This window comes from Arvicanthis niloticus, chromosome 22 (genome assembly GCF_011762505.2).
Source record: "Arvicanthis niloticus isolate mArvNil1 chromosome 22, mArvNil1.pat.X, whole genome shotgun sequence".
NCBI lineage: Eukaryota > Metazoa > Chordata > Mammalia > Rodentia > Muridae > Arvicanthis > Arvicanthis niloticus.
The window spans coordinates 30,488,049-30,632,227 of NC_133429.1; the positions used below are offsets into that span (position 1 = coordinate 30,488,049).

General features: G+C 38.4%; 1 protein-coding gene across 5 annotated transcripts; it reads left to right on the forward strand.

Moving 5' to 3' along the window:
• Positions 1-4,979: 4,979 nt before the first annotated feature.
• Ppp1r12a (protein phosphatase 1 regulatory subunit 12A) lies at positions 4,980-114,496 on the forward strand. 5 transcript variants are annotated; one of them, XM_076920161.1, is made up of 26 exons: positions 4,980-5,443; positions 44,826-44,956; positions 58,229-58,347; positions 66,488-66,647; positions 69,776-69,920; positions 75,701-75,775; positions 76,394-76,482; positions 76,609-76,766; positions 78,408-78,532; positions 84,900-85,115; positions 86,249-86,343; positions 87,210-87,311; positions 88,146-88,313; positions 88,685-88,864; positions 94,993-95,083; positions 96,458-96,658; positions 96,872-97,055; positions 97,959-98,080; positions 99,992-100,057; positions 103,161-103,177; positions 104,352-104,487; positions 105,062-105,166; positions 107,704-107,751; positions 108,615-108,645; positions 109,364-109,414; positions 112,301-114,496. In XM_076920161.1, the coding sequence occupies exons 1-25, from the start codon at positions 5,207-5,209 to the stop codon at positions 109,393-109,395; spliced, it is 3,033 nt and encodes a 1,010-aa protein (XP_076776276.1). In that variant the 5' UTR covers positions 4,980-5,206; the 3' UTR covers positions 109,396-109,414; positions 112,301-114,496. The 5 variants fall into 5 exon arrangements, with proteins under 5 accessions (XP_076776276.1, XP_076776277.1, XP_076776275.1 ...); XM_076920160.1 differs by lacking the exon at positions 108,615-108,645 and having other exon boundaries at positions 4,982-5,443; XM_076920162.1 differs by lacking the exons at positions 88,146-88,313; positions 108,615-108,645 and having other exon boundaries at positions 4,981-5,443.
• The last annotated feature ends 29,683 nt before the right edge of the window (positions 114,497-144,179 follow it).

Consider the following 144,179-nt stretch of genomic DNA (forward strand, 5'->3'; position numbering starts at 1 on the left):
TCTACTCTGATGATTAGTTCGTTATCATTACCTTCCCAAAGCCTTCCTGTAGAGCTGCTCCTGTATACTCTGAACTGCTTCTCAGTCTGTGGCCGTGATAAAATAAAAACTGCTCCAATCAGTGGCTATATGGAAAATGTGTTCCTTTTCCATTGCTTTCTTCTGCAATGTTAGCTTCTTACTGGTGGCTCTGTAGTGCAAGGGGCACTGCTTTGGACTCCTCGCATATAAGCTTATGGATGGCAGGGTACTTTATTTTATTCATTCCTGAATTTAGGAACCTAGAATTGACCTAGATTGACAGTGGGTCGATCACAATGAATTGATGGGCTGACCCTAATCCACCAAACTGTTGAACTCTTTATATATTTATAGCACCAGAATGTCTGGGAGTCTCAGGCATTTACATCTCAGTCTCTCTGAAGAGAGCAATCTGCTTTGAGCCTGTATCAGGAGGTATCTCCAGGTATGAACCAAATCTTTACAGTTCGAGACCCACAGGCTTCTCTCTCCTTTTAATAGGTCTACCCAAGAAATTTTATTCTTCATGAAAACTTGCCCCCACCTTGACAGCAACCAAGGATGGCTTAAATAAAACCCTGCTTGTTTTTTTTTTTTTTTTTCTGCTCTGTCCTAACTAAAAATAACAACATATAATATTTTGTAAGGCAAGGAAAACACATTTAGAAAATCTTATTTTGATTGAAATCTACTAGCACACAAATGTATTTTCAATAGGTTTCTAACCATCTCATATGCTAACTGCAGCCAGATTAATGGCTCCAAATTGTTATTAAATGGAAATTTGGAGGTGGCCACATCAAGCTAGGAAGGAAATAGTTTTGAAAGCCACTTCTGCATTCTTCCAAGCCACAAAAGCGCCCAGAGGCAAGGAAGAAGCAGAGCTGCTATCTGTTTGAGTAAGGAAAGGGAGCAAACACAAGAAAACAAAACCCTGAACTTTTCCCTTCTCCATGCTATCCCCTTAATCCTGAATGACAGAAAGAAGTAGTGTTATTCACACCTAACAAAACTGAGACTAGTAAGTATCCTTAAAGTAGATGCCATGTTTGCTATCATTGCAGTTTTGATCTTACCCTGGGGAATTTAGAAGCCTTTCCAGAGATTTAATTAGAAGAACAGCTCAAGTCAGGCGTAGAGGTTCACAACTTTAATCCAGGCACTTGGGAGGCACAGGCAGGTTTCTCTGTGAATTCGAGGCCAGACTGGCCTACATAGTGAGTCCCAAGACAGACAAAGCTACACAGTGAAACCCTGTCTCAAAACCAATCAACCCAAACCAGAAAATAACAATTGAATGGGTCCCTCAAGTAAATACTGGCATCTCCAGACAGAGCTCGTGCACCTAAGTTCTCTTTGTAGATGTTAGTTGTGATGTGTTAGCTTTTTTCCCCAGACCACCTAAGTACTTCCAGATAACTTTCTCTTCCAGTGGCTGCCTCAATACTTTGAAATAGGCAGGTAAGCATGCTATGAAGTCCTTCCTGTAACCTTCTCTAACCATCACTGTTATAAATGGTAGCTGAAGCCACTTAGTTTCCCAAGGTACTAGGCAGGCAGATGTGTGGTATAGAAAGTAATGTTAGCTAGGTGCACCATTAAGTAACTGAATGCACAAGAATAAAGTTACTTTCTTCAAGATCATTTAATTTTTCTAATTATTCTAATTAGACAAATCTTAGCTTTATGCTAGCACAGAGTATTTTTTATTTATAAATTAAGAGGAATTATTGACTCTTGGAGCTCAAATTCTTGATAGGCAACCTTGTTAGAATAATACAGATTTGCTTTCATGGTCTTCTTCATTTATGACTGCAAGAAATGTTTTCTACTTACTAGAGCGGCAGCTCTCCTTTAAAATAATTGTATGTAGGTTCTAAAAAGGTTAAATAAACCATTAATAGTATTTCTGGCTCTTGAATCTGGAAAAAAGTGATAAAGTATTGTGAATTAATTAATTATTGATATTAAGGGCACTTGCTTTCTAATCCTGGACATGAAACAGGTTGAAAGTCGTGCGTGACAAGTGTCGTATTATTGCCTTGACAGGACTACACCTGCATTCTGTACACTGCCAGATCTTCATTTGATTTCCAGGTTTGGGGGAACTGATGTAGTTGGTTCATGAAAATGGTAGTTACTACGTGTAGTGTGCTCAGGTTAGAGGTTAGATCTTTGGGATAAAGCCTGATGTAGCATGAACCTTGACCTGAAGAGTTAGAAGAAAGCTAGTCATCACTAGGAACCTCTGGGCTGAGGAGAGAAACTGACCTTGTTCAGAGGCTCAGAGGCAACACATTTGAGATGCCATGACCCAGAGCTACAGATGAGTTTAAGTGCAGTCCAAAGCACAGGCAGATGGTGGACTGGTGACTCTGGCCAACTCTTTGGTTGAGACTAAATATTTAACTCTAGCCCACTGTAAACGCTTACTCAGCTTCTGAAACACATGTACTTCCACATTAACAGGCCATTTGCCTTAGAGGAATTGACATCCCTGCAATCTAACTTGCATAAAAGTCATTACAAAATGAAAATATTTGTATTTCTTCAACTTCTGCTTAGACCAATTATTCAGTAATTAATATGAAATGGTTGTTTCCTATAAGTTCTAATAAAAAGTTGTGCTTATGTTTGAATTAACTATAGGTCTTTAGTATATATGCTATATATATATATATATATTTCTATATACATATATTTATATATATTCTTAAAAGACAGAGCTGGTGCAGTTGGCAACAGGAAGAGCTTTCTGACCTTAAAAGTTATGGAGAATGGAAAGCTAAATTCAAATGAAGTTTGAACAAGCTAACAGCCCAAAGTTTGAGGTTTCCATTTTTTTTTTTTATTGATAGCTTTTGGGAATTGAACTTAATTATGTTTTATTAGTAAGCTATTGTTTTGTTTTTATATTATTTTTATGTCTTGAAAGAAGTGCTTTGGGTCAGAAGTGGCACACTTCCTATTGAAGTCCTCTTGTCCAAAGGAAAACTTGAGATGCCAATGAATGTGTATTTCAAGAGCAAATAAATCAGAATATTCTTAGAAAACAAGGAAACACTGTTTTTTTTTTTTTTTTTTTCTAGGTAGAGAGGAGAGCTGAGAAGGGTATATTCAATTATTTTCTTTTATTCTGAGGGCTATATTCTGCACATAGGGATTTTATAGTTCCATGTTAAGAAAATTCATTACCCTGCCAGATGGTGGTGGCACATGGATTTAATCCCAGTTCTCAGGAGGCAGAGGCAGGTGAATTTCTGACTTCAATGTCTACGTGGGTTCCAGCACAGCCAGGGCCACACAGAGAAACCATTATCTGAAAAAGGAGGAAAAAAGAAAGAAAATAAAATTCAGTACCCAACACCATTGTTCTCATTGTAGTGCAAACATCTGATGGTATGATCCTTGGCACATTTTATGAAGACATAATTATGTTTTTGTTTTTGTTTTTTTTGAGACAGGGTTTCTCTGTGTAGCCCTGGCTGTCCTGGAACTCACTCTGTAGAACAGGCTGGCCTCAGAAATCCGCCTGCCTCTGCCTCCCAAGTGCTGGGATTAAAGGCGTGCGCCACCACCACCCGCCCGGCAAAGACATAATTATGTACTTATGTGTGGCACACTTATTTTGTGTTTCAAAGGAAGTATTTTTATCCTAACTTGGATTCTATTACCATTCCTAAAAATTGAAATTCAGCATATTCAGTTCTATAAGAAAGGTAGTTTCCTAAGCAGATTTGCTCAGTTATCCTAATATAACCTACTAGAAAGGCATCATGCTGAGAGTGAGCAAATTAACTTTTCACTGTTGCGTTCCCAGCACTGGGAAGCAGTTAGGACAAGGCTAAGAATGACAAGTGTTTTCTTTTGGGGGGCTCACAGTCCAGAGGATGCCCAAACTTTCATTCGGTGGTAGGGTTTTATGACATTATAGATCTAAAGGGTACAGGAGGGGAGAGTGCTTAGAAAGGGCAAAGTTAAAATCTCTTCACGATAATGTCTTTTCCAGCACAAGAATTTAAGACATGGGCTCTCATAAATCATATTTACTGTATTTTCGGAGCCTAGGCAGTCACGACGTATCAGACATGTATTGGATAAATATCAGTCGAAATTAACTGCCTTCGCCCACATTCCTTTTGAATTCTAGACGCAAGCCGGGTCTTTACTCCATAGAAAGCAATGGAGCTGGAACCATAAATCCCTTAAAAGGTCAGGACCAGTTAACAAGGCTGAAGTAAACCCCCCCATGGGCAGTGCCACACAGGCTGAAAGCGATGAAGGAAGAAGAAATCCAAACAGGTTTAAGAGTCAGGGAAAACAAAACAACAATACCGAGCAAACCTAAGAGGAAAGACATTTCTGCAGTGGGTGTTAGCAGGAAGCCACCGCAGTCACCGCAGGTCATCATCCCCTTGCCAGTAGGCGATCACCTCGGTCACTGCCACCAGGGCCGTGGAGACGACTCCGACCCCACTTTTAAAATGCTCTCATCGGGATCGCCGGGGCTCCCCCGGAGTTCCTCGGGAAGAGCACCCCCAAGCACCTAATGCACGACCTGTGTCCACTCCATTCAAATCACGCAGCCAATAGGGAAACCCTCCGCCCTGGGCAGACGCCTCGCGCGGCCGGACGAGCCCCCCCCCCCCCCCAGAGGCAAGTCAGCCTGGTACCGCCTCGTCGCCCGACCGGCAACCTCCAGAGCCCTCGGTCCCGCTGGACAACCTTCCTTCCCGGCCTCCTCCCTTCCAGGAGCGGCCCAGCCCCCCCGCAGCCGGAGCCACACCCGCTTCCCTCCGGTAGCGCCCCCGCCACACTCGGCCGCCGCGCTCTTCCTGGGCCGGGCCGAGGCGGGAGCGCGCATGCGCACTGGCCGCTGGGCGCCACCCCGGCCGCGATCTCGCGAAGTTACGCTCAGCCGGGCCGCGGCTGACGGGCGGCCGTGCCGGGGGCGGGAGGGCGTCTGTGGTAGGAAGAGAGGCCCGCTCTGCCGGGCTCGCCCCAGTGCTCTGTGGGATACTGGAAGTCTCGCTCGAGCGTCTCCTCCCCGGCTCGCTGCTCTGCTCCTCTCCGGCCCGCACTCGCAGACACGGTCGCACACCCCCGCGGCGTCCCCTCGCCTCCCCTCGCCGCCGCCGCCCCCTTCCCCCGCTCGCGATAAGAAGCGCCGGCGGCAGGAGAGGGGATGAAGATGGCGGACGCGAAGCAGAAGCGGAACGAGCAGCTGAAGCGCTGGATCGGCTCCGAGACGGACCTCGAGCCTCCCGTGGTGAAGCGCCAGAAGACCAAGGTGAAGTTCGACGATGGCGCCGTCTTCCTCGCCGCCTGCTCCAGCGGCGACACGGACGAGGTCCTCAAGCTGCTGCACCGCGGCGCCGACATCAATTACGCCAATGTGGACGGACTCACCGCCCTGCACCAGGTCGGTGTGCCCGCCGCCCTCACCCACATCCCGGGCCCGCTGTCGTGCTCGCGCCGGGGCCTCTCCGGGCTCCGGAGCTGAGGCCGGGGGGTGGCGGGAGACTCCCTGCTGCGGGTGAGGGGGCGGCTCCGTCGGGGGAGGCTGGGCGCGGGGCTCCAGGCCCCCTTCAGAGCCGCTCGCCCGCCCGCTCGCCGGCTGCCCGTGCAGTTTGGGAGCCGGCTGGCTTTCCTGGGCGCTGGGCAAAATGGACTGTGGTCCTCTTGGGGCCCCAGGGCCATTTGTGAATTTGTGTCTGGGTCAAGCGAAGCGGGAGTGTAATGGGTTGTACCGAGCGAGGCCCGGTGTCAGTGATAGACTGTTGGGGGGGTGGGGAGGGTGGTTGAAAAGCCACCAAGGAGGGAGCGGTAGGGGCTCTTGGGGCAGATGGACCCCCTTTTGGCCTGTAGGTGGGCATTGGTCTCGGTGTACTTTTTAGGACTTGATTACAAATGAGGATGATAATAATAGTGATCCAGAGCCCTAAAGCCGGGTGCCCTGAGCGAACGATTTCCTGTTTTCTCCTTTATTACTCTTGGTCACTGGGGAGGGGAAAATGAGGTGTAATTAGCTAGTCTGTAGTGGCTGAAAGAGAGGGGCTTGGTAGTGTATCTGATAAGGAAGCCTTCCCAAGTGGGCTTGCCCACCTCATAACTGGATTCCTGTACTCGAAGTTTGTCGCAGTCACAGATCCCCGAGCCCTGGCTCCTGGAGTGTACATCGGGGCTAGGAAAGACAAGAATAAACACTGTGCACTCCTCAAAGACGGTTGTCAAAACTTTGATTTTTTTTTTTTTTTTTTTTGGTGTATGGGGGGTAAAAAAAAAAAAAAAGAAAGCTAATCACAATCTGTTCTCAAAATGGATGCTTTGTGCATGTTAAAGTTTTATAGTAGTCCGATTGGGATCTCTCAATGTTAGCCAAATAAGGAGAAACTATTGGCAATCCAGAGATAATGTTGCTTTGCCTTTAACAAGCCAAAAGCAACAAAACCCTTAGAGTTCTGCTTGAAAAGCAAGTTTTAAGTGCTGGTAATAGGTGCTGTGGCATAGATTCTTTATATTTTCATATTAAGAAACTTGGAATTACTAGGAAATTTACAGTGAAAAAGACTTTTCCCGCTCTCAGACACTCCTCTTGGTTGTGAGGTAGAGCATAGCTCTATTTTGAATACCAATGTGGTTAAAAACAGAGGTTGAACCCTAAGGCTTCGCACTTTGTACCTAAACTTTATTATTTTGTGCCTGTTAACTTTATACCTTTTAAAAAGACATGGCATGGAGGTATTTTCCTTTTATTGCTTCCTGCTTTAATAAGTGATGACCATTTAAAGTTTTATTTAATCAAATTCACATATCAAGCTTGGCGTAGCCTTTGTTTACAAAGCTGACTGGAAGGACTGAAATGCCTGACAATCTGCAGGACAGATCTGGAATTTAGAATGGCACCGAGGGAAAATATAGGGTGGTTCTCTAATGTAATGCAAAGTTCATTTGCTTAAAGCTTAAGACGCATTATAACTCTAGGTCCGAAAACATGGTTCTGAGAAGGAAATCAAGTTCAGCATTAAAAAATAATGTTACCATATAAAATTAAAAAAAAAAATTCTCAAGTATTCTTTCACATGTCCTTGGCAAGTCTTAGTGAGAAACTGGTTCTGAGACACACTTACTGTATGTCAGAATAATTGGTTAGTGGTTTATATCAGCGTGTTTTCTAAAACTCCTAAGTAGAAATGTCAAGTTTCTTCCCTGTGGAAAATTATATTGACTTGGAGGAAGAGGACAATGTCTAACATTTTTTTAATGTTGCAATACTAGTTTAGATAGTTGAAAAGACATGAAATTGATTTTTAAAGGCTTGCAAAGAAGCCAGACTTAACGATATCTTCTTGGTTAACTGAATTCAGTGGTTTAGTGAATGTAGGTATAGTCTCTATGATTGCATATTGTGTTTGAGTTGACAAGCGTGTGGGGGGATGTTTCTAAGTTAGGCCATTTGTATAAAGCCTTTTTATTTGCGGTTGGCAACGAGCATGTTTCTTAAATCAAGGAAGCCAAAGTCCTTAAAAGATGAAGCATTGTGGGGCTGGAGAGATGGCTCAGGGGTTAAGAGCAGTGGCTGCCCTTCCAGAGGACCTGGTTTCCATTCTCAGCACCCACATGGCAGCTCACAGTTGCAGAGGATCCAATATCCTCACACAGACATAGATGCAGGCAAATCACCAATGTGCGTTATAAATGATTTTTTAAAAGCAGTGTTGCAGTGCTGTGTTTTCTCTGTTGCTCTTCTTTATCTCATACTTGTTTCCCATTATGACTGTGAAGACAAGGACTTCCCTTTGGGCAGATTCAGGACACCAGTTAGCGAGAGGCAAGAAATAGAACCCCTCTCCTCTTGATGGGATCTTAAGCCTTTCAGAAGTCTCTCCAATGACAGTGTTTGTCTTCCTTAGCTAACAGTAAAATGACTGATTTGGTGACTGGTCCTTAAATATTTTAATACTCTCAAAAGATCATAAAATAGCTAAAATATTTTACCAGTGTAATTTTTCTTTTGTCTGTTCACTCACCTTTTGTCTGGGTAGAGTAGCCTCCGTTTGGTTCACAGGACCAAAGCTTTGGTCCTTCACATCCCACAGATACACTCAGCACCCCGATCCTTTCTTACATTTGTAGTACAGGCGCTCTGTACTTAAAGGGTTGTTGGTTGAACACGCGCTCTCTGAAAGTGTGAAAGCCCAGCTACTGCTCTTCATCCCTTTGGCATAGAGGTGCCATCCATGTGGAGAGAGAGCAAACTTCTGCCTGGGTCTCTAGACTACTCTTCCTCTTCTTCCAAGTGTAGGATACCACTCTCCGGGTTTTCTAAACCTAAGGTCCAGAGTACAATTTCAGTTTTGCTAGTTGGCAGTTACTCACCTGCAGAGTTTTACTGATAGCATGTGGGTTATGCCTGTATTTTAGCATGCTTTGTAAACAGTGTCAAGATTTATAACATGGATAGAATGCCCTTGCCTGGGCTGTACTGCATGCCTAAAATGCAAGAGTGACAATTGGAGTTGAGCTTTTTTATTTTAACCTCAAAATCTTAAACTTTTTCCTCTGTGCCAATGGTTTCCAAGTCAATTTTCAGTTATAAAACGTAATATAATGATAGAATGTAATCTTTAGGTAAAAGTATAGATCTTTAAGGAGTCATATATATTCAGATCTAGTCCTTTTTGCCAAAAACATTTCTTTAAGGAATCTTTAATGTTCAGAAAAATTTTTTGGAATTGTAACTGAGTTTTATAATTTGTTTTATCATTTATTTGTTAACTATTTTTCGTGTCTTGAGATTGAATAGAATCCTTTTTATGTAATCTGAATATTCAGCTTTAGTTTTAAATCATGATGAATTTCACCCTAAAGTTCCTACTAAAACATTTTTCCTTACTGACGCTATCTTTTCATAGACATCTCTGTTCTGTTAATAATGTTATCAATGTCAAGATGAAGTTAAACATTTCAGTTGCTTCATTCATTGTCTTGTGGATATATGTCCCCTCAGTCACCTTTGTATTATTTCTTTTCATTGCTACTTTGATTATCAACCTGTCCGAAGCAGTTATATTTTTATCCTGATATTACACTAACAATTTGTCTTTCCATCTTTACATGTGCATGTATGCATGCATATGTGTTTCAGTCCGGGATGCATATAGATTTTAGAAAAATCTTAGCAATCCTGTGTTGTGCTGCTTCTCAGTGTAGGCGTCATTAGCTTATGCTTCCTAACTGTGGTTACTTCTGTTGGTACTAGATCTTTACTTTTCTACTTGGATGCTTTTAGTCGTTTCTTCTCCTCCGCTAAAATAACCTTCCTTTTTTTTTTTTTTTTTTACCAGCTCTGTTTCCTTTGAGGGTCCATCCAACTGCTTTGAACCTGTATAGCTGAGGTAGCAGAGACACATGCGCTCCTCTGAGGTGCTCATTTCTCCGTGTACTTATGCTCTGGCCATCTTTGTTTAAAATCATTCTTATTAATAGTATCTAGAAGCTCACTTTCCCAAACTTAGAAGAACCAACACTATTCTTCTATGTGTTTATGTTTCCAGGGCCTGACACACTAACCTTTTTATTGAATTGTTTTATTTCCTTTTATAAGTAAGTTTCATGGTTATTTGTGTACATATTTGAAGCCTGCATGTCCAGATATTTAGAATATTGGTCCAATATTATAGAAACCTGTGTTTTTAGGAAATAAATGAAAAACTTGGAAGTAAATATTTAGTACATTTCTTTTAATTGGTATTTAAAATATTTCAAGTGGCATTCTCTTCTATTAAAAAGTCCTAAACCAGCCAAGTTTTGGTTAAGTGGTAAAAAAAATTCATTCAGTTAACAACTTCATAAGAACCTGAGGTAGATTCTGTAGTGAAATCCAAGGTTAAATGGTCAGCGTTCTTTTGTAATTTTACAATAATACCTTCCCCTTTGTTTCCAACTAGACACAATTGTAGATAAGCTTAATATTAAATCATTGTGCTCTTAAATGCAGTTGTATAAACTTGTAAAGGACCCATTGAAAGCTTCTTTGTAAAATGTAGAATCCTGTAGTGTAGTGTAGTGTAGTGTAGTTTTTCCTTAAGCAAAGCATTAGAGATACCAAAGCGGTTGATCTTCAGTTCCTTGTTACAGAATAATTCAGGTGCTGTATATGAGTAATCCGTTTTAAACTGAATGCATTTTCAGTTTTTAACTTTTACCTCTTTTGTTTTTGTCATGAAATGTTAGAGTTTTAGAAACATCTATTAGGTTAATTATTAAAGAAATTTAGTATTAAAGATGTACAAGAAATTGGTTTTCTGTATATTTGCCTCTAGAAAAGCTGTGATACTTTATGCTAATGGCTCATAAAACTTTTTATTAAAATCATCCAGAATCCATTTTTAAATGTATTAAGTAAATCTCCAAGTTCAAACTGGTCCCTTACTTCACACAGTAACTGGGCAATGTAGCCATATATGGGGTGTGCTGGTACAGCACGGCGCCCACACTGCTGCTGTTAAATTGCCTTCTCTGCAGTTGCTGGCTTTGTGCTTCCTGGCAACAGTTTTGTGGTCTGACTTTGAAGTGTCATAACCAAGACTATCTTTCATGAGCTTTAGCTTCAGTGTGATTGCAAGCTGTGACTGAGCATTTTCTCGAGGAGCCAGGTAGAAGCAGCACTGGGTAGCCCAGAGGAAACTTGCACCACCCCTCTCTTACCATGTTTCCCATGCTCTATTCAGTAAGAGAAAATATGTTTCAAAATGTAAATTATTTCAAAGGAACAGCTTTTAGAAACCTTCATTAGATGTAAGGACAAAACCTTTTATTCCTACTGTAGAGTGTTATTTCCTGACACGTCCTAAAGGTGCTGCTTTCATTGCTTTGGAGTCTGTTTAAACATAATAGCTATCTTTTCTTACAACTTTCTTCTGAAACTGCATGATTGTCCATAATCACAGTGAAGAGGTAGGACGCTAACATGCTGGTATACTCTAAACAGGAGCGGACCTCTAACAGTCCCTTCATGTTGGTTTTAGCTTAGGGCTGACTGCAGTAGCCTGACTTAGCAGTGTTGTATTGAGAAGCAGTGCTTTAGAAACAGTATCACTTAATTCTCAGGGCTTCCTGCCTGCCTGTGCTCAAGGTTGGCAAAAGTCAGTTACAGTGGACTGGAAGCCTGAAGCAGCTCTGAGTTAGAGCCCAGGCTGGAGTTTAGGTCCCAGCCCACCCCACTCTGCCCGTGGCTTCTTCTCTTCTCTTCTCTTCTCTTCTCTTCTCTTCTCTTCTCTTCTCTTCTCTTCTCTTTCCTCCTCTTCCTCCTCTTCTCTTCTCCTCCTCCTCTTCTCTTTCCTCCTCCTCCTCTTCTCTTCTCTTTCCTCCTCCTCCTTCTCCTCCCCTCCTCCTCTTCCTCCTCCTCCCCCCTCCTCCTCCTCTTCCCCTTCCTCCTCCTCCTCCTCCTCCTCCTCCTCCTCCTCCTCCTCCTCCTCCTCCTTTCTCTCTCCCTCTCTCTCCCTCTCTCCCTCTCTCCCTCTCTCCCTCTCTCCCTCTCTCCCTCTCTCCCTCTCTCCCTCTCTCCCTCTGACAGTCTTTTTAGCTAGGTCCTAGCTGTCCTGGAACTCACCATATAGAAAAGGCTTGCCTCAAACTTCAAACTCACAGAGATTCTCCTGCTTCTGCCTCCTGAGTGCTGGAAGTAAAGGCATGCCACCATGCCTGGTCTCCTAATTTAAGTCTGAGGAAGAAAATCATTTTTAAATATTTCAGTGATTGTATTGATTACTATTTGAGAGTTTTTCCTGTAAATCAGCTAAATGAAAAAACATGAACAGGTATTTTTTAAATCTATTTTTAACTAACACTTGAGATCTTTTTATGGTAATTAAAATGCAATAGTAATATGTTTAAATTGATCCAGAATTCAAAATTATTTCAGATTTTAAGAAGTGCTAAGATTGTTTTCTGACAATTAAAAAATACTTGATTTTTTTAATTTACAAAGGAAATTACTATAAAAATACTCCTTTTTTCCAAAATATAGAATTTAGTTTTCCTTTTCATTTTTTTACTAGTGACAGTTTATATCACTACGTTGCTATGCATTTATTTACAGTGATTTTTATGCCTAAGTGTACATTCGGTTCTTGTATATAAACTATAGGAAGCTCATATTTGAGATGTTAAAGAAGACAATCTCAGCTGGGCATGGACGCAGGCCTAGCTTTAATCTTGGCACTCTGGGAGACAGAGGCAGATGGATGTCTTGAGTTTCAGGAGGACTACCTAGTGAGATCCTGCATCAAAAGAAAAAATAATCTGAACTTGTCAGCACTCTGCAGCATCATTACTTCAATTTGTTTTGTATACAGTGATCATTGATATTTGTAATCAGGACTTGGGATATTACACAAAATGCTAATAATGTTATCTAAAGTGGTTTCTGGGCCAGTAAAATGAGCTTGTAAGTTGTTAATCATTCTTGACTTTAGTTGGGAGCCTCTTATTAATAAGAATATCAAGCTATATATTCATTCCACGAATTAGAGTGTCACTGAGTTACAATTCTGGTCTTAATTTGAAAAGAATGGAATTTTTTCATTTTGATAAAAATGTAAAATGTGATTTACTTATTGCTCATAATTGAGTCTCTTATTTATATAAACATATTTATTTCTGTCACAAAAAGAATAAAATCTATATTTTTGTTTTGCTCCATCAGCAGATTTAAAACAAGTAGTTTGATCATCTGGTAGCATTTCATAAAGTAATGGGATATTTTAACAACAGAAGAATGTAGCATCAAAATAAAGGGCAGTTGAGATTCCCATGTCAATCTATAAAATTATCAAGAGTGACAACAGATGCTCTTTGACTCTGGTGAAAGTAGCTAAGGCTGAACAGATCCTGTAACACTGCTCTGGTCCTGCTTTTAATAGGGCATGGTAGAGTACAGATGGTAGCATTCTATATCAGAGTTTAAGCACTGTGTCTCTTGGATACCTAATAGGAAACAAGACAAAGTTTATCTGAAGGGATTCCGGGGCTTGGTGAAAGCCTTTGGGAACTGTTGGCTCCATATTTATATGTTTCCACAAGTCTTTGTGCTTATTGTTATCCTCTGGAAAGTATTTCCCAGAATATTTTTATTAAGGCACAATGTTTTTGACCACTGAAGAACACTGATTCTTTTCACGTTCTAAACCATACATTTAGCATTTATAGACTACCGGCTATTAGAAGTCTATCTTATCTTCAGATAAAAACCTCCTTAACATAGTTTCCTAAATTGATTCTTTGTCTGCATTTTATTTCAGTAGGTGCACAGTGTCTTGATTTAAAAAAAAAAACCTTGAATATCATAATTTTCAACCAAGTTCATAGAAAATAAACTGATAAGTTGTCTTGGCAACTATATCAGGATTTACAGCATTAAAAATGTATCAGGCAGAGTGTGGTGATATACACCTTTAATTCCAGCACTTGGGAAGCAAAGGCAGGCTCAGCTCTGGGAGTTTGAGGCTAGCCTGGTCTACATAGTAAATTCCAGGACAATTAGAGCTACAGTGTGAGCCCTGTCTTAAAAAAAAAAGTATCAGGTCGGGCGGTGGTGGCGCACGCCTTTAATCCCAGCACTTGGGAGGCAGAGGCAGGCAGATTTCTGAGATCAAGGCCAGCCTGGTCTACAGAGTGAGTTCCAGGACAGCCAGGGCTACACGGAGAAACCCTGTCTCGAAAAACAAAAACAAAAAACAAAACAATATATATATATATATATGTATATATGTATATATGTATATATGTATATATGTATATATGTATATATGTATATATGTATATGTATATATATATATATATATCAGAAAAGCATATGCCAACAACTTATGTTTAAGTATCCATTATTTAATTACAATATCTATATCTATTACATTATCTGTATTTTAGATTTACTTTAAATGTGGGATATATTGCTGATTACTAATACAAGTAGAATTTTGTCAAGTTTATGTAATTTAGTTTAAAATGAGTATCTTTTAACGAATCCTTTATATTCATTTAGGAAAGGATTTCTTGGTAGCATAGCAATAAATGTAATAGGTACATTGTAGTGATTCTAATTACAGCCTTTTCTGAACGTTTTCATCATGGGCCCTCATATGCCAGAATTTTCTGACCTCACTAGTATTTTGGGTGCTTATCTTTTTGTTGTTGAGCTGGCTAGCCATAAAAAGGCAGGCTTCACTTCTGTAGTACTGCCCTCTCTCAGCGCCTGCCTGACTCAAATGTTCTTTCCTGGGTGGAGACATTCCACGTTGTCATGTGTCCTACAGGCATTTCTGAAATGACATTCACTAGAAGCCATGGAAAGCAGTGAAAGCATGGCTCAGCTGTCACCTTTTTAGTAATCTATTTACATGTGTCGTGTGCTTGGGAAAGAGAGAGTCCGTGGACCAAGCCTTACCTAATAGAAACCTTTAGCTTGAATATTACTTCATATTAATCTGGTTGCTCTTTGGGTAACATGGTCTTCCAAAAGAATTTAAGATTGTACAAACGGTTAACTTTCTGCAGTATCTGATAATAAAAGGAGATTAGATTCGATGACGTGTGAATTGATGCCTTCTTAAAGTTTGGAAGGCACGTGGGAAAGTATTTCTTCACAAACTAATACACAAGTATATATGCACATTTATTTATGAATCCCTTTTGTGTCGAGATTACATACATGGGCACACAAATCCTTCTAAACTTGTTTTCGAGGGAAATCTCTGTGCTTCGGAACAGTTACTGAACTCACGGGGCATCAGCTCTAGAACCTTTTATGACTATCCTCTGTACAGAAGTATATTCATGAAAGTTACAGTTTGAAAATGCTGATCATTTGGAGTTGTATTTGGTGAGTTATTAGATTGTGATAATAATGGTATCACTAACTACATGTTTTCTACAAAGCTTATTTAAAAGTTGTTACTGCTTGAGAGTTTTCTCCACGCACATACAGTGTTTTGATCGGGTGCACCCCTCCACCCCTTCCTTCCAGCTTCTCTCTCCTGCTATCACTGCCCCTCCCAGTTCCATGGGTGTTGTTTTTTAAATCCACCAAGCCCACTTAGTGCTGCCAGTATGCATGTAGGTATGGGGCCTCATCTCTAACAAACAACAAACAACCAACCCGATCCTTTCTTCTCAAGCAGTTATCAGTTGTTGCTAGCTCTTAGCTAGAAGTGGGACCTGGTGACCCCTCTCTAGCTTCCATAAGTTCATGTGTGCAACCGTCCTATTGTGTCATGAAAACACTGTTTTCTCTCTTCTTCAGAGCCTTGGGAGGAGGGTGTCTGATACCGATGTCCTACCATACTATAGTCTCTTATTCCTGCATGTTGACTAGTTGTGGGTTTCTACATTGATTGCCATCATTGCAAAACGAAGAGTTGAGAGATGCACTAATCTGTTGGTATAAAGATAAGAATTTAGGGAGCTGTTGAAATCTGTGCCCATTTAGCAGGATAATAATACTGGGTTCTTTCCTCCAGCCTATGACATATTATCTAGCCATGGATTCCTGGACCTGTTAGTGGAGCAGACTACAAAGCTTATTTTTAATTAGAATGGGATCGGAAAGAGGCCCTCTGAGAGAGGATTTAGTTAACTTTTTGTACATTTTTCCACTCACTGGATATAAACTGTTTCAGAATTTATAATGAATCTAGTATACTATTTTATATGGGTTCTAGGTTTTCCATGCAGCAAATCACTATTACACCTGACAGTTTGAATATTTGTGAATATATGGTTTTGTTCCTAAACAAAGTTTTGATGCTGGTATGCCCAGATATGTTTTGTTATACTATATTTTGTTTTGTGTAAGGCATGTTAATTGCTCTGTATAGTTTTTCTTTTTTTTTAATTTTTTTTTTGTTTGTTTGTTTTTCTTTTTTTTCTGTATAGTTTTTCTTAACATTTTAAAACAGATGACATGTTTCTGTATCCTTCCAAAGTACATTGGGAAGTCTAAACAAAAATGTAGCTTGTGTCTTTTTTTAAAAAATGCCTATTGTAACTTAATCTTTTCAAGCATCATTGTTCACATTAAAATGTCTAAGCTCACTGCTTATCTTGGACATGAGAAGCTCTAAGCCATCATTAAGATCTCAGTGCCTTCTGTTCTTGCTGTTGTGTTGTGTTTTGTTTTGTTTTAATTTGCTTTTGGAACAAGGTTTCATGTAGTACAGGCTGGCCTTAAACTAAATCCTGATCCTCCTTATCTCCTTTTTATTATCAACATGGTTTACATTTGTACTTGTTGTTACATATGCATATTATTGCAAATAGAAATGTTTGGGCGTTTAAAACAGCATAGAAAAAAATAGATGTTTTGTGCTAGCTAAATATTCCACCTCTTCGAAGTCTAGTGAACTCACGTTAATACAAGTATGTGTTTATGTATAAATGGGATCACACTTAGTTTTCTGGTATATAACCTATTTTTAAAAATTACACATCTTTGTTAATTAGCATTAATGCACAGTTTACCTTTAATGGCTATATGGAATTTTGTTTTTGCATCTGAACTTATTTTTCTAAATTGATGAATGTTTAGTATTATTTCCACTTTTTCATGGTATAGCATGAAAGAAAATATTACATATTGTTCATCTTAACTCTTTTATATTCATTGGATTGCTTCCAGAAAAATGTTATCAAAGTTTTATGCTTTGCTCAAAATGCTATGTTACTTTTGTACTTGTTTATAGAAGACACTTTTCAGTAAAGCTTCTATCATATGGAGTATGGAAAGCTGACCTTGACCAGGCTACTGATGACACATCTGTAAACTCATGAGTGAGGTCATCCTCCATAAGTCACCCATAGGAAGATTATATTACTGGTTTATTACTCTGTGAATGTAAAACTCATGGTATTCACTCAGGGAAGTAATTTGAAGAGACAGGATAAAAGAAGTTTTTCTTGCCCACTTTTCTGTTTTCTTTTTGGGGTGTGTGTGTCTGAATGTCAGTGTAGAAGTAGGTACTTGCCTTCTACTTTGTTTAAGGTGGCAACTCTTGCTTTTCCACTAACATGCCAAGCTAACTAACCTGGCCTGTGAGTTTCCAGGGATTCTGTTGTCTCTGCCTGCCAGATCCTCTTAGGAGCATTGGAATTTCAGAGGTTCTTGTTACATGTCTGGCTTTTATATGGGTTCTCGGGATTCTGACTCAAAACCTCACATTTGCATGGCAAGTGCTTTTACCCACAGCCACATGCCTGAGTCACTTCTTTTCTTTACATGGATTTAATTCTAGGAGACCGAAGAGATGGCTACTCTTCTAGAGCATCAGGGTGCAATTCTCAGGACCTACATGGCAATGCACAGCTGTCTATAACTCTAGTCCCAGGATTCAGTGTCCTCTTGTGGCTCCTGCAGGCCCCAGGCCCACATGTAGAATTAATAATTAATTAATTTAAAAAGAGGTACATCATTTTTAAAAAGATTTATTTGTAATGTTTTAGAAGTTTGAAATACAAATTACTAAAAATGTTAACATAATCTGTATTGGTATAATCTATTTAAATTAGAAGTTAACTCCATGCAGCAAATGTTTAGATCATCTTGTATTTGACACTTACTAATCTCTTATCCAGTGTCAGTGTGCTTTTGATTGGCATTTGTTAACAAATGATAATAGTTTAGTAACTGAAAAACATATAGGGTTAGATTTTTTTTTTTATTTAAAAAAGGACTTAGCCCAAAATATCAAAAATCTATTTGAGTGGTAAAATAATTTATTAATTTATATCTTACCACTTTTGAACTGTTTCCTCTGGCTTTCAGAGTTCTTATTCATTTTCTTTCTGACCCACTTTTTTTGAAGGATGAGTGTTTCTAAGACTATTTTATCTATTTTTCTTATTTTATTCATTTCTATAGTTTCAACTTTTCAGAAAATCTGTTCTCCTTTTTTACATTATCCTTTTTTTTTTTTTTTTAAATCATCAGTGACAGCCAGGTCAGGAACCTAGAAGCAGTTACTAAAGCAGAAGCCACGGAGAAATAAATACTGCTTCTGACTTGCTCAGTTGACTTTCTTACAACACCCAGGACCACCTGCCCAGAGGTGGCACCACGCACAAAAGCTTGGGCCCTCTCACATTTATCATTGGTTAAGAAAATGTACTACAAAAAAAAAAAAGGAAGGAAGGGAGGGAGGGAGGAAGGGAGGGAGGGAGGGAGGGAGGGAGGGAGGGAGGGAGGGAGGGAAAATGTACTACAGACTTGCCCATTGGCCAATCTTATAGAAGCATTTCCTCAGTTACGTTTTTCCTGAAAGAAGACCAAAGTGTGGATGCTTTGGTTCTTCTTATAAGGGGAGACAAAATACTCAATGGAAGAAATATGGAGACAGTGTGGAGCAGAGACTCAAGGAAAGGCCATTTAGAGATTGCCCTACCACCTGGGGATCTACCCCATATACAGACACTATTGTGGATGCCAAGAAGTGCGTGCTGACAGGAGCCTGATACAGCTGTCTCCTGAGAGGCTCTGCCAGAACCTGACAAATACAGAGGCAGATGCTCACAGCCAACCATTGGACTGAGCTCAGGGTCCCAGTTGGAGGAGCTGGAGAAGGGACTGAAGGAGTTGAGGGGGTTTGCAGCCCCATATGGGGAGCAACAGTGTCAAATGGCCAGAACCCCCTGGAGCTCCCAGGGACTGGACCACCAACCAAAGAATACACAGTGGAAGGACCCATGGCTCCAGCCACATGTGTAGGAAAGGATGGCCTTGTCGGGCATCTATGGGAGGAGTGGCCCTTGGTCCTGTGGGGAGATCGAGGCACCAGTGTAAGGGAATGCCAGGGCGGGAAGGCAGGAATGGATGGGTGGGTGGGTGAGTACCCTTATAGAGGTGGCGGGGATAGGAGGATTTTGGGGGGGGGGGAGGGACCAGGAAAGGGGATAACATTTGAAATGTAAATAAAGAAAATATCCAATTAAAAAAAAAGAGTTCTTCCCAAATGACATTAGCTTGTGTTAAGTTGGCATAAAACTAGCTAGCACAGTTCCAGATACTATTAAGTGCTCAAAGAGATTTTTTTTTTTAAGTAAAACAGATTCTAACAGCACTCTCTCTGTTCAATAAAATGGAAGTTGCGTAGGCTTCAGGAAAATGCAGGTCAAAACCACAATGAGATAGATACCCATTTCACAGCCTTTCGGATGGCTGTAATAAAGAAAGAACTTGTTGCCTAGATATGTAAGTTGGAACCCTGCTACACTGTTGGCAGTAATGTAAGCCATGGAGCCACTTTCTAATTATTAAATTTTTATTTGTGCGTGTGTGAGAGAAAGAATGTGTGCAAAGACTGGAGCTGGTGTGAAGGACAGAGAATCAGTCAGCTCTTGCCTACTGTGGGTTGAGGGAATCATACTCGAGCCATGGGGCTTCCATGGTTTCTCACTGAGCCATCTCAGCATCCCCACTCTTGACACAATCTCACTTCTGCATGTGGCCTAGCAACTCTGCACTATGTATATATTTCTTGTGATTGAAAGCATGTCCACATAAAAACCCATCTGTTAATATCTAGAGCAGTTTTACTTATAATAGCCAAAATTAGAGTACAAATCTCTGTTTATCAGCTAGTAAATGGATAAAGGGGTTTATTTTGTTACTAGAATCAGAAGCCTATTCCTCAGCAATAAAATGAATAGGATACTAATAAATACTAAATAAATTTCTAAAACTGCTGAATGAAAGAAACCAGTCATGAGACCACATGCTGTAAAATTTTATTTTGTGAAGTGTCTCCTGTAGACAGATCTATGGAGACAGACAGGTCACTGCTGGACATGTTGAGGGAAGTATGGTGTTACTGCTAGTGGATAGGGTGAGGAAGATGCTTTAAGACTGTGATGATGACTATTCTGAATACATCAGCCAGGCTCTGGTGGCTCACTTAATCCGAGTACTTGGGAGACAGAGGCAGGCACACGCATATCTCTGAGTTCGAGGCCAGCCTGGTCTATAGAGGTAGTTTCAGGATAGCCAAGGCTACACAGAGATAAAAACAAACAAACAAAACAAAACTGAATCTATCAAATCCCATTTCATTGTACACCTTAATTGGATATATATATATATATATATATATATATATATATATATATAATCTCCATCCAATGGATATATATCATTGTATATTATATAAAGTATATCCGAGTAAACTTAGATTTTTAGAGCAGAAGTTGTTTATTTACTACTAGAAATTGAAGCATTGGCAATCCCAAACCTTATGGTAACTTGGCATTATTCAGTGTAGCTTTCATAGCAAACAAGATGGTCAATGTTGCCTTAATGCAGGTCGCTGCCTGCTAGAGAGTATAGGCAAACATGCAGGCAGTCATAAGTCTCTCCATTATGTCTAATGACCTGTAGTGGTAGTTCTACAGTCTTGTGGAAGCATATCCACACACTTGTAAGCCCACCCTAGAATCAGGGATCTGAAATTACCCTACATTGGGGTGAATGAGAGAGGTGTTTAGGAGACTGCTTCAGAGAGAAAATAGCATATGCAGAGACCTGGTTCTGAGCAGAAGTGTTGAAGGACTTTTATCTTTATAAATGAGACAATCAGGTTTTTTTTTTCCCCCCCACAAAAATAGAATAAAATTGCCTTTGCTGCAGTATGGAGAGTGCATTGAGGAAAAAGTCTGGAGGCAGGGGGATACAATTTAAAGCTGAGTAGTCTACAGGAACTGACTTGCTGGCAAGCTTAGTAGCAGTTGGGTTAGAAAACAGATTAGCTAAAGATAGAGTTTTTCTTTTCTTCTTTTTTTAAAAATATTTTATTTATTTATTTTATGTGAGTACACTATAGCTATCTTCAGACACACCAGAAGAGGGCATCTGATCCCATTATAGATGGTTGTGAGCCACCATGTGGTTGCTGGGAATTGAACTCAGGACCTCTGGAAGAGCAGTCAGTGCTCTTAACCACTGAGACATCTCTCCAGCCCTGCTAAAGACAGAGTTAAGGAATTGTTGAACACAAAAAGTAGTAGAATAACCTGAGAGAGTAAAAGCAAAAAGCTTGTGTGACGTGCATTTTGGATGTGGTGTGCTTTGTAAATGAAGGGTGTGTGCCATGTGCTTACTGCTTAGCTAAGAGAGCAGTGTATAATAGTGACTGATGGGGCTGACTCTGGACGGTGTTCAGAGGATAAGTGGCTGTTGTGCAGGTACAGGTGAGCAGCATCCATGTCCCTAAGGATGTGGTGAGTTTGGATAGGGAACAGGGAAGATGATCCTAGTCTGTTCTGTGAGCTAAAATTTGATGACCAAATAAAACAGAGGATGAAGTTACAGGAAAAAAAAAAAAAAACACAAGAATTTATTTATATGCCTAAAATAAATCCTCTGTCTCCCCCACCCCCCCCCCCCCCCCCCCCCCAGTTTTCTTGTACATTTAAGCTTTGGGATATTTTTGATTGCTGGGAGGTGTTGTGAGCAGGTGTTCTGAGGGATGTGAGGAGTGACATACAGAGTGTGGAAGAGTAGGGAGTGGTTGGAGTAACTGCACTGTGTGATCTGGTTAAATGAACCAGGAAGTAGTTGCCATGTATTGAATTCTAATGCAACATTGTCTTTTTTCCACCTATCTTGACATTTTATCTTAGATAGGAGGTGTGTGTCTGTCTGTTTCATGTGTGAAATGAACTGATGATTTGTAAAATACCCTTTCTTGAAATACTTTAGTATAAAAAGACTACTTAAAAGACAGTGTTATGCATATACAGCAGAGGACTGCTTGGTCTGTTCTCAGTGAGAGAAGACGCACCAAACCCTCGAGAGACTTGAGGCCCCAGGGAGTGGGGAGGTCTAGTGGGGTGGAGGTGGGTTAAGGGCATCCTCTTGGAGACAGGGGGTGGGGATGGAGGTTATGGAATGAGGAATAATCAGAGGGTGGACCAGGAGGGGGGATAAAGACTGGACTGTTAAAAAAAGATATAACAACAACAACAATAAGTGTTATACCATGTGGAGGCAAAGCATTTGTGTAGGACAAAACGTGGATTTTTTTTTTTTTTTTTTTTTTGAGACAGGGTTTCTCTGTGTAGCCCTGGCTGTCCTGGAACTCACTCTGTAGACCAGGCTGGCCTCGAACTCAGAAATCTGCCTGCCTCTGCCTCCCAAGCGCTGGGATTAAAGGCGTGCGCCACCACCGCCCGGCACGTGGATATTATTTTAGCTGTTAACACTGACTGAAATAAACATTTTTAAAATTATGCCGTCTTTGAAAGTTTTACAAGCAAAGTATTAAAATTCAGTTTAGACAAGGGGGAACTGCCTAAATGGCTACTTCTACAGATACTTGGACACAATTGCTGAGTATCAGTCTGCTAGTTTGTTAAGGGGATGGTGTTGGTGGTGCATGCTTATTTCTGTATTGTGCTTTCACCCTTCTGTTTCATGAGGAAAGGGTTGGGAGTTTGATAGGCTTGATGGGCGGAGCTTTGAAGGGATTTTTTTTTTTTTTAGAGATAGCATTATGTATATTTTGTAGCTGTTAGCAGGTAGACTCGGAAAATTCAAAAATAAGTTGATTACTAAAAAGGCAGATAGTTTTCAGAGGATACCAGATTTTAAAAGATTTCATTTGATGTTAGAATTTTGGACAATCCCAGCAGAAGAGATGGAGACAAAAGAAAAGTTTGTAAGGCAGTTTTTATACAGTGAATGCTTTTGCTTTGCAAACTATGAATGTAAAAAGAATTTGGTGATGAATATATATTTTAAGAATTGATTAGGAAATAGCTACAGGTATCTAAAAATTATTAAATTATTAGGGATATTAAAGCTCAGAATAATGTGAATTGTTGAAAAACATTTTTGAACGTGCTGACAGAAAATGCTTGTAGAGTTCAGGTCCTGAGTTCAGATTCTTAGAGGAGCAGAAAAGTCAGTAAAAGGCTGGGTGTGGCAGCATGTGTCTGCACAGAGGAGGCAGAGGCAAGAGGATCCCTGGAGCTTACTAGTCAGCCAGGTTCCCAGAAAAGATCGGGTCTCAGAAATAAGGCAGAGAGCTATTAACTATTGAAGAAGGCATTCTCTACCAGCCTGTGTACACCACACACCCAGACTGTTGAAGAATGATGTTGAAACTTACAAATTAGAAGGGCTCATGATACCCCACCCCCTCTCCAAGTTAACTGAGCAGTTAGTGGTTGATGAGAGAAGGGTTGTCAGTCTCTTTCCGGTGTAGTTCCTGACAGATTGCCTCTGCTTTACTAGATAAACCCCATCTATGCTCGTACGAGTAACCACTAATTAATTAAACCCAGTGGATCACACCCAAAAAAGATAGAAAAATGGGATGAAGGTCCCTGGGGAAGAAGGGTTTCAGCAAGAGGAGAGAGTGACGGAGGGTAATAAAGGGGAAAAATGGTGAAATTCATTATATTACAGTCGCCATCTAATTTTTAAAAGTTATAAAAGTTAGAGCAAGAATAGGAAGAAGTCAATAGTATGACATTTGCATGTACATTTTTGTATGTGTATTTGTCTTAGATGACCTGTAAAATTCAGGTATCCACTGTGTCCCAGATCATTTTGGAAGAAATTGTATTGGTTACTAGATGCTCATTTGAGTTTTTTTTAAAACAAGTTTGTTGACCTTTTCAGAAAGACTTTTATATTACTCTTTCCTCACCCCCCCCCCTCTCTCTCTCTCTGTGTGTGTGTGTGTGTGTGTGTGTGTGTGTAGTATGTGCACACATACAGTCTATTTTTGGAGGTTAGAGGACAGCTTGTGGGAGTTGGTTCTCTTCTTCCATTTTGTGAGTTCCCAGAGTTTGAGTTTCAGCTTAGGGGTAAGGGACTTGACCCACTGAGCCAAATCACTGCTCTGCACTCTTCTTTTTTGACAAGGTTTGTAAATCCAAATGAGAAAATATTGCCAACTAAGTATGATTTTATTTCTCCAAGGACTTGGATAAGTTCATATTGCCTTTGTTGTTAACATGACACAGGTCTGTCAGAGATGCAGCCAGGACCAGATGAACTAGCACCTGCATGACTCACTGCCAGTATGTTAGTTTTTGATAGATAGTTCTGTGTCAATCCAGACTCCCTGGTTTTTACTCTTGACCCTGTGTTAGCTAGCATTTTAGTCAACGCAGCTCAAGAACACTTACAAGCCTACAGAAGTGAGTTTTAAATAATAAGATGAAAGATGAAGGTATGCTGTAAAATTACATTTCCGAGTTGCCAAATGTAGGTTGAAATGTAGGCAGACATGAGAAGCAAATGTGTGCAGACAGGTTATCATTGGTTGCCTTCACTTCATTGCTTTTCATCTTATTCTTTGAGATACTCTTTTCTTAAACCCAGAGCTCATGAGTAACTAAACTGGATCACTAGTGAGCTGAGTACAGTCTTCTTAGACAACTCATTTAAGCCCCTTTCCTATCTTATAAAGTTTGCTTTTTATCAGCACCCATGATAAGTACATTTAATGTTTAAAAAGGCATTCTTCCCCTCTTGTATTAATGAGTATGGCATTGAAGGTGGTCTTCGTTCAGGTTGTCAAGTTTTCGATTATAGCAGGTTCTTAACATTCTTAAATGTGAAAACGAATAGCTGCATCTTTACGTGTTTAAACGTGTAACAGATTGTTTTAGCTTGTGTACAGATTATTTCATTATTGCGGTGAACAAAGTAAGGTGCAGTTATGACTACTGTATTGCAGAGATCAGAGATGAACTTGGACACAGTAATTAAACACTTTCTGTAGTGCATTTCAACTATTTGAACCAGATTCTATCACTGTAGTAGCCTCAGGATTCTCAGGCTTAATTGTAGGACAGTTGATAGGCCAGAAAGGATTTAGTTGGTGCGTTATCTCCTGAAACTGAATCAAAGAGCTAGCCGGTTCAAGAAACTGCCCAAGGAGCCAAAAGACTCAAAAGGCACAGCTTTGCCTTTGCCGGTCTAGAACGTCGTAATTATCATATTAGGTGGCACTGGATAAGAAACGGGGCTTCTTGGTTTACAGTTAATTTTATAACATTAGCCCTTGCCCCTCAATACCTTTACCCTGAAGAATGTCAACATACAGTGATTAAAGCACAACATAAAACTAGCAAGTCACAGGTCTTAATGCCAGCATTCTACAGTCCCAGGACGGTCTTTTAAGATGCTTTTATCAGGAGGTATGTGAGCTACATTAGTGAAAGCCCCTGTTTCACTCTGTTTCCAGTATATGGGCTTCTATACCTGATTTTCTGTTTGCTCTTATGTTCTGTCAGTTTTTCCATTACTAAAAGCTTGTTTGTTTTTTTGGATAATCTGACTCCAAGTTTAGAACTTCTACGTTTTACATGACTGGGGATGACAGGGAGATAAAAACAAAATTTAGCAAGAAAAGCAGTTCTGAGTTGCAGCAAAAAAAAAAATTGTAAGCTTTTTTTTTTTTTTTTCTCTATTATTAACTGTTCTTTTCCTATTATGGAATAAAGTGGAACTAGTTTAGGTAAGGTAGTGATCAGAGATGCTTATAGCAGTACAAACATATGCTCTTTGAAGATAGGAAATAATTAATTATATAGCTTTACCTACTACTTGCTGGAAGTAGAAATGAATTTTCAGGAAAGGCAATTTTTTAATTGCTCCGAAGATAAATTGTTTAGAGGAAGCCTTTTGTTGGAAAAACCAACCATGGGTTAGTACTGTAACTGTTGTAAAAACTCCTCGTTTCACACTAAGACCTATTCAGACTGTTTTGTTTTTATCTTATATTTATGAGCATTTTGCTTCTATGTATGTCTGGGCAGCACTTGAGTGCCTGGTGCCTGCAGATGCCAGAAGAACTAGAGAACAGGCTATGAGCTGCCATGTGGGTGCTGGGAATCAAACCCAGTTCTCCGGAAGAGCAGCCAGTGCTCTTAGCCACTGATCATTTCTTCAGCCCTTTGGACATGTTATTATGAAAAAATACTCTGTTCTTTCAGAAATTTACTATAGCCGGTTGTAGTCTGGTTTCTTTTTAGGTTGATAGTGGAGTTCACTCCATTAAAAATGTTGTGAAAGTTGTATCAAGCCATACAACTCTAAGTTATATTAGTCTTCTAGTATTTTAAAGAATAAATATTTTTATATACAGTAATAAGATTAGATGAAGTCTATCATTAGCAGGAGTACATAGTACAAGAAGGTATGCTTATCTGTAGGCATGTGCTTTATCGTGTTTTTATTTTCTCTAAAAAATAACAATATGTGATTTAATTTTTGTTTTGTTTAATTCCGTGTGCACACGTGAATCAAATTTGCACACGTGCGCATTGTGTACACACACACACAGAGTCAGATGTGCCTGTGGATGCCACAGAGGATGTTGGATGCACTGTGGCTGGAGTTACAATGAAGTATGAGCCCACCTGACATGAGCATGGCTACTGAACTCAGGTTCTCTCGAAGGGCAACAAGTCTTCTTTTCCACTGAGCCATGTCTCCAGCCCCTAACTTGATGTTAGTGTTGGCTAAATGCCTCAACCTCTGAATCCCCACCCTCAACTTTGAGGGTAGCTCTAAAGTTAAATATTATTTTTTAGTTATATTACTGTTGAGAAAAATTCTACTGAAACTAAGGAAAAGATACTGCCTAATGTTGATGATCAAGGTAATATTTTAAACTTTTAAAAATGGATCTTATTTTTTTTACATATATGTGAAATATTTCATATAACATATACATACATACATATATACATACATGTGAGTGTTTTTCCTATGTGTATGTATGTGTACCATGTGCATGCCTGGTACTTGTGAAGGCCAGAAGAAGCCTCAGATCCTCTGGAACTGGAGTCACAGATTGTTGTGAGACTTCATGTTGGTGCTGGGAATTGAACATATTTCCTGCATAAAAGAATAAGCACTCTAAACTGCCAAGTAATCTCTCCAGCCCCCAGTATGGGGTAGTTTTACAAGAGACATTTTAGTTTTCTTTTGTATATATTTCTGTCATGGACTTTATTGTAGGTAGAGTCATATTTCTCCATCGCTTCTTAGTCTGGCTACTCATCTGTACAGATGTACAGATAGATAGCCAGATGAGTAGCCAGGCTAAGAAGTTTTAACAGGCAGCAGCCCTGTACTGTGGCATGTGCCATCTCTGATGTTTGGGCCTGTTTAGTACGGTCTTGCTCATTATTTAGAAATACTCAACTTCTGTTAAAATTCAGAATGTACTCACCCAGAAGCCACGTCCCTAAGGTGAATCATTACAGATTATACAGATTACTCCTGAAAAACATTTCTGAATCATAGGCAGAAACCCAGTTCTCTATCTTGGATAGATTTGTGTACATTATCTTTGGACCTTTTAAAGACTGTGCTCGCAAGACATCATATTCAGGATTTAAGTACACTGCCATCTGTTGACAGTGCATTTTTGAAATTGTGTATGTTTACTCAAATTGTGGTAAGCACGTAGAGTCATCAATAACCAAAGCAGGCAAAAATCCTGGGGGACATTCTTGTGTACAGCATACCTTCTGTTTCCTTGTGCTTTTATAATGTAGACAGGGAGGTAGGTAAGTAGGTAGGGGGTGTGACATGACACCATTGTGAAAAATCAGAGTGTTTTTTTAGGGAAAGGAATCAGAAAAGAGTAAGATAGAATTGCTAGGTTGTTGCTAAACCTTTATCATCTGTAGCCTTAGTTCATAGATATTTCTTATGGGAAACCCTACCCCTCAGCTTACTCAGAAAGAGTAAAAATGTTTTACTAAATAATTCAGTTCAACTGACAATTTGCTTGATTTGCAAAACTCTTCACTGTAAATGTAGGAAGAAATGGCTAATGTGATCTGTACAGAAGTAACAGCACACAAAATGAATGACATGAGAGGTGTAGCACAGTGCCAGCTAGAGCCACAGGGAAGAACGTAACCTAGTCAAAAAGGCTGACGTGACAGACCGCTGTCAGACGTTGGTGAGTATGGAGAGCCAGAAAAACTCTGGATGAAGTTGTAAATTGATACAGTGACTTTGGGAAAATGTCAGGGAGTTTCTTATGAGAGTCAGTGTTCACTGTACAGAATTCAGTGTTTTATATTTACCCAAGACAAGAAGACAGTAGGCTTATTTTAAGGATTTATTATTCGTATTTTCTGTATGTGAGTGTTTTGTCTGCATTTATCGGAATACCATTTGTGTGCCCGGGCCAGTGGAATTCAGAGGAGGCCGTCATCCACCACTCATAAACACAAGCAGTAAGAGGCATTCTTCACGCCTCTTTTTCTCTTCATTTCCAATTCAACATGTTTGCTTTACTAGTTGAGGTTTGGGGGAAGGAAAATATATGAACACAGTCGGTTAGTTGGCTTTAGTTAAAACGTCATGTTTGTAGTGAGGAGGGTTGGTTTTTAGTAAAATATCTCCAGCTGACCTCTTTACAGATAAATTGATAACAAGGTTAATTTTCATTTGTATCTTGCTTAAAGCACGTGTGACAAAGACCTAAGTCTATGTTGGCATTTATTTAAATAATATAAGATAATTTTAGCCAATTTTAAAGAGAGTTTTTTTTTTTCATTTTTTTCAGAGATCCCTGTATTTTATTCATAATTGAAAATTTTTGTTGTATAGACTAAATTTAGGGTTCTTTAGCATGGTTTATAAAGTGAATTACAACTTCCCTCTTGCCTTCTCTTATATAAATCTACTTAATTCTTTCTAGTAATTTGCTAATTTTTCAACTCATGGTCATTTGACAATATTGTTTAGTGCCTGACAGACTGCTATTTTCTTCCCCCTTTAAGGAGTTCTTTTAACCTTTGCTATTTTTTTTTAAGCTTTAAATTGCATTTCATAGATGTCCCATTACTGCTTAAGCTGTTGTCAGTTTTCTGAGCTCCTGCAAAGAAGTGTGGCAGTTGCCATGTTAAAGAAGGATTATCTTCCTTCCTGTTTGGAAACATTATTTACAATTTGTCTTTGTGTATCTGTCGTACAGTACCTAAGGAAATGGTTAATATCCAATAATTATTGAAAAATTATAAATGATAGAGCAATGTATTAAAGTAAAAAGAGAAAAAAAAAAGAACAAAAACTGATTTTGGTATTTTTAAAGAACTTTCCTGGAAAAAAATGCCTTATTACAATATATTTTTTTTAAAGTGTTCAGCTCACCTGCATATCTTTCTTATGCTTTTGTATCAACATGAATAGCTGCATCTGTTATTTTTATTTGTATTAGAGCTAACATTGTTAAGTTGCATACATGACTAAGTTTTGTAAAATGGCCTTCTTTTACATCCCTTCCCCTCTTTTTGTCCTATTATTCATGAAAGATAAGTTATATGTAAATTTGTAAATAAGTTATAAATAATGCAGTTACCAGGCAGGGTGTACATGCCTGTGATTCTAGTTCACGTGTGGCTGAGGCAGGAGGATGTTTAGTGTGGGCTGCAGAGTAAGGCTCTGTCAGATGGGAAAGGGTGTAGTGGGAAGGCGCTCATTATGGTCCTTGTATGATTACTTCTCCCATAGGACGTCTGAAATCGGCTGGAAAGATAACTTTATGTGAGTTTCTAAGTCAGTTTCTTGCAAAGAAAGGAAGGCTAAAGCCATTTATTGGTTTGATTGTCTTTTCAGAAGTCAGTTTTTATATTCCTTGGTTATCCCCTTTAGATTTTATAGGCTGTCATTCTGCTAATAACTTTCTTCCAGGGTTGGAAACTTTATGATCCAAAATATAAAATGAGGGGTGGGGAAGATTATTATAGAACTGAAAAAGAATTTTCACATTGCTTAGGCACAAGGATGATTGTATTATGAGGATGGCCTCACCTGTTTCTGTGCACTGTTACTTTAGGCTTCATTTTTTTAATGTTTGGTAAATTTAGAGCTATAAACTAGAACAGAAGATAAGCTGCTGTGAGGTCACTGAAAAGATAGGAGCCGAAAGGTGGCTGGAAAACAAGCCCTTGTTAAAAGCAAGTGTGCTTTCCAGCAACACTGTCAGAGTCATTTAAACTATGGAAGTATAAACTTTCCGTTACTTACAGAATCATGCATCCAAGATATATAACATCAGCCATGATCTTTGATACCAGAGAAAATTAATAGAGAAAACGTAAATTCCGCTTTTGTGCTTGATTTTAAAATGAGGAAAGTATTTGTAGTAAAGGAGGGAGATTTGCACCAGAGGAGATTGAACCTAATCTGTCTGTACTTGGCTTTATATATTTATTGTGAATTTGTTTGTTTGCTTGCTTGTTTTCAGTAACGTTGCTGGGATTGTGAGAAAATCCGGAACAAAAAATTTGAGCTCTCTCGTGATAATTTGGCACCTATGTTCGTGTATTTTAAAGCTTTCAATTTTGACTTTAACCCCCTGCTTTTTCTTCCTTGGGAATCCCAGAACCTTATATGGTCAAGACTTAGCTTTCAGACTTTCAGTAAAATGCAAGGCACCACTCCAAAAAAGAGAAAAAAAAAAAAAAAAAAAAAAGGCAGGCTGGCTTTCCCTTTGTCTTCAGTGCTCTCTCCTTGGCTGCCTTCATTACCACAGTAGCCGAGTCACTAAGAGCCTCAGTGGTCCTCTGAGGGGGAAGGAGTTCCTCTTGTGGAAGTATTGTTATGCTGGTACACTAACATTAACAAATGGTACATGGCATTGGTTATATAATTTGATTTAAAAAATAAAATTGCAAAGCAGTTTAGGTTCTTTTGTCTTGTAAACAAGAGGGATATATTGTATGTGTGTGTCTCATACCTGGGAAATTAGAATTTTTCCATGGCACAGTATTGACAGTGCTGAAAAATAAAGTTGCTGCTTGGGAGTCTTTCTGTACTAATGTTGCTACTTTCTGAATAGAGGACACATGAAAAGATGCAAGCATTCAGAAGCACAGCCCGCATGCTGTTGAATAAGTTCTTTGATTCTTACTATCACTCAGTTAGACCTTTAAGGTAAATTAATATTTTGAAAATTCTTAGTATCAGTTGACAGTTCTATTTAGGAAAAGGGAAGTTATTCTCTCTCAGTTAAACTAAAGACTTTATAATTAACCCATCTCTCATAGCAAGTCTATGACACACACAATTTCAATTTCCGTGATCGTGGTGAGTTACAAGTAACAAAGATTGCCAGCTTATACAGCTACTGGTGAAGCTGCATCATTCTGCAGAGGAAGCAGATACAAGTAAGTAAAACACTATTGTTAGTGTTTTAGGTCAAGGGTGTTCATAATGTTACAGAAAACATTCAGTCCCAGGATGTTTGTTCAAGCTGTAGAAGACGTTCAAGACAAATGCTGAGTTCTAACTTAGCAATTTAGAGGATATACCAGCTCTTAACCATTACCTGATGAAGTCCAAGAATGTACATCTTGTGTCTTCCTCCAGAGATGATGTCAAGTTCTAGCTACCTTGGTTCATTCTGAGGACCGAAAATATTGGAATTCTTGGTAACAGTTCTTTCTTCTTTTCCCCTCCTCCTTTGCCATTGAACTAGTTTCTCTCTTGAACCTCCAATTACAGGAATTTGTAGGAGAGAGAGTTAGATGAATCTTCTTTGAGGATCTCCTCCAGCTATCACACCTTGTTACAAAGGTGCTACAGCACTGGTCAGCACTGGATTAGTCTCTGGCATGAACTCTTGAGGAAATGCTCCAGCCATACCAAACCTTAACAGAACCTAAGAATATGCTTCTGTTGTGTTTTCAGCACTGGGCTTTGTTTTGTCTAATAACTTTAGTTATTTTAGCAAAGTTTTATAATGGTCACTTTCTATCAGAGAAACCTGTACGTGTTAAAACTTTTAGTAGGATACTTCTCCTCAAATAGGCAATGTATATTGGAATTTATGTAATCATTGACTATTGGTCAGATAAAATAACTTCTGTGTAGTCAGTGGTATATAAAATTTACATGCAAAGCTTTTCTCCCTCCACATTGAAAATTTTTATGATATTATGAATTGTAATTTATTGTTGATTATTGTCTGTATGAGAGATTCAGAGTTGGCAGTGCTCCTTTACTATATAGTAATGCAGATAAGTTTCTGGAGAGTGATGTTTTGGAATTCATTTCTAAGTATTCTTAGGTGTTATAGCCATTTTTCAGCATTGATCTAGATCCTATGATACTAAAATGCAACAGTAGTTATGATTAAATATTATCTATAATTGCTATCAGGAAATATTTCAGAGTCCTTCTACAGAAACATTTTTTGGTATATATATATATATATATATATATATATATATATATATATATATATATATATATTTACATTTCAGATGCCATCGCCTTTCCCCATTTCCCCTTTCTAGAAAACCCCTATCCCATGCCCCCTTTTCCTTTTTGCTTTTATACATTTTTTTAAAATGTTAATCAAAGGCTTTATAAGTTTGGTAATGCTCAATCAGAAGTGTAACCCAATACCCAACCTAGATATATCAACTATCTTTGACTGGTGGAGACATGTGAACGTCTGCCTCCATGCCCCCCCTTCTCTCTCATCACCTAGCTTCACCCTTCTTGTTAGAATAAAACTTTTCTCTCAAAATGCAACTAGAGCATAATTATTCCTAATTGTACCAATAAGGTACAAGATAGTCCTGATACCCAGTCCATCTTTTTGGTATGTTTTAATTAAAAAGGATGTATACCACACTTTCTGTTTTAAACAAAAAGCACTTATTTTGCAAAAAGTAAATAAAGAATAAAGAAATAATTAAATTTCAGGTGCTATTTTCTTTTTTTTTTTTTCTTTTTTTGTTTTTTTTTTTTTTTTTTTTTTTTCGAGACAGAGTTTTTCCGTGTAGTCCTGGCTGTCCTGGAACTCACTCTGTAGACCAGGCTGGCCTCGAACTCAGAAATCCGCCTGCCTCTGCCTCCCAAGTGCTGGGATTAAAGGCGTGTGCCACCACCGCCCGGCGCTATTTTCTTTATAACTTTTTTTCTCATTGTAATAGGCCCAGGCTGGTTTCAGACGTGTTACATAGCTGAGGATGACTTTGAGTTCCTGATCTTTCTGCCTCCATCTCCCAAGTGATTGATAGAATTACAAGCCATGCCAATTTCTTTATTACCAAGCTGATTTCCTATGGTAGTAAGAAGATATACTAAGGAAACATTGTAATAAGATAAATTTTAACCATAAAGAGTTCTAAAGAGGTTTATTTGTCCTCCCAAAATATGAGGATATAGCTAGAAAATTGTCATGTATTTGGGAGACACCAGGTTCTTACCAGTTACTGATCTGGCTAGGACTTGTTCTTGGACTTCAGACTCAAGAACTCTCAGATAGAATTGTACTAAATGCCAAGCAAATAATTCAAGGGAAATAAACCAGCAAAAACACAGGGTATATAGTTTTCCAGTTCATCTTCTGAATTTTTGCAACAGTCTCATATAAGTTGACCTCAGACTCATTGTTAGCCAGTGTTGTCACTTAAGTTCCTAATTTTCTCCCCTGCATCTCCCAAGCAGTGGGATCTAGGGTATGCGCCACCACATGGGCTTTTCCTCACAGTTCTCTGGGTGACGGATCATTGGAGCTCACTTGAGTGAGGAACCTTTAAGTTGCTGAGGGAAACAGAAAGTGTGGAAGTTATTAGCACTCTTCTATGTATTACCATAAAGCTTTCCTTCCTGTGACAGTTGCTACCACCTTGTGTGGCCTACAGTTGGTCTAGCCATACCCTACTGTAACCTATTGGTATTCTTTCAGGCATAACTTAAAGTATGTAAAAAATACATATATAAATATATAGTATTTTGGTTTTATTTTTAACACTGGTTAGAAACATCACTCATGTTTATACTTATGCTTTTCACTTGGTAAAATATCTATGAATTTATTTCAAATTACTCCATAAATTAGTTCTTCATTGGTGACAATTAGTGTATGTTCTAGTTTGATTCTCTATTAGTTGTGATAAACACCATGACCAGAAGCAACTTAGGGGAGAAACGGGTTTATTTGCCTTACTGAGCACAGTCCATGATTGAAGGGGAAACCAAGGTAGGAACCTAGAGGTGTGAACTGAACTAAAGTCCTTGGAGGAATGCTGCTTACTGTCTTGCTTCACTACATTTTTTTTGGGGGGGGGGGGGGTAATGCCTTACACCTAGGAATGGTTCATAATGGACTAGGCCCTCCCAAATCAATTGGCAACCAAGACAGTCCCTGTAGAGCATTTGGATGGCAGTGATTCTTCAGTTGAGATTCTCTTTCTAGGTGTGTTTAGGTCTGTATCAAGTTGACAAAGCTATGACTGTCTGTAAATTAAGTATTTAAAGTTATTGAAACTTACTAGGTTTTCATGGATAATTTTGTGCATGCTTTTTTTTTTTTTTTTTTTTGCACATTTGTGAACATGTACAGAATACGTTCCTAGAGTGAACTGCCTTGTCAAGGTAGGGCATATGCATTTGAAGTCTTCATAATAGCTGGGACCATACTGGTCAGGGGTATTATTGTGCCTTGTGCTGCAGCTACTGTTTAGTCAGTTGTATGTCCTATTGGTTAGAAACACAGGTAATATAACCAGACTTGTGAGTTACAATCTCAGTCTTGCTAGTTATCAGCTATTAAATGATCATAATGATAATAGTTCTTAAATATTGGGTTGCTATGGGGATAAGTTTTTTAATGCTTGTGAAGTACTTAGAACAGTTTCTAGCATATTCAGAAGTGCAATAGAAAGGTTGGTGTTTATTTGGAAGGAAGGTTCAATAAAGATTGGCTTCAGCTTTGCCCCTAGGAAGCACTTAGCCTCCTTAAAGGTTTGTTTAGTTTTGTTTTTATTTTCTTTGTTTGCATAGAACACTATACTTGGTCTATTTATTTCCTTTTCTTTAAGATAAGCTTCTGATTCCTTTTGTTGTGGTTTTTATATGTATGTTTATTGTCGGATACACGCATGTCTGTACACCATGTATGTGTCTAGTGCCCAAGGGGCCCCTAGAACTGGAATGGCAGCCAGTTGTGAGCTGCCATGTGGATTCTGGTAATGGAACTTGGGTTATTTGGAATAGCAGTCAGTGCTCTTAACCACTGAACCATCCCTCCAGCCCCTGCTCCATTTTGAAGAAGTTCAGTCTTTTCTGGACCGTGATGCAGACTTGTCTGAGTGTGTTTTAAATACGCTGTTTATGCCTTGTCGTCTGTCCTCTGGGTCAGTTACCACAGGTGTCAGAATTTACAATGCCAGTGAGATTTTCTCTTATAGATTTAAGAACTCCTTAAGATGGAAACCTGGGACCATTATGAAAGAGTTTTTTTCGCCCCATACCCTGTGCTCCCAAATCTAGGTTAATACTTTAGTCTATATAATTTATAATAGTTCTTTTTATTTTGTATTTAGTTGTTTCTTCCTGAGTTCAGAAATCTAGGCTGTGTTCTTCACCATTGTATTCCTAGCAGGCAACACTTGATAACTGTTGAATTGGGGAGGAAAACCATGTTTTTTATGGTTTGCTGAACTTTGAAGAATTGCATTTAGAAGCTATTAGATGATTAAAATCTATGATCTATTTGTTTTGAAAGCTATAAAACCTTTTATGTTCTCACTAGATAGAAGACGTTTTGGAAAAAAAACTTAGTGGTTTAAGGATGTCAGTTAATTAATAATTTGATATGTATTCAGACTTTTGTCAAATCAATGCCATGAATTCAATCTTGATGCATAATTTTTGGCTATGTTAAGAATTGAAACCAGGGCTTAATGAATGCTAGGCAAACGTTCTACCACTGAGCTGTATTCCCGGTTCTCATTCTGAGACAGGCTTTCATAGCTTACCCAACCTGGTCTAGAACACACTCTGTAGCCCCACATTGGCCTTGGTAGGACTTGTGTCACTAGACCACACATTCTTCTTTAGCCTGTGTTATTTTTCTTTTGATTGCTTGAATAAAACAGTAGACACTTTTATTTCCTTCCCTGACACTAATGTTGTTTTCTTGTTGGAAAGTTGACTTACAAACTCTTGTAGCTGAGTTTGTAGTCGTGAGTGCTAAAATAGGTTTTAGCAAAGAAAAGACTGCTTTTAGTTGCTTCCTGCCTTTCTATAGTGCTCCAGCAGTACTGAGCCTGGGCTAAGATTTGTTTCATACCATCCGTTTGCTTGAACTCAGCTCCAGTCTCACAATGACATGTCTGTTGTTTTTTTTATAAATTACATGGTAGTTTTTGTTCTCTTCTCTTTTTTTTTAACTTTATATGTTTTCTTTTTCTTAATTAAAAATGTGTATCTTGAAGACAGAACTAAGTGGTTTTTAGTCCCTTGGCAAGCAAATCATTAAAATATATTTTTGGTATGATGTAATGTATAGGCAGTTTTTGTTTTTAGGAACCATAGTTTAAAAGACTGAATATATGAGGCTGTAAGAAGACACTATGTCTCAGACAGTACTGAACCTAATTCTATCTACATACTTAATCACTGGGTCTTTAGTACCTACTTACTAAGGAGGTTAGTGTTTTAGTGGCATTCACTTGTGTCTTTTGTACCATCCTCTAGGCATAAAGAAAAACAAGGAGAATGTGCCCTCTAGTGCTAGTCTTCGGCTCTACAAAATGCATGCTTTGAATTGTACAGAGTGCATAATTAGAAATTTTATTAGTGAAAGAATAATTCTGAAATTTGACTCATTTCATAGTTCTAAGAATTTTAAGTTTCTGAAGGTGTTTCCTTACTACTGCTCAAAATGAAAGTATACCTACCTTCTGAAAATGTAGGTTCAACTCTAGCTTTCTAGATCCTTATCAATAAATGGAAGAAAACTGTAAGTGGATTTGAACATGTTTTAATCTTTGGATATTTGTCTCTTCCGGTGTTGAGGTATTCTTATTCAAATAGTGCTGAGTGAATGTTTGAGCAATGCTTACATTACTTTTTTTCATAGAAACTTAGGTTTTGATTTGTAAAATGTTCCTGTCATGTTTCTTTTTTTTTTAATAGTCTGTATTTGCCATTTCTAGTTCCTTCTGCTAACACATTTATAGTATCTTTTTTTTGACAGACACTGTTGTCTCCTATGGTTTCTAGGAAATGTAAGCTGGACTTTTCCTTTTCTGAACAAGGGGTTTCTTTTGGCTTAATCATTATGGTGACTGTTTTGGACTTACTGTCCTGATGGTTGTATCATTTGGCTGTCTGCCTTTTAAAGGGCAGACTTTTTTATTCTATACACTTGACTAAAGGGTTGAACAGAAAAAAGCCGAGGAAGCTTTCAGCAGTTCAGAGCTCCCCTTGCTTTCATCGTTAGGTGGAGATGACCTCTCTAGATTCCCACACTGGCTCATTTGTCAATCCTTAGTGGAAGACCATGGTACTTGGTACATGGTACTTGGTTAAGAACGCAGCTTGGAGACCTTGTTGGCTAACTCACAATTCCTCTTTTGAAATGTCTCACTGCACTTTAAAATAGAATGAAACCATGACTTGGACACTGACATTTCAGTTCCTCTTAAAACAGACTGTGTGTCACACAGGTGCTGGACTGTTTCTAGCATACCCCAGACTGTTGTTCTGTCAGGAGAGCTTTATTCTTTATAAGAGTCATATAGAGTTTATGTTTTCACATTGTCTTTTTACATTCCAATAACTGGTGCTAATGATTGGGCATAAGCATTTTAACTATTGCCGGTAATTAAATTTTAATGCTAAATTGCTATAATTATGTTCATATGCAACTACCGTTTTCCAGTTGCTTTGCTTTTTTCCTCATAATTTGCATGACTAAGCTCATAGGAGTCTGTTTGAAGGAGGTTTGGAATCTCTAAGGTGCTCTTATTACACCATTAAACTTCCTCATTTACTTAGAAATCATTTTTAGTAGTACTAAGGAAATTGGACAGTTTTTCATCTCTTAACATTGTTTTATAATTTAAAGAGGAAAATATTTTTTATTGGGTTAAAAAATAAAAAATGAAAAATTTAATAGAATTTAATATTTTACTATATAGTGAAAAGGAATATAACAGTACTAGAATTTATTTCAAATAGTATTGTTTTTTAATTGTGATTTTACCTCATTAAACTATGTAATTGCTAAACACATTGGCTTTGACCTATTTTAACAGTACAGTTTAGTGATTATCAAAGTTAAACAGGGTCGATAAAAAATTTGTCTTTAGAGCTTTGAGCTTTTTCTGTAGCCTCTTCATGCAACTCTCTCTGCTTTCAAACTTTCCAACTTTTTCCATGCACATGTGTAAGACAATGAGAACAGAAGTCTTAGGTACTTGAGTTTGTTGAGTAAATTTGTAGCTCAAGTTAACACTGCCTGGACCTGGAATTAAAGGGTGACGACCGTCTCCATAGCCACTGACGGTTGGTAATTGTACTGGATGTGCAGTCAGTAAAACTTAAGCCACGTCTGTTAAGATTTTGGAAACATATTTGATTCATTCTGTTTCTTACCTTGTATGGCTCAATAACTGACCAAATTTAGTCAAGTATTTTAAGTCTGCAAGTCATGTGTCTCTTAATGTGCTGCATGTGTTAGCTCTCGATTCTTCTAGCAACAGTATTTTTATGAGCATGCCGTGCCAGCTTCTTACATGTAGTTTTAACGCTCAGGAGAACACTTTGAACAATTTACACCCTGAGTTTGAGGTGCAGATATAATACAAGTTTGTGATAATGCTTTTAGCATTAATTTGTGTTAAAACATTTAACTTATGAATAGAATAAAAGAATAAACAATTTAGCCTTACTTGCTTTATACATTTATGCTGCTACTTTTTATATTGAGTTAAACATATACATGTTTTAAAATGGCAGAGCTTCATTTATTGTAGAACAGATATTTCCTATATATTTCCTATATGGTAATTTTTTAAAAAGTAGCCTTTGTTAAATGGCTACTTTAAAAATCTTTTTCCCCCATAAAATATTTATAAGAATATTCTGGACCCTGCTCCCCCTTACTGTTACCGTATCTGCCTCACACTGTTTGTTACATACAAGGATGTTACCCAGTTAGTTTTACTTTAACCTCAGCTGTACGGTCTCTTGTAGGAAAATGAGATTCTACCCAAATGGCTAATCTAACTGTATAGAAGTTTATTGAGATGTTTAGACTTTGGTTCAGGTTAATTTTAGTGTGCGATGGGTGTTCATTTGCAAGTTCTTTATGTTTATTTTAAAAATATTTTGGTTTGCTAACTGAGTAAAGCTCTACAGATGTCTTTATTCTAAGTGGAATATGTTGATCATAATTTAGTCTCTTCTATGGTTTTTTGGTCACTTTTATTCTTCAGTGATTTCAAGTCCCATTATTTTAATTGTCTATTTTAATTAAGCTATGATTACATCATTTATTTCATTATTTTAAATTTTAAATTATTTCAATATTTTAAATAATTACTTCAGTTTAGGTAATTTTCTGTTACTTCTAGCTCATATTTATTGCCAGACCTGAAAGTTTGCATGCTGGATAGGTGTTCAGATACCTAAGCTCATAGAGTCAGAATTAATCAAATCATCATATTCTCCTTCAGTCTGCACCTTGGAACTCCAGTTTTCATCCCCATAAGTGACTTTTCTTGCCCTGTAGTCTTTTCATTAACCTTTATAGTTTTTTCCCCAAGGTTTCAATAGAAGCTTTTAATTCCTGCACTTAAGGAGACAGAGGTAGGTGGGCCCCTGAGTTTAGTCAGGCCTGCATGTCCACAAAGGGAGTTTCAGGCCACCCAGGCTACAAAGTGAGACCTGCTCTTTTTTCTTTTTCTTTTCTTTTGTCTTTTCTTAAGTAACTTAATGTTCTGCATTAGTTCCACTCCTGTTATTTGCTGCTACTGCCTATACCTAGAATATAAAGGTTGAAGTTAGCCTTCCATCTCCGTACTGCTTCTGGTGACCATATGCGATGGTGATGGTGATGGGATCGTGGCATGCCTGCTTTAAAGGTTTAAAAAGTTGAAAATTAACCAAGGTTGAAAAAGTGAAGTCAATTTGGGGGGGGGGGGGGGAAAGGAATGGATATAATGTTTAGAAATATCTCCAATAAGTCAACATGGGTCATTAGTTCTTTCCAAATAGCATTCTGTAAAGTATTTCCTAACACGATAAAGTTTTCTATCACTTCTTTATTTTGATGGCTGTGTCCTATGTTTTACATAGCTGTAGTCCTCAAATCTCTAGCTTTTCTACCTTTAACCAGTGCTCACAAAACACACATACACGTTTAAATTAATAATAACCACTACATATTAATTTATGGTCTCTTGTGTTAGAATATATTCTGAGTACTTCAGACCCTTAAATGAAGTCTTATAAATTGTTACAGAGAGGGGAGTCATGAGTATATATGAATGTTAACATGATAGGGAATTTTAGTGCTATATAAATGTCAGCTTTGTCCTTTGACTTGAAGTATTAAGATACCAGTGTCCCAAATGATTGTGGGTGGATGGGTGTGGGTGTGTGTTGATGCCAGAGGTTGATGTCCGGGTGTCTTCTCTGCTGTTCTCCTTCCTTATGAGACAAGATCTCAGTGACCTGCTCAGTGGTTACAACCCCTGAGATCTTCCCACCTCTACTTTCTGGGTACTGTGACCAGGTGCATATCTTTGTGGTGACTTCTTACGTGAGTCCTGAGGATCCAAACTCAGGCTTGTGTGCTTGTGCAACCAGCACTTCGCCAGCTGAGCCACTTCCCTGATCTCTACACCCCCCCCCGCCCCCGTTATTTTCTGCTTCAGAAAAATGCTACTGACAGCATTTTTCTTGTTTCTGTATCAAGTAAAGCAAAATTGTTTTTACTTATAAAGCAAATACATATTAGGTGACTTAGGAGTGTGTTAGCATCTATAGGACCACAGATAGATGAGAAATAAATTGAACTAGGGACATGTTTGAAAATGCAGTGTGTTATGTGTACAAAGAACATATTTGTGGAATCAGAGACATCTGTATTAGTGTCCAATTTCATTTTCTCCTCAGGCTACTTCTTCAAGCTGCTAAACCCTTTGAGGTCTTGTAAGGTCTGTACTTAGTGTGTCCTTTCACCTGTCAAATACCATATGAAGTACTAGGCTACAAAAAAAGTGGGGTTTTTTGGTTTTGTTTTGTATCAAGCCTTGTGTTAGTAGTAGGAGAAATAGGTGGTGAGCAATTAAGCAAACATTTGTTTTATATTTTGTTATATATTTTATATATAAATGGCGTGGAGTAAAATGGTAGGGCAAGAATTTGTTTTTTTTTTTTTTGGAGACTAGAAAAGGTCTTATCAGAAAGCTGACATTTGCTGGTACTTGGAGCTCAGTGCTACTGCTTGCTAGCATGTGTGAGGCCTTGCAGTCGATTTTCTGATACCACCATCCCATCCCCTACGAGAAAATCCTTGAAACTAACTTGTAATTGCTTAGGACCTGGAGACATTGCTGAACAATTAGGGATGCCTGCTGCTCTCGCATGGAACTAGATTTTTCCATCGGCTTATTAGGTAGCTCACAACAGCTTATAACCCCAGTCCAGGGCATCTGACTCTTTTCTGGCCTCTGCAGGTGTATACACAGAGACACAGACACACTCAGTCATGCATGCATGCATAATTAATTAATTAATCAATCAAAATGGACATTTAAGCAAAGACTCACTTATGAAGTGTCACATACTTGTACAGTTCTCCCATATAGGACTAGCTCATATCTCACATCAGTCACCCCAAACTGATTGCAAGCTTGGACTTAGTAATACTTACACAGACCCATTCATGGTTGTCATGTCTCAACTTGCATTGATGAGGAACTTAAAAAAGTTCTTCAGATTTCTGCTAAGTGCATCATATTTAAGTGCTCTGTCATTTTACTTAAGTAGCACAACAGCAAGATGACACTTAATTTAGTGGTTGTAGTATAGGTCCACCATTACAATTACAACCTATTAGAGATGGCGAGTATCCAGCCCAAGAGCCTAGTAATACCCTCATGGGCTTGATTTGTGTGTAGTGATGTTTTCTACTTTCTGTATCAGCAGATACAATCTCAAGGGATAAAATGTTAGATAGTAGCATTAGGGACACTGAAACCCAAACCTTATGGTTCTGCTCATAATGTGGTGGGAAAAAAAATCATGGTGAAGTATAGGGTGTGTGTGTGTGTGTGTGTGTGTGTGTGTGTGTGTGTGTGTGTGTGTGCGTGCGTGCGTGCGTGTGTGCGCGTGTGCTCGCGCGCATATATATATATATATATTACTGGTTATTTAGGGCACAAAGCTACTATGAAAGTATGTTAAATGAGATGTCAACAATAATAAAGTTTACTATGAACATCATAGAAAATAAAGTTTACTATAAACATCATAGAAAAGAAGCCTTTGTGTTTTACCGGTTTCAGATCTTTTTTTTTTGCCATTTCAGTCATTCTGTTGTTCTGTTTTCATTCCCAGAAAATACTTTCTCTTCCTAAGCAGACACTTTGAGGGTGAAGAACTAGCTAGGATCTCCCTTTGTAGTACTGGTTGGCTTTATTCATGATCCTCTTACCTCTCGGTTCTCCAGTGTCAAGATTATAGATACAGGCCACCACACACTGCTAAGAATTCTTAGTGTTTAAGGGATTTATTCTTAAATCTTTACTTGTACAAGTGTCTGCCTATCTGGATATATGTATACCATGTGTGTACCTGGTTCCTCCAGAGGCTGGAAGAGAGCTTTGGATTTCCTTGGAACTGGAGTTTCAGGTAATTGTGAGCCTCAGTGTGTGGGTACTGATAACTGAATCTGGCTTCTCAGTGAGAACAGCCGAGAACTCTTAACCTCTGAGCCATCTCCAGCCCCTCTCCAGACTTCCTTATTTACTCTTAAGTTATGAAAAGTCAACGAGCTCTTACAGATTGTATCAATATTTGCAGAGTCATATCTTAGAAATGACAATTTAAAGTCTCAAAAAAACTATAATAATTGTAGTCATTCTTCCATTGAGGGACATCTATCTGAGTTGTATCCCGTTTCTGATAAAGCTGCTATGAGCATAGTTGAGCAAGTGTTTTTGTGGTATGGTGGAGCATCTTTTGGGTATATGTCCAGGAATGGTATAACTGGGTCTTCAGGTAGAACTATTGGCAATTTTCTGAGGAAACACCAAATTGATTTCCAAAGTGGTTGTCCAAGTTTGCACTCCTACCAGCTTGCGTGCTTCTCAGCCAGTAGAGATTCCTCTGTTGAGAGTTCTCTGTTTAGCTCCACATGCCATTTCTTAATTGGATTGTCTAACTTCTTTAATTCATTATATATTTTGGATATTAGCCCTCTGTCTGGTATAGGGTTGGTGAGGAATTTTCCCAATCTGTAGGCTGTTGTTTTGTCCTATTGCCAGTGTCCTTTGCCTTATAGAAGCTTTTCAGTTTCATGAAGTCCCATTTATTGTTGATCTTAGTGCTTGAGCTATATGTTCTGTTCAGGAAGTTGTCTCTTGTACCAGTGAGTTCAAGTCTATTCCCCACTTTCTCTTCTATTAGATTTATGCCTGAAGTGGCTACCGTCTATGGCCAGGCAGGACTCCCAGTGAAAGGATTGGGACAGCAACCCATCCAGAATACCTTCGTCCCAGGATGTGTCCTTCCTGATGGATGTACAGTGATAGGGATAGAGCAGAGGTAGAGGGAGTAGCCAACCAGTGACTGGCCCAGGTTGGGACTCATTCCATGGGCAAGAACCAATCCCTGACGCTATTAATGATACTCCTTGTAGGCTGGAGCCTAGGATGTGCCTGGGTGGGGTGGGACTTGCTTGTCTAATTGATGTTAGTTGGTATTCATGTAGTAAAAGACTGATTTTGATTTCATTCATGTTCAAGAAAATGGATTGCCAGAAATCTAATTCAACATATACGCACTGCAACATTTAGGTAAAAATAATATTCATTGGAAAAGTAGCTAGTTGTCATTTGTATAAATGCTTCTCCAGATACCTATCATATCTGGAAAAGTGCTCTAATCTATGCTTCCTACGATATTCTATAGGATATTAGATAAACATATACTCAGGAGTTGAGAGTCTATATAATTTACACTTTTTTACTGCCTTATCAAGGACAGTTATAATTAAGAGCATCTTCAAAAATATACCTTGAGTCCTTACTGGTCAGTGCAGTGCCTGTTATTAGAGGTGACTTGTTTTATTCACCACTGCCTTGATTTGTGCCTAAGGCACATCTGTTTTTATCACTCACTTTTGCATTTTCAAGTGTACTTGTCAGTAAAGTACAAGGAAGAGTAATACATTGATACTATTTTGAAAAAAAAATTTGTTAATTTTCTGAAAGGATCTTGGTTTCTATTTTCTAATAGATCATCTTTCAGAAATCACTGCTATAGTAATGATATTAGTACTTCATTGTATTATGTTGGTTGTTAAGTAGATTTGCCTTCTTCTTGTTGTTGTTGAGTGAGGTCTTGCTATGTAACCCAGGTGTCTTAGAACTCACTGTGTAGATGAGGCTGGCCTCAACCTTTTTGGTATTCACTTACCTTTATCTTCCAATAGGTCTATAGGTGTGTGCCAGCATGTATGGCTTGATTGTGTTGTTTTGTTCCATTTTAGTGAATTATATTGGTTTTCCTGGTTGGGTTCGCATAAAGATTGGTCACCTGCAGTACTATTACATATATTTAAGGAGGGACTCTTAAAGTATAGTATCATTGTCTTGTTCAATGACTGTACAATCATGATTGCTACAGATTAATTTATATAGGGCATATTTAAAGATATAAAACAAAAATTTTATTTTGTTGACAATCAGACTATTCAAATTTTTTCTAGTCATGGTTTCTAATTTCTTTCCAGGCTTGCATTGATGACAATGTTGATATGGTGAAGTTTCTGGTAGAAAATGGAGCAAATATCAATCAACCTGACAATGAAGGCTGGATACCACTCCATGCAGCTGCTTCCTGTGGATATCTCGATATTGCAGAGTAAGCCAGTTATGTGTTTTAGTTTATGCTGATATTAAAATTAGATTCTATAAAACTCCTGTGTAATGGCCAGTCAGTGGTGGCATGTGCCATTAATCCCAGGACTCAGGAGGCAGAGGCAGATGGATCTGTGAGTTCCAGAACAGCCAAGACTACACAGAGAAACCCTGTCTCAAAACAAAACAAAATCCTTGTTAAACAGCTATTGAGTTTCTCACTGCTGTGGCCTTTTGAATTTTGTGTTAAAATTAGTAATGTATACATTCTCTATATTTTCTTTTGAGTATGGCTATAGTCTTTTTGAATGATGCAGGATTAGTATTTAACAGTCTTGTGCACACCTATATTATATAATTATGAAATATCAGAGGAAAGGAAGAATTCTTAACTAAGTTACATTGCTCTAGGGACTATAGAGAGAGTTATACATAATTCTCCAATTAGTTTACTTCACTAGTTTTTCTTAAGAGTATTATCTGGAAGTATAGATTGTAGAATATTTACTGAGAATGATTGTATTCCCAACTTCCTTTTATGTCAAACATTTAAAATAGGAACGTAAACACTTTGTATATATTTTCATTAAATTATTTTTATTACTATGTATACTATTGTATAATCTGTTTCTTATATCAGAGCTTATCAAATACTAGTTAGTATAACATAAGCACAATAAAATGAATAAGAAGTGTGACAGTAGACTATTTTATAATACGCTTTCTTAAAAGTTATATGAAAGAATAAAAAAAGGAAAAAACCAACTATTTGTAGACCACGGCTGACAGCAGCTTTGAAACTACAGAACAAGAAGCTTCAGTTAAGAGGGGGCTATTTATTGTAAATAGCTTTAGTAAGCCTTCATTGTGTTATCTCCTGTACTTTTTTTTCTCCATGGATATGATACAGCATAATAAAAAGTAGCCAGGCCTAGAAGCTGAAGATTCATATTACTTCAGCTTTCAGCTGTATTTGCCACTAACTGCACTACATCTGTTAGAGGCTTGCATATCTTTTTCTGTGACGTGAGTTTGTTTTTTACTCTATAAACTGGAAGCCGTGTGTGTGTGTGTGTGTGTGTGTGTGTGTGTGTGTGTGTGTAGGACAGAGGACAACTTCTAGTGTTGTTTATCAGATGCTTTCTACCATGTGTTTTGAGGCAAGGCATTTCACTGGTCTGGAAGTTGGTGAGTAGATGACGTGGTTGGCCACCAGGGTAATGATGTTGACCCATCTGTATACTCCCAGTGCTGGGATTACAGTCACAGGTCACCAGATTTGCCTTTTTTTACTTGAGTTTTGGGGTCAGAATTATGAGTCAGCTATTGCATAGAACTTTCTCCTCAGTACCACCTGAGACGTTGTCTGCTATTGCAAAGTACTGGCTATCCAAAATTACAGTCATGATTCTTAAGGGTTTTTTTATGTCCTTAATTACTTTTTGTGCTTAGTACCTCTACTACTTACATCAATTCATAGAAAAATTAGATAACTTTTGTTTTGTTTGTTTTTCGAGACAGGGTTTCTCTATGGTAACAGCACTCTGGCTGTCCTGAATTCACTTTTATAGACCAGGCTGGCCTTGAATTCACAGAGATTCACCTGCCTCTGCTTCCTTATCGCTGGGATTAAAGGCACACACCATCTTGCTTGGCGTGCTGTTAATTTTTCTTCAAAAATAATGTAAAGGTTAGGTACATAGGCTTCGAGTCAGCTAATACAGATTACAAATGCTTCCTTGCCCATTACTGAGGGTTGTGATATTTGGCAGGTTCCTTCTTCTAGTTTCAGTTCTCTCCTCTATAAGATGGAATTAATAGGACTGTTGTGAGGCTTAACTAGGATAGCCTGTGAAACAAACACAGTATGTGGCACAGAAGAAATCCGTGGCATGTATTAGCTTTTGATAGTTATCTTTTTGTTTCCTCTGGTAAAATGAAACTCAACTTTTCTTCAAATGCTAATTCTTGTACTTCCTTCTTAAAATACAGCTTTTGAGACTGAAAAGGCAATAGTAACAGTTCTATACAATTTCCTTGCATAGATTTGATTGAGTCATAAATCTGCTGAGTCATTTGGGATGCTTTTAGTTACATGTAACAGAATTCCAAACTGAAAATGACTTAAACAGCAAGGACATTTACAGGAGTATGCAGTGTGAGGGAATGGCTTCATCCATCCATCCATCCATCCATCCATCCATCCATCCATCCATCCAGATTTATTAACAAGTTTAATATTATCAGCAAGGACTTGTGGCCTTTCAGTTTTCTTCTGAATTTCTCAATTACAGATTTTATTCTTAGCAATGTCTCCTCTTTTTCACAAGATTACCATAGTTCCAGAATTGTGGCCTGTACATCCACATCTTAAGAGCTTAATTTAAAAAGGTTTAAGTATAAAAATTACCTTCTTCGTATTTCACAGAAGCCAATTCTTTATGGCTGAAAAAAATCTATTACATGTATTAATTACATTATTTTTGTCCATTCTTCTGTTGATTGACACCTAGGTGGGGTCCAGAAGTTGAACTATTTAAATTGGCTATTGGCTGTTGTAGACTTGCCAGTATGGCATTAATACATTGATGTGTTAGTTGGGGTTTCTATTGTTGTGCTAAAACACTGAGTTGACCAAAAGCAATTTTGGGAGGAAAGGACTTATTCAGTCTCAGATCACACTTCATCATTGAGGAAACTCAAGGTGGGAACCTGGAGACAGAGGTCATAGAAAAGTGCTGCTTTCTGGTTTGCTCACTCATAGCGTGTTCAGCCTGCTTTCTTATATAACCTAGGACCACCTGCCTAGGCGTGGTGCTACCCACAATAGGCTGGGTCCTCATCATCATTCACTAATTAAGACAGTGCTCCACAGGGATGCCTATAGGCCAGTCTAATGAAAGCATTTTCTCAATTGAAGTTTCCTCTTCCTCGATGACCCTCACTTGTGTCACTTGTGTTGACTTAAAACTAGCCAGCACAGTTGACTTGAAATGCCCGGTTTTGGGTGTAGCAGGGGTGTGTGGTAGATCCATTGAGGAAAGCTTTTTTCTGACTTAGTGGCTACTCTATAGTTTTCATTCTGAACAGCAGCATATCAGGGTTCTCTTTTGTCACAGCCTCACCATGATTTGGTGTTACTGTTTTCTTAATGACTGCTATTATCATTGGGATGATAGACTCTCAGTGAGATTCTGAGTTGCATTGTCTGATGCCTAGTGAGAATGAACATGTTTCATGTTTACTGGCCATTTGTACTTAACTGTTTTCATTAACCCATGTATTGATTATTTGATTTCATTTATAGTTTTTTTTAATCCTTGTGTATTCTAGATATTAATTGTGTCAAAAATATAAGCTAACAACTTTTTTCTCCTGTCACTTGATTATTTCCTTTGCTAAACACAAGCTTTTTTAGTCTAATGGAATTCCAGTTTTCAGTTGTTGATATTATTTTATGAGAGACTGGGGTCCTATTCAGAAAATCTGAGCCTATTCCCATTTCTTAAGTGTTTTCTCTACTTTGTTTTACACAGAAAAAAGAAAAGATCTTTTTTACAGATATTTGATCATTACATAGGGTAAGAAATAGGGATCCAGCTTCATTCTGTTATCTGTGGCTATACAATTTCTCTGTTATCACAGTTTATTGAAGAGGTTGTTTTCAATGTTTGTGGTTTTGGCGTATTTTTCAAAGTCGGGTGGCTATGTGTGTTTGCATTTGGCTTGACTCTTCTATTCTACTGATCTCTGTCTTGTGCTGGTATAGCTCTGTAATATAATTTGCAGTAGGGTATGCTGATACCTCCACGTTGTGTTTTTGCTCAGCATTGTTTTGACGATCAAGCATTTTGTTCTTCTATGTATATATTAAATGTTATTATTATTATAATTATAAAGAATAACCCTGAAATTTTGATGAGTTGTGATAGTCTGTTGGTTGTTTGGTAGTGTGTCCTTTTCTATAATAACACACTCGACTTAGTCAGGGTTTCTGTGACTGCAACAAAACACCATGACCAAAAAGCAAGTTGTGGAGGAAAGGGTTTACTCAACTTACACTTCCATATTGCTCTTCATCACCGAAGGAAGTCAAGGGCAGGAAGCCAAGCAGGGCAGGAACCTGCAGGTGGGAGCTGATGCAGAAGCAATGAAGAGGTGCTGCTTACTGGCTTGCTCAGCCTGATTTCTTATAGAACCTAGGACCATCATCCAAAGGATAACAATACAGACAGTAGACTGGGCCCTCCTTCATCAGTCACTAATTAAGAAAATGCCGTATGTCTGTATTTTAGGGAGGCATTTTCTCAATTGAGGCTTTCTCCTTTCAGATAACTGATTTCTGTGTCAAGTTAACATAAGACTAGACAGCACAACACATTTCTAGTCTATGAGTATAGCAGATCTATTTCTCCATCTTCTGGTGTCTTTCTCAGTTTTCTGTCTGTCTGTTTTACAGTGTTTATTGTAGAATCCTTTCACTGCCTTCAGTAGGTTTAGTGTATTATAGTTACAGTGTTTGTTTGGGGTTTTTTGGAGGCAGTTATGAAAAAATATATTTGCTATTGAGGTATAGTAATGCTGTTGTTGTTTTATGCTGATTTCTATATTCTGCTATCTTACTGATAGTTTTTATCAAATCTAAGAGCCTTCTGGTGGAGGGTTGGGTGTCTCTTTAATTTTAGAACTGTGTCACCTACAGATTTGAAAGCTTTGATGTTGCCTACTTATGCCTCATTTATTTCCTCTCTGTGGCTTACTGTGCTCCCATATTGATTTTTAACATAATGAATTGTCCCATGAGAACCCTTCGGCAAGGACTAATTATTTTTCAAGTTAAGCAACTTTTGATGCTCATACATTTGAACATATTTGATGTGCTGATGGCAGCCTCTTGTCAGATATCCTTAATTGGTTAGCAAATTATACCACAATTCTTGAAGAAGCCCTGTTCTTTCGTAATATGTTCTGAAAGTGTACATTACTACTGGATTGGTATTTTCTTGGTTCATAATCAGTAGAGGTGTTACTCTTTATCCCTTTCTTCATTGCAAGGCATTATGGGATCAAAATAACACATCATTACTAATTAAGTTTGTCGTGTATTACACATACATTAGACTGAGTGTCCACCACTGGTAACAGTGTTTTGTTTTGGGTATTGTCTTTCTGTCTTTATGGTATTCTACTTGTGAATTCATTGAATAGCTTTTTGTTTTGTTTTTGAGATGAATTTCATTATATCACCTAGGCTGGCTTGGTACTTGATACATACCCTGGCTGGCCCCAAACTCTCTACCCTCAGCCTATGTGCACACAACCTTTTTCCAGCTGAAGTAATCCTTTTCTCAAGGTGATACTGTCAAGTAGATAGGTCCATTTGGTTCATTGTTTAAGTTTCGTTTTACATTATTTTTCATTTTAATTTTATTATTTAGAAAAAGTACCAAGGTCTATTATCAGTGAGTGTCCTACCACTTCTTTCTTTACACTATGGAAATCTATTTATAAATTTTTTTTCTCTTGATATCCTCATATGATTTTTAAACCTAAGTATCAGTGAAAATAAGTAATCCTCCTTTTATGCATAGGTGAGAAAATGTCCCAAATACTCCTGTACTCTCTACTTTAAACAGTGACAGTTAAAGTTGTAAAGGTTGCTCATATTTGGATATAGAGTAGATGCTCTTCAGTTCATGTATATAGCCATGTATGTCACAGTTTTATCTGCCCCACTTAACTAGCCAGTGACCATTGTTTAGTTAAACAATTGTACTCTTCGCCTTGAGACTTGCCTTTTTTTAATTCTTGGAAAGAAAGGGATTTCTGTTTATTTAAAAAATATTTTGTGATTTTAATGTTTTTAGTTGTCTAGTTTCATTACTTACTGTATTCCTTTTTAAAGCTTCCATTATAAATACTTAAGAAATGCTTTTATCTTGAGTAGCCATAAAATTTTCTAATATGAAAATTTTACCCTATACTGTGGAAGAAGCTTCTTTCTCATTTGATCATTAAAGACTTGGCTGTTTACAGATATAACTTTAAGATGTTTGTGGTGGTTCAGTTATGGCTTGGTCTTCCCTCTTTAGAACTTTTGTCTATAAAATCTTTAAGATTTTTGTAGCCTCACCACCAAAGTATGTCCACTGTTTGTTTGTTTGTTTGTTTGTTTGTTTGTTTGTTTTCTGAGACAGGGTTTCTCTGTGTAGCCCTGGCTGTCCTGGAACTCACTCTGTAGACCAGGCTGGCCTCGAACTCAGAAATCCGCCTGCCTCTGCCTCCCAAGTGCTGGGATTAAAGGCGTGCGCCACCACCGCCCGGCTGTATGTCCACTGTTTAACTACTTTTACCGCCTCCTGTTTCTCTAGTCTAGAGCACTGTTGCTGTCTCCTGAGTTATTACAGTTCCTACGACAAACTGCCATCTTCCGTCTGTTTTACTCGGCATAGATGGCAGGATGCTGTACAATAGCTCGAGATGGGGAGGGTCACAGCCTTTTTTTTTTTTCACTTATTCACTTCACATCCCACTTGCTGCCCCCCTCCCCGCCATCCCCCTTTCCTTTCTCCTCTGAGCAGGTGGGAGCCCTTTGGTATCCACCACCACCACCCCTGATCCTGGCACTTCAAGTCTCTGGGAGGCTAGTTGTTCCTCTCCGACGGAGGCCAGACAAGGCAGACCAGCTAGAACATATCCCACATACAGCTTTACCTGCTCCAGTTGTTTGGGACCCACATGAAGACCAAGCTGTACATCAGCTACATATGTGTGAAGAATATCACAGCCTTATTCAGAGCCTCCAGTGCAAATGATTACAGAATGCTCAGAATGTTCAGTCAGGGTAGAAGGATACTGACCTACAAGAGTGATCTGTCTGCCATTCATCACTCTTGACTTTCTGCCTCCATCTTCAACTCTTCCTTCTCTAGGCTCTTCCGTATCTATTATGGTCTGCTTCTTGAGCCTTTAGACCAGGTAGGCATCTTCCTTTTTATGGTCTGCTTATTTCTTCTGTCTAAAAAGTATTGCTATATTTAAGTTTTTTAGTTTTAGTTTTTTTAAATTATGCAATATATTTTAATCATGCTTTTCTTCTCAAACTCCTACTCCTAGAACACAGCTTCCTACTCAACCAACTTTATAATTTCATCTTTATGTTCTCATGTTCTCTCTCTCTCTCTCTCTCTCTCTCTCTCTCTCTCTCTCTCTAACAAACACAAAAATAAAAATCCACACAAAAGCAAAAATAAAGAAGCAAAACACTAATAAGAAATGTCAAAGGAAAAAAGTCAGTAACAATAGCATTGAGGTTTTTGTATGTTATCCAACTACCTTTGGCCATGGGAGACATTCAAGTCCTACACAGGTTTAAACCAGATGGAGCCGCAGCCCTGAGGGGACGTGAACTTGGGGTCCCACCCCTAATCAAGAAGCTATTTGCAGTTGATTCCAGCTGGCGAAGGGAAAAATCAGTCTTCTCTCATAAAATGTCACTTGTATATCAGCCACATTCCAGGGCAAACCCCATGCTCAGTTGGATTGCCAGCTTATCAGAAGTTAGTTATCTATTCTTAGCCAGCTAAAGGCTGTTTGTGTTGTGTAATTTAGTTGGGACAGTCCCAGATAGGTGAAACATGTATGAAATGAAATTATGTTGTAGTAACTAAGTAGAATACTTGGGAAAGACTCAAAGGAAAGTCCTACTGCATCACAAGTAGATGTTGGTGAAACAACTAGGGTATGCGAATAAAAAAAGAAAAAGCTAGATTATATATAGTGATTGCTTTGCTTGGTAATTTGAATTATCTACTTTGAATACATAGCAAAAGCATTACAGATATGGGCTTTTTTGGTTTGGGGTTTTGGTTCGGTTTGTTTGTTTGTTTGTTTTGGGTTTTTTGGTTAGAAAAGCACTGTAGATTTACAAGATATTAGAAACATCCACAGAAAAGGCTTGATCTTCTCTATAGGATGAGTAAATTATTATAATTTATCTATTTGGTGTTTTTATAAATATATTGTATTTTATGGCCCACTGTGGGTTGGGGAAGATTACCACGCAAATGCTGGCCTTGCTCTAAGGGCTGGTTGATATTTTGATTTATGCTTTCTTAAAGACACTAGATTATGGAAAGTATCAGATATAACATGCAGAGATTTCTGTGCCTTATTGAATTTGTCCTTTGGTGGGGCTACATATTTAGTCCATTTTGTTAGGGATGCTGTCTTTGACAGACGAGGGAGGAGAAACAGTTAACTAGGGCAGAACACTGAGATTGGAAGTGGTAAGAAAAGAATGGCTCCTGGCCCAGGTAGTAAAGTAGACAGAAAAACTCAGAGGTGGTTGTCGTGGTGACAGTAGTGGCTGACATTTGCCCAGTGCTTTACTGTGTGTCGTTTCTGTATTCTCAGCCCTTTAACATAATTTCAGTCGGCTTTATCATCACATGAAAATGCATTTTTACTATTCTATAGTTGCTTCATTCATAGTGCCAAACCCCTGAAACTCCAAGGAAAATAAAAATCACAACATGGCTTGGTGTAGTCCTTGGGTAGAATAAAACATGGTCACAAATGGTGCAGCCTTTCCTTGTTCCACATAATTGTACATTTGCTTTTATAGAAGTATTATTGAGTTTGGTTGTAGCATGTTGCCTCAAGTTGGTGAATATGTAACTTAATCTGCATCATTTTTCCGAGCTGTTAAATTTGGATTCTGATGAAGAATGATATCCTTATTTTAAATGAGGAAAACAAGTCATAGAAAAGTGACATGTAAGAAATGACAGAGCTAATATTTGAGTCAAGATAGTCTTGCTTTTCAAGTTTGCACTTAAAGCCAAAACAGGGTTGTGCCTCCTCTTCTTGCCTTTATAATTAGGGGAATTAAGGTTAAGTTTATTTAGGTTTAGAAAGTTGATTTTGTTGCTCTCCTTTGAGGTCCCAGTGAGATCCAGTAGCAGTTGGAATAGAATTTTATAATATACATTCTGGATTTCGTCAAGTCTCAGATGTTATCCTTGTAACTCGGTGTATTCTTTGCTAATTGAAACATTACATTTTAAATGTAGGTTTATTTTTAAAGAGTGTTACAGCTTGGCTTGATAATACTCCATGATCTTGTACATTGGCTTACGTTAGCTCTGATAGGATTCAGCATGGATAATATATACAACAGCCTTAGGATACAGAAGTTGGGATCACTATAGTTAACACTGAATCTAACCAGAGACTTGAACAGGAAGGAAGGAAGGAAGGAAGGAAGGAAGGAAGGAAGGAAGGAAGGAAGGAAGGAAGGAAGGAAGGGAAGTTAGGAAGGAAGTTAGGAAGGAAGTTAGGAAGGAAGTTAGGAAGGAAGTTAGGAAGGAAGTTAGGAAGGAAGTTAGGAAGGAAGTTAAATTAATGAATGTCAAACAGATATTACAGTTGAGAGCCAAACTCAAATTCTGTAAAACATAAAGAGGAGTACTTTCCTCTGCCCAGCCAACTTTTGGACCATAAATCAAAATTAATGCCACAAGACTCTATTTATTTTTATTTATCCATTGTAAATCTTTATAGTTGTAAATGATAATGTAAGGTAAAATGATAGTTCTAGTCTAGAATCCTGTATAGATTTATCAAGTGTGCTGAATATGGGAATATATACCTTCTGTCCTAGACTTTCACCTAGGGACTATCATGGGCCTGCTGTTCTGGCAGTTTGGGGACTTGACTTACATTAATTTCATTTGTTTTCATCCAGCATGTTTGTGTGCTTTGATTGCTTGGTTTTGATGGGAAATTATGCTTCACCAAGCTCACTCTTTGAATACTTCAGTTATACCTACTTTATTTTCAGTCTTTATGTCCTTTGGGTGACTTCTAACACCACACCAGAAACTTCTTACTGTCTTGAAACATAGTTTCTCACTCTACTTTCATCTCCACTTTCGTATTTTCTGCTTTAGACTCACCTTTTTGCAATATTTAAGAAAATGCTTTTTTTTTTGTTTTCTGTTACAGACTTTAAAGCTATGAAACTAAAAAAAAAAAAAAATTCCTCAATTCAAATATAATCTCTCTTTATAAAATTTCCATTAAAAAAGTTTGTAATATATTTATTTTAAAAATATCAGGGTACAGACTGTCGTGTTAAAACATAAATGTCAGAAAGCCTGTATAACAAAATAAACTTTTCCCATCAATACTCAAAGCAACTGATACAGATCTTTCCTACATGTACCTGTTAGTTCCTGTTAACCACATAGACCTTTTCTTTCTAGGTCTATGTTATGTGTATATGTGTGATAAGGGTATAAGAGGGTGATTGGTCTTTTCAGTTACTCTAAGAAAATGTCTTTGGTCCCCATTTTGCTAGACCATACTTTATGCCACACAATGTTGGTACCTTTTATTCTCTTTTACCTAGAATGAATTGTCCCTCTGGTGGTGGTTTGGTCATTTTGTTGTTGGTACTTACACAGTTATCAGATAATCTTTTCTTGCATTCCAGTTAGATTTTTTTTTACTATAGGTTGAACATTCCAAATCTAAAATCCAAAATATTCTCTTTAAAAAAACAAACAAACAAACAAGCCTCTGACCTTGTATTCAGGTCCAAGTAACTGAGTATAGACATGCTACAGTGTTATGTAAGTATGGTATTTGTGAATCACAGATGAATTTTGTGTTTAGCCTTAAGTCCATTGTCATAATACCTTCTTAGGTATAATGCAAATGTTCCCAAACACCCAAAGTGTGTAATTCAAAACCACTTCTAATCCCAGTCATTTTGGATAAGGAATATCCAACTTATTCTTTAAATAACACATCATTCTAAGACTTAACACAACTTCACGATTTGTTGATACTGCTTTAAGACAAGGTTTTGCTTTGTAGACCAGACTAGCCAGAGTTTACCATCTTCTTGCCTTAGCCTCCGAGATTATAGTTAGTTTTATATTTCTATGTGTACTTAGTTTAACTCTTGTTACAATAGAATCTCTCTGAAGGAAAGTGTATCTTTATTATTATATTGCTGACATAATAACAGACTAGACAGCCCATTTGTAATTTTTAAATTATTGACTACCTTAAAAACACAAGGAAAATATGTAAATAGAGCATTTCACAGAAGAGTCAGTACAAATGCCAATAGAAACTTTCAGCCTCCTATGTAATTAGGAATATAAATAAAAGCAAAGACAAGGTATTGTGTCTCCATGTTGGCAATATTGTAAAGATTGGTAATATCAAGTGACCATTTAAGAGCATGTTCACTAAGGGTAGTATTAAATGAAGACATGATGTTAATATACTGTGAAAAATACAGATATAGATTTATATAGATTTATATATAGATATAGATTAGGAAGGATTACGTTCTCTTTCACCTAGAATAGTTTCATTAATTTTCTTTTAAAGAAGTAGCTGTGTATGAATGTTTATATACACATAGATTCATAACAAAGGTACTGAAGGATTTTTGCATATTGTCGATGGTGGTTGTATCGGGGGGGGGGGGAGGAACATGTTAGGTAATGGAAGGTATAAAATGGATGTCTTTCCCCTCTTGCAATGTAGACGTGTATTTTTGTAAGGCTCCTGGCACTGCACCTGAGTAGGTAGGACACTAAACCTAGTATGCTTGTGGCCCTGGGTTTGATCCCTAGCACATTATCAAAAAACTTACAGTGACAATATTTAAATGTAGTCAGAAACAATAACTTAAATTAGTTGAAGACAGAGAAAAAAGGGCCTATTTATATATTTAAAAAAACCAAAAGGATGCTACAAGAAGAAAGAGATTGTGTAGGATGGCAAGGGTAAATTCCTGAAGGACATTCATCCTTCCTAGTTGAGCTGTTCAAAATTTAAGTTGGATGGTGACATGAGTGATATTGATAAATAAAGAATTCTTGGAGGTCCTTTGTCAAGTTTGAGGACTCCTATTAGTATTTTCTTTAAAATAATGCATAAAATATACAAGTGTAAGTATTAGAATCCACTTACCAAAATAATAGAAAACCAAGATTTATTCTAGTTATGTTTCTTCTAACATGTTAAGTGCCCTTGTAGTGGTTATCTTGGTGACTGCTATAAGTTTCAAAGTAGTAATTGGTCTTAAAAATACACACACACACACGCGCGCGTGTGTAATGTATATGTATAATAAATAAATATACATATATTTTAAGACTTAAAAGTATATTTCATATCTTTGTACTACATGTATGGAGGCTAGAAGAGGTCATCAGGTCCTCTAGAACTAGAGTTCATATGCTTGTGACTCACCATATGGGTACTGGGGATTGACTCTGGCTGCTCTGGAAGAGCAGATAGTGTTCTTAGCCTTGAGCCATCTCTTTAGTCAATATTTATTTTGTTTTAATCATTTGTTCCCACATAGGTAAATACTAAACACTGGTATCCTTTAAGGCCAGAAGAGAGCATTAGATCTCCCGGAGCTACCTAGTTACATGGTTTTGAGCTACCTAAAATTGGAGTTGGGGACCAAACTCTAGTCCTCTATGAGAGCAGTACCAGCTCTTAACTGGTTAGCTGACTCTAGTTTTGGTTTTTGTTTAGTTTTTTTTTTTTCTTTTTTTTTTTCTTTTCTTTTTTTTCTTTTTTTTTTTTTTTATAATTTTAATACAATGTCTCATTCTAGCCCAAGCTGGCCTTGAACTTGCAATAATCCTCTTTGCCTCCCTCAATCCTTTGCCTCTCTCAATCCATCTACATCAACTGACTTTTTATGAGTTTACTGAGTTCTACTCCAGATAATTAATTACAAATAGTAATTATTGTTTCTTATTATTAAATAATAATAAATATTAAACCCTTTCTTCATTATAGTGGAATATACTTTGAATTGCAGTAGCTGGAAAAGTGAGGCTAGATTCATGGTTCCAAGCCAGTCACATAGTAAGACTCTATTAAGGAAAAATACCCAATGAAACAAAACCCACCTCTCATCGGACTGATGCCGGAACATGAAGCTCAGTTAGAAAACCAGAACAAATGGAAAAGTGGAAGTCTCAGTGGAGGCAGTCTGATTACGCTGTGAGAGGCTTTCTAATATTAAAACTTTACATTTTTTATTAGTAAAGCAAGTTTGTACTAAATTTAAGAAATAGAAATTTTAAATTTCTGTGATTAATTTTATACATTTAAGTAATGTGCATATTTATTTTTGTCCTCGTTGCTGTTATGACATAAGAACTTTATTCATTGGACTCATAATGTTTTATCTCAGAGCTATTTCCTTAACTGTCCTTCTAATTTACAGGTTTTTGATTGGTCAAGGAGCACATGTGGGAGCTGTCAACAGTGAAGGAGACACACCTTTAGATATTGCAGAGGAAGAGGCAATGGAAGAGCTGCTTCAAAATGAGGTTAATCGGCAAGGTAATGTAAAAAAGCAGTATAAAGGGAATGTGTGCAGAACTGTTTCAGAATATCATCCACGACTTTCCGGGGGAAAGTATTTGTTGCCATTGAAAGACAGTCATATTATTAAATAAATTTTTACAGTTTTTTAAACAACTAAATGTATAAGATTCTACTTGAAAAAATAGTAATTCCTCTCTCCATCTTTATAATGTTTTAAAAATGAGTGTATATCATAAATCATGGGCCATAGTAATACACAGAATAGCTTTAAAGTGAAGTAGCAGGTAAAAGGTCAGAATATGTACAAGATAGATGTGTTGTCCTGTACATTTGAACAAGATGGTCATAAATGCCAACTGATATAGGCAGTTTGCCCTGAGATATGACTGAGGGTAGAGAATGAACCATGATTTGGCAAGAGAGCATTCTAGATGGAGGAAGCGAGGAGCACAGGGTGGGAGGAGCTTGATGCATTCAAAACTGCACCAGAGTAGCATGCTAATTTTGTTGCTCCTGTTTGACATTCAGATAGTTGAGTATGTGGGTTTGGAGACAGCTACAAGGTGGAGATACAGTTAGAGGTATCCCTGTCGCAGGGAATGGTTGCTCATGGGTGCAGAGCTGCTTCAGGTGTGATGAAGATTATTTATAAAATTGATTCCAGTAACAGCTGCACCACACTGGATTTTCTCAAAATACTGAAATGCAGAGAAAATGATGTGATATTGTAATTCACATATGTGATATTGTAATTCAGCTTCTGGAAATAGGTCTGCAAACAAAAGAAAGTCCCTGAAGAGAAATGTGTGCACCCATGTCTGTAGCAGCAGTCTCCTTTAGCTTGACTGTGGTTATACCTCCATAAATACGTGTATCTGTTAAAACTAGCTCAGTCATCCACAAAATGTTGGCTTTGGATCAGGTGTGCTTGAATTTTAAAATAATAATTTTAGTCCAAAAAGAGAACAGAAGTACAGTCAGGGATAGAGTGTTCACTTAATGTATCAAACATCTAGGCTTCGTTTTCACTGCTGCAAAGCAAAAGACAAACACATGTTCAAGAGGGAACTTTTGTTATATTTGTTTTGCCATAATAAAACATTTATATTTTTTAAAATTTAAAATATGTATTTATACAATTACTTTATGGTTTCCACATTTAGGCAATGATCATACAGGTTTTATCAAAACTCTCATACTAAAATTAAATAATTAAGAAAAGATATGGGATGTTGTTTTAAAGAGTTGGCTTATGATGAAGTATGGCTCATCAGGAAGTAGAAGATAAAGATTATAAAGAAATAGAAACTAGATCAGTCTCTGGAAATGGAATCTTCTTGGTCCTCAGAATAAGAGAAATTGTGTGACTACTAGTTTATTGAAAATAAGGGACAGTCATTAAGACTGAGGAATATATTTGAAGTAAAATACAGACCATTCCCATACAAGTTGTCTTGAGTCCCCACACACATCTCCTGCCCTTTCCACCTTTTTGTCATTTATTTGATTACTTTCCCCAGACTCCTTCCCTTAAATGCCTTTCTCGCTCTTAGGATGTCATGACCTGTACATTTTACACTTGAACATATGTAAAAATTAGGCTAGGATCCACGTATGAGAGACACCATGTAATATTTGCCCTTCTGAATCTAGGATATCTTAAATGTAATATAATTTCGAGATCTACCTATTTTCCTGTAATTTTCTTAGTTTTACTCCTCAGTAGAGCTAAATAAAATCCCATTGTATGTGTATACCACATTTTCATTCTCTGTTCATCTGTTGAAGAGCATGTAAGCTTATTCCATGTCTAAGGAAATGATTTAAAGACCTGGAGTAGAATCAGAGCCCAGAAGAAATAACATCCATTAGAAAACTAGTTCTAAGACTGGAGCACACAGAAGGGCTGTAGTTGTCTGTGCTCTGGATGAGTATTTTCCATCATGAGATTTTCTAGAGCTGAGGAATCTGAAAGAAGAGATGTATAATACATAACTTTTCCGGTTTGGTTTTGCTTTTTTGAGAGAAGGCCTCACTGTGTAGCCCAAGTGGCCTCAGCTCACAACCCTTCCTCTGACTCCTGAGTACTGGGATTACATGTGTGTGCTACCATATGTACCTAAGCAAAAATAACTTAATTGTCCATTTTGCCATGAGGAGAATTCAAATGGAAAGTTGTTACTTTCTGCCAAGCAGTAATAATTCTTTATTAAAGTAAGTCTGTTCATGGTGTTGTTTGTTTAACATCACTTAGCAATTATTATGGACAATTGGTACAGGCACAAGGGGGCTTGGTGGTGGACCCTGATTCTGGGACTGTTATCAGTTTACTTTGGCACCACTAGGTTTGTAGTATGCTCCAGGACAAGTAGGTAACGGTGTTTCGTGCTTTGATGGTACTAAGAGAGATGTCAGGGTATCTCTAGAGCAGGAGTAGATGGATGGGGAATTCTGGGAACAAGTCTTGAGATGACAGAGGAAAGGGAAAGAGAAGCTAATAGTGGTGCTACAGAGCCATGAAACAGCTGTTGGTGCAGAAGTTAACTGCAGAACTTTATGCACTTGTTTTCATTTCATCCTCAGCTGTTCTGTGGTGTTTATAGTTCTGCTACCCCCATTTTACAGATGAGGAACTGAAGCATAGTTGCTGGCCAAGGTGCAGGCAGACCTATAATACTATAGTTCTGCTCCAAACTGTGACAAGGTACATTGAATTTGAGATGGCTCAGGAGGCTAAGATCCTCATCCAGAGGACTGGAGTCTGTTCCCAGAACCCACATCAGACATCTCTGAACTACCTATAACTACAGCTGCTTCCATGGGTGTATGTGCATGCATATGCACACATACAGCTTACACTTACACAGATATACACATAAAAATAAAATAAATATTTTTAAAAGATACATTAAGTTTACATTCTGCCATTGTAACCTACTGTATTTTATTTAGAATATGTCCTGGAAAGTAATTTTTGTTGCTCATTTTGTTCTTACAATGGTAATATTATGTTTATATAAAATAAAAATTCTAAAGAAACAAAATTATAATGGAATCTTAGGTTTTAATAATGTCTAATAAAACACCTTAAAGATACCTCTACCAGATAAGCTTTTTTGAATTATCTCTCCCTGCTTCCAGTCTCCTGCCCTGTATCCCAAGCTGATCTCAAATTCAGCATTCTTCTCCCTTAGACTCTTAAGCAATGCCATTGTAGATGTACACCACCATACCGTGCTCAGAATTCTGACACACAAAACTTAAAGGTATTAAATGTGAGGGAGGGGCTGCATGCATGTGTGTCCTCATGTGTAACACCTCAGGCACTGTTTATCTTTGTTTTTTTTTTTTTTAATTTAATTTGTCTTACTCTCCACTTTTTATCCCTCTCACTGCCACAGCTCTCAATACTGTCAGGCATTTTTAGGACAGGGTCTTTGGTTGGCCTGAACTGGCCAAAAAGGTTAGCTAGGCTGGCTGGCTATGGAATGAGGGACTCATTGGTCTCTGTCTTCCCAGCCCAGGATTGCCAAGTACCACTTTAACAGGTAAATCCTCTCTCCAGCCCCACATTAAGTTTTTAAATAGTTCTTTGACTTCTTACTGTTATAAGAGGGGATCTTGTTGTATCACTCATGCTGGCCTGTATCTCACTTGGTAGGTAGCCCAGTCTGGACTTACATTCTATACACTCCTGTCTTGGTGCCCAGAGTGTAGGCCTTAAGCTATCTTTTTTTTTTTTAATTTATTTATTGAAATTTTCATGTATGCATGTGTTGTATTTTGATTTTTTTTTTGTTTTTGTTTTTTTGGGTTTTTTTGTTTTGTTTTGTTTTGTTTTTTTGTTTTTGCTTTTTCAAGACAGGGTTTCTCTGTATGTAGTCCTGGCTGTCCTGGAACTCACTGTGTAGGCCAGGCTGGCCTCTAACTCAGAAATCCACCTGCCTCTGTCTCCCAAGTGCTGGGAATTTCTGCTTCATATTTCGTGTGATTTTTGTTCTTTTTTCAGTGAAGGTTACAGATCAGGTTTGTTTGTTTGTTTGTTTTGTTGACTGCTTTGGTCAGTTGGTTGATTGGTTGGTTGGTTGGTTGGTCAGTCAGTCGGTTGGTCGGTCGGTCGGTCAGTCAGTCAGTCAGTCAGTCAGTCAGTTGGTTATCCTCGAGTTTCCTCTATAGACCAGGCTATCCTCCAACGTAGAGTGCCTCCCGAGTACTGGGATCAAATATGTGCACCACCACCACCCGGCAAAGATCAGATTTTTAATGTTAGCTCTCGTATTCTGCTCGAGAGACTTGACTGCATTTCTCTGTAACTTCATTACCTTTAACTTGCCGTGACAGCTGTTAGTCTAATCACTTTAATATATCCTACATAGTCTTATCTTCTACTTGGACAGAATGATAGCAGATGAGGGAAGGACCAGTTCAGAATCTGAGTTTTAGAACTGCTGCTAATTGCCAGCACCTTTGTGTTGAATCTAAAACATGACGTGTAGTTTTCAGAATAACCCTGTGAAGCACGTGTTGTGTTTACCTCATGTCATGAATCTGAAGCATAGCATGCATTCCTTTCCCTTACAGCTAGTGAATCTCAATTCAGTCTGGGTTCATTTCTAGTCCTTACCCTGTCTGACTGATAGCCAAAGAAATTAGGGCTCTCTCAGCATCACTAGTCAGCTTGTCAAAGCTCGGAAATGTGAAAACAGGTCTCCTAAGTTGCATGGCTTAGTGATAGTTTTGTTTTAAATGTTGATGAACTAAACGTAAGTTACATTTGAAATATTTTTTAAAATATAAGGGAAGAGACGTCTGGACAGATTGCTCAGTGGTTAAGAACACTGGCTATTCTTCTGGAGGCCCTGGGATCAGTTCCCAGTATTTACATGGTGGCTCACAAGCATCTGTAACTCCAGTTCTGAGGCTCCAACACCCTCTTCTGACCTCCATGGCCACCTATCACACAGGGGCTACACATACAATAGAGCAGGCAAAACACCCACACACATAAAACATAGGAAGGGTTTTTCTTTTCTGTCTTTCCTTAAGCAGATTTTTCATAAGGTTCCCTTCACATCATATCTTAAATTTGAATTGTTTTGGCAAGATTTAGAGGCAGAAGGAATGTTAAGTGAAAAATTTATTCACAGGGAGATGCAACACACACATGTCAACTCACTGCAGAAAGGAAGCCCCTGACAGACCAAAGTAAGAACTGCACCAGTGACCAGCTAGGTGAGCCAGTGAGCTTTATTGGCCTTGCTAACAGGAGTATGGGTGAGGGGTTGCTAACAGGAGCAGTAGTGACTCAAGGACTCTGTGTCACTGAGAAGCCCGTCCTAAGAAGGCTGACAGTTAAGAAAGCTGAATTCTTGAAGCTGTGTGCACCATTTACAGGCATATCCGTTGGCCTCGGACTTCCCTCTCACAGCTATTCAGTCTCTTCCCTCAGCAGCTGTTTACCCCTGCAAAGCTGGACAAGGACCTTGAGAATCTTGCAAATTTCTGCTTTCTCAGATATGTGACATTTTGTTTACCTCGTGAGCCTCCTGGATTCTCAGTTCTGAGGAAACTGCTGTAGAACAAGGGAGTGATTGTGTTGTAAGGTTAGCCATAGAGCTAGGTGAACACTGAAATAAATCTGGATGCCTTAACCTGATAAAAGTAGAAGAGATGCTAAACAGAGGAATATCCTGGGAAGTGGGAGCTTCCTAGGCAAGAGAAATAAGGGTAGGATTTGTGTAGGAGATGATTTCTGTAGACAGAGCACGGTATACCTGGGAACCTGATGGAGGCCAGATTGTTCACACAGACCAAGGTAGAGGAGAAAGACTAGAGATGAAGTAAAAATGCAAGTTTACACCTAAGACCTTTGTCTGCTTCCTAAAAGTCATTCGCCTTTGTCTCATAGGACATAGTGTTCCATTGGCAAAGTTTCAGAGGAAAGTTCACATTTGGACTGTTTCAGTTTGGTGGGGTGTTGAACCAGAAGGAAGGAATGAGTTATTGATCAGAGTACAGTGTAAAGAGAGCTAGCGATAGGAACCGTCAGAAGACAGTCTGGGAGATGGCACCTCTGCATTGAATGGAGAATAGGCGTGCGGTGAAGGGACAGTGACCGCCAAGGTGCTGGGGAAACAGCGATGCTCTGGAAATGTAAGACAGGCAGCAAGCAGCGAGCGGTTGTTCTGCTTTCCTCACTGAGTTTGAGATGCATATGGCAGTGTCCCACTACATTATTTCTCTTCATGTTTTTCTAACTGTGTTTGTATAGGAAGGACGCTTGTGCATATAAAAATTGACTTAGAAAATGATTAAAGAAAATTAGGTCTATAAATAGAACTGGGTCTTTAAAAGTACATCTCCCCCAAGGCACGAAACTAACCTATCACTAGGTTTAAAAGTAAATCCTACATTATTTATTTGTCCCTAGACCAAATAAAATCATTTCTTTGTTAAAACATATTTTACTCTTTTGTGTATGTGTGACATCTTCTTCTGTATTTGAATTCAAATCTATGTTCAAACTAACAGCAGATTCTGTCGCTGTGCCATGAAGCAACCAGAATGAACCCTTCACTGCTGTTCCTCCCCCTCCTCTAGTTAAATGGCCGCTCTCTCCTGGTTGGGTTACAGTAGTAGCCTCCGGATTGATACAGCCATTATACCTTCATGGTTCAGCTTAAGTGACACTTGGAAATTAACATAGACGGGTCGTGCAGCTCACTGTCCTCATAAAGGCCTGGCTTCCTTCTGAACAGAGCTTCCTATGTAGATTGCCACCCCAGAGCCTACGAGTACTTTCTTCCCTTTTTTTTCGAGACAGTGGTGTGGCATCACTTGGTTTATTTCTTGCTTTAATGTCATTTGTTAGAGACTATTCGTTACCAGCTAATAAAATATAGCTTCTCCTCATTAATCTCAAGTCACCTTTGCCCTGTTTTAGTTTTCTTCATAGACATAACATTTTCTACCTTATAAAAGCAGCTTCACTTCTCATAAAGCACCTGGCTCATAGTAGGCACTTAGTTCCAGTGTCTGACTGGAACCTCAGTCTGACTGGGTGGGCGAGGAGATGGATGGAAGGATCAGAACCATACTGTTGGGGATATAAATGTGGATTGTGAGAAAGATACTGGCTAAGTTGATAAAAGGTTTGTTATTTTTTATTCATTTATTCACTCACTCAGAAACTGTTTTCGTAATAAGCTGGTTTAATAAGCTTAATGAGCTTATCTGAGCTTACCAGGCTTGAGTTTATTTCTTGTTTCCTGCTTGATGGTAGAGGTACCAAATAAGGGAATATATCTACTTATATAATCTCAGTCTTCTGGACTACAGTAGCTTATAAATACATTGTAATATGTGTCATATTAAATAACCATTAATTAAAACTGTAAGAAAGCATAAGATCATTTAGGAGTTTCACCATTATCTTTAAAAATTTAATTTTCCCCTCAAGGTATAGAGTTTTTTAAAAATTGGAAAGAGAAAATTCTATTCATTTTTGTATTTTTCCTGCTTTTATCACCTTAGCCAAGGACGGTACTTACTCTTTTTTCAAGGATAGTACTTATAACACTTTGAAATAAAAGAATTTCTCTGTGACTTAGACAGTACTGATTGTATGAGAAAAATGCCATGCTTAAAAAAAAAAAAAAAAAAAAAAAGGTGTCTAGAGAGAGAGAAAGCAGTTTTGGGCCTGATGCATTCGAAGTCCTTTATGATTTGATTAAATAATATATGTTTGAGAATTTTCATATATAATTGTTCAAAAACCTTTATTTTGACCAAAGGATGCTGATCTTGATAAGTATTAGAATAATCAGAAGGCATAACCAAACTGGATGTGGTATCACATACGCTTAATCCCAGCATTTATGATAACTCTGAGTTCAAGGCCAGCGTGGTTTACAAAGCTAGGTACAGACTGGTAGAGGCTACTCAGTGAGACCCTGTCTGAAAGAACAAGCCATAACCAAATAATATTGTGAGTCAAAAGCTAAATAATTGACCGATTTTTTTCAAAATCATGGTTTGTTAGTTTTTATCTAAACATTAATTTTTTTTGGTAATCTCATTTCACTGTGTAGAGATGGGAAGAATATTCTCCAGTAAGGAAAATGAAAATAATGTTTATATGCCTTTTTCCCAAAAGGGGTTGATATAGAAGCAGCTCGAAAAGAAGAGGAGCGCATAATGCTTAGAGATGCGAGGCAGTGGTTAAACAGCGGCCACATCAGTGACGTCCGGCATGCAAAGTCTGGAGGCACAGCGCTCCACGTGGCCGCGGCCAAAGGCTATACAGAAGTCTTAAAGTGCGTATTACCTTTGACAGATTTTCTATACTTTGTTTTTATTAATTTTGTTACTCCCTTTTCTTAAAGTATGTGCAGATACTATTCTGAAACAGGCTATATAAATGTCTGTCCTCAGGAGAAAAGCAATGACAGTCTTGAATAGAATTGATTTGATTTCTAAAGTTCGTTCTCAAATTTTGAATATTTCTGTTCTGTTTGTTTCAGTTACTGTTTTCTCATAAAATAGATTTAACTGTCAACAAACCATTATATGTTACCTCTCGAACTGATAATTATTAGAGTCACTGGCAGTTCCCATGTTGACTAGATACTGAGAATAAAACAGTGTGTAAATAGTTTGCTTTTTATTATAAAAAAACTAGAATTCAAATTGCTAATACTATGATATTAAATTTTAATCCATAAACATCTATGACTATATAAGACTGTATGGTGATCAACTAATTTCTTTGCAACAGAGTTCCTTTATGTTAGTGTGTATGCACACATGTGCCTTTGTGGAGCTTCTTGTGCCTATGTAGGCCTTCATATATATATATAGGCCTTCCTCTTAATAGAAATAGTAAAGGAGCCCTTCCCAGATCTCCTGGCCATTTTAGGCTCACCTCCAGTAATACAGGTCCCTCTCAGTGGTAAAGTGCTTTAATTAGTGTGCTTATCACTACCCGTTTCTTTCTAGTCTAAAACTTTTTATATTTCCTGACTCCATTAGTAAGTGATTCAACTATAGTGAGTTACCAACCAAATAAGTTATTCTTTACCTCAGCAGATTTACCACTAGTAATTTTTTTTACAGATATTCTTACACTCATAAGAAAAAAGGTATGTGCTGGCAACATAACTTGTAATGAGGAGAATGGCTTAATAGATCATGGTACACCTGGAAGACTCTAGCAATTAAAACATAAGTGAGAAATTTTCTTTTATATTTTAGAAAGAGTGCTAGGATTATTACGAAATGTCAACAAGTGAAGAATAAGTATCATTTTTAAAAATTAGATTTGTAATAAAATGTCTCCTCATGGAGTTATCAATCTATAGTATCATTAACTTAGTAAAGTAAAACTAATTATTGATATTCATCATGGGAAAATGTCCTCTTATATTCTGTGTTATCAGTTTGTGTTTGTGTGTGTTTGGTACTTAGATAAATAAAATGAGTAAAGTGGATTCTTGTGTTTTTCCTCCCTGTCTCTTCTACACCATTCCTTTCAGTTTGATCTTGGTGCCTTTCCTCCTCTACAGTCTTGTAACTCCATAGACCTGCCTGAGGGGCTGCTGCTCACTGTGTCTCCTCAGAGACACTCCTTGAGTGGAGGCACTCTTCTTGTCCTTTCTTCTTTCTTTCATTTGGCTTTGTTTTCTTTTTCTTTTTCTTTTGAGGACATTTAAAGACTGTTCTTGTTGAAGAAGATATATTCCTACTTAAGTTTTCCTCTACATATACTCCCAAGTATGTGTTGCTCAGGAAATTAACACTATTAATCTATTATTAATTAATATCATTATTATTAATCTATTATTAAAGTTCATATTTCCTAATAAGGATATGTTTTTATTATCGAATAGTCTAGAGTTATTTCCATTCTATTAATAAAATCTCTGCTGATGCATATAATAGTGGAGATCTGCTTTCACATGAGTCTCTGGGTTTACATTTGTTAGCCTGTTCTTTAGGTCATTGCTTTTAATACTAGTCTGTAGACAAGTACCAGGCAATGTTAGAAACAGCATATAAGATTATTATAAAGATTATTTTTGTACAAATATCCTGTATATAAAAGTAGGGGTGGATATTGATAGCTAGTATAGTGGTACATACCTGCCTTCCCTCCACTACAGGATCTAAGGTAGGTTCACCATTGGCTTGCATTGGCTTGTCAAATATAGAAAGACAGTTTCAAAACCAACAGAATATATTTAGATAGACAGCCTGAATGTGCTGATTTAGTAGTACTATAGTTGAGCTAGAGAATATTTTTTATCAAAGCAAGTTTTTAGCATGGCTCTGTTACTAGGCTAGGTTTGTAAATAGCTGCTGTAGCTAGATATTATTAATAAGTAGGCTGATTAATATTTCTCATGTTTTGGCTTGTTTTACACAGTCTGACTCTGTAACCAGGCTGGCAGCAGTCATGCTGCCTCAGCCACATAAGTGCAGTGATTACAGATATGAACATTCACACACAACCGTCACTTCTTAGCAGTAAACAAATAGCAGTGGCTATATATTAGCTGTCACTACCACTTCCTGTAGGTAAGAAGACCTTCTCAAGTTCAGCATCTTGGACAGTCAGGTAAAAGTGCTCCAGATTTCTGATGTAAAACATCGCTTGCCTGTGTGTGGGCTGTGCTATGTGCAACTTACAGGTTCATTATGAGAACATCATTTTTGAGTAAAACAAAGGTTCGTGTCAATATGCAGTTAGAAGGGCATGCTAAGTTATGTAACTTTGCATTGTATTAAAATTTCCTATTTTATAGCTTGTTGGTGATTGATTATCAGCTTTCTACTGCTGCAAAATATATGACTTGATGCCCTTGAAATAGGTGTTTCGCTTTGTTTGTTTCTAACCTTCAAATTATCAGTTTCTCTTGAATTTTTTTTGTAGTGATCACAAAGGTTCACAAAGCTTCCATAAGCCAATTCCTCCAAGTACAAAGTAACCAAGTATAGCAAAATAAGCTTCTTGGTTTCTGGTATATTCTTAGGCCACATTTGGCCTGAGATGATATATCATCTAGACACCTAAAGATAGCTCTTGCAGTAAAGAAGCTTTATGTACAGATTGATCCATTGTGCTTAAGCTTACTTTTAAAACTGGGTTTTTCCATGAAAATTTTTACTTGGAAGTGATACTAACAAAAATTAATCAGTGTCATATCAAACTATAAGATAGGATCATTAGGAATTAATTAAAACCTCCTTATTATGGTAATGACCCAAGTGTCTTCTGTAGGTTACTTGCTGCTTGCCCTAGTTAATTTATTAAGAGGAGGAGGAATTGGAAGTCTCAAAAGAATTAAACTGCAAATTGTGGTTAAATTGCATGGTAGAAGGTTACTGATCATGTTTGTTAATTTCTAGATTTTAATGATGATCTAATTCACTGTAATTTCTTTAGACTTTTAATACAGGCAGGCTATGATGTTAATATTAAAGATTATGATGGCTGGACACCTCTTCATGCTGCAGCTCATTGGGGTAAAGAAGAAGCATGTCGAATTTTAGTGGACAATCTGTGTGATATGGAGACGGTCAACAAAGTGGTAGGCCTTTTAAACATTTTAAACACTAGAGACAAAACTCTAACACCAACAAGCTTATGAATTATGTAATCTCTCTACTGTCCATCATTAATTCACTTACTAACTTTTAAGTTGTTTTAGCTTCCAAATGAGTTGTTTATGGCTCTGTTCTGCAGAAAACAGAGTTAGGATTCTTTGATCATACTATCATACTTGTACAAAGTATTTGAGTACTTGCATAGCTGCTGTATTTTTAGGTACATATAAATTAAGAAAATATGTGTCTGTGTAAATGTTTGCTGCCATCAGTAGAAGCAGGAACAATGTACCAGCGTGTTTTTGATTCTCTTTGGCTCATAGTCTTTAGGGTGTGAGTGTGTTTACTGGTCTTTAGCTGGCTGGCTGGCTGGCTGGCTGGCTGGCTGGCTGGCTAGTTGGCTGGTTGATTGGCTGGCTGGTTGGTTGGTTGGCTGGCTGGCTGGCTGGCTGGTTGGCTAGTTGGCTGGTTGATCGGCTGGTTGATCGGCTGGCTGGCTGGCTGGCTGGCTGGCTGGCTGGCTGGCTGGCTGGCTGGTTAGTGGTTGGCTGGTTAGTGGTTGGCTGGTTAGTGGTTGGCTGGTTGGTGGTTTTGAGACAGGGTCTCATACAAAGCTGACCTTGACTTCTCTATGTAGCTGAGGTTTATATTGATTGTCCTGCTTCCAACTCCCAAGTATTGAAATGGCAGGCTTTCCGTACCCACCTGACTGAGGATAGTCTTTTTACCCTGTACTCAGTGGTTAAGTGACAGTGGATAGTAAGACTAGATTATGGAGGTTCAGCATTTACTAGAAAATTCAGTGAGTAAATGATTTACTTCATGATCCATAATTGGATAAAGGAAGTGAAAGAAGAAATACATGCTATTCTATATATCATATTTTTATAGAATCAAGTTACCAGGTTTTTTAGATCACTTTTCCCTTACAAATAGTATCCTTTTACCAGGATTGCTAGTTAGTCTCCTACTCCATGTTGGTAAACTGGTTTCATATTCTCAGAATTGAACGTTTAAAGTATGTGTTCTGTCTATTACCATCTGAACTCTGGTCTGCATTTCAGCTTTCTTCCACTATCCTAACACCCCACCTATTCACTCAGATTGGTAGTGCTGATAATTGGTTTATTTAGGATTAGTGGTTTCCAAAGAACACTAGGAGGGAGGTTTTGGGGGCTTTTGTTTTTTGTTGCTTTTTAATGAATTGAAATAGTTTTCCAAAAAGAATATATAACTTCTGATTATAAACATACTGTCTTTCCCTGGCTGGATTGGTATTCTCCTTAGACATATGTAATATATAATCTATAATGAGAAAAATTATTTAAATTTTGCTTTTGACCTATACTTATCTTCTTAGGTATAATTCATAATTATGCACTGGGAGACAGGAATATAAAATCATTTCTTTCATAACATTGAGTTTGCTTATTAGTATTAGAGCACTTCTTTTGTCAGCATGAATTTTTATCTTGTATTCTTGCTCTTTTAGCAGCATAAACTTTTATGCTGTTAGTGGCTCTGTAAATGACTTTGAGATCCGTGTGTCTCATGTCCTGTCCTGTCCCACCCTCTCCAGTCTATTGTCTAATGCTCTCCCCTCACCAGTCCCCAGAGACTGTGTGTACATTTAGGAGTGTGCTCCGAGAAACTGAGTCAGTTCCTTAAAGCCTCACTCGCTCTGAGGGTTTTTCCTTTCAGTTTTCTGTTTCTATACAATGTTTACTTTTATTTGTACAAATATTTCTTTTATAAAATATCCAAACCTTTATCTAAATATAGTTTCTTTTAAAACTGTAAGACTTTAAAAACATTACAATAGACATAAGATAAATTTCTAAATGCTTTTGTACTGTATTTAATCATAGTTTAAAGTTTCTTTATTAAAAAATTCAGTAATTACATAACTTTTTGTGAGTTAAGCTATCTTCTCTTTTTTGTTTTTGCTTAATTTTTTTCATTTTATTTCATGTATATAAATGTTTTGACTGCATATGTATATGTATGTACACCACAAGTCAGAAAAGGCTGTCAGATCTTCTGGAACTGGAGTTACAGATGGTTGTGAGCCATCATGTGGATGCTAGGAATGAAAGTCAGGTCCTCTGCAAAGACCACAACTACTGGGCCATCTTGCTAATCAGTCTTCTTTGTTTTGTTTTGTTTCTTTTCTGATTGGACTTAAAAATATAGTATGTCATAGTGTATCTGTTTGCCTCCCCCTCCCATTCCCCCCCCCCACCCCCATACTTTATACAGGGTCTCTGTAGGCCTGGCTGTCCTGAAACTCAGTGTGTAGTAGACCAGGCTGGCCTTGAACTCGTGAAGATCTACCTGGCTCTGCTGCTCATATTCTGGAATTACCAATCCCAGAAGCATTTTCTTTTTGAGAAAGTGCTTTTTTAGAATAGCTCAAGACTATCCTCCACTCATATGTGTCCAGGCTGACCTCTCGTATACCATAGACTCTCTAGTGCCAGGATTATAGAGGTGAACCCCCATACTTGGCATATCTTATGTTTAATTAGAAGAACTTGTTGTGTGTCAATTGTGGAAGCCTACTATATGAATTTATTATGTTATTTCATTCTTTAGTTAGTGCTTTTTAAAAATTCCCTTCATATGCATGGGTTTTTGCTTCATGTATGTCTGTATACATGTATGAACAGAGCCCAAGGAGGCCAGAAAAAGTAGTTGGATCTTCTGGAACTGGAGCCGTAGATAGTTGTGAATCACCATGAGGGTTCTGGAATTTGAGCTTGTTTCCCCTGTTAGAGCAGTCAGTGGTCTTAACCTCTGAGTCATCTCGACAGGTCCCTTTCATTAGAACTCTTGTAAGCCAACCTTTGAAAACAAAGTAAATGTTCTTAAAGTACTATGAGGATTTACGTGAGTTAACAGTCGAAAACACAGCTTAGGGGCCTCCACACATGCCAACATGCATATGCATGTTCAAACCATACACGTTGATTTTAAAAAAGATAAATGTAATATGTAGAGATAATATTAATATAGAAAATGTAAAAATTTTATAAAAATAAAAATTACTGCATGGAAGTGATGTTCTGAAAGTAAATAAAATTTTTTTTCTCAACTTTTTAACTTGTCTGCAAACTGTAGATTTTTTTTACTCTTAATATTGATTTTAAATATAAAAGCTTTTATTTTGCTTTGTTGGCTTATTAAAACAGTTTTTTTTACAAGCATGTACCTATTATCTCTTTTTTAATATCAAGGATAATTATTGGAATCTCTTTTAATTCACAGTGGTTAGAACATAAAATATTAGCTTGATGTCGTGCAGGTTGAAGTGTTTCTGCCACTAATGAGCAGAGTTTTCCGTCATAACCCTACCTGACCTCATTCTCTCTTGCCGTGAAATCAACTTACACCCTCCAGCAGTACAGACCTTGATCGTATGCCCCCTCTCTCCATTCTCTATCAGTTACACACTCGGGCTTTCCCATCTGAACAAGGAAAATCGGCATCATTTTTGTATCCGCTGACTTCACTAGTAGTTCCACCAAAGACTAAAAGAAATTAGGTCTGCAAAAGCCATTCATTTAAAATAGGTGAGAAAGAAACCCAGAGCCAATGATGTAGATTCAAGTCATGTCCTTGGTAGATCTGTGGCTTTTCTAATTAGTAGGTATATTGAACTGAGTTTTCACGCAGCTTGTTCTGTTCCTTTGATTTGATAAGAGCTCCTACTTTTCAGTATCTCATCACTGTGTCCTTGGTTGCTTACAGCTGCTTTACCTGCTAAGCTGCTTTCCTGTGCTTGTATTCAGTAGTGAGCCCAAGGAGCATGATGATAGTTGCAAGTCTTCAGAATCTCTTTAAGCTTCTTAGTATCTTACAGACTGCGTGGAAGTCTGGGTTGTGTGATTGCTACATGTTGCTGGGTGGGGAGCTGTGCAGTTTAAATTGGAACCTTTTCTCTGTTTAGAGCCCACATTCTACTTGAGTGTTCATTCTCTATCAGCTGTTTGCAAAGTAGTCATTAATGAAGGGAGAAAATGAAAAGAAAGGTTTGTAAGGGAACCCTGTTTCTAACTATAAAAAGAGAAATTCCTTGGTTATTAAAAGAGCCCTTTTTCATTTAACTGCTACAAAAGTGTACTTACAATTCAGATACTCATGATGGTGTTTTATATGTAAGAGTTGGTAAATTTTTAAGGAATAATTGAGTTATTTGAACATAAGAGCATGATCTTGAGTGTGTAATAACATGATTTTAAATACACATTGCATTCAAATAGAGAGTTGCTAAAATCTTAGAACTAATTGTACAAGGAGTACAATATACCAAAACTAAAATTAAAATTCTTAGCTTTTAAGGCTGAAATGGGGCAGGAGACATGTTAAAGCTTTGTCCCTGGTTGGGTTAGAGGAAGTCGACTCTAAAATAATGAATTTTATTACCACAGGGAATAAAAATAGACTGACAAATGTTCCTTTGAAGTAATTTTCAAACTAAGCCTTGAGGCTGCTGCATGTGCACACACACGTGCATGTCCACCTGCATGTCTGCACACATCTTGAATCAAGTGTTAAAAGATAATCAAGGTAAAAGGCCTGAAAACCGAGAGTTACCACAGGATTCCACTTTAAACATGGGAATTGCCACAAACAAAACAATTCTGTGCAACAGTGTTCGTGGCAGTGCTTCTTTTACTTTTATTATTGTAATTTGTATGTGCATTTGTCTGTGAGTGTGTGCAGTTGAGTGCAAGTGTAGGCTACAGGCATCAGATCCCTTAGAACTGGAGTTACAGGCAGTCACCCCGTGGGAATGCAAGGAATGAACTGGGTTCTCTGCAGGAGCAGTCCTGCTCTTAAACCATAGCAGTGCTTATGTTAGGCAGAAAACCAAAGCAAATATCCATCCAGCCATTGATTTAGATTAGCAAAATGAGCACATTCATGGAATTGTTTTCCAGTAAAAGGGACTGAAGTAGTCAGACATGTCATTACATAGATTCATCTTGCAGCATCTGAAACAAAGGAAGCCTATCACAAAGAGTATCTAAAGGAGTGTTGTAGAGTTTGAGTCACGTGAAGTGTTTCAGCAGCAAGTATATCGCTACAAGGTAGGTTAGTGGTTGCCTCGGGTTAGGAGAAATGGAAAGATGGTCAAGAGAATAAAGGATATTCTTTTGAGGGTGGTGAAATTTTTTTTTCTAAATCGTGGTGATAAGAGTTGAAGCTGTTAATACTCTCAAAAACAGCACACTCATTCTGGTCCTTAAGTATATGGAAGGTATTCTGTGTTACTGGTCTCACATGAGTTTCTCATGCGTCCTTGGAGTTCTGTGTAGTCTATCACTTTTAACCTCCATCAAATGGGATTTTCGAGGCTGGAGAGGTATCCTAGTCACTGAAGTGCTTCCCTTGCAAACCTTATCTGAGTTCAATTCCCAGAACTCATATAAAAAACTGGGTGTGGTGGCCTGTGCTTTTATTTCCTGAGTTGGGGACCAGAGGCAAGTGGATGCATTGGGCTCACTGGCCTAGCCTAACTTACTTGGTGAAGTCCAGGCCTATGAGAGACCCTGTTTGTAAGACAGAGACTGGGGACAGATGTGAGACTGTCCACTAACCTCTTCATGCACACTTGCACACATGCATATATACCTACACAAACACGAATGTGTGAATGTGCACACACTTACCTAGATATCTGTGTAATTAGTAAGGATTGTTTATGTCATTTTATGGTATATTGACTTTTTACTGTTACTACTTCTCATTTCCTGTCTAGGGCCAAACAGCCTTTGATGTGGCAGATGAAGACATTCTGGGATATCTAGAAGAGTTGCAAAAAAAACAAAATCTGGTATGTTTAATTGCTGAAAATGCTTATATTAATGAATTTTCCACAGCTTTGAATTTCAATCAGTTGTGATGTTCTGGTGATGTTTCTTCTTACTCTTAGTAATCAAATGAAATGACAATGGGCTTGAATATGGGGTGGGGGTGGGGGTGGTGGTGGTGGTAGGTTGCTTGAATGTTGGTTGCCTGTTTCTGTGTCTTGTTTTTTAAAAACTGAGTACTTATAGCATATTTTTCTAATTTTTTTAAGACAACATGCTTAAAGGTGTTACAGTAAATAACACCTTTATAATAGCAGTTTATAATAGCAGGCCCAAACAAATAAGGAAATTCATAACTCGGAAACCATTGATTCTAAGTAAGTTCCTCTCCACAGCCACCTAAGTAGACAGTGGGCCCTGACTTCTTTGTGAGCTGAAGCTAGAGGATTCAAGCTTTGCTTTTTATTGTTGGTTAGAATTACTGGATTGCATTGTTGGTTGTAAATTGCCAAGTGTTTTTCAAGCTTTTCCTTTGCAGCTAAAATTTAGATCTTTTTATAGTGTCATTTTGTTTTCCTTATACTTTGTACTTTGCTAATTCGTGTTACCCTTCTTTTTTCTTTACATAATTGTGGATAAAGCTCCATAGTGAAAAGCGGGATAAGAAATCTCCACTAATTGAATCAACAGCAAATATGGAAAATAATCAACCACAGAAGACTTTTAAAAAGTAAGTAGATTATAAGCAAATTTCATTACTGTTATGAATGGGTTGATGCAATGGCTATTGGAACTACTTCTGTGGGCCTGAGGGAAAATAATAATACTTGGGAACCTTTCATGTTTTAAATCACAGCAAGGAAACCTTGATTATTGAGCCAGAGAAAAATGCATCTCGAATGGAGTCTCTGGAACAAGAAAAGGCTGATGAGGAGGAGGAAGGCAAGAAGGATGAGTCGAGCTGCTCCAGTGAAGAGGATGAGGAGGACGACTCGGAGTCAGAAGCAGAGACGGGTATGACTGGAAGAGTGAATTGATTGGAATTGCACTGTTCTTGTAGAATGGAGTAAGCTAAGAATAAGGCTTCCGTTTTCAGCTTCAGTACAGGTTTGCTGCGTAATACCTGTTGAGTCTCTATTGGTAACCTGTAAGTTTGTTGCTGTCCCCTTGTCAGGAGCCTGGGGCTCGCCTCTGCTTCTTGCCATCATCTGTTTAGATTTGAAAAAGGTGCAGAGGCTTATCAGAGTGTCCTAAGACTCTATAGGATGATGGAGAGTTTCGGGGTTTCCCAACAGCTCAAGAAAACATCTGCTGATTACTGTGATTCACTAGCCAAGAAGGCTGGCTCTATCTAAACCTCCCACATTCTCCCTGAGAAGTGGTCAAGGAGAGGAGGAGAGGGCTGCTGAGACAACCCTTTCCTGAGAGGCTACGGAATAATTTGTTTAAGACAGTTGAAGATACTGCAAAGTATATAATGCAGTAGGCACTCATAGTCTAAGACTTCTGATGTAATAGCTCTTGAAGCTCAATCATACTTAGTTTTTTTTTTTTTTAGTAAAATTAAGATATTATATACAGTTTTCTTTAACATGTGTCTTAGCTTTCCTTTTCTTCCTTCCAAAAAAGCACTTATGAGGATTTTTAAAATAAATTTTTAGTTTGTATATATTCTTATAGTATACTCAAGTAATATGTAACAACTATACTGTAATACAGGAGTCATAATATTGATAAAATTTACTTAATGAGCTGGATGGTTGCACACGAGTTCATTATTTGTCCTAGAATGGAAACTCAGTGCAGTTAAGATGTTTGACACTTTCCTTCCTTGATTGATTTATCCCCAGTACCTACAACAGTGCTGGAAATAGAGGGACAATGGGTATTTCTTTTAATGACACCTTATTAGTTAAGTAGATTATTTCTAGAAAGATGAAATTGTTCATATTTAACTTCAGATTTCTTAGAAGCAAGGAAGTCATATTATCAGGAATACTTAGCCATATTGACATGACTATGAGTTAATTGTAGTATTATAAAAGTATTTTTTTAGATTTCTTGAAATCACGGTCTTCAATAATACCCAGTGCTTAGAAAATTTACGGCTATTGTAGAGTTTTTATTTATATTGGTAAGCATTCAAAATTGAAATTTAAAATTGCAAGTTAAGATTTCATCCTTAGTTTCAAGAAACTTAGGTTCTATCTGTATCCTTTATTCTCAAATGGGTTTGGGGTTTTGTTTTTAAGGTTATTAAAAGTTTAGCATACATAAAGACAGATTTCTAAAAACTCTTTTTAAAACCTACTGGTTGGGCTGGAGAAACAGCTCTGCAGATAAGAGTAAGAGTGCCAGGATTTAGGCTCCACAAGCCATAGTAGATAAGCCCGGCAGGCGTGGTAGTTACTTGGGATGCCAGTCTTCAGGAGGCAGTCAGCAGATTTCTGGGGCAAACTAGCTAGCTAGACTAACTGGAGTTGGTAGGCTTCAGGTGCACTGAGAAACTGCATGATGTTGGCTCTGGGCCTGTATACATGTGAACATATACACAAAATTTTTTTTTTAAAAATCTATTTGCAGAAAGTAATAAGAGCCACAGAAGCCAAATTCCTGTAGAATCTTGACTGGTAGCTTTTTGTTTGTTTTGAATAGATAAGACAAAACCCATAGCTTCTGTAACTAATGCTCACACGTCCAGCACTCAAGCAGCCCCTGCAGCTGTTACAACACCTACTCTGTCTTCCAACCAGGGGACCCCTACATCACCTATTAAAAAGGTAAGCCAACATCCTGTATTAAACACACATGTATTCTGCTTAAGTACCATTTGTACTAACTGATTAAAATAGCTCTCAATGTTTATGGTTGTTTTTAAAACATACCATATTTTTTGCTATTAATTTGTAATTTTCTCTGAACCATGGTATAGTTTCTTTTGCCTTTTACAATTGATAGTAATTTGATAGTATAATAAATAGTTAACAAATGTTATTAATTAAAATATGGCAGGAAATCAAAAGCTTCTACAATATTAAAATTGGTGGTTGTGTAGTTTTTATTCCCATTAGGCTTTTATTTTGAGAAACTTAAGTTTTTTATTCTTTGTCTCCTTAAACTAAAAGTGTACACTGGTAATTTCTCACCCCAGAAAGTACAGCATGGAAAGTCAGTGGAGGCCCACAAGTCAGGAGAAAACAATAACCTAGTCCTTCTCCCCCCTCCCAAATCTCATACAAGGTTGCTGGCTGGCATGCCTCTGTCAGACCAGTAAAAGCATATTAGAACACCAGTCCTCACCCCATGCTACCTGTCTTCACTTTGGGCAAATTATTGTCTTTTCTACCAAACAGAACAAAGATAAATAAAAGTAATATTTTACAAGTTGGTTAAGAGGCAGAGCATAGCAGGGTTGAAGGGAATCCCAAACGCTGACTTTGTTTCTTCCATCTCCCTCCATTCTATACAAAGCTGGGACTTCCAGTGCTGCGCTGCTCTTTCTCGAGTTAGCGCCACGATTTTTGGTTTTTCTTTTCTTTACATTCGAGTCTCTTCAGAAAGATTTCTCCTCCACAGCCTGACTTACTTTTAGTAAGCTCACTTGTGCCTTTCTGAATATGTAGACATTGGTTTTCTCCAAGATGTTTAAAAATGTATTGCAGTCACCATTAAACCTCATCCTGACTGTGTCAGTGTGTATCTTCTAGGTACAAATGCATTATCCCTCCCTTCCATAGTATAATAATGGTGCTTAGGAGAGTTAACTTTGATATAGTGCATACTGTATAATCTACATAATAGTAATATAATCTATGCTAATTAATGTATGTGTATGTGTGCAGGTTTTCCAGATTGTGCTTCAAATAGTATTTTTTTGCTATTTGTGTTCTCAAACCACATGTCCATATAGAAATTAAATGTGGTGTTTGGTTGCTGTATCTCTGTCTATTGCATATCTAGCAGTGTTTAAATTGAAGGGATTTGAGACTGACTTTAATCCCCACTGTGTTTCTACTCAGTATTGTGTGCAAGTTGGTTAAAATGTGGTTTTAATTTTTTAATTGTATATATAGAAGGTTTTTTTAAACCTGCACAGGCAGTATAATTTTCTTCTAAAACTCTGAGGTATAGGGACTGTAACTCAGAATATTTGTTCTGGAATCATGAAACCCTGGGTACAATCCCCTATACTAGCAAAATTCAACCTAAGAAAAGCCTAAGGGGGTGTGGGATCTGGGACAGTCAGAGGGTGGACTGGGAGGGGGATAAAGGATGGACTGTAAAAAAAAAAAAAAAAAGATTAAAGAATTAAGAAAAAAGAAAGAAAGAAAAGCCTAAGGAGAAAACCATAACTTTTCAATGCTAGAAATACATGGAGGTCACGTTGCATAGTTTGAACATCAGAAAGTTATTGAAATGAGTTATTCCTTTACTGTTCTAGAACTCGTGTTCTTATATGACTGTTAATTACATGTGCTTGCCATGAAATGCTCTTAAACTGGTGGAGCATTTTGAAGACTGTTGTCATGTTATAACCAGTACTAGCAAAGTTTATCTTAACTTATTTATATTCTCTTCTACTTCTAGAACTGTCATGTACTCTTCCCGTGAATGCTAAATTTGTGTCCCTTTCATTTAGCTCTTGATTTGTTGTCTATAAAGATCATAGGTTTATTTCACACTCTCATAAGCCCCTGCTAATTAACTGGGCAAGAAACCAGCTCTCTCTTTGGTAATTTGACTCAGCAGTTCCTTTCATAAAGATGAAAAAAATTGCCAGTAGACTTCTTATGTTCGGTTCTTCTTCTCAAGCATAGCCTTAGACTTAGATGACTTCTCAGCTGATACTTAGCCACTAGCTGAGAATGATTTGTATCTCCGCTAGCTTGATGGAATGATAATATTATTCCTGTAAAGAAAAAAAAACTTAACCCAAGCCTTAGTCTTGATTCTGTAATTAAACTGAATTAAACATACATCATCTGCTTTAGTTTGTATATTTGGGTAATCTCTGTTTGCAGATTTCAACCGTCATGTGACTTCCTTGAAGATCATACTTTGAGTTCAAATTCTTAAGATTTTTATAACCAATTTTGTCAAAATTAAAGATACTAGGTACTCAAAATCTGAATTATTTTTGCTGATAGAGAGTCTTACAGTATGATATATATATGCAATATTTAGACTTTTTATCTATTTTAATTTAGCATTTAGTGTTTTAAGTGTTTTTTTTTTTTAAGGTCTTGCCTATAAACATTAAGAGAGACTTGGCAAATTCAAATTGACTTATGAGTGAATTTACAAGTACATCTTCAGCAGAGTTCTAATTTAGGTTTTAAATCAGTACTCAGCTCTTAATATTAACGCAGTTATCTTAGGCTGTCCAGCCTTGTCTGTTGGAGCCCAGACTATGGATTTGTTTGTGTGCATTTACTCCAAGGACTAGATCACAGATAGAAGCACACAACACAACATTATATGTCACTTGTATTCTTTTAGTATACAAGGCTAATTTAGCTAATGATAGATGTGTTCAATTTTCTTGCCTTAAGCTTTAAACCCAAACTAAAAGAGAAAAAGCATTTGCCAAGCTGGTCATCTGTGAGGATCTTATGATTGAAATCATCAGCTTGGTCTAGGAATACAGCCTAGCAACAGAGTTCTTCCCAGTGTGCATGATGCTCAGAATTTCACTCTTAGCACACACACACAGACACACACATGTGCGCACACGCACTGAAATCAAACAGCAAAATCAGCTTGACTTTAGTTAAGACTTTAAATCATTAGTTAATAATAAGTTGAGACTTTCTCTACTCAAGCATCGTTAGGATTCCAACAACTCAGTTTCAAGTAAGTGTGAACTATATTTGTTTACTAGCTAGTAAAAATTCAGAATTTTCTCAGAATCGGTATTGTTCACTGACTACTTGGTTTGCTAAGCAGAACAGTAATTATATGAAGACTGATTTATGCTGTGGGTATATACCGTACTCCAGTATAAGTGTCCTGGTGTAGAAAGCAATGTAAAGGTGAAGAAATTACTTCAGTGTGAAGTAATGTAACAAGAGCATTTGAGATAGATGAAGTAAGGTGTGAATAGGCAGCACCTTGCCTTAACAAGAGAAACAGTGTGTGTACAGGCATGGTACCTAATAGGGAAAGGAACTGAGAGGTTATTGTAATGGACATATATACAAAATAAGCCAGAAATGGGAGTAAATGGGGAAATGCCTTCGTTTCTAGGGTAATAATTTATAATTTACTTACTCGTAAGAAACCCCAGGCAATGTGTGAACAGTGCTGTGAGAGTTCATTCTCTGTGCAGTGCTACTCTGGCAGTTAATGTATGAGTGCATGTGATGAGGACGAGATCCTGAGGAAATACTGCTCACAGTGCTAGGTATACAAATAGAGATACAGTCTTCAGCCTTTAAAGCACAGAAGGACATGGAGAGGCATGACCTCTCACTTACCGATAGAAGAGAATAACTAAAGAACTTTAGTGTGACTGCAAATTTTTAAACACACAGGACATTGAGGAAATAACATTGGCACTGTTACTAGAAATAGCTGATAGTGTGGAAGGAAAGTATGTGACTGATACATGTTAAATTAAGGTCCAAATGCAGTTTTAAGTCATCTATTCTATAGGTAAATAAACTTTAAGTCTAAGGCTAGCAAGATGACTCAGTGCCGGGAGGGAGGGATAGATAGTAGAGAGATAGACAGATTGACTTTAAATTAAGAAATTTAAGACTAGTAATTTAAGGGTTGGGCTAGAGTAGAGAATAGGAAATTTTAGAATAAGTTTAATGAATGTAATATTTAGCTTGAAAGAGAAAACTACTCTCAGTCCTTGGCAGTAAAAGAAAGGTGGCACAGCTACCTAGGAACACTTTTGGAGTACTTGAGTTGAAAGAGTAGACAAAGACAGGTTGTTAGCCAGAAAGAAACAAAAATGGTCTGAAGCCTAACAAAGTGTAGATATGGTATCCTGTTATAAAAGCAAAAGAAGAAAATGTTCAAGTAGAGAGTTGCAGTTAAGGATTCAGTAAATTTCTTCATGTACCAAGTCAAAATGAAAGGTACTTTTACATATCAGGACCAGGACTTGGATCTAAATCCTTGGGTATAAAATGGGAGTTTATCAAAAATGGGAGTTAATCAACTGCTAAAATATAGCGGAGTCATTTTTAAAATTGGTATTACTACTCTGATTGAGTCAAGTCTAAAAAAGAGCAATAGTAGCATTTTATTGTGTGCGTAAGTTACGATAAGATAACTCATACAAAGTTTTGAGAACTCGGCTTAGAGCTAGACAGGACCACACATTTTTTACATGTTGTCCTCTGCTATACAAATAAATGTTACCTGCGGTCTCTTGGCTTAGTCACAGTGAAGGAACTTCTCATTTTACAGGAGATGGCAGTTGGAGCAAGGGTTCACAAAATATGCCTATTTTTACGTAGCTAGCAAACAAAGAATGTTTTTAACGTTTTTAAATACTTGGGAAAATATGTAATGTGCTACTTTCTGACACATTTAAATTTTATTGCCCCTAAATAAACTTTTATTAGAGCATAAGCCTGTTCATTCACTTAGGATCTGTTTTACAAAGCCCAAGGTGTAGCTTGGTATGCATGCATGTTGCTAAAATGCATAGCTATTTGTGGTCAAGCATAATAGCACACACTCTTATAACCCAGTAGTAGACAGGCAGAGACAGGATTGCTGGTCAAAGCCAGTCTGGGACACATAGGTATACATAGGGAGGACAGAGGTAGCTAGCTGCTCCAATAAGATCATGGTACATTATGTAAAATTCTTGTTACTTTGTTTGACATCCTGAAATAATTTATTATGCATTTGGGAACATGTGAACTAAGTAGACTGTGGATTAAAAGTAATTACAAGGTACCTGAAGTATTTTAAAGAAGTGGTCTCCTAGCACCATGGCACTGTAACTAAAGTTCTGCTAACCTGCAGTTTGAGCAGATTTTGATCATGCATGCAAAATCTTTGGCATTTCTATGTTATATTTAGTTGATATAGTCCCCTCTCTGTGCATTGAACATTAAAATTCTGGAGCTGAAAAGGTGAAGTTGATAAAGTAAATTATGTAAGGATAATAACTAATGCATTTTTAAAATGATAGCTAATATATTGCTGAAATATATTGGAAAGTAGAATAATTATGCATAAAAATGTTTTAACTAAAATGTGCAAATTAATGTTTATTAGGGAAAATAAACAGTAAATTTAAAGTTAAAATATTTTAAAATACTACTAAATTAAGTTTACTTAGAAAATATCACTTACTAAATTTTCACCAGGGGTGTGTAAATCACTGAAAACAAAATTCATATGTAGTTGTTTTTCACTTCTGTGCTGTATTGCTCTGTGTGCCATTAACTGGGTAAGAATTTTCTTTGTCAGACTCTTCCCAATTACGTCTTGATGAAACTAGGACTTGTTTTAGTGGCTTTCAAAGGTTAGGACATCACACAGTTAGTTTATTATAAAGTTGAAATAGAGGAAAAAAGTGTGGTTGATTTTTTTTTTTTTCTTTTAACCTCCCTTTTCTGTTTTCATATTTTCAATCTGTATCTGTTGACCTGTCTTATTTTAATTGGCTTTAGTTTGATTTCATTGCTTCTCTCATGCCTGTGGAGTCAGTAGATCCTGCATCATGGAGGCAGGGCTTGCGCAAAACTGGCATTGTGCTGGTGCCCAGTAAGGGCGAAAAATCCATGGTGAGGCATTTCTATGTGCAAGAATGTATACTGGGTTACGACATAACAAGCTTCATATGAGTGTTGGTTCCAAAGATGCATGGTTGAAGTCCTTACAGTGTGCTCAGTTTTTCTCTGTATCTGCATCATAATTTTCTGTGTGATATGAAGTGTGTAGTGTGTGTTTATAAAGCTAACCTCTAGAAAAGGCGGTCTATTTACTCTTTAAGGTTTAGATTTTTTTTTTTTTTTTTTTTTTTTTTTTGCCTTACGACATTAACCTTAGTAAATGTGTTTTCTCCTGAAACTATCACTTAAAATTTTAGACATTATCTGTAAATTAATTATTGTCAAAATAAAGGAATGGTTGGTTTCAATAACTTGGTTTTGTTTTTTTACAAAATAAAAACAGTTTCCTACATCAACTACAAAGATTTCTCCCAAAGAAGAAGAAAGAAAAGATGAGTCTCCTGCATCCTGGAGATTAGGTCTTAGAAAGACTGGCAGTTATGGTGCCCTGGCTGAAATTACTGCATCTAAAGAAGCCCAGAAGGAGAAAGACACTGCAGGTGTGATACGATCAGCTTCAAGTCCGAGGCTCTCATCCTCTTTGGATAATAAAGAAAAGGTAATCTGTTTCATAATCTAGTTTCAACAAAGCTTAACTGCTTTTCCAGGAACATATAAAATGGGCAGGTTTGATAGATGGTCTATTAAGTGCCATTTGATCTTAGGTGTCAGCTCACCAACTTTACAGTGTAGACTGTTCCTGTCTTGTGAGTGCCTGGAAGGGTAGTTGTGTTTTCTTAAAGCAAGAAATTTGGGGGGAATACTAAGCTTTTAAAACTTCTTTATATTCTTTTAGATTTATTTATTTATTTATTTATTTGATACATATGAGTGCTTTGCCTGTGTGTATGGATGTGTACCCCATGAGTATCTGATACTCATAGAAGTTAGCAGAGGATGTTGGATTTCCAGGGACTGGAGTGACAGATGGTTGTGGGTCCACTGTGTAGGAACCAAGTCCAGTTCCTCTGCAAGAGCTTCGAGTGTTCTTAACCACCAAGTCATCTCTCCAGCCCTCCATGCTCTTTAAATACAATGTACTAAGAAATGAATAGTTTATTTTATTTATTATTGAATAAGTTTCCCGGTGTTAAGAAACACAAACTTTTTTTCTAGCATATAAGCATAATCAAGTTAAATTTAATCAATATTTTTGCCAGGCCAACTTTATCTTACACAGGTATCTTTGTCTTAATGAGTAGTTTAAGTATATTTTGAAAGACAGTGTTTATATTGCAGCAAATGGGTACAATCAAAATTGCTCTCTTACTGAATTGTCTGTGATTGGACTTCCTAAGTTTATTTCAATACAGTTTTCTTTCTCTTATGTGGTATCTTGTATTAGGCATTCTAATGTGAAGTTTCTTTTTCACTCACTCTAATGTTTTGCTTTCTTGTAACTCTGTTGCCCTTTTTTCCATGTATATTAGCAGTGTGGAAGTGTCACTCACACTACATTACATTCAGCAACATATCAAAGTAATACAGTTTAGATAATGTCTGTTGAGAATATCTTAATGTTTATAATATATAATATTAATAGAATATTGATATGTATGAGTATTAAAGTTCAAGAACTAAACTAGGAAAGTACTGCACAATAAACTGTGGTCATATAAGTATGCATCATTTAAAACCTTTCCTTCATATTTTTATCACAACTTTTTTCATTCATGACTTTTCTGTTGTCAGGAGAAAGATAATAAAGGAACAAGACTTGCATATGTCGCCCCTACAATTCCGAGGCGACTGGCCAGTACGTCTGACATTGAAGAGAAGGAGAACAGGTGAGTGTTGCGCTCTGGCTGTGTGCATCCCCTGCAGTCTCTAGTGTTAGCATTGGTATTACTATGTGAGCACTGTAAGGATGGGGGAAGGCTTTCAGGAAGAGAGAAGACTGCCCAGTGTCCCGGCAGAACAGTTACACAGTCCTGTGGGACAAGAGCATGCGGGCTTAGTGTGTTCCTAATGGTAAGGAGAGCATGGCTGCCACGGCAGAGAGGAAAGCAAACACAGACGACACACTAATGGGGTCAGTCATAGAAAAGGGGAACTCAACCAGATCGGAGTAGTGGCACAGGCCTTTAATCTCAGCACTCAGGAGACAGAGGCAGGGGAATCCCTCTGGGTTCTAGGACAGCCAGGGCTACACAGAGAAATCTGTCTTGAAAAAAAACAAAGAAAAGGAGAAACAATATACGTGGTCTCTCTCAGGGTTTTGGAGGGTTTTTTTTTTTTTTTTTTTTTTTTTTTGGTTTTTGTTTTGTTAGTTAATTTCTTATTTTTTTAGTCTTTGGTGTTAGAGAACTTTTTATTATATTTGTAGTCATGCTTTGGTGTCTATGTATCCATTTTTTCAGCTAACATTTTATATATTGTATATGTTTTCAACATTATTTTTGTCAGTATATATCATATAGTATGTCTCTATATCTGTCTCATGCTGTGAATCACAGTATTTTGTCTTACAAATAATATGCTTGGAAATGCTTTTATTTAGGGTTACATACTAACTCTTAGAACTAAAATTACTCCCACTTTTTGGTAAATGTCCTGAAGTTTTCTTGTGAGATTTTACTTGTATCTATCCTTATTCACTAGTATGTACCTTTCTTAACCTCCTACAAGAATCTGAAGGCTGTTATTTTCACAGAGAGTCTTCGAATTTGCGAAGTAGTTCTTACACAAGAAGAAAATGGGAAGATGACCTTAAAAAAAATAGTTCAATCAATGAAGGATCCACTTACCATAGAAGGTATGATGTACTTTATAAGTGGCTTCTCTGTGTTCTTATAAAAATAGTCCTTGATTTAATATCAGTTATGCAAATCTTTTTTAAGCTATTACATCTTTTTTGTGTGCTAAATTTAATTTAGAGACACAGTAAATATAAAGATGGTGTGGATTTACTCAAACTTATCCTTTGCATATATATTTAATTAAACTTGGTAAATTATGAAATGTCTTCTAACACTTTTAAAGGAACTTCTTATGATTGACTAAATCATCTGAAATGGGATATTGTCATAATTGATTTAGCTGTTGTCTATGATCTGGAACATTTGTTTGGACTAGAACTCAGCGCTATGAAAGCATATCTGTTTAGAATCTTGGTGCTGTTAGAGTGGAGACTAGGAGACTTCCACTTCAGTTCTCTGTGGAAAGCGAGAAGAATAAGATGTGAACACATACACTGTAGACACGGGTCACTCTTGAGGAGTTAACCCATTGCTAAAACCTTTTCTTCAGATGGGCCGTATGCCTTATTTTCCTTGAATGAGTCCACTCCACATTTTTTTGTTAGGACCAGCCTGGCATGAGCATTTATGGTCTAGCATATTCTAAAAATGTTCAGTGTTGACTGTTATTGAAGGCTTTGGGAGGAGGAGGCATAAAATTCTACACCATCAAATCAGTAAAATTAATCTATCCTCTAGCAAGTTGTAGATCCAACTCTTGGTGCTGGAGCTGGTGGTTTGATTAGGAACACAGTTTATTTTCTACTGTGTGCAGTTGTGTGGTATCTAAGATAGTGAATGTAGAGTACACATACAGACACATCCTATATAGAAATGCCTCTTTCCTTTAGTTGCTCCTTTGGTAGAAGACAAGATGATTTGATTAGTTGTAGTGTTCCAAGCACCACATCAACACCAACAGTTACCTCTGCAGCTGGGCTTCAGAAAAGCCTCCCTTCCAGCACAAGCACTACTGCAAAGACTCCCCCGGGTTCTTCCTCCGCAGGCACACAGAGCAGGTGAGTCACAGAGACATTCTGTGTTCAGGTCTACTGTGTGCTTATGTGCGTGCATGCATCGTTGTGTAGACGGATGTGGGCTCTGGATTTTTTTATTTACCATGTCAAAATTGCTCTTAAGCAAAAATTGGTTCCAAAAAAACAAGCAATTATGCATGTCTGGGGAAAAAAAAAAAAAACTTAAAGTCTTAAATCATATTGCTTAAAATAAAAAATGTTCTTTGGCAGCTCTGTGTGAGCTGTTTGATTGCTAATCTTGTGTTTTTAAAAAATCCATCCCTGTGGTCACATGTTTTCAGCTTCTAGAAATTGCTTTCGTTGTTTAGCTGTTTTCCTTTTCTCTTTTTGTGTTGCTGCTTATGATGCTATAGTACCTCAAATCGTTTGTGGGCTGAGGATAGTACTGAGAAAGAAAAGGACAGTGCTCCTACCGCAGTGACCATCCCTGTTGCTCCAACTGTTGTAAATGCCGCAGCTTCTTCTACCACAACCCTGACTACAACTACTGCTGGCACTGTTTCCTCCACATCAGAGGTCAGGGAGAGACGCAGGTGTGTACAGGTCCTCACAGTACTAGTTCTGCTCGTATGCTTGTCCAGTTTTTGGTATTTTGTGTTCTTTGCTTGTTTGTTTTGTTATTCTCGGAAATGTGATATGTATTAGTAATTACCTTTCTGTTGCTGTGCTAAAATACAATGACCAAGTCAACTTGTAGAAGAGGGGGTTTTGCTTGTAGTTTCAGAGAGTTAGAGTCCATAATGTCAGGGTGAAGGCAGCAGGCAGATGTGGCTAGAGAAGGATGCTAAGAGCCCCTCACATCTTGAACTGCAGCACAAGAGAGAGGAAGAGCTGGGAATGGCAGGTGGCCTTAATGTCCCATGCCCACCTCTAATGACATACTTCTTCCAACAAGGTCACACTTGCAAAGCCCCTCAAGCCGCTCTACCAACTGGGACTGAGTGTTAAAATAGATGCTCCTAAGGGCCATTCTCATTCAAACCACCATAATGACCATTTTCTGAATAGGCTAATAAATGAAATATCATGTATTGGCTCCAGCCTAGGTAAGTGGACTCAGCCAGCAGTTATTAGCAGTTAGTGTTAGTCATCTCTGAAAGAATTGATGTTTGAGGCAATCAAAGGCAAAGCCAGACAGCTGTCTTCTTCGCTGTTAGCATCTTAGTGTTAATTGAAAGTGTGTGTGTGTTTTGTGAAGACTTAAAGAAACTTGGGAGAAATTATATACAACATACCAAGATGAATTGTTCTCATTACAAAGGAAATAGATGTATTTTAAACAGTTTTGTCTTTGATTTTCATTATAAGATTTATGGGCTGGCCGTGTAGCTTAGTGGTAAAGCCATTGCTTCACATGACAGTCACAGGTTCACTCTTGCCTCCTCCTCCTCCAACTCCCTTCCCTGGTCCATGTCTTTCTCCTTCTTCCTAGGTCTTTCCCCTCTGTCCCCTTGCTTCTCCCTCCTCGTCCTTCCTTTTGCTGTCTTCCCCTTTTTCTTCTTCACTGGAAGTCAAACAAGGGGCTTTCATCTACCACTGAGCTATACTGGAGACACTTGTGTCTTTATCAGCATTTTTTCTTCTGTATGGAAAGAAAGGTTCTTGCTATGCAGACTTTAACTTCCAGAAACCATTCCATCTCTGAGATTCCATGCTTTTAATTTAAATAAAATTCCCAGTGACAAAGACAGTGTAATGAGTATTTCCTCAGAATCAATAATTGTTTCAGAATACAATATGATTCTCTCCCCCTATCTCTTCCCACTTCAGTGCTAGGCTCAAAACCAGTGTATTCTATGACAGCTCTAGCACTCAAGCTGATTCTTATGGTCAGGTTTATTGATTGCATTTTAGAAGAAAGTTGAGGAGTGTATGGCTTTTAAAATTAGTCTTAATTTTAGTGGAAGATATTAAAATTAAAAATAAATCTTTAATACATTGTTCCATACAACAAAGAATATTCTAATGGCATAAGAAACAAAATGTATATTTTTTTTTCTGTCTGAACTATAAGCAGGCTTTATTACTTAAACACTATCACAGTTTTGCCTTTGAAAAAGAGCTTTAAAAGAGTGATATGGGTGTAACACCATCGCTACTAGGGTAGAATCATCAGTTAAAGACATAGAAGTAAAACCAGGCCCCTTCATAGAGAGTTTGCAGAGCCGATCACACCATGGGTTTCCAGGTTTTTCATTTAGTTTTCAGACCCTTCGTCTTAGTTCCCATGTTTTCTGCTGTCTAGCAATCCTGTCTGCCTTCAGGGCCTCAGCCAGTCTCTTTCTGGATTTCTTATCTGTCTCTGGGTGTTGACTCGTAGTTACTCTTGGCTGTCACCATCTGTATGGCGACAGATGAAGACCCACTGACATCATCTGTTTCAATGGCAGAGGTGAACTCTGGAGAGGTGCACAGGTCATTAACACTGCGTTGAACACTGGCTTCACCCTGTATCCCCATGCCATTGCTGGGGTTTATAAGAGTCAACAGATTTAACAGTTTCTCTTCACTGGGTCTGCCCTGCTGTGTCTGTAGTCTCCCAGATACAGAGCTGCTGATTTTTCCAGCTTCTCTTTCTCTTGTCTGTGCTTAAATTCCATTCCCAGGGTAGGGCCTTACCCAGGTATGGGCTGGGGAAGCTGCATCTGGTCACTCTCACGGAAATTATAGGGGATAACAGCAATCTGGTATTTAGCTTTGCACCCTGAACTTCTCTTTGCTGTAAACTCCTAGGTATTATGTTTCTGAGATGCCTTCCTAGTAAAGGCTGGCTTGGAAATAAATCTCCTGAAGGCCTTCCATGGTTGTGTCTTTTGACCTTGTTTCTGTTCCATATCTAGAGAATCTGTCCTATTTCAGTAATACCTAAAGTAATTTTAGTGTCTGGACTTTCTTCCACATGAAATAGTTAACTGGGAATTTTTATAAATTGTTAGCTTTTTCTAGTTATCTTTTCATTAAATTTTACCAGTGAATCTGAAATACATACAATTATTATTTGCCTTAAAATATATACACAATGGCAAAAATTATATTGGGCAGGGTTAGGAGTTTGCCTTAGTGATAGAATACTTGCTAGCAAGTGTGTAGTCCTAGGGTTGGTAATCAGTGCTAGAGGGAAAAAGATAATAAATTGTGACTGGAAAAATTAAGTGTATTTATCCTATTAGGTACTTGAAGATCTAATATGAAGTTATATAGAACACTGTTCAGTTATCCTAGTTGATCAGGATTGTATCTAATTCCTTCTTTCTTTTTAGATAAAAATTCCAATGCCTTCATTTTTTGTTAATTTATTTATGGGTGGGTGGGGTTTAGTACATCTGTGGTGTTTGTAGGCGCATGCATACTTGTGCACATATACCTTTCCGCTTGCTTTCTTAAGATAATGTTTTTCAGTGAGCACACTCTGTCTTCCAAGTTGTACCTCTCTCAGCCCTTACTGCTGGAGTTATAAGTATGTGCAGCCGTGCCTAGCTTTTACTGGGAGCCAAGAGTTTGAACTTTGCTCCTCATGCTTACACACCAAGTTTGCTAGCCCACAAGTCATCTTTACAGCCCCTGATAAGTAAATGTTTGTTTAAAAGTAGAGAAAAACTAATATCAAATGGTAGACTATAATAGCAGATTATTTTACAGTGTTTGTTATTTACCGTAATTTTAAATGCATAGGAGCACCTTACAAATAATACCATTGCTTTATATAGTTATTCTCTTCCCATTATCATTTTATATTTCCTCTGAGCTAGACATGGTGGATCATGCCTGTAATCCCAGCACCCAGGAAGCTGAGACAGAAAAGCCACAAGATTAAGGCCAGTCTGGGCTTAAATAGTGATTTTCAAGCCAGTCTGGACTACGTAGAAAAATTCTATTAAAAGGAAACAAGACAAAAATTTATTTTCTCTGAAAGGAAAAAAGCTAAGTGTAAAATAAGAAGGCTGTTACTCAGTTTTTTAAGATATATAATACGGTTGACCACTTAAAATAATCACTATAAGTAAATCTGTTTCAGCTAATAAATAAAATTTTGTAGAATAAATCATTAGAAAAATCTTTAATTAAAAAGAAAAACATTGAATTGATTAAAAGTTTTATACTAATTGGAAACAGATATCACATATAAGATTAAAGTGCACAGATTTTACAAGCCATTCAACTGGTGGCTTATCCCCTTAACAGTTATGAGAAATTAACATTCATGAAAATTTAGAAGTGAATTTAAAAAATAATTCATGCTAATTGGAATAAAAAGTGAGTTTGTGGATTTAGGTCAGAACTAGTATTTTGGTGAGATTTGGTAAGAAAGTATTCCTCTGTAGGGGCTGGAAAAATGGCTCAGCAGTTAAGAGCACTGGCTGTTCTTCTAGAGGGCCCGGGTTCAATTCCTAGCATCTACATGGCAACTCACATCTGTCTGTAACTCTAGTTCCAGGGCTTCTGACACCCTCATCCAGACATAAATATAGATAAAACACCAATGAACATACACTAAAAAATAAAAATTAAAAAAGAAAAGAATTCTTTTGTGAAATGCTTCAGTTACAGAAGATGTTCCTCCAGATAGCCACAGTACTGCTGTACCACAGGATTTTAACAATATCCCTGTAAAAAGTGTCGAGAATATGGGTCCTAAGAGGACAGAAAACAAAAAAACAGTTACATCTTTCTGGCCAAGATGTAATACTCAACCAGATGAGGATGCACCGTATTTCTTGAAACCAGGGTTTTTCAGGGTGACAAATACCATGACCAGAAGCCACATGGGAAGGGAAAGAGTGATCTCAGCTCACAGCTTTTCGTCCACTCACTGTCCAGGGAAGCTAGGGCAGAAACTCAGGGAGGAAACTGGAGCAGGAACTAATGCAGAGGCCATGGAAGGTGCTGCTTACTGGCCTGCTTTCTTATAGAAGGCAGTGAGCTTGGCATCTCACGTCAGTCATCCATGGAGGAAATGCTCTACAGGGTTGCCCACAGCCCAGTCTGTTGGGAGCATTTTCTCAACTGAGCTTTCCTTTCCAAATGACTCAAACTTGTGTCAAGTTGACATAAAACAAGCTAGCACAAAGATCATATAAACAGCTTAAGTTGAAATAATTGCTGTGTTTCTGTAAATTTGCTAAATGCCCCATTGAAGGAAAAAAAATGACCATATTTGACTTTTTCTGACTGACTTGCTCTCAGTTGCTGTAATCACAGTAGAAGCAACAAGAAAGCAGTCCTCTCACCCTGGTTCAGACTAAGTTGTACCTAACTGCTGAGATCGAAAGCCACTGAAAAAAAATAAATTTGTATCTGCCAGGACTTATCTGAGAAAACAGATGCTAAGAAAAATTAATCATATATTCTAGTCTTAGCAGACTTCAGAAACAATCAGAAATATGGACAGTCATGAATACATTCCCAGTGTTTGAAAAGAAATTGAATCCCTCTGAAGAATTTTAAAAGACCACTGCAGATAGAGTGCAAACCTGCAGTACTAGATTCTCTGAGTTTAAAGGGCTTATAGAAGAGAGACAAATAGCATAAAACTTCTTAGCTGACTTCAGAGCTTATTAAAGAACAGTGACTAACAAGTTGAGATGAGCAGTAAAGCTGACAAAGAGCCCTTCTAGAGAGGAGAATTCAAGTAAAGTACACTGGCCTTGGAGAACACAGCGGGTGACGCACTAAACCTTATAGAGAAAGTAGAGAATTCTGTCATGTATTTCACTCAGAGAGTTCAGTGACAGGATAGTGGTCATGATTGAACTATGGCAAGTAATCCTGGTTACTAGGGGCAAAGCTTTATCTCCTTTTAAAATTATTCAGTTCTTGTTCAAAATGTGAACAAAACTATGATTTCTACTCAGAGTATAAATAATTAAAAGAATAGGACTGTGAAGAGTGTCCTCATGTCAGTACAGGCATTCCGACACTTAGAGTAAAGACTTTAAATCAGACATCTGCCTAAGTCATCTAAGACTGTTATAGCAAATCAAAACAGGCCAAAATGGTAGGCGTAAGGAATTTGGAGTCAAATTTGTGAATGAAGGTGTACTTAAAAATATTTTAGGTATAGAGAAGGTAAAATTTTTGCTCCCAGTTTTTGTTTGTTTTTTTTTTGGTTTTCTTTTGGTTTGATTTGGTTATTTGAGACAGGCTCTCTCTGTGTAGCCCTGTAGACCAGGCTAGTCTCAAACTCAGAGAAGTGCTCACCTCTGCCTCCCAGGTGCCATCACATGCCCAGCCCCTTCCCTCCTTTTTTATATTTAAAAAAAAAAAAAATAGCAGAGATTGGCTCGTTAAGTGGGCAATGCTAATAAGTGGGAGCTCTTGATCTTCTTGAGGGCCCAGATGCGACTCGCAGCACCCACATGGTGGTTCACAGCCCTCTGTAATGCCACTGCCAGGGGGACCCAATGATCATTGTGGACATCAGGCAGGCAAGTAGTACAGACAGACATATAGATAATGCACCCATACACATAAAATAAAAATGAAATAAGAATGGTCATATTGCATTAATCAGTTTCAAAGCCAGGTACAAATATTTCCTGAAGATTCTTTTTTAACTCATTAAACACTATGCTTGCTTGTTTTAATCACAAACATTGATGAATATTTCTACTCATAAAAATACTGACTCTCCAACTAACAATTTTTTTATTTATTACTGTAGGTCATACCTCACTCCTGTTAGGGACGAAGAATCTGAATCCCAAAGAAAAGCAAGATCTAGACAAGCAAGACAGTCTAGACGGTCGACACAGGTATATCTAATGTGCATAATACAGAGATTATATACAAACTTAATACATGACTTTGATTTTCACTCTGTGGGAAAAATCAGAAGAGGTAAGGATGATGTAGTAATCCTTCCATAGCTTTTATGTATAAGGTTATACTTTTGGTATCACATTATACCTAACTAGTATCCTATGTCTCTTTGAGTATTGGTTTTTAATCCCCTATCCCTAATTTGGTTTTTGGCACAGAATATATTCATAAGTGTTACCATGAATTAATTATGTGGTGCCCCCCACCTTGGTTTTTGTTTTTGTTTTGTTTTGTTTTTGATTTTGAGATAAGGTTTCTGTGTAACTCTGGCTATACTGGAACTCACTCTGTAGACCAGGCTGGCCTCTAACTCAAAGATCCCCCTGCCTCTGCCTTCTGAGTGCTGGGATTAAAGATATGTACCACCACCACCCAGCCATATGGTACCTTATAATTATTAAAGTCTTAGGAATATGTAGAGATGAAGGGATGGAGAAGAGGCCTAGTGCTTAGTATAGAAAACAGCAGGTGGACCAGTGTAAGGAGAGCGTCTCTCTGCCTAGTTACTGTCTCACTTCCTACCCACCATGCTGACTATGATGGCTGCCCTTCCTACTGATGAGGAACTCCATGGCATGAATTCAGCTGTTTGAACCTTGCCATTACTTGCCGGTCAAAGCATTATGGTTGTTGGGTCTTAGCTACTTTTCCCATCTAGCTTATTCTCAGGGATCTAGCCTGGAAACATTACTTACTTATTGAAGATTTTATCAAACCTCAAGTTAATGTGTGAAAATGAATACGTATAGTGTATTATATAAATGCTGTATTATGTAGATTGACTCTTCTAAAATTAGAAACATACTCAGATTTTTCTGTCTGTCTTACTATTTTGTTAATTTTGAGTATACACAGTTTCTTATCCATAGTTATAACTTTCCCAATTCCTATCATAATTGTGATTCATAAAATGAATGTGGAAGTTGGCTCAGATATTTTGGTCATCCTAAGCTCTTAGAAACAGTGATCATGGAGTGTTCATGGGACTTTGTTTATTGTTTTGCTTATTCTTGACTATTTACATCTATTGTATTGCTAGTTCCTCACCTAGAACTGACATTAATACTTGCATGTAATTAAAATAGTATAAAAGCAAAAAGGAGGAGGGGGGATGGTATGGGGATTTCTAGGGAGGGGAAATGGGGAAAGGAGATGACATCTGAAATGTAAATAAGTAAATAATCCAATAAAAAAATGAATATGATTCGCTATGAAAATTACATTCATATTTGATGTATCAGCTTATAAGGTATTCTTTTTAAATGACTGTTAATATGTGTCACAATTTATGCCTTTTTGGTGTGCAGGGGGTAACACTGACTGATCTTCAGGAAGCTGAAAAAACAATAGGAAGAAGTCGTTCTACGAGAACCAGAGAACAAGAAAATGAAGAGAAAGAAAAAGAAGAAAAGGAAAAGCAAGATAAAGAGAAACAAGAAGAAAAGAAGGAGTCAGAAACTTCTAGAGAAGATGAATATAAACAAAAGTATTCTAGAACATACGATGAGGTAATGCTGTGGTCAGCGCAGCTGGTCAGATGGTCTGAGTGGCTCCTGGGGCTCTGACAGCGCAGAGATGTGTGGCCTAGTAAACAGTATGAAGGGCAGGATGGGCGTGGGCTGGAGTCGGGCGCCTTTGCCATGGTGAGAACAATACTTTGAAATCAGTTTGTGTTCGTGTGTCTTTACTTACTATTTCAAATGGCTTTGAATGCTTCACAGACTTACGCACGTTACAGACCAGTGTCCACTTCAAGTTCAAGCACTCCGTCGTCCTCCTCCTCCTCCTCCTCACTTTCTACTCTAGGCAGTTCGCTCTACGCCTCCAGTCAGCTCAACAGGCCAAACAGTCTTGTCGGTATAACCTCTGCCTACTCCCGGGGATTAGCCAAAGAAAATGAAAGAGGTGAGGAACCACCTTTCGTTAAAGTAATCCTGGGATCAAGTCTCCCTAATTAGTAGTGCAGCTACAGGACATCTTAAGCTGATGTACTGAGCAGAAACAGTGTACAGTCATTAATGTTCTGTGCGTGTCTATATTGTTAGCACATTCAAAGACCCTAATAATCTTGTAGTACAGAAGCCATTTACAGGTAAGAAATGGAAATCTTAAGACTAACATGTTTATATTGATTTGCTTTTAATGAAAGATAGATAATTTTTCAGAACAAAGAGTCTGCCCTTAGGGTGGGACTGAAGTGCTAGAAGACTCGGTGGAGGCTGCAGGCTGGACAGGGCTGCTGCCACGTGTCTCATCGTGCGCTTCTGTGCTTTCTCCCCTCGCATGGCAGTGCTGCGGGTAACTTGCTGTCACACATTAATGACTAGCCTGTCCTGCCCATCAGCCACCAATCAGCCATTTTCTACACAACGAATATGTCTCTAGGGATGATTTTATTTTGGACAGCAAGAATGTGGAGATAATTTGTTCTCATGATCATTAAAAGTGTGTCATAATGTAAATTTATACCAAATATATATATATATATACACACACACATATATATATGTAAAACATTATTTTAATTGAAGAAATTTAAGCTTTACAAAAGAGGCTAACAAAATTAAGAGTACTGTTTATTTTGTACATGGTAGGCGAGGGCATATGTGTGTAAGTACGATGACACCTGCAGAGGTCGGAAGATGCCTTGTCAGAATCTGTTTTTCCGCTGTGTGGGTCCCTTGGCTTGGCAGCAATTGTATTTACCCACTGAACCATCTAGCTGGCTCCAGGATTGTTTTGACGAATGCTTGTAAAAACATTGTCATGATAAATTGCAATCATGTGGTTTATGTAATCTATAAATAGAGGGAGAGAAAAAAGAAGAGGAGAAAGAAGGGGAAGATAAGTCACAGCCTAAATCAATCAGAGAACGAAGGCGACCAAGAGAAAAACGACGGTCTACTGGAGTCTCCTTCTGGACACAAGATGTAAGGCCCTCTTACAAACACTGCCCTCCCAGAAGTACTTGCTCATAATTCTTTACATCGCTGAGATGATAGATGGTTTACATCATTAGTCTAACTATTAAATTTTAAAATGCTTTATAAACACAGTCACCAAATAGGTAGATTTGTGTGTGTGTGTGCACGCGCGCGCGCTCATGCATGGGTGCGTGCGTGCATGTGTGCGTGCATGTGTGTATGTGTATTTACTACCTAAATCAGGAATTCTGTTCCAATTTTGGAATAATTATAATGGCTATTGGTTATGGAATACACATTATTTTAAAATGTTAATAGCCCCTTCAAAGAAAAATGCTTCACATGTTGTACATTTAATCTAATTTTTATATTATAAGTGTACATAAAAGAACTCGTTTTGCTTCAAACAACGCAAGATTCCAACAGTCCTGTGAAGAGGAAAGTTTCAGCATAGAGTTCTAGGCTAGGGACACGTCATTTGCCCAGCATGTGCAAAGCTATAAGTTTAATTCCCAATACTACAAGTGAATAAATTTCTTTTTCAAGATCTCAGGTTATAACCCTAATACTGCTACTTCTTGGCAAATGGAAGAAATGTGGGGTAGCACCGTTAACGTGAAAACATTTATATTTTTAATATAAAAGTTTTAAGGGAACAAAATTTATTTTTATATTTTTAAATGTAGTCTCTTGGTATTTTTTTCTGTTTTTTAGTAATTTCTTTGCAAAGCTGAAGGTCAAATTATGCATTCTAGGCAAAGAATGCTTTGTTACTGATGTACAGCCACAATCCAAAAACTATATTTTTATCTAGAAACATTATTAGTAAGTATAAGGTTTCATGACAGCATAAAAAGGGCAATACAAGGTCATATTTTCTCTCAATTTTTATCCTTGTTTTCAAACGTAAGAGCATTTGCATATACAATTGTATGGTTTTACATCTATGCTGTTATATCTAGCAGTACGTTTATTTTAATTGCTATAAAAATGTTAATCTCTAAGCTGTATGCATCCCTCCACTGGAGGTCATCCAGCTGTTGAACTAACCCACACATCTCCATATGTTGCTCTTACACTTAACAAAGTCTACTTTGGAAGAGGGGAGGGTGTTTGAGACTGTGTTTTCCTGTGTAGCCCTGGCTGTCCTGGAACTCAGACTGTAGACCAGGCTGGCCTCAAACTCAGAGATCGCCTGCCTCTGCCTCCTAGGTGCTGGGATTAAAGGCGTGCGCCACCACTGCCTGGCTTCAGAATGTAATTTCCCAACTGTTGTTTTCAGTTTACTTTTCCTATAAACAACACATCATAGCCAACTTTATTTTTAATCTACCTTTTTAATCTCAGGGGCTTAGTTATCTTTATTTTTATTAACAGTGAGATTACATGTAGTACACATTGGCATATACAATTTAAAATATAAGCAGCTATATAATACATGAAGACGATAATCAAGGATGTATGTGGCTGGTTTTGTTTTTTTGTTTTTGCTTTTATTCAAGCAAATTTAGAATATCCCAGTAGAACTTAAGTTTCATAAAACCAAAAATAAAGATTTAAGAAATTATACATGTTTATCCTAAAGTGGCCTTATATCAAAAGTATAATTTACAGCTTCTGAAGTACAGACAAACACTCTTAAAGGTAGATTAAAAATTAAAAAAAAAAGTTTTGAAAGCTGAGGTATAATGCATAAGTGATAATGAATGGAGGGGCCAACAGGGAAAAGCAAGTTCTTTTGTTTCCTTTAAAACATCTAATTTAAAATAAATTTAAAGATTTTAATATAGAAAGGTTTGAACACATATATCAGTTTCATGGTATATTTTTGGCAGAATTATTTTAGATTCCAAAAGTAAAAAATAGCAAGCATTTGTTGTGTCTGTTTTTGTAACCCTATCTGACAATGTGCTTTAGAGCGATGAAAATGAGCAGGAGCGGCAGTCAGACACCGAGGACAGCTCCAGCAAGAGGGACACACAGGTGAGCAGCTGGCGTGCATGCGAGCGCGGGTGTGCATGTGAGCGGGTGCTTGACTCAGGTTGGAACGAGGTGACCAGGACAGAGAATGGTTTACAGGTGATGGAAGGGAGGGTTGCTTTACTGACATACAACAACTGTCAGAAAACTTAAATTTAGAGTTAAACAAGGAAGGAAGGAAAAAGTGTAATTGTAAGTAAAGAAGTGTAATTGTCCAAAGCACACTCACAAGTGACAGAGATTTAGAAGTCAGAGGTGTAGGGTTTATTTCTAAGGTTGGCAAAGTTGTGATCTAAAGAAACTGTGCCCGACTTTCCTTACATGTGTTTAGAATGGATCCTCCAAAGGGTTTTTTCCTATTACTCTTCCTTAGTCATATCACACATTCAAGTATTGTCTGCAAGCAGCCTCCTTAGCCGTGCAGTTGCAGGCGCCGCCCCCCCCCCCCCCCCCCCCCCCCCCCCCCCCCCCCCCCCCCCCCCCCCCCCAGTGGTGACCTTGTCCTGCCTGCATTCCCTGCTGGCTGTCCAGGATAATAAGAGATAGAACGGCTCACACAGTATTTGACCTGTGTGCTATGAATTAGCACTCTGTAGCCTAAAAGGCATTCTGGCGGTTGATGCTGTCATTTTCATTTCTGGTGTGTTCCTTTCTAGAGAGCTTTTGCATTTCCCTAGGCTCTCAGAGTGTGAAGCAGTATACAGTAGCAGCTGTTTACCTGGACGAGGTGACTGACTGAATGGACACTGCTTCTAGATCCAAATATACCTATTTTGACTCAAGAAGTTCTTTTGATCCTTAGGCAAGCAGGTGGACAGCCAGCACAGTGATTAAAGTAGTACTGAATTGAGAAGTTGAGCAGGGAAACTCGCTTGCCACACAGGCTTGATGACCTAACTTTGATCAGTAAAACCCAAATGGTGTAAGAAGGGAACCCCACCACTACCACTGCACACATAGAGCAGCATCATTGGTATCAAATTTTAATTTAAAAATACATATCAGAAGCCTTAAGAAAATGTTTAGGGGCTAGAGAGATGGTGCAAAGGTTAAGAGCACACAGTGCTCTTCCAAAGGTCAGAACTATCTACAATGGGATCTGATACCCTCTTCTGGTGTGTTTGGAGACAGAGTATATTATTATATAATACATACATATAATACATACATGCATACATACATACATCTTTTTTAAAGAAAAAATGTTAAGGTTTTTAAGCTTATTATTTCCACTTCTAGATATTTATTTCCAAGTATATAAAGATAACTTTATAGAAAATAATTGTAACATTGCTTATAAAAATGAAACATTGAAAATAGACAAACTAAATGCATGTGCAAAAGTTCCTATTATTTATATGGATATTTGATATACAGAATCATTAACAGTTATTATCTAGGGATTGGGTGAATGGATGGGAAAGCACCGAAGTTTATATACTATAGATATTTATGTGAACTTCTTTCTCAAAAAGATGGAAAGGATTTTTTTATTTTGGAAAAATATTTAAATAGGGAGCAAGGTTGTGCTGCATGAAGTAAGCAAGACACAGAAAACGTACTGCGTGATTGCACTTTTACAGTCTAGCAAACTCAGGAAACAAACTGAGATTGTGCTCAGCAGGACTGGGAGGAGGAGGAAGAGAGGTGGTTGTGTTGTGTGTTGAATCTCATGACATTGTGAACATATGAAATATTAGTATTCTACATTATTTAAGTAATTTAAAATTGTAATTTAAACATTATTTAGAAAGTAAATTTTATGGAGTTTGGAAGTTACAATTTAGCTTTAAGAAATAATTAATGTTAACACCGTGATTCTAAAAGACATAGAATTTGAATGATTTCTGAATATTTTATGGAATTTAATATCTTTAAATTTTAAGGTTTTTTTTTAAGGTTGTTAAACTTTTTTAAAAACTGAAGAGTTAATTCAATAAAAATATAAGTACTGAAAGCAAGGGCAAAATTAATTTTGCAAAGGAAATTTGAACAGACTTTAGTAAACCATTTTTAGCCTGAAAAAATTAAACAGTTTTGAGTGAACATACTAATTTTAAAACTTGTAAAAATTACAAATATCCAAACTCAAAAGTCTTAACAAACCAATTTTGAATGGTTATTTTATGGAAAATTATACATTAAGTGATAAAAGGAGGAAACTAAATATCCTCCCAAAAAATTTACACTCATCTCTGTCTTAGGATTCCTATTGCTTCAGTGAAATACAGTGACCAAAGAGCAAGTTGAGGAGGAAACGGTTTACTCAGCTTACACTTCCACAGCTCTGTTGATGATAGAAGGAAGTCAGGACAGGTACTCAAGCAGGGCAGGAACCTGGAGGCAGGAGCTGATGCAGAGGCCATGGAGGGGTGCTGCTTACTGGCTTGCAACCTCTGGCTTGCTCGGCCAGCTTTCTTGTAGAACCCAGGACTACTAGCCCAGGGATGGCACCACCCACAATGGACTGTGCCCTCTTCAATTCATCACAAATTGAGAAAATGCCTTACAGCTGAATCTCACGGACGCATTTCCTCAACTGATGAGGCTCCTTCTTCTCTGATGACTCCCACTTGTGTCAAAAACAGGCCAAAAACAAACAAACACACACACAAAAAAAAGCCAGTACAATCCCAGTTATCTTAACAATCATTTCATGATAAGAAGATAGGAACTTCATTGATACATGCTGGAAATAGTCATATTTTGTGTGGCTTAATTGCTAAATCTTGAAGAAATATAAAGCTAAGTGTTTAGAATATCAAATAGTGTATATATACTATTCTATAGAGAACATGATATCCATTTGGTTCCCTCAAGAATGAAATCAAGTGCTTGCTTTGAAGTGTCACAAAGTAAACTTGTACTGACGTCATTTCTGCTGAGTGATTATGAGCAATGGATAGTTCCTAGTCCTTTTTACTTTTCTATTTAAACAGTAAGTACACTCAATTTTACAGCATATGAAATGAAAGCACGAGTGATGGATGAGTTTAATAGTGTGAACATCATTGTTACATGAGGTTGTCTGTATCAGTCTCAGTTAACACTTTCTTGAAAAACTAAAGTTTAACATGCTCTTTGGTTTTTGTTTTTTACTTTCTAGACGGATTCTGTTTCCAGGTATGTTTAATTTTTTTTCCTGATTTTTTTTTCATTTTTACTGTTGATAAAAATATGATGCTGGATGCTTACAGATTTGTAGATTTATAATATTAATAGGCAATAAAAATCTGAAAAAATTGTAGGTGACCTAGGCTGGCAAGATGGCTCAGCAGGTTAGTGCTTGCTGCCAAGCCTAACAACCTGAATCAATCCACAAGACCCACACAGTGGAAGGGGAAACCAACTCTCTCAAGTTTTCCTCTGCCTTGTGCATGATGCACAAAAAAAGGCAATTTTTGAAAACATACAATTTTTTAAAAATTAAGTATAATGATCTAATCTCTGTTAGATCTATGTTAAAGGGTATCACTTTTTTAATTCATTGGTTACTCTAATTATAATAAAAGAGAAAGAGAATGTTCCCAAATCTTTCCAGCAGTGTTCCTTTTTCTTGGGCTTTTCCATGTTTCTTATTTCAACATGAACCATCTCATTTTTAATATCAGAAACTGATAAAAATCCACACCCAGCCTGAAAAATATTGAATTAAGTATTCAACATCCTTAAAAGAAAATGGATGAATGAAGGAACTTTTTTTACATCATCTCAGCTCAAGCTCACTCTACCCTTGATTGTAATCTTGACCCATTTCCCTTGCCCATAGCTGGTGACCAAAGGCCTTGTGAGACTAAGAATAAATTTTATATACTGGTGACTCTTTGAGCTGAAATACAAAGCAGTAGGGCTTATCAGAAAAGGTACCTGAATCAAATAACAAAAGATCACAGACCTGATAGCATGCTTCCTTTTTAAAACAAACCCATTATTTAACACTTAGGAAACTCATTGATTATTTCATCAAATCTAAGATGCTAATTTTAAACATTTCTATATACCACCAAAAGAAGGAAAAGTGTCACCAGTTAAGACTATAATGAATCATGGCATAAATTGTTATAACATGATAAAATATGAAAAGGTCATTTAAAACCTTAAATAATTTAGCATAATATGAAAACAGCTTTGACTTACATATATAGAAAGTAAAAATTTATTATATATCACAAAATTGATAATAGCTTACAGAGACTATTAGCATCTGGGAATATCAAGGTGATACATAATCAATGTATACTAACATAATTTGTGGAAGACTATATTAAAGTTTCCATTTTCAACTCAACTTTTGAAGGTATGACAGCAGTTCCACAACATCAAGTGATCGATATGATTCCTTGCTGGGTCGGTCTGCTTCATACAGTTACTTAGAAGACAGAAAACCTTACAGTAGTCGGCTAGAAAAGGATGACTCAACTGACTTCAAAAAGGTATGAGGGTTATTTAGTTTTTGTTTTTGTGGAGTGTGTGTGTGTGTGTGTATGCTATTTATATTTTAACACTATTCTGAGAAACTTGCTTATAAAGAAATCAGTATTTTGAAATAACTTATTTTATTCTTAGTTTCTGACTGCTAATTAATGTGTAGATAGCCATGTCTTGGAAAGAGGAAAAAATACCCAAAGCTTTATATTTGTTATGTCTGTCTTGCTGGAACGAGCTGGGCGGGGCCATTCGAAGGACCAAGTATGAGTCTGTGCACACATATACTTTGTTTCATTATCTTTTCATTTGAATTTTTGTTTGTGTTTACATACAGTCTTGATATTACATACAGTCTTGATATTACATACAGTCTTGATATTACATACAGTCTTGATATTTATTGGCCTCAAACTTGCAAGTTAATTCTAAGCAGCTTGTGTTTATTTAAATAATTAAAATATATTTCCAGTATATTCTTTATGGTACACATCTACATTAATTTTTCTATTTAATATTGTAGTCATTGAGGTCTCTTCAGTAGAACAACAAAAGTAATCTGTTCCTCATTAATCTTTCTAGCTTTATGAACAAATTTTAGCTGAAAATGAAAAGCTAAAGGCACAGCTACATGATACAAATATGGAACTAACTGATCTAAAGCTGCAGTTGGAAAAGGCTACCCAGGTTTGTACCTTTTTTCTCTTTGTTAATCTCCAGATAGCAGGGTGATTTAGTATACCCAAAAGCTTTACATCTAATTTTTCCTGTAATATTAGTTCTGAACATATGTTTGGTTATTTATAATGCTTTATTTAGGAATAAAAAGTAATCAACATAATTAAAAGCTGATTTTTGAAATATGAAAATACAGAAGTAAAGTCATATAGAAAGAATTCAAGAGTTTTTTGTAATACAGAAAATCGAACTCTAGAGACACTTATGTCAGAGCTGCATGCATCTGCAACCTCCCAGATTTCTTTATAATAATTAGTATGTGAGGGTGAAGAGATGGCTCAGTGGGTAAGAGCACTGGCTGTTCTTTCAAAGGACTCAGGTTTGGGTTCCAACAGCTACATCAGAGGTTCTCAACCTGTGGGTTGCAACCCCTTTGGAGGGGGTTCAAATGACCCTTTCACAGAGGTCACCTACAGCAATCAAAAAACAGATATTTGCATTACAGTTCATAACAATAGCAAATTACGGTTATGAAGTAACAACAAAAGTAATTTTATGGTTGGGGGTCACCACAGCATGAAGAACTGTGTGTAGTAAAGGGTCACAGCATCTGGAGAGTTGAGAACTGCTAATCTACATGGTGGTTCACAATGGTCTCTAACTCCAGTCCGTGAGACCTGATATGGTCTTCTGAGTCCCATAGGAACTTTGGGCACATGGTACACAGACATACATGCACAGAAAACACACACACACACACACACACACACACACACACACAGGCCTTTTTTTTAATTTGTAAAGAGCGTGTATTATAAAGAGTTTCTGTTGTTCAAGTCAAAGGGATCTGAGCAGCTAGCTCATCAATTAAGCATATTTCCTCCTGGTCTAGGGACCCGAGCTCAGTTCCTAATACCCAAGTGCCTCACAGTTGCCTGTAATACGAGCTACAGGCTATCTCATACCCTCTCCTGACTTCTGGGGGGCTCATCCCCATCCTTCTCTCTGTTTCTGTCTCTCTGTCTCTTCCTCCCTCCCTCCCTCCCTCCCTCCCTCATTATAAAACTCTTCTATGTAATCATGCTCGATAATGTTTACTCTTTTATTTTATAACTTCTTTCTGTGGAACAGCTTAGAGATAACAAAGCTCAGATTTTTGTACCTAGAAACTTGGAATTGTTTCCCAAGGTCTTTTCCCATGGTACACTGTGTCTGAGAAATAATAGTTTATTTCCTCCTCCTTTACCTCATCATTTTAAACAAACAAGAAAACAAAAAAATGATCAAAGAATAGTAAGGAGCTACATATTTTGTGTCTTTTGAAGACTTGTAACGAAATCTATGTTAAAGGCCCTAAGGACTGCTTTAGTTCTTAAGAAAACAAACTTGCTTAGCAATTATTAGATTACACTTGAAAGAATTCATCTAAAATTGTCTGTTCATACTACATGCTTCCTTTTTAGCCTGTTTTTTTATGCCTGCCTTTTATTTTTTAGAAGTTCATTTTCTGTATTGAAGTCTTGTTGCTGGGTCTTTCCCCTCTCACTTCTAACTACTGTTGTCTTATAAAGGAATTGTCTACACACAACAGATGCTGTGCTAAATTCTAGAGTCATTTAAAAGATGCAGTCTTTTGAGGGGGTTTATTGTGAAGATAAACAGAAAGGAAGACAGAAAGCAGTAACACACTTCATAATATGGTGTTGAAATAACTTGGAATGTCCTTCAGGCTGCATAAGTACCAGGCCTTCAAGCATTTAGCATACACAGATTTGGTCATGTTTTCTTAGTAAAGTTACCACTTTCTGTTTACCTGGACTGAGGATGCTCTGTTATATAGTGAATCAGCTAAGCCGTGTGTGCACTGCTGAACTTGCTAATCTGTCTCTGTTCCTCCTTTTCTGTGTGTCCTTTTGTCACCTAATTTTTCTTGTCAGGTTAATTCTGATTAATCCTATTTCTTACTCAAACTCTGTAGGAGAGGAAAATTGATAATAATCAATTGTTATCCTGTCTGGATCTGCTTGGTAAAGAAACTAGCTGGACATGGTCTTATGCATAGCATAGGTCACTAGCTTATAGAAGAATGCCTGGGAGTAGGGACTTGGAGGTATTAAAGATGTAGCTCGGTAGTGGAAAGTGTGCTTATGTCTGGCTCTAAAAGAAAAGAAAGGTATTGTTTTGCAACCATGGATACATACAGATTTCTGATTCTGTAGTCAGAGAAGCAAATTTCTGAGTGACCTGCTGAGGCACTGTCATTCAGCTCCTTCCTACAAAGCCACTCAGCCTGCTAACAAGTTTCCTTTATTCAGGATGCTAGTATCTGATCAAGCAGATTTCACTGTTCCTGATGGATTCAGAAGGAAGTACACATCTGAGGGAAGGCTGTGATGTTTGTCATGTCCTTAAAGGTGCTCCTTTTCACACTCTGTATAAATGACAGCTCTGAGGACCATCTGGTTTATAACATCCACCAGTGGAGAGTACATTGTATCCCTCATTTTTATTGTATGTTCATCTGTTTTTAAAATTTCTTTATACAGAGACAAGAACGATTTGCAGATAGGTCACTATTGGAGATGGAAAAAAGGGTAAGCGTCCACTTTACTGAATCAGTAGTGTTTGGATGAGTGGCTGTAGATTTGGTTTTGTTTCTGTAGGTGGTAGCTGGGAATTGCAAACAAGAAGAAATAATAATATAGTAAACCTTATCATTTTCTTTTTCTACAATATTTTTGTTGTTTGTGGTATTTTACGTGTATTTCTCTCCAGTCATTATTATTGCTCTGGAGTCTATACATGGCCATAGGAATAGTCTGAAAATTTGAGATGAGACTGTAACAGTGATCCACATGTTGAAAGGAAACCTATACAATGAAGCACATGTGACACTATACTAAGCAGTTTACATATATGTTTTTTCATTTAACTATAAACAGTTTCTCTGAGCTAGTAGGATCAGGCAGTTGGGAAGAGTGTTTCAGTGTTGCCCTATAACTGACATAAAATCTTAAATACACCTAATAAAATTGAGGACTGTGGTAGTATTACCTATCAGTCTAGAAGAAAGTGTGTGCTTGTTTTTTATGTATACATACATACATACATACATACGTACATACATATTCTACAAAGTTGTAAGGATCAAATATGAAGCTATATTTGCTGGTGTTTTGAGAAGTACAGTGGTTATGTGAATTTGTCATGGTTGTATTCTTACCTAGAAGGAAGGTCTGTTAGAAAGTAACATTTATGTCTGTAATAATTTTTAAGCATGTTGATATAATTGGGCCTCCATCCCTTTTTTAAAAGCACATGCCCTAAACTCTCATTGACATTTATAATAATTGTACTACATTACTAAATATTAACATTAATTGTTAACCTGGGGAAGAATGTCATTAAAATAGTTTCAGTGTTGTTAAACTAAATGTAAATGGTTTGTATCTGAAAGGTGACCGGCAGGAGTCAGTACCTTCTGGGCGGTATGACCTAACCAGTTTTACAGTTCATCAGTGACTGCTGCTTGCTTCCGCTTAACACTTTAGAAATGCTTATCATATAAGGGAAAATAAAACAGGACACTGCAATAATACATTGTTTGTTGGCTTTGCCTGCCACTCTTTGAAATGAATTTAAAATAAATGCGTAGTTGCTGTCCTATATTCACTGCATTAATGCTACACACATTATCAACCTCTATGACTAAATCTCTATAGCTGTAGAGTGAACCAACCAACTAACTCACAGTAAACATTGTGAGCGGAGAAGATGCATTTCTCTGGGATCCATTTGTAGTTGGAAAGCACACATAGTTTAGGCATGTTTGCTTCTTGGCCCTCTGCTCCTGACACTGTAGTATAAGTGCATCTTTGTGTGTGCGTGTTCTTTCCTACATAGTCCTCAGCCTTGAGAGTGGCTTACTCTAGCCCTAAGTTTATCTTAACTAGAAAACAATAATAATTGGAATATGTTGTGTAACATCCTACTAGAAAGAGAACATTAAAGAGAGAGCCTGTGGGAAGTAATGTAAAAGATTGGCAGCTTGTTTCCCAGTTCTAGAAAGCTCCTACACAGCACCGGCCTCACGTCTTTTGTTCACTGCTCTTGATTTTATCTTTAATGCTGAAGTGTCACCATGTCACAATACACAAGACAGTGTGAGTATAACTGAGTAATCACTGGTCTCTTCCATTGATCTAGGAACGAAGAGCTCTAGAAAGAAGAATATCTGAAATGGAAGAAGAGCTCAAAGTAAGTCAGCTGTGCTGTTGAGCTGTACAGCTCTCCTCTGCTCAAGTCCTCCATTCTGACGGCCACTTGTGAATTCTCTAGGGCATGTTTCTCTTCCTAAATCTAGCTCTTAAAATCTATAAGAGGAGTTCAAACCTAAAACATTTCTGTTATGTTTCCCACTTATTTCTTTGTTTATGTTTTTATGTGTATATATATTTGTATGGATGCGCATGGCAAGTGAGTGTTGAGGTCAGAAGGAGGAGTCGGGTCTCTCTTACACCATGTGGATCCTGGACATTGAATTCCACCTGTCAGGCTTGGAGGCAAACCCTTTACCTCCTGAGCCATCTTGCCAGCCCAAAAGCCTTTTCTTATTATAATTTCTATTAATTTTTTGACAGTTTTCTAGCTGTATCTGATTCATTCTGGTTACTGTCACCCTCTTCTCCCGCGTCACTCCGCCATTCAGCTTCTCCCTGCTCTTTTCCCTACAAGTCCCCTTAACATTCATGCCTGTTTGTCTTCTCACCTCCTGAAACGGACTAGCGCCATCTGTGTGATGACAGAGGGTTTGGTTTGGTTTGGTTTTTAAACACAGTGCCTTACTGTGTAGCTCTGACTGTCCTGCAACTCACTATATAGACCCAGGCTAGCCTTGAAATCACACAGATTTCTGTGTCTGCCTCCCAAGTTCTGAGATTAAATGTGGTGTCATTTCATCTGGTGATTTGTATGGTGCTTCTAATATCCGGGTATAAGAAAATTAAATAGTTATAGGATGTAAGGCTTATTAGTTCTGCACATTTTCATTTGTAGTTCAGTATTTATTTGAGGAGGAGAAGAAAAAATTAAAATTTCCTTTAAAAATAAGAAACTATAACTTAGTTGTAGATGACTTGCCAGCCCTGGAGGTCCTCTGTTTGATCTTCAGGATGAAAGCAAAATAATGACCTGAGAGTGAGTGACAGACAGAAGTATCAAACTCTTTGTCACCTCTGTAATGAGTTTTTGTTTTGAACATTGAACAGTGCAGAGGGACAAAATAGTATGGTTATTTGTTAACTGTTAGCACTTTGTGTGTCTGTGTGTATGTTTGTGTGCATGTGTGTGTTTCTGTGTGTGTCTGTATATCATATCTTGTCACATAATAGTATAAAATAATGATAACCTTATCAGCACCTCAGAATTCAGCTTATGAAATTAGAATTTCAAGTTTTAAAAATTTCACTGAGTTACTTTGTAAGACTGCTATTTTTAATTAGCTTTGAAAAGTAGAAATAAATCTCTTGTATTTTTGTTATGTACTGCCTAGCTTGACATGGAATTTTAATAATAGAAATTGTTTGCTGTTCTAAATGTGTTGGAGTATTCCTTTAAATTTGGGGGGTTTTTAGTTTATTTCCTGTGATTTTTATATGTTCTCGTTACTTTTGAGTATTTTCTTATTTTTTATTCTTATTTCTTTATGTTCTGATTCCTGCAGAACCTGCACCAAATAAACCAAATTGAACCTCTGAGAGAGCTCAATGAGAGGCTGCTGGCTGAGAATAGGGCCTTGACCAGAGTGGTAGCCAAGCGCTCAGGGTTCTGTAGGCAACTGCAGTCTGTGAGCCTGTAATTTATAGTCTCATCATTTCTTCTTGGTAGACCCAGGCGGGTGTTTCTATGTTAGTAAGCGTGTTTTTTGTAAACGCTCACAACTACAAATTAATACCATGTGTCCAGAACTATCACATATATAACTGTTTAATTGTGCATGGCTTCTCAGAACATTAAAATTACCACTAATTGTATATTGCAACTGATAAACCATAGTAAAATTAGGGACTGAGTTAGGAATTAAAAGATGTCTCTGTCCTTTGTAAAGCCCATTCATATTTCTTTTGCTTCAGACATAATTTAGATATATCTAGTATTTATTGCCTTTTATGAAATACAAAGCAATATCCAAATTAAGCTGAGGACTGGGCCAGCTTTATCTGCCTTTGTAAATAGTATCGTTTATACTCAGTTCATCCTCCCTTCACTGTCCTACAGTCCCACTTTCAGCCTGGACTACTGAACACTTAGCTCAGTGAGGCTCGCTGTAGCAGTCACTCTCCTTGTAGGCCTGTCTTGGATGATAGTGTTGCAAGTTCCATTTTTGTTTTCCCTGGTGTACCAGAGTCACAGGACATTCTGAAAACTGAAAAAAAGGAGAATCAAGTATTTTTGGAAAATACATTTTAATGTCCAAAATAAAAACTTTCATTTCCTAGTCAACCTGCCAAAATGTAGTTTCAGTTACCCTCAGTAGAAAGTTAATGTAATTTCTGACATCTCTACCCTCACCTTTAGTTTGTCTGTACAGCAAGAGAATATTGAATTGTTTTTTTTTAAAATATATACTACTCTATATACATTGATTATTTCCATTTAGTAGATCAGACAATAATAGGCCATCAGGCTTGTGTCCTATAGATGAGTTCTGTAAGAAACTTCATTATGTTCAGAATGAGTCCTCAGGCTTTCTGGGTAAGCTGGTTTGTTTGTTTAGTGGTATTGTTACCTGGCCTAGATGTTGACGGGAGCGATGGAAGGAACTCGTTGTATGATTCTATTCTAACAACAGGCTTCATTTCACGGCTGCTCTAATACGACATGCTTGTGAGTCATACAATCAAATAGGCTAGTGAATTCAAGTGGATAATTTTGAGAGATAAACTTTCATTCCATCATTTATTAAACTAATTAGTTATAAGCAGTGTTCTTTCTTTCATGGCATATGTTTTAGACATTAGAAACACATAACTGACAAAGCTTGATCATTTGTTGTGTGGTGACTTCGTGACATTTGTGAAGAAGGCTGCTTTGCCTGTTGTACTAAAATGAAACTTTCTCCTTGTATTGTTTTTCTCCTCATAGATGTTACCAGACTTAAAAGCAGACAACCAGAGGCTAAAGGATGAAAATGGGGCCTTGATCAGAGTTATAAGCAAACTTTCCAAGTAGGACAGAAAACAAACAAGCAAAGCAGCGGACTTGCACACACTCCCCAGTGGACCACATTGGCAGTCACTGGACGCCGGAAAAACCCTCGGAGACTGTCATTTTCCGATAACCTGCCAAACGCCCTCTTATCTAGGAGTTTTGTTTCGTTTAATTTTCTACCCCCGCCCCTGTGGTTATCAAGACCATTGTTTCATGTTAAAGCAGCTGCTGAGAAGATTTTTTTTTCCAATGACTGAGAAAACTTGTTTACAGCTCCAGCAAATAAAGAAAGTGTTCAAGGCCAGATATGCCTCAGATATTTAACCAGTAAGCCTTAGTTGTACATAAATACTTTTGTGTCAACAAAAACTTCAGCTCTCACAGAAGACAGTCAACAGATTTTTTGTTGTTGTTGGTTCCCCCCCCCCTTTTTTTTTTTTTTGGATGTGCCACAGTTTCTAGTTTCTCAGTATTTAAATTGTTTGCTTTCCATCTGAGTTTGGGTTTGTAATTTTTCCTTCTAATTTTTCATGTGTCAGAGTCTCTCTCTATGTTCACAGCCTTCTTCTCATTTACAGAAAACTTCGCTCTTCTGAGCGTTTTGTCACGTGTTAGGCTGACGTGTTGTCTCCCACCCGGAACTGAGTTGTGTGGTGGGACACTTGCTGTCACCGTTTGTGCAATACGCATTTATTTCTTCCATGAGTGCTTTAACGTCCATTGATATTTGATCTTTCCAGTCCTATCTTCTGCCCTCATCCGTCACTTTTTGTTTTTTATTGTAGTATAAGATGCTAGATTCTGTAATCTTCACATTCATCTTAGCAGGTACTGAGTGACGCTGTATATATTAATAAGTGTATTGTTTTAATTTTTAGACCACCACATGGCATGCTTGACTATTTCCTTAATTCAGATGTCTGCTAATGCACAGTAGGCTACTCCGTAACGGTGTTTCAAACAGAACTTGCTAGCAGTGGTTCAAAGACCTTGCAGGTTCCATGGGTCACGGAGCCCTCTCTTTACAAGGTTTTCTACTGTAAAGTGCTTTTTTTTTTTGTTTTGTTTTTGTTTTCATTTGGTAGTATTCAGAGCTAATTATAAAGTTGCATAAGAGACTTGCTTCACATTTCACATCCTATATTTATCTGAGTGCTGTCTGAAACTGTTGTGCTAGCCAAAGTAGCGCTAGGAAGTCCTCTGCAGACTTAGTCTGTGGGGAGCGTTAAAGTGCACTGTTATTGCCATGTGAAGAGGCATCCGCTTTGATACCACCGTCATGTTCAGACCATTTTTATACATTTCAGTGGCCTTTTTTTAAGGAAAAAAACTAAGCAAAATGAAATCCATAATGAAAGTGGCTTTTATTTGGACAAATAACTTTTATATTTTCATCAAACCATGCAAAAAAAATTACATCTTCCTGGCACATAACTGTCTCCTTAACCACTGAACAGTTCAGCCATTTGAATAAATTGTACATTGTAAAGCTTATAGTAGCTGACTGTATTATTGAGTGTATTGTATACTATATTAAATGTGAATTTGTACCCTTCGTTTTAAAAGGTCATTGTGTTCTACTGCCTATTTTAGATTACTTTGGGGATAGGAAAGGGTGTTTTGGTAAGTAGAATTTAAGTCCTCTCTTTTGATTGGTTTTATGAAGATATAAGGTTATACTCTTACTACCAAGCTCAGGATTCTTTTAAAGGTACAAGGATAGGTGTGAGGATTTATTTTTGGTTATATTTGAACTGTATGAATGGTGGGTCTGAATACAGAGTATGTCACAGTCTAATGAGGAGGTAAAATACACAGATAATTGATCAGTTTGAGTGACTGCAACTTGTTCTGGGTGCACAACAGTTAGGCATGCTGTGGTTTATATTTGTGAAGTTTGGATGCCTGTGAAGAATGATTAAATACATGTTTCTAATATTTTAGTGTTTTGTATTTAGGTTATTTATTCTTTGTATCTAAAATTGAACAGCTACTGTGCTATATTGACTTTATTGGTAGTACTGAGCAGACCTTGTTTCTGCATGAAACTAGTTGCAAAACCCACTATTTTGGAAATAAAAAAAAATGTATTTTGACATATACAAATAAAATGAATAAAACTATTTTAAATGTGTGAACTTTTAATGAAAACAGTTTAAATTTTGTTCTGAGATATTTAAATTCTGCATGGGTATTTTTTCACTAAATGCTTTACTTGGATACCAGTTTGAATAATTTTGGAATTGTAATTTGTGATAATTTGCACAGCGATGTACATGTTCATCTGTAGATGCGAACTTAACTGCCGTATTTATGCAATCTGTGTACCAATTTGGACAAATGTTTCTGTATTTTACATAAAGCTATCTGTATGCAGAATCTGAAAGCTAGTTTTTTATGCCAAGTGGATAAAAAGAATGGTAACCGAGATTGAAGATAGTTGCTTTGTAGCATGAGATTCTATTTCCATAAACATTTGCAGTGTTTACAAACTAAACTTCTGTTTTGCTTAAGAACATACATGGTGATACCATTCCGCTGAAATTTGAAATGTTTTCCGTTACTGTAGATTATTTTCCATCTTAAGGTTTGCCCGGGGCTCAGTCTTTGGCACAGCTCTCAATGGCTAAGTTGCACTGTTAACTTCGCATGTGGGCCCTTAAGTAGGGGATCCAAAGTAAACCAAACTGGTCTCTCTAGATTTCCAGTTACTTTGTATATCATTGTTCACAGCATTGTCTGTATTGCCCTTGTTTTTAAAACAAACAAACAAAAAACATTTTATAAACAACTATCTTGAAAGCCAAGGGGAAGAGTCTGCAGAAGCATCTGAGAAAAGATGCTCATAAAGAGGGAAGTGGGGGGTTGCTCATCATTAGGGTTTTTGATTCCTTTACCTAAAACTGCATTTCCGCTGCTGGGCATGCAGGCTTATACCTACAATCTAAGCAACTGAACAGTAGAGGCTGGAAGATCAGGTGTTCAAGGTTTTTCTTCATTACACAGCAGGCTTGAAGCCACTCTCAGACGACTTGAGACCCTGTCTCAAATAAGCAAAAGAGAAAATACATTGTATTGCCATTTAGTCTTCCTGGCTTACCTGAGACAGCCATGACTTCCGATGCCAGCGTGCACTGAAGCTGCTACAAGAGAAAATGTGCAGAGAGCCAGATTCTTCTCTAAACTGGTAGCAATCTTGCTTTGCTTTCTTTTTAACTTTTATTCTTTTCTCATACATCCCAATCATAGTTTTTCCTCCCTTCATTTCCCCAAGTCCCTCCCTCTTCCCCTCTCCTCTTCTGTTTTGTTGTTGTTGTTTTTTCAAAAATAAAAAAGAGCAGACCTTCCAGGGATACCCACTGAACATGGTCTAACAATAAGACGAGGCACATACCCTCATATCAAGGCTGGATGAGGCAACCCAATAGGAGGAAAAGGGTCCCGGGAGCAGACAAAGGAATCAAAGACACCCTACCCACATGCACTCCCACTGTAGGAAATCCCACAAGAACTCCAAGCTACACAACCAGAATATACACAGAGGACCTAGTTCAGACCCATACAGGATCTGTGTTTTTTGTATCAGTCTCTGAGTCCTTAGGAGCCCTTCTTAGTTGATTCTGTGGGCCATGTTCTCATGGTATTCTTAACCAATCTGGCTCCTACAGTCCTTCCTTCTTTGTGGAGTTTTCCTGGCTCTGCCTAGTGTTTGGTTGTGAAGGACCATCTTTTCTAAAGGCCAGATAGCCTTGTGGGTTCTCTTTGACCTTAGATGTAGAACACAAAGCAAATGCTTTGAGCAGATATTAACTCCACCAGTCCTGTCTTCCCATAGGAAACTTCTAGTACAAAGTTGGAAGATAACTGATTCAGTCTTTTCTGTGATGCTGTTTTCTGCTATATAAAGTGTTTTCTGAATACAGATGTGCAGCAGGGATAACATACATATAAGTACTGTGCAGAAATATTGGGTTTAGAGTGAAGTATTACTTATTTTCTTCCAGTATCTCCATACTAAATCTATTGCTTGGTTTTGGAAAGCATCTCTGCCTAAATTCCATGTAAATGACAGTGCCTTTTCTCTTGAGTCAGTAACAAATGTTTCATTGCTGTTTTGTACCTACAAAATAACCAGATTACAAAGTACAAAAACTGTGTGCATGAAGTGCAAATTTTTATTTTTGTAGTGTGGTAACCTATAGCATTCGGATGGTGGGTTTGTTCTTAGTGAATGTTTTCTAATACTCAGACAGCTAGTTGATTCCTTAATACAGATTCTGACCATGGCCAGAAGTAAATAATGCTTGTAAAAGATCTCGAGTTCCTGTGTAGGAAACAAAAAATTCTTTTCATAGTCTTCCAAAAGATTGTTTTTTCTTGCTGTCAGTTGAAGCTAGCTTTATTCCATGGTAAGATAGGCAATTCTGATAGTCATGGTATTTTTCTCTCAGAGAACATGTGTAGAAAGCCAAATATATAAAAGGAAAATTGTATTTCTATAAGCTCATAGCATCAGGACCTTTGCCCTACTTTGTCACGGTTCTTGGGATGTGATCAGATCATTCTTCATCAGACGTACCTAGCCCGTATTTTTAATGAATGTGTTTTCCTTGGGCTCTAGTGTAGTTAGAGTGTGCATGGAAGGATGTACATCAGCCTAAGTTTTAAGTTTGTTACTACCCTGTCCAACAATGAAAAAGAACTACTGTGATAACTCCATAGTCCAAGTTAGTGCTTTAATGTTCCTCAGTAGTTAGACTGGACCAGAGATAGTTCAGAGGGTAAAGTACTTGCCTCACAGACATGAACCCCTGTGTTCCATCTTGAGAACCCGTGTGAAAAGCCAAATATGGTGCCACTTCTTTGTTATCTCAGAGTTGGAGAGATGAAGACAGGGAGAGAGCCCTGGGGCTCACTGGCCAACAACAAGTCCTACTTGGTTAGCTCCAGGACAGAAAAACCATGTCTCGAAGAAGGCATTTGACGTTTTTGAGGGTGACATCTGAGGTGGTTCTCTGGCCACACACAGGCATGTGCACACACATTTTTGCAACTTTGTCCCTGTGTATTTGTAAGTTCTAGAAATAAAGCCATTTAAGCAGGTCAAATTTGAAATGAACTTTTAAAAGCTGTAAAACATAAGACTTAAAGGAGCTGGCTTGCAAATATTTGACATCATGAATTTTTTAGTTGAGCCATCTCTAAATACAAATCCTAGCTTCCCTTGAGAAATGTCAGTGTTACATATCTTGTAGTAATGGGAGGTTTGATACGACTTTCTGACTAGTATACATTGGAAGAGAATTTGGAGATAATGCCCCATGAACATCTAATTTTTTGTTCTGAGACTTAGTAAGAGAAAGATGCAAGAGGTAGGTAGGTTTCAGAGAACTTCCTGAGTACAGTTGAATGGAGAGAGTCCCTGTAACCATGCTACCACATCTGCCGTAAAGAATTCCAAGGACCCCAACCGGACCCTGTGAGTTTCTTTATCAGCCCCAGTTGCTTACTGTCATCAGAGACACACAAGGAATAGTAGCAGGACTTTTATAGCTGTCACATGCAAATTGGCATGGCAGGTAGAATGGCCGTAGTGGTGTATTAATACTTAACAGTCATCATTTGTAGATGCACACCTTCAGTCCCAGCACTCGGGTGACACTGACAGGTGAATCTCTTGTGAGTTGGTGGCCAACCTTGTCTATCCTGAGTTCCAAATCAGGCAGGGCTACACAGTGATCACTGTTTCTAAGGGCTTATCAGGATGACCAAAGTACCTACTTCCCTATTCTAACCCAAAGTCATTTTCATGTCTGAAGCCTACTTCCTTATTCTAGCCTACGATTAGATTCCTACCTGAAATTACTTCTTTCTTCTTTGTTCTAGCCTAATGTCAGATTCCCGACTGAAGTCTTAGTTAATACCTCAGTGTGACCCTTTTTTTTTTTTTTAAGACAAGTTTTCTCTGTAGCTCTGGCTGCACTGGAGCTCACTCTAGACCAGGCTGGCCTTGAACTCTGAGATCCACCTGCCTCTCTCTGCTGGGATTAAAGGTGTGTGTCACCACTGCCCAATGTGGTTCTTAATATATAAATGTAAAAATGTTTTTAGTAAGATCATTGAGTAATGAGCTGTCAATTGGTAAGAGTAATTGTCCATGAAAACCTAGTGGAGGCCTCTTAGTAGGTACTTAATTCGGTGATCCTAATAGCCAACCAGAAATTAAAAGCTAGGAAGGGCCCATTATTCAATGCCATGGGTGAGGTTCTGAAAACACGGCCTCCAGCACCACAAAAGACTAGAGAACTTTATGATTACAGGGAGAAAAGCAGCTTACCAGTTCTTGCAATTCTTCTCATTGATTTATAAATCTAATTTACATGGCCTTTATTTTTTGTATGGATTTGTGTGTGTGGCGCATGCATGTGAATGCAGATATGTGCATGCATGTGCACATAGCCAGGCCAAGACATCAAGTGAGTGTCTTCCTCTTTTATTCTCCCTTACTGCTTTGAGACCGTCTTGTTTATCCTGCAGTGCTGGGGTTACAGGTATGTTCAGCTTTTTACATGGGAACTGGGGATCTAAAGTCAGGTTCCCCTTCCATGATAAGTACTCTTACCCACTAACCCGTTTTCTTAGCTGCTTGTGGATGTTTTTGTATCAGTTATGTTCAGATCATGTATGTATTCCTGTTCTGAAAAGCTGGACTATTACAGTGTGCTTCCAAGTGTGTATGACACAGTTCCAACAAAGATGATAGCACTGCTCTGTGTGTGTGTTTTCACCATCGTTACCCAAGAGTGGTTAGTTTAGCCCTTCTCCTAGAAGAAGCACTTTATCTTGAGCTCCTACAGAACTTGCTCAGACAATTGGAACCCTAATGTAGATTTTGCATTTCCATCAAATTCTTGGGTAGTGCTAATACTGCTATTCCAGGGATCATAGTTTAAAGTGTACTGGATGCTACTCTTCGGCAAGGAAATGGAGAGTTCCAAGGTAAAATCTGCCTGAGATGCAGATGTGCAGGATTAATCACCAAAAGGGATTTGTAATACAGATATCGAATGTTGACAGTCATTAGCAATAGTTAAGACATCATGTATTCAATCCTGTCATGCCCATAGCCCCTGATAGAGTAAAGAACTAGTGCAGACAAATGCAATCAAGTTTGCCTGAAAAAACAAAGCAGGAAGTCTTTTCCTTTGGGATAGACAGCTGGACAGCATTCCCATACATTTGATGACGAGAAGGGTAGCCAGTCTTGGATCTCTGAGAAAAGGTTTTCTCTAAGAGAAAAGTGGGAAGCAGTAACCTAAAATCAAGGTCACATGCAAATTGAGAAACGGTTCATTTGTAATAACTCCCTTTCTTTCTGGTGAGATTCAGGCTCCCCGTATTGTATAAAGAGTGTCATGTTGAGGAAGGGCACACTGTATATAGTCTTCTGCATCTAGAATCTTCCTTTTCTCACTCCATGGTTTATGACGGAATTCACTAGGATTGCTGAGCTTAGCCGGTAGTTGAGGGCGAGGTAAAGTTTCCGGAAAACTCACCTGCCAGGAAAAGCACTCTGTTCAGTGCCTTTGAGGGTTTTGTCTCCAAAAGTTTAAAGAATGAAATTCACCAACGACAGAGAGTTTTTAGTTTTATAGATTCATAGGTGGGACCTTAAGAGAAAGAGAATGCTGTGCTCTTGTGTAGGGGGAGCTGATCTCCAGGGATTGAATGTCATTGAACTGCTAGGCTAAGGGGTTTTACAGTCTTATGGCAGAAATTGGGGAGGAAGATAAGTTGGTCATTCCTGTTAGCCTGACCAGGTGCCTCTCAGTTTCGGTCACGTCTTCCAGACAGAGGTGTGGGATAACAAGGAACTCTATTGTTGCATACCTGGCCTCCAGCAAGGCCATTCTCAGAACTGCTTCCTTGACCTCCTGGATCTTCCTTTCCCGTCACTACCAGTTACTGTAGATACCTATCCTTTGATGAAGGTGAGATATTTCTGTAGGTCTTATTAGCATATGAACCTACTAATTATCTAAAAGCTATCCTGAGACCAACAGTATCAGCATTATGTAGTGTAGGAATTTGTCAGGTCCAAAGAATAAGCCATCTTAACAGTCTTCAACAAGTTCTCCCAAAGGCTTATGATGCAAGCTAAAATGTAAGACCTGATGGCCTTAGGTTTCAAATCTATATCATTTGAAATGGAACTAAGAATTAGAGAGGAATTTTTTTTTTTTTTTTTTTTTTTTTTTTTTTTTTTTTTTTTTTTTTGCCAAGGCTATCAGTAGGAGCGAAGGGCTATCACCAGTTGGTGACAGTGGTGCTGATTCTGTTCCCTTATCTGAAAAACAATAGCGATCTACAGCTTGGTCTCTGGGATGAAGTCAGAAAACTTCTTGGTCATTCATTTAACTCAAAGTATAGCTAATCCCCTCAAGAGGACAACGTCACTTCAGCGGGTTCCTGTAGAAGGATCCAACCTCACAGAGCAGAGGATTGTATAGATTATATAGCTAAATGAGAACACTAGTCATAGGTGACGCTGCAGCAATGAGGGTGGAGGGGGCACTCAGATTCATGTTGTCCTTGGTCAAGATTCGGTCTACTGACTGGCACCTTTGCCTTTCACCCCCTTCTCTCGGTTCAGTGACCTCATTCTCTCATTACAGGTGACCTTCCTCACTTCATATAGTTGATGAGCTATAATCCTTTGACTGTGAGTGGCAAAAGTCTGCAGTATAAAAAGTTTGCATTATCACAGTATCTAACACATTCAGGCCCAGGGCATGAGGTTTATTTTGTTTTATTTTGATCTCATGGAACTGGGTACAGCTTGAGCAAGAGTGAATTGAAGTTCTGTGGTTGGTAGCAGCAGAAAATACACATAAAACTATGGACAGTACCCTAGTCCCCAAAGGAGAAGGCTATCATCCGGAAAGGGAGCAGGCAAAAGAATGGCTAGTATGAGCATAATCGGAAAGAAACCTGATCACCCAGGTTTAACCCTTCAAGTGTGCTCACCATATTTGTTAAAATAGACTTATTTAACATATTTAATAACATTAAATAACATATTTAGTAACATTAAATAACATTTAATCAGGAAGCCTTGAACATGTTATTGCTGAATTTATTAAACATCAAAATCCTTATGCTGAGTTCAGAACACAAATACAGATTTGTTTTTAATTTTTTGATTGATTTATTTTATATATGTGAGTACATTACACCATCACTGTCTTCAGACACACCAGAAGAGGGCATCGGATGCCATTAACAGATGTGAGCCACCATGTGGTTGCTGGGAATTGAACTCAGGACCTCTGAAAGAGCAATCAGTGCTCTTAACCACCGAGCTATTTCTCCAGTCCTAAACTGGAGATTTAAATTGGGAGTCTGATCTCGTGTGTGTGCGTGTGTGTGTGTGTATATGTGTGTGTGTGTGTGTGTGTGTGTGTGTGTGTGTGTGTGTGTGTGTGTGTGCATGCACGTGTGCGCGTGTTTGGGGGGGTGGGAGGGGTGTGCATGTGTTTGTGGGTGTGTGTGTGTAAGATTTTGAGACCAAGACTGAATGAGACCCTGGAAAGAGGAGATTCAAATGTTAGGTATCAGGAAGAGGAAGAACCCATAAAGAATAAAAGTTTAAAATATATATACACATATATGTTCATATATTCATATATGTTTGTGTGTATATGTATATGTGTGTATATACACACACATATATGAGATTCAGGGAGCTATATTATAGCTCAAAGAATTTCAGTTCTATGATTTAAAAAAGTATAAGCATGAATAACTGTTTTAGTTATTCAAAACAGTTTTGAAGATTTAATAATACAGTGAAGTCTTAGTCTAAGAACTTTATGCTAACGATTGCAAAATCATAGTACTTAGAGCAATTTTGAGACAGGAGTGATGGCTCGGCAGTTAAGAATACTGGTTGCTCTTTCAGAGGATACAGGTTCAATTCCCAGCACTAACGTGGAGGCTCCACACCATCTGTACAACTCTAGTCCCAGGGAATCAGTGTCCTCCTCTGGTCTCCATAGACACCGTATGCATGTGCTACACATACAAACATACACTCTAGACATCTAAAAATAAGATTACTTAAAGCAACTTTTAATTCACCACAAATTGAAAAATATATAAATGATAAAGGACTCCAAGATGGACCCAGACTTTTCCAGAAACCTAAGCACGGATACAGCATCAAAAGTTGATAGAGAGCTGGGCAGTGGTGGTGCACACCTTTAATCCCAGCACTTGGGAGGCAAAGGCAGTTGGATTTCTGAGTTCGAGGCCAGCCTGGTCTACAGAGTGAGTTCCAAGACAACCAGGGCTACACAGAGAAATCCTATCTCGAAAAAAAAAAAAAAAAAGTTAATAGAGAGAAAAAAAAATACAATTGGGGGCTTTAGATTATCTACGGGAAATAACAACATTATTGACCCTCATCAGTATTATTTTACAAGCAGAAATAAATTCTGACGAATTATGTGGTTAAATATGAAAGTAAAGCGTAAATTAAGTATTTCAAGTAAAATACAGGAGACAGTTTTTGTTGCACTAAAGTCAAAATACAAGAGAAGTGCTCGAGGAGAGTAACCTGCATCACATGTAGGTTTTGTTCGGATTCAGACCAGGGCAAGAGGCTAAAGTGCCTGTTTAACATCCTAACGCAGACCTGGCCTCCAGGTTCTCCCATAATCCCTCGGTCCCTACCCTCCCATAATCCCTCAGTCCCTACCCGCTACAGGACATGGCTGACATACCCTGCCCTCTATGCTGAATTTTCCAATTCAGGCCAGAGGCCGGGCTTTCGCTCAATCAGAGGTTCTATATATAATCTAGACGTTTTGGTCCTTTCTCTACCCCCATACACACTCATGCCCTGTTTCTTTCTTCTTTCTTCTTTCTTCTTTCTTCTTTCTTCTTTCTTCTTTCTTCTTTCTTCTTTCCCTTTCTCTCTCTCTCTCTCTCTCTCTCTCTCTCTCTCTCTCTCTCTCTCTCTCTCTCTCTCTCTCTTTCTGTCCCTATTTGCATGGCAATTTTACTGGCCTTGTTCCTTGGGACCAGTGAACCCACCCAAGAGCTGCCTTTATGCTTTAATTTGGCTTGAATTGGCTCATCTCATCGGCAGAGATAACCTATCAACTTTAAACCAAGCAATGAACCAATGAGATCACTAGGATGAGATCTTTGCAAACCTATAACTGATTAGTCATGACATATTAAGAATTTGCTGGGGGCTGGAGAGATGGCTGCTCTTCTTCCATAAGTGCTGAGTTCAATTCCCAACAACCACAGGGTGGTTCACAACCATCTGTAACGGGATCCAATGCCCTCTGTTAGTGTGTCTGAAGAGAGTGACAGTGTACTCACATACAATCAATCAATCAATCAATCAATCAATAGATTTGCTGGAACATCTTAACAAATGAAATTCAGTGCTGGTAAATATCACAAAGGGTCGTACAACTTCGTGCCCAACCTCGCTGTAAATGAAATATAATCTAAAACCACAGTGAGGTATTGCAGCTGGGGAGGAAGGAAAACGTGGCATAACTCTGGGACTTGGCAGCAACTGAAACGTTCACGCACTCCCACTGTGCACGGGACTATAGAGGAGGCTGAATTTTTTTTCTCATGGAATCACAAACTATGGACCAAGGTCTAGAGATCCTTTTTCTCTTAAGTGTGTCCCCTGAATGAGCTTGTCAGTCTCTTTCACTCTGGTCTACCTAGGAAGTGGTGATGATTGTCTTGTATAGTGACCTACATGTGCCTTGCATAAAGTGGGTGAGACTGGTCATAGCTACAGATGATCATCCACAGGCAGGGCTCCAGCACCCATTTTCCTGCATTTAAGACACATTAAACATATTTACATACCTAGCTGCACTGGTATCTTTGTACCTATAATCGTAGCTATTTGAGGGGTTGAGACAGAAGGAATGATGGGGCCCAGAAGTTTGGAGCAGCAGGGTATGTAAAGACTCTCCCCCACCCCACCTCTCTCTCTTCTGTCTCTCTCTGTCTGTCTCTCTGTCTGTCTCTGTCTCTGTCTCTCTCTGTCTCTCTCTGTGTGTCTCTCTCTCTCTCTCTCTCTCTCTCTCTCTCTCTCTCTCTCTCTCTCTCTCTCTCTCTCGGTTTTTTGGGACTGGGATTCTCTGTATAGTCCTGGCTATCCTGGAACTGTGTAGAGAAGGCTGGCCTCAAACTCAGAGATCCTCCTGCCTCTATCTCCCAGGTGCTGGAATTAAAGGTGTGTGCCACCACACCCAGCTCAGTTATTTTTTCTTAGATTGTCCAGAATCTATAGCTGGTGGCATTGAGCATGATGTAAAGTGCTGTGCCGCCATCACTGGAACCCAGACCTCGGTGTAATTTTTATGATGTAAACCTATCATTTTTTTTAAAGGTGAAATGGAAAGTAGAAGAGAGAGCAGTGAGGAGGAGAGAGAGCGTGGTCCCTAGGTAGCAAGGGTAGATTCTACAGGAAGATCCATGCTGGTTACAGTAGGGCAAGCAAGTGGGTCCTGTAGACTTTATACGACTGTAAGAAACATTTCAGCTACAAGGAAATGGTCAATGTTTGGGAAGATAAGTCTCCTGACAGTGATGTAAACATTACACAATGTACACATACATCAACTATCTATCGCATGGTATGCCATTAAAAAACAAAAAACACAGTTTTCTCCATTAATTTAAAAACAAGAAAAAAAAGCATGGGAGCGTAGGGGTCGCTTTGTCGGTAATGTTTTTGTCTTTTATTTTTCTCTGTGGTTTTGTTGTCGGTTTTTAACTTAACGCTGTATTTTGGCAGATAGGATTAGCACGGAGTAGAAGGTGGTCCAGATGGTAGGATGGGTACAGGCATTCATGTGAAGAAGTGAATCATCTTCCAGTCAGCTGGTGGTTAAGCACAGGGTGGGTGGAAGGGTGGAGAGGTGTTGGGGGATTAGCAGGTAACACGCTCTGCCCTCTGCAAAGGCAATTAGCTTCAGATGACTGCTGAATTCCTTGTGTAGTAAACTCATCTACCTGAGATGGCCGGGCATGTTTTACTTTATTTTAAATTTCCAAATTAGCGTTACATTAAAGTGACTGTAATCTACCAGTACCACTCCTGTGTACATTCAGAGGAAACTCAGAAAGCGACGCAAAAGAAGGAGAGAAAGTGAGCCATAGAGTGGAGATTTCGGGGTGGGTGTTTTTTTTTACGACAGTAGCTCTAAAACATTTTTCCTCCTTGGAACACACAAGACGGGTGACTTTCACATTCCAGTGTTTTCAGTGTGGTAGCCTGGGGCCTGGATGGGATGAACTGGAGATCCTGAGACATTCCTTAATGCCTGTGGTGAGAGTCTCCCCACTCCCTCTTTTCCCATAACTGGTCAGGAAAGCACATTCGAATTAGAAACAATAGGAAGAACATTATAATCGGAAAACCCAGAGTCTGCTCTACTTTATTACAGTTAAAGAACCAGCAAACTGTATTCCTTTGTGTAACAAATATTTACGGACTGCTTTCTTTGTGCAAAGCACTCACTCTATCTAGTTTACTATTGTTACAAGATTTATCATCATCATTATTAATTATCATTATTAATATTCTCAGAGGAGGTGTGCTTTGAGTAATTCTGAATGCTACAGTCTTTGCATGTGAACAAATTAAATGTTTAATGAGTTAAAAAGGCTCACCAAGGAGAAGGCTTTGGCGGGTGTGGGGAGGTAACGTGCTTGCGCTACTGGAATTAGGATCTGAGTTTGGATCCCCAGCACCTACATATAGGCTGGGCATGGAAGCCAGCCAACTGCTCTCCATGAGCAAAGGGATAGAGACAGATGGAGCCATCTGGCTGGCCAGCCTAGACAATCCATGAGCTCCAAGTTCAGTGAAAGGACCCTGTCTCAAACAATACAATCAGTGGGATGGCAGGCAAAGGAGGAAGGCACCCAGAGTTCACCTTTGGTCTCCCTGGGAACACACAACACTTCCGCAAACACATACCACATCGCAGTTCCTACATCTAATGGCCTAGAAAAAGCTCAGGCTGCGGAACGCTCAGAAGCTCTTGACGTCTCTAGAGCATCTTTTGAGCATAGCCTGGAAGCTGGAAAGGTAAAGCAAAAGAAGAAACCCCAAGCTCTTTTCTTGCCCGGTTTTCTATCTTCACGTCCTACGCACGACTTTCTGCCTCTGTTCCTTCAAGATGCATTTGATGGGCGTCCTTCTTGGTGAGCGCTAACATTCCTGCCCAGGTGTGTTCAGGGTTTCTTTTACCACCCAAAATGTTTTCTTCTTACGCAGCCTTCAGGATCACGGGGAAGTGCAAGACTTTGTACATGATGCTTACGCAACACGCGTCTCATTAAATAGGTTCTTTTCCTGGCACTTTCTTTTTATTGTCTCCAAATCATCTTCCAGATAAAGCCTGAATTCTTCATGTTTGTTTTCAAGGACCTCTTTGTAAATTAGTTACCAAACCTTCTCGCTCCCTCTCCCTCTTGTTTTAAGATTCTACCTCATTAGATGGCTACCCAGTTTGCAAGTTCCAGCCAGCCTTTTCCCATGCTCCACTGCGTCCTGTCTGCTCCCTGAGGACATGCAGGCCCTGTTAGCCCACATTCCTTATCTTTCCTCTCCTTTTTAAGAGACTGACAGTCTCCGGTGTGTATCCGGTGATCTTTTCCCCAGAGCTGTGTACATTTTTAACAACTTCAAATGCCCATATCGCCTGTTGCCACCTCGTTTATTAGCATCTGGAAGACGGAATCTAGAGATGCAGCTCCGGGAAACGCCTTGCTCTCTTGACTTGCCTTTGCCCTTTGTTTCCTCGTTACTTCTTTACCTTTCCCTTTGTACATACCTGACTCACCTCTCCGGTATCCGTCAGAGCATTCCAGCCTCTAATAAAGCTGTCTCTTCTCTCTTAACTTGCCTGTGGTGCTTCTCTCTTACCTCCCTGCTCCACTCTGAGTTCTGTGAGCACGCACCAGTCCTGGTGGTCATTGGTGCATTTTCCAGAAGCTGGCAGAACAGGAAGTTGCTGGATATTCTTTGATTTAATGAGTATCTCTTGGTTCCCTTGGTCTTTCTCTCAGGTTAATTATTTTAATGCATCCCTGTGAGAGAAGGAAAGGCACTCAGCAATGAGGACAGGAATGACCAGGCAGTGTCACACAGACTTTGACCTCTGTGTTCACAGTCCTCCACTAGCTGGCCACTTGCTTCTTTCTTTCTTTCTTTCTTTCTTTCTTTCTTTCTTCCTTCCTTCCTTTCTCTTTCTTTCTTTCTTTCTTTCTTTCTTTCTTTCTTTCTTTCTTTCTTTCTTTCTTTCTTTCTTTCTTTCTTTCTTTCTTTCTTTCCCTAATATTTAATTGAAACCTTCTGTGGTGGTTTGAATGAAAATGGCCCCATCTGTTCATAGGGATTGGCACTATTAGGAGGTGTGGCCTGGTCAAAGTGGGTGTGGCTTTGTAGGGGAAGAACATCTCAGGCGATAGGGTTTGAGGTTTTAGATAAGAGTTGCCTTGGTCTTGGTGTCTCTTCACAACAATAGAAACCCAAACTGACATACTTTCTACTTGTAGACATTATTCCTAATGTGAGTAAGCAAATCAAAGCCACTACTTTTGGTAGCTAAACTCATAGGTAGCTAGACAAAGGGATCTAATACTAACACGATATGGATGTAATATTGACCGTGGTGATATGAAAAGAAAATCAAGAGACCGGAGGTCTAGCTCAATTAGTGGCATGCTTGTCTAACATGTTCACGACCTTGGGATCCGTCCCCAGCACTTCGTAAAATTAGGCACAGTGACACAAGCCTGTAATCCTAGCACTTGGGAGACAGAGGCAAGAATCTCTTAGTGTGCCTTCCCCATTAGACCAGAGAGGTTGTCTGCTATCGACACAGTATGCGAAAGAAACAAATTCTTGCAGCAGAAGCTTCTTTGAGCAGTGAGCAAATGGTCAAAGAGGAAACCTTAAGAGGGCCAAGTGCTGAGATTAGTGATCGGTCCCAAACAAGACATCTGTGTCACCTCTTCCGAGGTCCGGGGAACATGGTGGAAGAACTATGGAACCAAATTATGGGGTAAAGTGTGTTGGGGTATTTCCTTCTGGACATAACAGTTTGTTGTAGTCATGAACACACAACAACTGTGACAGCCTGCGTGGGGCCTGGAGAGAAGGGGCTGAGAGGAAGGGAGCCCGAGGGAAGAAGACACTACCGGAAAAGGAGAGCTAACGGGGCAGAATGGGTAGGTGGGCGCGAGAGAGATGAGAGAGAGCCGTGGGGGAGGTGAATGCGGTCACAGCCTGTTGTATGCAAGTATCATAGTGTTGAAAAGAAAAATACATTAAAAAAAAAACCCTCTACATTTTTGCAGCCTCTGAAATCCCTTGCATACGCCAGTGGTTGTAACTGGGTTTAGCTCCAGACTCATCCTCTACCCTGCACACCCAGATCTGGGGACTGCAGCAACCTCTGCAAGTTCCTGGCCTCACACTATTTGTCCCCTGAGCCGGGGACAGCGGGGAGTTTAAGAGCACAGAAACCATGCTGCACGTAAGGAACACGGCACCCTTCCAAGAGTTCCTCCTGATTCATCGGCTGCAGTGAACATATCAGAAACAGGCAAACCCAAATTTCCTTAGTCGGTGTTCTGTTGAGACTCCAGGCAGACGTAGTACTGGAGAGGTAGCTGAGAGTTCTACACCTAAAGAGGCAGGCAGTAGAAAGAGGTAGAGCATTGGAACTTACTTGAGCTTTTGAAACCATAAAGCCCAAGCCCTAGTGACGCACTTCCTCCAGCAAGACCACACCCACTCCAACAAGGCCACACCTCCTGGTGCCACGCCCTAGGCATTCAAATATATGAGCCTCTGGGGTGGGGAGCATTCCTACTCAAACCACCACAACACCCAATACTGAGTGAATACGTAAAGAAATGTTAGATAGATATCAACAGACAATCATATAAGCTCACAGAAAGCATGCCAAAAGGGCCCAAAATAATGGGCTTAATTTTTTAAAGGATTTACTTGGGGGGGGGGGAGGGGGAAGGAGGGAACCACAAAAATCTATTAATGACTTAGTTTAATGAGGGAAATAAATTTTAAGTGGCAAAGCTATGCATTTAATAGGCACACATAGGTATTATTTTCACTCTAAAGCTAGTACTTCTCATTTTAAATACTTTTAAAAGAAATTAGACTATATTTTCACTTTGTATAATTGCGATGTTTAAAAAAAAAAAAAAAGACTGAGCTTGCCACTTACCAATAAACCAACCTTTTACTTTTATTAAGTTTATCAGCACAGCGCTGAAATGGTCATCCATCAGCAAGAACTGCCGACATAAGAGTATATAATATAAATATATATCACGTCTTATATATAAGTATATGACATATAAGTCTACACCTGTGGTTCTCAACCTTCCTCATGCTGTGACCATTGAATACAGTTCCTCATGTTGTGGTGACCCCCAACCATAAATTTATTTTTGTTTCTATTTCATAGCTGTAATGTTTGCTATTGTTATGAATCGTGCTGCAACTATCTAATATGCAGGGTATCTGATAAGTGACCTCCAACGGGGTCGGGACCCACGGGTTGAGAACCACTGATCTACAGTTGATGAATCCCATCTTTGCAAATGAACACACTATGTTTCCCGACGTGTCACTGTCATAACACCAGATGAGGTTTCTTGAGTCTTTACTAAAATCATTAGTGAGTGGCACTTGTATTCTCCGATCTTTGCCCGTTTTAATAGCAGCAGGAATAGATTCTTGGGTCTTGGTATACAAGTATCTTTAAGAACCCCCATTTCACATTTGATGCTGAGCCCCAAAATAAAAGGACTATTTTTGTAACTTACATATTTAATTGCCCCTTTCTCTTTAGGAAAGTTCTCTGATGTTGGCTCCAGACTAAGAAAATTCTCAAGTTCCAGTTGAAATGGGACAAGTGAGCTTCACTGTCATGCAATTATTAGATTTTAAAAATATGTACGACTGGCACAAAATCTACTTGTTATAATTAGGCATAATAATAGATTCTCTGGGTATTAAGAATTTTATATATGAAAGCTGTTTGGAAAGAGAAAAAAAAAAAAAAAACTTGTGGCTTTTTTTTTTTTCCTAAAGCAAGTCTATGCAACATACAAAACCGAAGACTGTGGGAAAGAACTCTGAGGCCTGGGCTGGTTGCTTCGCTAAGCATGTCTGGTAGGTTGAATCATCAAGAGAAAAGGAACCTGGAATCTTCTGTCAGGCAGGCAGTCACTGGTAAATATCCTATGCACAGCTAATGGTTTAATTCTCTCAATGACCATACATTATCACCACCTTACAGAGGAAGACGTGGAACTTGTGAGCTGAAGGCATCAAGGCATCCGTCAGGAAGCCGGTTAGCTATAGCGACAGCGCTTGCCCAGCATGCACCAGGCCTGGATCTGATCCCCAGCTCCAAAGTGAAACAGACCCAAAACCGCCAGGTATGAACATTGTCCGACTTGATGAAGCGTCAAGAAATCAACAGAAAATCATGTGCCTTTCTTTCTACCTCCCGCTCCCCACTCCCCTTTGCCCTCTAGTCTCTTTAACGTTGAACTACAGCATTCTGAGGCTATTCAGACTTGTTGGTGCACACCTTTAATCCCAGCACTGGGGAGGCAGAGGCAGGCAGATTTCTGAGTTAGAGGACAGCCTGGTCTACATAGTGAGTTCCAGGACAGCCAGGGCTATTTAGAGAGACCTTGTCTCACAAAAGCAAAAGAAAACAAACGAAGTCATCCCGAGGGTTGTTTCGATGTCCTAGCGTTTTGAAAGATGGCAAGTCTTCAAACCTTTGGTGAAGATTTATATGAAGAATTTAGTATTCCTGATGTGAGTGATGTGTGTGTGGTACACCTCAGTTTCCTCTCTGATCCCAGCGCACTAGACATGAGCTGAAGCCTTATGTTTTTGTAGTAACTCTGAAAAACACACCTCTGCCTGATTGTTTAAAAACCCAGGCATGAGCCAGGCGTGTTGCTGCATGCCTTGGACTCCAGCACCGGGAAGGCAAAGACAAATGGATCTCTGAGTTGAAAGCCCGCCTGGGATACATAGCTACATAGCGAGCTTCCGAACAGCCAGGACGACATTGGGAAACGTAGTGTCTATATAGAGAGACACTGTCTCAAAAACAAATAAACAACAACAAAACCTCAGTCATGAAATAAGCGAGGAACAACTGGAAGCACAGCGATTCATTTATTTACTTACACATGGGGGTGGGGCAAGGCTTCTTAAGCATGGGCGTGGCATTCCGAGGACATCTTTCAAGATTCAGTTCTCTCCCAGGGTGGGTTCTGGGATCACACTCAAGTCATCAGCTCTGAGTTGAAATTTTTAAATAGGCCCTTGAACTCATTTTCCAGTTCTTGCTTAGTCACACTTGTCCAGCCTGTTCAAACATTACCCCAGGCCTTCCGTTTTGCCATTATGGTGTCTCGGTTTTTTCCTGACCCTTTTTCTCTTTCCTCCTGTCATTGCTCCATGCCTCTCCATGACCGTATTTTGTTTTTGTTTTTTTTTTTGTTTTGTTTTGTTTTTTTGGTTGGTTGGTTAGTTGGTTTTTCGAGGCAGAGCTTCTCCCTGTAGCCCAGGCTGTCCTGGAACTTTCTCTGTAGATCAGGCTTGGCCTCCAACGATCCCAGCCTCTGCTCACTCGTGCTGGGATTAAAGGCCATTTTCTGTAGCTTATCTGTTCCCTGCATAGGCTGGTCAACAGCTTCCCCTTCCCTGTCTGCTGAGCATCCTTGTGCACTGGAGTACTTAGTCATCACCGTCATAATCGGTCTGGAAAGAGCCTTGATGAGTGGGCCGGTTCAGAAGTCCAGCAGTTTCTACAGATAATAACACCCTGAGCAAACAAATTATTTTATGATTCACACCCTTCATGACCCCTCAGGAGAGAAACACAGTCGTTAGATGGTGCAGATGTACAGGTAATTGAATATTTAGGTGTTCAGTAGCTGGAGTGAAAGGTTTGCTCTGGTCAGATCATTTCTTTGATGTCAGGACAAGGGTTATTCCACTGAGAGAAATACACTTACGTAAGGAACTTCAAACAGTTGAAAACCTCCTAAGAATTAAATTGCACACTTAATTCTAATTGCAGAAAATTTCATATTAGGGTACAATATAACCACAGATATTCTTTCACAGAATAGTGCTTGATTCAGTAAAGAAACCAAGATCAAGGAGGTGAAGTATTCTTTAAAAAGAAAACATGGTAGTACTTTTAAGCCCATGGAACTCGGCGATTAATTTTTACAGAAATCATACAGAGTTACACTAGGGAAGAGCTTGCTAGTCTAGTTTAAGAATTGAAGGTAACAATAATTTTCGTTTAAATACAGATTTTTAATTTTTTTTTTTGTTTAGTGTGTGTGTGTGTGTGTGTGTGTGTGTGTGTGTGTGTGTTGGAAAGGACGTGTGACACATTCATGTGGAGGTTCAGAGGACAACTTTGTGGGATCTGTTTTCTCTGTCTATATTTATGCGCGTTCCAGAGATCAAACAGAGGTCACACGCACAGCAAGCATTTTTTTTAATCTACTGATCCATCTCAAAGGCTCTGTGTATGCAAAATTAATTTGTTATTCGGTCAAGAAGAAATATTTTAATGAAAAGAGATAAGGATGTAGCTAAACCAAAAGTCAGTCTCTTCTTATTAGAGAAAAGTATTGTTTTGTTTTTTAAAACCTCCAACACTTGGAAGTGAAGCGGCGGTGATGAGTGTATAGGGATTACTGTGGGCCATAGCTCTCAGTCCTGCCACTAGGTGGCGCCAACAGGCTTTTCCCAGCCTCTGCGTTAAACCATGACTTTTAAAGAAGCTCCTTAACTCAAAAGAGACACAGCATCCACTTGTTAAAAAACTGTGTTCCAGACCACGGCTCTCCACCGGTCCACACTTTCCACGCATCTGACAACTAAGATTGGATAGTAATATGCCTGACACAACGGTGAACAGTCTTGCTCTGCCAAATTACTAGATGCTTTAAGAGATACTTAACGGTTGAGAATCTCGGAAAAGCAATAAAAACATAAGACACTGTGACTAGTAGGGGAGAGAAAGAGCCCATGGGCCTGAGGAGGAAGTGCGTTTGCTCTGTTCTTGAACCCACTGCCCAGGACCTCAACATCCTCCATCAGCCCATAGCCGCTTCTTTGTTTCTCGATTGATAAAATGACAGACTGGCTGGCATTAGAGGAGTTGGTTTTAAAATCCCTTAAGTGAAAGCCTTTTGCTGTTGAAGCCTACGGAAGGCTTCAGAATTGTAATATGGACTCAGAAGAAAACATGGCTGGAGGAAGGGAAATGGGGCTGGATCCTGGAAGAACAGGAAACATAATAAACAAAACAGAGCCAGCAAGTTGCATTTATGTATGTGTGTGTGTGTATGTGTGTGTGTATATATATATATAATACATATATACATATATAATATATACATATACTTATATATACACATATAGGTAACAATCATTAAAAGAAGCCACCAAAATGGAAGAGGGAAGTGATATAATTATATTTTAATAAAAAAAAAAAAGTGTGTGTGTGTGTGTGTGTTTAAAAACTAGGTGCTGGAGAGATGGCTTAGCAGTTCAGAGCACTGGCTGCTCTTTCAAGGACCCAACTATGATTCCCAGCACCCACAAGATCAGTGGCTCGCAAGCATCCCTAACTCCAGTTCCAATATATCCAATTCCCTGTTCTTCTGGTTTCCATTGACAATGGGTACATGTATGTTACATGGACATACATGTATGCTGAACCCCCATACACACAAACACACACAAAAAAATAATTAATTAATAGTAAAAACGGGAAGAAAAAAATCAATGCTCACTGAAAATATCTGGACAACATATTTCAAATAAGAAACAAAAACCAAATTGCAACAAAATCAATAATAGTAGTAATTTAGAGACCAGTGAAACAGATTACTGGAAGCCATCTGTTCCTGGAGTCTTTCAGTACTATGACTGAAAGCATATGTCTGTAGCACTATGCCTTAGAGTTTAAGCCCTTTCCGACTTTCCTCGCCCAATTCCAGGACACAGTGACTAATATCTTTCTCTAAGCCACTTAGACATAGACCAGAACCCAGACCTTCTGGTCTATTTTGATTTTGTAGCTAAACATTTTATTTTCAGAAAAATTCCACAGTCACATGTTGGAGAGAGAGCCAGAGAGGCAGAGAGAAACAGAGCCAGAGAGCCAGAGATAGAAACACAAAGACATAGAGGGAGAGAGACAGAGACAGAGACAGAGACAGAGACAGAGACAGAGACAGAGACAGACAGACAGACAGGAACACATCGGAATCCCAAGCACCATCAAGACAGTTTGCTCCGGTGGTAATGTCCAGTCCAGGCAGGGTGACTACAATCAATACTCAGACAGCCCCACCCCACACAAGCCCCTGCATTTCCCTCTTCATGCTATGCATTCTACCCTCGCTTCACGCCCAACTCCTGGGAATCACTCATTTGTCACCTTCAGGAATGTCATTCCAGGAACGTTATATAAAGGGAATCATACAGTATGTGCGCTTAGGGTTTTGTTTCCATGTACAGGCTGGGGAGCAAACCCAGGACTTAAGGCAGACTGCCAGGCAAGCAGCATCCCACCGAGAGGGACCCACCTCACAGGCTAATGTGGGGACGGAGCGCTGAGCCCATAGAGGGCTAGTCTCTGGTGTAGCCAGCTTCTGTTCTTCCCTCTTGGCATTTAGCATTAGCTGATGCATGGCGGTGATTCTGCTGGCTTTGCCTGCCTCATGCTCTAAATGCCTCTTGCCACTTGGTTATCCTTTATTTTCCTTAGAGCTGGGAAATTAGGGAGCGTAACCTTAGTGAATACATTTTCCAGGCCTTTAGTGTATATTTTAAGTTCCCTTTTCTGTAACAGACATTTGTATTTGTAGGTCTGGTCTCTTAAATGGGATCTGAATGTTATGATCATAATTTATTTCCCTCTTCATTACTACGTGGGTCACTCCTGAGCCTTGTCTTCATTCCTCAGTATTGTTTCTTCTGCTGTTGAGTTTTTTTTTTTTTTTTTTTTTTTTTTTGGTTTTTGAACTTTTCATTTCCATTGGTGTGTGTGTCGGCGGGGGGGGGGGGGGAGGGAGGGGTTCTCCTGTTTTTCTGTTGAATTTATCATCCAAGTCTTGAATTGACTTCTTTATTTAAGTCAACAGTTTCTCTGAATTATCTTTATTAAGGTTAAGGTCAATAAGGCTCTTAAAGTTTTGTGTCTAACGTGTCAATAATTTGATAGTTTTTGGATAGTGAAGAGTTATGAGCTATTGAAAAGTCATGTTGACTTAATTTTTCATATTTTTTTATTCCTATGTTGTGATTTGTGCTTCTGTTGTTATGGATATCTCTTTTTTTTTGTTTTTTTTTTTTTTTTGGATTTATGTAAGCGTCTTCTGAATGACTTGATTTTTCTTGGGGTCTCAACCGATCCCCAGTTCTACTGGAGAGGAGAGAACAAGCCCCTGTGGCAGCACCAGCCCCAAGACAAAAATCATATTCGGGGAAAAGAAAACAAAATACATAATTAGATAAAGGCAGGAAGAGGATTAAAAATAAAACCAAAGGGCTGTTAAAATAATGGCATACAACGCAAAAATACAGTAAAATAAAACACGAAGTGAAGAAGAAAAGAGCAAGTCAGGACCTGAGGTGAGGAAGCGGTGGGTAGCAGGCTGGCCAACAACTCACAGAGATCTTCCTGCCTCTGCCTTCAAAAGCATGAGCCACCACCACCAACAACAACAGGCTCGCTTTTTAAAAAACATGTCCAGCTATCTTCCATTTTTGATTGCCAAAATGATGCTCTTCCTGTCTCTCCTCGGCTGCCTGATGACCTCCTTTCAATTCTGTAGAGTAATTTCTTTCCTTTTTCTCTTTCCTTTTTCTTGTCTTTCTGTCTTTCTTTCTTTCTTTCTTTCTTTCTTTCTTTCTTTCTTTCTTTCTTTCTTTTGCCAGATTTGTGGCTTAGAAAGTGTTGTAGCCCTTCCCCAGACACCCCACCCCCACCCCAGATTTCTAAAGGCAAATCGGGGGCAGTTCAGTTGTTACTCCCATGGCCAGGAATGATGTGCTATATCATATGGTTTTGTCAGAAGTTTAGTTAACTAAGCTGTATCCTGTTGGCTTCTTATATTATATATAATATATTATATATATATTATATAATTAATTAAATATATATAATTAATTATATATTTAATAATTATATTACTTAATTATAATTATATATCATTATATATTATTATATATTAATTATATATAATTATATACTATATTATAATTATATATTATATTATATATTAATAATAATATAAGTAATATAAATATATAATTAATTAAATATATAATTATAATATATATATATATATATTATAATATATATTCCTAGAATCTGTAGGTTTATGTCTTTTATAACATTTAGGAAATAATTAGTTTTCTTTCTCTCTTTCTTGCCTTTCTCCTCTCTTCCTTCCCAGATATACAGGATTCTTTCTACAGGATTCTCTCTCTCTCTCTCTCTCTCTCTCTCTCTCTCTCTCTCTCTCTCTTTAATTTATACGAATACACTCTCGTTGTCTTCAGACACACCATTAGAGGACATCAGATCCCATTGCAGATGGTTGTGAGCTACCATACGGTTGCTGGGAATTGAACTCAGGACCCCTGGAAGAGCAGTCAGTGCTCTTAACTGCTGAGCCATCTCTCCATCCCAGATATACAGGATCCTGGTTCTTCCCCATCCTCCATGTTTTCTCCCCTTTCACTGTTCGCTTCATGCAGCTTTGGTTACACCTTTGTAGCCTTGCTGCCTTTGGAAGCTCTAAGCATCACGTCTCACCCGGGGCTTTAGTGAGTTCTCTAGTTGAGATTCCAGGCTGGTGGCTTTGATCCTACAGCAGAGTTTTGAACAGAACATAGAGAATTTAGATGTTTTGTGGAGAGGGTTTGGCCCTTTTCCTTCTCATGACCCCACCTCCCCCCTTAGTTTGTCCTCAAGCCTCCATTTTCCAACTGTAGCATACTTTATCTACCTTTGACATTTTATCTAGTTTAGATTTCTCTTTCCCAGATAGCATCTTCTACCCATAGGATCATCTCCTGAAAAATGCAGTGAAATTTACAGGGAATATCTGGGGTTTTCTTTGTATGTTTGTCTCTGCACATCTCCACAAGAGAGAATACTAGCAGGTTTTCTCTGGTTTCTTGGGGTCACCTTTAGCTGTCTAGCTGCAAGTACAGAAGAATTTTAGCTTAGTCTTTGTGTGTTTGTGTTTTTTTGTTTTTTTGTTTGTTTGTTTGTTTTTTTTATGTTCTCATTCTGGGACTCAGAAGGCATAAATGTTGAATCTCTTCCTTAGTGGGTTGTGTGGGTTACTAAGGCGTTGTCGGTATTTTTTTGGTCTACTTTTCCTGCTGTTTAGATTGGACAATTTCTATTGTTCTCTTTTCCAGTTTGGTCTTCTGCATTCAGCTGTTGGGAAGTGAGTTTGTTTGAGTTACTCTCTTTGACGTTGTTCTAAAATTTTCATTTGTTATCCCTTCAGTCCGAAACTCCACGACTGTTATTAAATTACGCTTTGTCTTTTACCACATGTCAGCTGCTTTCCAGTGATCAGATGTAGTTGATGGTAAATACTATGCTTATTTCACAACGGAGACTTGAAGCACAATAAACTAGGCTCTGGATTGGAACCCTGTTCTGTATAAGACCCAATAATGTAAGTATAACTCTGCCACTCGGATGTTTTCCTTTGTAATCAAAGCCAATGCTAGTGAAAGGGACCTCCGGGTAGCAGCCACTTGCTTCCGTGTTCTTCCATGTCTCTGATGTATGGAAACAGGCGCTGTTCTTTAATTGCCTGTGATGTAAGATGTGCCAGCATTGATGAATCACAAGACAATGAAACGCTTCATGTGGCTTTGGAGCTTGCAAGCTCTTGAGCCTCAGGGCAAATGCATTCCTGCCCAGTGAGGTGTTACAAGGTGGCGTATCAATTTCCGCCATTTCCAGTTATATAAAAGCACCTTTCCTATAGCTGATGTTGTCCTTCCCATTAATCAACTGGACAGCCTTGATATCATCCTTCAATCCATTCTTCTTTCCTTCTGAGCACACAGATCTCCAGCCATGTCTTTCTAGATAAACACTTCTCATATGTTGAAAAATGCTCATCTGGTCTTTTGTAGTTCATAGTCTGTTGATATGTCTCCTCAAATTTCTGGGTGTATCTTAGCAAATATGCTGGGTCTTTTCTTACTATGTAAATGACATCCCATAAGAGCATTCTGGTTGAAAACTGATCAGCATAGAACTGAAATGTAAGTCAAGCTGTACTGGTGGTGCATGTCTTTGATCCAAGCACTTGAAAGACAGAGGTAGGTGGATCTCTGTGAGTTCAAGGCCAGCCTGGTCTACAAAGTGAGTCCAAGACTGACAGGGCTATACTGTCAAAAAATTTTTTCAATGTATATTTTTTTCAACAATTTTAAATTAGTGTATATTAAGTACCCACAAGATGCTGGCCCTCTATGAGATGCGAGGGTACAATAAAATGAAAAAGAAAAAAAAAATCCATGTTGGCTTTAGAAGAATTAAAAGAACAATTTACATAGAGAAGAATTAACTAATACCTTGTTACACTGGGGCCTTACGCTTCACTATTAAACTTTATGCTGTGGGCTAAGGAACATAAGAGCAACCAGGACTATCCTTTGGCCATGACTTGTTCTTCAAAGTTTAAGTGATGTATGTTCCATAACCTTTATATCTCTTATATTTATTAAGGGTGGTTCTTTTCATATCCCCATGACTTGCTTATATACTTGGCAAACATTTGCTAAGGGCCTTCTTGTGTATTAAGCCCTTATGTAGTACTATATAATTATATAGTACAGGGCATGGCAGTGTAAAGAATCTATTCGTTGACTTGGAGTAGTTCTCAGTGAAGACATGTTGGCAATTATAAACCATGATGAAGGCTAAGTACAGAGAGGCACTAGGTCCTTGGGCAGTGGGCATGAGGAGCATCAGAGAAAGGTTATATTTGGAGAAGCAATATTTGAGTTGAGTATTAAAGTAAATGTGATGTATTCAGGGCCTAAAAGGGAGAAGGAAGAGCCATTACCAAAAGTTCTTCTGTTTCTACTACCCAACCCTAGCTGAAAAGTATAGCATGTAGTTCTACGCTCTACCTGCCTTTGCTCTGGGAAGTGACTTCACTACCAGCCCCCTTCCAATTTCCTTTGAATCTGTGGATAAAAGACACAGACACACAGTTGTTCAATTTCAATTTGCCTTCTTGGCATAACAGCTGGGCACTACTATCTCCCATCTGGAAAACACGCCCTTATCTATACTCTTAGCTCCACTCCTTTCATCTGCCCTAAGCTTCAGTAACTAATCCCATCTAGCCCCTGCTAGACATCCCTGACCATGCGCCTGTAGTAGTGGACACAGGCCCCGGCTCTTTCTGAGACCTCACATGGCTGCTACATTCTTCTTTCTCTAAAGCATGGCAACTCCTCCTCTCCTTCCTTGCCTTTTCCTCCAGGGACCCAGATGTCCCACCTGTACCTACCACCCAACAATTGGTCCATGGCTTTCTTTACTGACAGATCAAGAACCAATTGTGGAACAAGACCTCAACATCAAAAACTACCCCTACAGGAAAGGAAATAAAGATGAGATTACAAAATAAGGTTAAGTTATGAAGATTAGAGTTTATTGTGAAGCAAACTAGGGGAAACATTTTACTTCTAATAGTGTAATCATCAGATGTATATTTTGTTGTTGTTGTTATAATTATTTTTAAAATGGCCACTGGTCAAGCCAACTATCTAAGTTGCAGCAGCTCTACCTAGCTCAGCCACCATGTTCTGTGGCCAGAGGCCATGTATACGCTGCAGCTAGAAACAGCCAGCCAGAAACACCAGCCCTGCTACCCACAAGATGCCAGTATGGGAAATAGCTCTGCCACTCTTCCATGCTGTGTCTGCAAGGCTGGGCATTGCCCAGACCATCCCGCCAGCCATGCGGGCTTGGTACAAATGAGACTCTAATGCTTAAATTATCCAAAGGCTTTATATATTTGGTAATGATCAATAACAAGATGCCCATACAATCAGAGGTGTAACCCAATACCCAACCTAGATATACCAACTACCTTTGACTGCTAGGGACACATGGACATCTGCCTCCATGTTCCCCTCTCTTGTCCTCTTTCTCCTAGCTCCTCCTCTTCCTTCTCCTCTTCCTCTCCTTCCTTCTCCTATTCCTTTCCTTACTCTTCCCACATTAGCTCCTCCTACATTTTGTAATATGATTTTTATTCATTTTGGATAACTTCAAATGGGTACATAATACATGCTGATCACTCTCATTCCCTACTCTCTTTCATCTCCTTGTCCCCCCATCCTCTCCCTTTCTCCCTACAAATCTCTGTCTCATAGAGCTTAACCAGGGCCATCCATATGAACATGGGTTTGGAGCTATATATGGCAGCCTACTAGAATCAGTAGTGAGGGAGGGCATAACTAGAGATAATGAGCGCTTATCTCTCAGAAACTGTCACTAGCCAATATTTCAGTTGTAATGGAGATGGCCCTCTGTCTTAGTTATGGTTTCCATTGTTGTAAAAAGACACCATGACCAAGGTCACTCTTGTGAAGTGTTAGGCGCCATAAGAACCTCACCCCAAGATGGCGATGGCCACCCGAGGGCCAAGTGATAAACAAGTCCTTATTAGGTGTGAAGGCTGTGCTTCAAGGTGGCCTGATCTTATGCAAGCATCACGAGCCTATGGAGAGATGATATGTGGCATGAGTTCATGGGATCCTGGCAGGGTTTATAAGCTGCACCCGGGAAGGGATCACGGGCTGGCCATCTTGACTACCAACTGCTAAGCATCCTGAGTAAACTGCTATGAGAAGGAACTGGTTGTTCCGTGTCTTAATTCCTGCTGGTCAGGGTTGGTGCAGCACAGTGAAGGACAAACTTTAATTGGGGCTGGCTTTACAGTTTCAGAGGTTCAGTCCATTAACATCATGATAGGAAGCATGGCAGCATCCAGGCAGGCATGGTACTGGAGGAGCTGAAAGTTCTACATTTGTTCCAAAGGCAAAGAGGAGAAGGCTGAATCTCTCAGGCAGCTAGGAGGAGGGTCTCAAAGTTCACCCCCACAGTGACACACTTTCTTCAACAAGGTCACACCTACTGTCACAACAAGGACACACCTCCTAATAGTGCCACTCTCTGGGCCAAGAGTATTCAAACCACCACACCCTCCAAGTCCGCACCCTTCCTGACTGTTGTCAGGGCCTGTCCTGTGCAGGCCCATTGCAAGGAACCAGTTATCATTTCATGATTACAATGGTTTTATCAAGGCTAGAAGATATAGTTTTTGCAGACTATCTTCTGACTCTTACGTGTGTCTTGTTCCTCCTTTTTTTTATAACAATCTCTGAGCCTTAGAGGCAGTTCTGTAAGCATCTTGTTTATGGCTAAGTATCGGGCTGTCACTGATTCTTAGCACCTTATATACCCCCTGAGTCTGTAACAAAAGTCTTCTCTGCATGAAGCTGAGAGTAGCATTTGTCTATAAGCATAAACATACATATTTAAAAAGTACTTGACTGCGGCGTACATATTTACAAAACAGTTTGGTGTTGTATCCATGATTGTAGACATCTATTTTTCTGGTAGTTTGCTTTTTCTTTTTTTGTGGTTCACAGAGTTCACAGATAGGTAAGACCCACGATACCTTTTATCCTCCAGAAGCTTACATGGCACCCTCTGTGACTTTGACTGCTAGCCAACAGGAAGCTTCCAGGTTCTAGTCTCTGCATCTCATGACCTGCATGTTGTCTTTGGCAATAGGATATTAATCTTTAATTCTGATGGACAGCCAAGAGCCTGTATTGTTTTGGGGGGCTCTCTGGGGCTACTCTAACCAACTCCGGCAGAGATATTCCACACCTACATCTTGGAGTTTTGTCTATTAACACACTGTTTCTGGGATCCACACTATCTAGCCATGCAGGGTTACTGTCTCCAACCATTTGTAATAGAGCACTCATGGATACCAGGAAATTAGAAAGGGCCATTGTAGGGAGAGTGAATAGTAGAACATAAAAAAAGGAAAATAAAGAAGAAGTATACTATAGAGGAAAAAGTTTAAACAGTGGAGAAAGTAAAGATGAGGGTGTGTGGGACTACTATGGGCTCAACCCTGATTTTTTTTAATTTTGTTTTTTAATTTTTATATGGAAGATGACTTACTCATCCATGGAGCTATCCTTGCTAGAACAGATAAGATTTTTCAAAATGAAAGATAAGTGTGCAGTAGTTGAGATGTGAGAGTTTCATGGGGTTGGGGAAGGCAGCCTACTGTAACCCCTGGAATTCTGACTAGATACACAGAAATATCAATACACATTTCATCGGTTTTAGGTGGATCTTTTTTTATGTCTTGAATAAACGCCCTAACTTGAGTGCATAGTGTGTTTGACAGTCTGTGTTCTTCATTGCCAGTACTGATATTTCCTTTCTTTCTCTGAAGGCACATTTCACATGAAATACCTTTGGTGTAGCATAATTTGGGGAGATGAACAATTCTCAGAGAAGACATTCAGATTTGGACAAAGAAAGCTATCAACTGTGAGAGGCAGGACAGTGGTGGGGGGTTCATTGTTGCTGTTTGTTTTATGTTGGGGATTGAAGGTAAGACCTTGTGTCTGCACAACAGTGCTTTACCTCGCAGATGCTTCAGCCCAGGCGTTGCATATTAAACAAGATCTCTCAGGCATTTGCATTCATATTAAAGTCTGAGAGATACCGATCAAGTGTTTCACAACTCAGAGAGTTAGGAAATCCACTCGGCACGTCACCCCTGTCAGTTTTGTAAATGTGTGCGGTGGAGCGGGAGAGGATAGGATTGATTAATTACAGAAATATTATAATGTAGAACAGAAATAGTATAATTGTAATATTATAATATGAAATTAGGGTAAGCATTATTTAAATTAGGGTAAGTTAAGTGTTAACTTATAAAATATGTTTATTAACTGCATATTGTGGTCAAGATGTTTGACACCTCTGACCCATAGAGTAGCTGGGACTGGAGTTAAGGGTCGCCCTCTGGAGGACAGTGATACTGAATTGTGACTATAAAGTCAGTCAGATCCTTTAGTGCAATGCATACCATAGGACGTGAATTTGGAAGAAGAATAGAGAGAGCAGACGGGAGGAGGCAGTAAGTCTGAGCTGACAGATTGTTGAATCTGCTGCTGTAGTTTGCTTGGATGTTGTCCTTTAAGCTGAGCCCTGTAATCGCTGCCATGGCTTCCTTTCTTCCTTGCTTCCCCATCTCCTTTTACTGAATCTTCACCACTGACAGACACTGAATATAGAGCTCTCCCTGGCAACCAGCAAGAGCCCAGAACACTGGCATTGCCTTATAAAATGGGAGAAAGCAGCCTCTGATGGCTTCTAGATGGCTAGAGGCACACACACACACACACATACAGAGACACACAAACACACCACATACAGTCACACACTCACACAGAGACACACAGACACATGCTCACACAAACACACACATACACACACTCACAAACACACATACACATGCACACACACACAGACATTCCTATAGAGACACACACAGACAAACTCAC

What these genes read in the sequence shown, in the direction of transcription:
- Ppp1r12a (XM_076920160.1), top strand. Translation starts at nt 5,207, where the DNA reads ATGAAGATGGCGGACGCGAAGCAGAAGCGGAACGAGCAGCTGAAGCGC. An exon ending in TCCGCAGGCACACAGAGCAG is followed by an intron (nt 88,314 to 88,684) that starts GTGAGTCACAGA and finishes ATGATGCTATAG; the next exon opens with TACCTCAAATCGTTTGTGGG. An exon ending in AGTTGGAAAAGGCTACCCAG is followed by an intron (nt 105,167 to 107,703) that starts GTTTGTACCTTT and finishes TTCTTTATACAG; the next exon opens with AGACAAGAACGATTTGCAGA.